The 121,896-nt window shown below is 56.2% G+C and overlaps 1 protein-coding gene across 3 annotated transcripts; it reads left to right on the plus strand.

Moving 5' to 3' along the window:
* Window positions 1-14,296: 14,296 nt before the first annotated feature.
* On the plus strand, window positions 14,297-121,415 carry PAX7 (paired box 7). 3 transcript variants are annotated; one of them, XM_070382079.1, is made up of 9 exons: window positions 14,297-14,834; window positions 17,371-17,606; window positions 18,170-18,299; window positions 19,936-20,070; window positions 70,045-70,244; window positions 77,700-77,865; window positions 79,103-79,305; window positions 110,441-110,687; window positions 117,519-121,415. In XM_070382079.1, the coding sequence occupies exons 1-9, from the start codon at window positions 14,750-14,752 to the stop codon at window positions 117,632-117,634; spliced, it is 1,518 nt and encodes a 505-aa protein (XP_070238180.1). In that variant the 5' UTR covers window positions 14,297-14,749; the 3' UTR covers window positions 117,635-121,415. The 3 variants fall into 3 exon arrangements, with proteins under 3 accessions (XP_070238180.1, XP_070238190.1, XP_070238182.1); XM_070382089.1 differs by having other exon boundaries at window positions 19,942-20,070; XM_070382081.1 differs by having other exon boundaries at window positions 18,173-18,299.
* The last annotated feature ends 481 nt before the right edge of the window (window positions 121,416-121,896 follow it).

The following is a 121,896-nucleotide window of genomic DNA, read 5'->3' on the forward strand; positions in this document are numbered from 1 at the left end:
ACATTTGAATGGCTCACGTCTTGCAACTCACAGCAACCAACCCAGGATCAGTCAACACTTTTTGGTTAATGTATCTTTCAGGGAATAAAGACAACTGAAGTCTTTTCCTTTTATCTGTATCTGTCTACATCTCCTATGAGTTCCAGCCCACAGCCGTCTTCAGGGCACAGACATGCACTGCAGCCATGAAATTAAAAGACGCTTGCTCCTCAGAAGAAAAGCTATGACAAACCTAGGCAGCACTTAAAAAAGCAGAGACATCACTTTGCCAGCAAAGGTTTTTCAAGCAGTCATGTATGGATGTGAGAGTTGGGCCATAAAGACTGAGCACCAAAGAATTGATGCTTTTGAACTGTAGTATTGGAGAAGATTGTTGAGAGTCCTTTGAACAGAAAGGAGATCAAACCAGTCAATCCTAAAGGAAATCAGCCCTGAATATTCATTGGAAGGGCTGATGCTCAAGTTGAAGCACCAATACTTTGGCCACCTGATGCAAAGAGTCAACTCATTGGAAAAGACCCTGATGCTGGGAAAGACTGAGGGCAGGAGAAGGAGACGACAGAGGATGAGATGGTTGGATGGCAGCACTGACTCAGTGGACATGAGCTTGAACGAACACCAGGAGACCGGGAAAGACGGAAGCCTAGCGTGCTGTAGTCCATGAGGCCATGAAGAGTCAGACACCACTTAGCTGCTGAACAACAGCAAACACACAAGCCCACACACACACATTCTCACCTTACAATTACATGTTTCTTCCCTAGAATTAGTCAATACAGGAACACAGCTCTGTGAATCTTCTCAACCAGACCGAGCTCTGGACATTCAGAGCAGAAAATAACTTTCAGGTTCCAAATCCTGGATACAAGCTTCTAGGGACCCTCAGACCCTGTAATTAAACTGAGGAGCCCACTGAGGCCCAGAGGGGAGGTGACTTGGCCAAGGTCATCACGTGAATCTGTGCTGGAGCCCAAGTGGGCCCCAGGCCCCGTGGCTCCCAGCCCAGCACTGCCCAGAGAGGTTCAAGAACCAAGGTCATTGTCTAAATCGCAAGGAGACGAATACACTTCCCCATCCCCGAGGAGAGCCAATGGAGGGAGTCTTCGCAGGCACAATTGCCACAAAAAGTTTTCAAAGCCTTTCTGAACCTAATATATGTAAAGAAATCTTTGGAGAGTCATTCCCCATTAATCAGCTGTCAGCAGCGTTCTGAGGGACGGAGGAGGAGGGGAGGGGAGACTAACTCATTTCCCAGAGCCTGGCTTCAGGATTTCAAAAACGAGTTTAGCAGAGCCAGTCACTTTGGGGGCATCTAAAAAAGATGAGAAATCCCTCTCACACCCCCAAATACATGTCCCCCAATACTGGCACCATGGCCCCCCTCACGCCCCCAAATACTCTAGCCCGGCACCACGGTCCTGACTTAGCGAACTTCACCTTTTACATGAATCATCTGGAAGGCTATTAAAGCACAGATCCTTGCCACCCCACTCCCCAGACACCCACCCACCCAGAGCTTCTGATGGAGCAGGTCTGGTGTGGAGCCCGAGAAGTTGCATTGCTAATCTAATGCCGTGATCTAATGCCGCTGGTCCAGGGAACCATGCTTGGAGAGCCAGTGTTCTCTGCTCCTGAAGCTGCTGGGACAGTCCAGACAAGAGTGGGGGCGGGGAAATATGTTATTATCTGGGAGCCGAATAACACAGCGGTCAGGCCAAAGACTCCAAGTCAAACAGAGGTTCTGGCACCTGACATCCCTAACTGCAGGAGAATCATCTGTCCACGCTGCTCCCTGCTGTCTGGGGCCAGCATATCGTGGGTGTCAGGGAAAGAGGTCCTGGGGTGCTGTCTTGGTTGCTGGGTGGAGGTGAATCAAGCAAGTGTTTCCCCACTCCCTACGTGGAAAGGAAGGGAGTCACAGCACAAGGGTCTAGGGGAACATCATCTAGGAGAACATTAAGAGTGACCTGAGGGGCTTCCCTGGAGGCTCAGCAGAGTCCACCTGCCAATGCAGGAGACACGGGTTCAATCCCTGATCTGGGAAGACCCTACAGGCCGCAGAGCAACTAAGCCCGGGAGCCGAAGCTCCTGACTTACCCTTTAGTAGTACATATTCATTATTTGGGTCAACATTCCTCTGGGGTTACTTTTCTATGCATAAGTTTTGCTTTTTTTTTTTTTTTAAATGTAGTATCACGCCTTTTTGGAAGTGACTTTTTTCACTCAATATGTCATAAACGTTTTGCCAAGTTATTAAAAATTCTGAGACGCAGCATAGTTCAGTTAAGACAGACCTTGCTTCCGGGTGACCTGAGTTCACACGGAGGTCTGCCGCTGACCAGGTAAGAGACCAAGAAAAGTTAATGTCACTGTGCATCACGTTCTTCCTCAGCTGGGGTGATAATGCTAGCAGCTGTCTCAAACAGTTGTAGGTATTAAATGAGCTAAGTATTTAGAGGGGTTGCTAGCGTGGAGTGAAAGAAATATGCAAATGTTACTCCCTTGACCGTGTGTGCCTGTGATGGTTCCAGAGTGTGCCACTATACAGATGTTTCGTAACATACTGGCAATATCCTCTTGTTAGAAGTTTCTTTTCCTGTTTTTCCTATTGTAAAAAAAAAAAAAAAACGAACACACTTACATCTTTGCCCATATGCATGATAAATTCCTAAAAGTATAAAGCAATAGCCAGAGGATGGTTCTAAACATTCCTAAAGCTTTAGAAACATGCTTTCCAAGTTGTCCTTCAGAAAACTGATACCAGTACAGTCTGCCACAAAGGTACATGTGAGTCCCAGCTTCCAGAACCCTCAGTAACCCTGGACAGCATCATTTTCCCCCTCACAGCTGCCACTGTGATGGGTGAGCATGGTAACTTCTTAATTTCATTTCTTGGGTATCTGGTAGTCCATGGGATCTCAAAGAGTTGGACACAACTGAGCAACTGAACTGAACTGACTGGGTATCTGGTAAGACCAGCAACTGATGGCTCAGACAGGAAAGAATCTGCCTGCAAAGTGGGAGACCCAGGTTTGATCCCTGGATCAGAAGATCCCCTAGAGAAGGAAATGGCTACCCACTCCATTGTTTCTTGTCTGGAGAATTCCATGGACAGTACAGTCCGTGGGGTTGCAAAGAGTCAGACACGACTGAGTAGCTGACACTTAACAGCTCACATGCATGTCTCTAATAAATTGCCTGCCCGTGTCCGTCGACCGGGGCTGTTCGTCATCCTTAGTGATTTGCAGGAGCTCATTGTATAGCAAAGACGAGAACAGCAGAGACGTTGACAGTGTTTCCTTCAGCTTGTCATTTACTTGGCTTGATTTTTGGTGGGTTTTCCCACCTGTGTGTTACTTTGTTCTCCTTGGATCCGTTTGGTAACAAGCCAGGGGGCTATAGCTTCCTCCCCATCCGCGTCTTCCCTGCCCAGTGCCGTCAGCCTAGGGCCCTTTTAAGTTTGTAGCCTGGGGCAGTCCCTTTGATTTACTGCCCCCTACATAATGAAAAAACCCAGATTGGAAAGTGGTCTCTCAGATCTTTCCAGAAGTCCTAGATGACCCCAAATCTCCTGGGCTCCCACCCCTGCTGGCTGCATAGGTCACAGGTCATCACGCCCCAGTGACCCCCAAAAAAGGGATAACTCAGGCCCCTTGGTGACAGCAGTTGATGCCAGCCAACTGGTTTGGCGGCTTGTGTCTCTAAATTTCCCTGATAATTTTTGGTGGAATGTAGGTTATAACCCAGGACTGAAAGAGGGAAAACCATTCAGTTGAAAAAAGCAAGGAGAGCCGCCCTTACCAAGCCTTGCTGACCGCCTTCTCTCCCCAGAATCCCCACAAGCTAAGTGTTTCTGTGCTCATTTTTAAAATGAAGAAAGCAAAGTTCAGAAAGGTTATGTCACTCCCCCAGGAAACACAGCTCCTGAGGACCAAAACCTAGATGAAAGTGGAGCTCATCAAGATATAAAGCTTATGTCCTCTTGCAGAATCCCACTCACTGGACCTACCTGGATTCTGCAAACTGGCTTCCCTCATAGCTCAGTTGATAAAGAATCTGCCTTCAATGCCAGAGGCCCCAGTTCGATTCCTGAGTCAGGAAGATCTGCTGGAGAAGGGATTAATTCACCCACTCCTGTATTCTTGGGCTTCCCTTGTGGCTCAGCTGGCAAAGAATCCACCTGCAATGCGGGAGTCCTGGGTTCGATCCGTGGGTTGGGAAGAGCCCCTGGAGAAGGAAAAGGCTACCCACTCCAGTATTCTGGCCTGGAGAATCCCATGGACTGTGTAGTCCGTGGGGTTGCAAAGAGTCGGACATAACTGAGCGGCTTTCACTTTCACTTCACTTTCACTTTGCCACCTGCTTGCTCTGTGACCCCAGGAAAGTCGCTTCATGCCTTCATCCTCAGCTTTCCTCATCTCGGGAGAATAATAGCCTGCCTCTGTATCACACCACATTAGGAGAGAATCAAGTGGTGGCTTCCAGTGTCTTCCCGTCGATGGCTGTTCAACAGCCAGTTGTGATTTTGGTACTCTGGCCAGAGAAGATGAGCACACGTCCTTCTACTCTGCCGTCTTGAGCCAGTCTCCTGGTTTTCTTATTCGAGGGTATGTGGCTTGGATCCCAAGCTCCCGAGAAGCCTGGGACGGGCAGGAAGCTGCTCCATCCTCTTCAGCCCACCCGCTGGTGGTGGTTCTGAGCAGAGAATCAAGTTTTTAAAACACGGTCATGAAAACTCCATAAATTGTAAAAGTGTTCAAATGAGGTGCAAATCCTAGATGAATTTCACAGAAGCCCTTACTCACAACCTTACAATTTATACCAACATGTATCAACTTGAATTCATCATACATACTATAAACATACAGGACAGATATCCAGCCAGTTCCTACCCTCACAATCACACTCATTCATTTGCTCAACAAATAATCACTGTTTCCTAGGTCCTGGTCGGGGTGGTGGGGGAGGCAGACTGTATCTGTGACCTCAAGGAGCTCACACTCACACACGCACGTGCACACACATTCTTGTCTCCACTTGAGTGTTCCTGTTGAGTGTCTTGCTCTTCATGTCTGGGAACATAGCCTCTTCTGAGGTCTCAGAGGCACGGAATCCTTAAGTTCACTTGAAATCAGGTTCCCATAGCTTCTGCCTGCTGCAATGGTCCCAGCCTTGCCAACACATGGCAAACCTGTGTTCGTCTGGGTCCCCCTACCTGAGAGTACAAGGAGGGCAAGTGTGGGCCTGGCCTTACAGAACACGGGAGCCAGAGACATCTCAGCTTCCACCCAGCAGAACACTTCACAGAGGCGAAAATCAGGCCACTCCAGATCCAAGTGTATTTGCCCAGCATATTAGATGCTTCTCTGTCTTTGAACTAACACTATTTGGAACTTCTTTGGTGGTGCAGGGGATAAGAATTCACCTGGCAATGCAGGAGACACGGGTTCGATCCAAGGTCTGGGAAGATTCCACGTGCCTCGGAGAAGCTGAGCCCACGCATCCCAGAGCCCTCGGGTCCTAGAACCTCATCAACAGGAGAAACCACCGCATGAGACGCCCACGCACTGCAGCGGAGAGCAGTCCCACTCACCACAGCCAGAGAAAAGCCCGCACGACAAAAGCAATGAGGAGTCAGCACGGCCGCCCCAAACCAAAAAATACTGACAACTACTTATGTCAATAAGGATGAATTTCAAAAACATTATGTTGGGAAATAAAAGCAAGTTTCAGGATGAAACCTACTTATAGCATACCATTATATGAACTGTAAAGACTACATATTTCAATGTAAAATGTTGTAAGATTATAAAAGGATGTATTTTGCTTCCCTGTGATTGTGGTAACAGATTTCTACAGACTTGGTGGCTTAGGACAACAGGAATTTATTCTTTCATGGTTCTGGGGATCACACGGCCACCAGGCCGAAACCAAGGTGTCATAAACTCCGTTCTCCCTGGAAGCTTTGTGGGAGAATCCATCCCTTACTTCCTTCGGCTTCCGGTGGCTGTCAGCGTTCCTTGGTTTACGGCTGTATCGCTCCAGTCTCTGTCTCCACGGTCACAGCAACCCTTCCTCCTCTGTCTGTGTCAAATCTCTTTCTTGCCCTCTCTTTGAAGAACACATGGTATGGCATTTAGGACCCTCCTAGAAAATCCAGGATAATCTCTCTGTCTCAAGATCCTTAGCTTAGTCTCATCTGCAAAGATCCTTTTTGATTTTAAGGTAACATTTACAGGTTCCAGGAATTAGGACCTGATATCCCCTGGACTGCAAGGAGATCAAACCAGTCCATCCTAAAGAAAATCAACCCTGAATATTTATTGGAAGGACTGATGCTGAAGCTGGAGCTCCATTACTTTGGCCACCTGATGTGAAGAGCCGACTCATTGGAAAAGACCCTGATGCTGGGAAAGATTGAAGGCAGGAGGAGAAGGGGACAACAGAGGATGAGATGGTTGGATGGCATCACTGACTCAGTGGACGTGAGTTTGAGCAAACTCCAGGAGATAGTGAAAGACAGGGAAGCCTGGCATGCTGCAGTCCATGGGCTCACAAAGAGTCAGACATGACTGAGAGAATGAACAACAACAATCTATGGGGGCTGTTATTCAGCCTCCTTCAGCGTGTACAGAAATAACAGCAGTCATGACTGCGTTTCTTCTAAAGGAAAAGATGGGGAATAATTCGGTAGAGGAGAGCATAAGGAACTTGTCTATAGGCGCCCACTCTATTATATCTGTGTGAAATACTTAATAATTTTTTTTAAAAAAATTTAAAACCCTGCCACCTCCGAGCAGTGTGACCCTGGGCAATTTATTTCACATTTCTGGGCTTTCATCTCCTCTTCTGTAATATGAAGATATCGATCCCTCCTTCGCGAGAGTGTAGGCGCTTTCAAAAGTATCATGTTTATGAAGTGCCTAGCAGGTGTCTGGTGCATCATAAGCCATCATTATTATTATTGCTGTTGTTGCCTTTCTGGAACTGAGCAGCATTTTCTACAGCACACTCATGGGCGCATGCACACACACACACACTCTTACTGAGTGAGAGAAATAAGTTTTTCTGCTTCAAGCTCTGGTTTCTGAAACCCAGCGTTGGTGGGGGTGGGGTGAGCAGGAGAGCTGAAACCACGGTGGTAGAGGCAGGGGTGGGAGGGGGGCCCTGTGCAAAGGCCCTTTTTGATCTCCTCTAACTGCCACTATAGAGAATTAGATGGAATTCATTTCTATGATGAAGGAATTAATGGTTATGGAGAGAATTGGGTTCAGGTGGAAGACTTGAATCCAAAGAAGGGAATAAAGCCTTGAAATTCAAATGAAAAATTATTATATAAGCATAAAGGAAACCTATTTTACACCTGTAAGACTAAATGTATAAATATGAACCAACCGCTCCCTCTGGGAAATGGGGATTGTGCTTTTAATTCACCTAGACAAATATGCAGTGCTCTCTCCCTTCCCTCTATGCATTCCGGTGAAGACCGGCACTTGCCAGGGCTACAGAGTAACGCCCCCTCAAGACTGGCCACCTCCTCCCTTGGTCTAAGCATCTTCTGTGTTCCCAGGGCCCCCAGGAGGGGCTGGTCTCCTGAACCTGTGAATTGCGTGGACAAGGTCATCTCAAAGACTCCTCCCAGCTCTGGCATGCTCTGGTCTGGTCCTGCCATCCCCTCCCCACCCCCCCTCACCCCACGGACTCTCGTAGGGGACATAATGCCCTATGGTCATTAGGATGTTTCAATCCCATGCATTTATTCATTCAATAGCGTCTCTGAACACCCGCCAAGTACCAGTCTCTGTGCTTAGAGCTGGCGATCATCCAGTTTACCAAAGGGAAAACTGAGGCAGCAGGAAAGAAATGGGAGCGAGAAAGAGAGCAGCCTTTAGAGTCAAGGAGGACTAAGTTAAAATCCTTTCCCTTTCACCTGATGGCTCCTTGACCTGGAACCAGTCTCAGTTTGACCTCTGTTGTTCAATCGCTGAGTCATGTCCGACTGTTTGAGACCCCATGGACTCAGCACATCAGGCTTCCCTGTCCTTCACTGTCTCCTGGAGTTTGCCCAAACTCACGTCCAGTGAGTCGGTGATGCCATCCAGCCATCTCACCCTCTGCCGCCCCCTTCTCCTCCTGCCCTCAATCTTTCCCAGCATCAGGGTCTTTTCCAAGGAGTCGGCTCTTCACAGCCAGTGACCAAAGTATTGGAGCTTCAACTTCAGCATCAGTCCTTCCAGTAAATATTCAGTGTTGGTTTCCTTTAGGATCGACTCGTTTGAAAAGGCAAAAAAGATGACACCAGATGAGCCCCTCCAGGTCAGCAGGCGTCCAATACGCCATTGGGGAAGAGAGGAAAAATAGCTCTGGAGAGAATCTGACCTTGGACCTCCTGAAACTCAGCCTCCCCCTCTGTACAACACAGATGCTGCCATCTACCACCAGGAGTGGCTTTCAGATGAAACAGGCTTTCCTGAGTGCCTGGCACGGGGCTACCGTTCAACGCTGTAGTTACTCACACTGGGGCTCATGGTCAACGAGTAACATGGTCACTCAGTTTGGCCCTTTCTTGAGCACCCTGTGCTCTAGCTCAGCCCCAGAGATAAACGCAAAAGGAACCCAGCGGCCAACTGTACGGAGGAAGTGGGAAGGAACGGAGCCAGCACCCGCTGAGTGCCGACTGCAGATCAAACGCTAGCCTGGGTGTTTGGACCCAACTCACCACTGGTGCTCAAAATGGTACGGATCAGCCAGGCTTCAAGCTCCATTTGGGCTTCTTTCTCTCTGCACGTGTGGCTAGTCACCCTTCTCACGCTCCAAGAGACTGAGAAAGCCTTGGCGCACAGAAGCCACTCCAAAGGTTCAATATCCCTACACATCACTGGCCTCACGAGATTCAAGCCCAGGCCTCCCAGCCTTTTCTCGAGGCCAGACACCCTGCTTGTGCCAGAGTCATTCACTCACCCACCCATTTATCCAATGAGCATTTACTGAACATCTGCTAAGGAACTTAGTTGACACCAGGAAATACAAGTAAGTGCTCCTGCATGCAGGAGAAGGAAGACCCCTCCCCACGTGGCAGAGGAGGGGCCTTCTCCAGGAGAGGACAGAGAAACCCTGGGCACCCGAGGAACTCAATTCCACCAGCTTCCCCTTAGCAACAAGCCCATCTGAGGTGGGACCCCAGCAGCGTCTGATGTTTGCATCCTCAGTCCGGTCCCACCCCAGCCCTCCAAGGCCTGGGGGCCTGGAAGGAAAGTTCCCTGGGCTTGTGGGCTTCCCTGGAATGTGTGCAGAGCCACAAGCTCCAGGCTGGCTGGAGCAGACTGCTGCCAACCCTTTTGAATATGTTTAATGAAAACGCTTTGCCGGTTTCACAGATGCTCAGCTGTGATAAGGTAACTGTCTGAGCATGGTAGACAACCCGTTAACGCTGGACTCAGGGCAAGTTTAACTTGGAGAAATGAACTGAAGCGGTCAGTGATGGCAGCCCATCTTCAGCCGACACGTGGTCTTTTGTTCAGGCAGCCAGGGGCTTGGGAGGAGACGTCCCTCCCCAGGCTCCTCCGTGGATCCAGCGCACAGGGCTTTCTGTTGCACACTCACTTCCACCTCCTCGGATCTGTGTGTGTGCATGCACACAGAGGCACATGTGCCCACATACAGACGTCCCGACGCGCTCTCATACACGCACTCAGCTCACTTGTCCTCACGCACACACTCTGACACGCAGTCACCAACACCCACTCCATGCTCCTTAGGCCACTGGGACCCGATCGGAGGGACACTTTCCTCTTCCTGGGGAGGTCCTTTGCCCACCCCAGAAACGGCAAGGAAAGAGAGACTCACGGGCGGAGGACAGGTGTGTACAGATACGGGGACTGCACTTCTGAAAGTCAGTGGGAAGGCAGTGACAAGACAGGGACATCCAGAGGCAGAAGAACAGGACGAGGGCGGCCCCAGCGGCCAAGCCACCAGCCAGTGAGGGGCCCGGGCGTCTCGGCCTCACTGCCTTTCCTTCCAAGTTTTCAGGAGGCCCTCAGGACCAGCCTGAGAATAAGGAGAAAGAAGAGAGGGAGGAGGAGGAGGAGGAGGACTGAGCCCCAGGAAGAAGGAAGGAAGGAGGAGGCCGCCTGAAGCTGAAGGAACAGCGGGCCTGGGAGAAGCCTCCTTAGGAGCGTGTTGCCGTCTTTACCTTGGGAACTGGAATCCAAGGCACCCCATTCGTTTTTTCTGGGGGAAATTAAAATGTCAAGCCCAGAAACACCCCCGTTTTCCTTTTCTTCTTCCTCGGGTTTGGACAAATATTTCAAGGTCACTCTGAGAAGAGTGTTCCTTCTTAAGAGGAATAAAAAATAATAAAAGATTCTGGGGAGTTGGGGGGAAAGGTGCCTCTTCCAACGGCCCTGAGTAATTCTGGCCTCAGGAACCTGGAGAGAGCCCGGGGCTGCCACCGGAGGGGCCTTTGTTCGCAGATATTCCATTTCTCTCCCCGCCCCCACCTCCCTCATTATCAAACATTTGAAGACTGAATAATTCCATTTGTCGATGTCTTCGGCTGGAGCCTAGAAAATGCAAAAGGCCCAGCCAAAATCAAAACCCTTGGTTTTCAAGGTGGATTTATCATCCTTTAAAGGAAGATTTATTGGGTAATCGCCTTCAAAAAGTGCTCATTGCACAGGGATCTGAAAGAGTGTCCTCTCCCTTGGGCTGGGGAGAGACCCCTGGCCCCCTGGGGAAAGGAGCCCCAGTGGTGGCCACAACTGATCTCACCGTCTCATCAATTCACAGCCAAAGACCAACTTCCCCAGCTGAAGTCAACCTGAGGTCTTGCCCCTAACCCTTGGGCCTTTGTCGTTCCCCTTTTAATTGGGGTTGGAGGGTTCCATTTGGGAACGTGGGGAATGGGGATTCCTTATTTTAGCATTGTTGTGGCCCTTAATAAAGAGGTGGAGGAGCTCTCAGACCAGACAAGGGGGCAGTAGAGAACCACTGTTGAAGCCTTTAGAACGTCTGGGAGACACTGGTTCCTGCAGGGAATGGGGTGCTCAACCACACTGGGCCGGGCCTGGACAACCTCCTTTCGAGAGTTTAAGGTGGATGCCAAACAGAGGAAGGTGTCTTCCCAAAGGTCGTTGTGGATCCGCATCTAACCAAAGGGCCCCCTGCCCTGGGACTCAGGCTCAGAGAGCCAAGGAGGACCATACATACTTCGGGAAACCATGGCGATGGGGGACGCGGCGGACAAACTGGGCAGAGGCGGGGAGGAGATAGCCCGGGAGAAGTCAGAAAGGCCGAGGGGAAAGGAGAGAGGACTGGGGGAAGACAGAGGAACCCGTGACACAGACTGCGGGGCAGGGAGGGGCAGAGAAGTGTGTGAGAGGGGGAGCGGAAGAAACAGGGAAAGAGAGACTGGGGTGAGGGGCTGGAGGGAACACTTTTCGGGGCCAAGAGGAGGGGATGTTCCCTCCCTGTTCAGCGGTGCCGCCCCGAGCCCAGGTGAACCACCCCCCTTTCCCCTGCTGGATGTGAAATCGCCATTTCACCCCGACACACTTCTTAATTGTTGCAAAAATCATTTGTGAAATTGGTCTCCAACAGGCGAGAACGGCCACGCTTTTTCCGACAGACACCCCCCTCTTTCTCCCCCTCCACCCGCCCCGCGGGAGCCCACGGGATCCCCCAGCCACGGAAACCCAGAGTTGGAGCCGCCAGGGTTTAGGGGCGCCAGCTGAGGGGTCTCCTTCGCGACTGACTGAACCCACCCCGCTGAGTCTTCTGCAGCAGCGGAGGGCTGGGACCAGGCCAAGAGTTAGATGGCCCTGAGTGGGCCGCCTGGGGTTCCAACGTCCTTGGCAGCCACCAGTCGGGGCCCTGAAGTGCGCGGGAGACAGAGCTCAGCGCGCTCCAGAGGGCTTCTCTCACCCCAGGGGATCGACCAAATCCCACTCACACCTTCCTGATGGGTGCTTAGAGCTACGCTAGGACACGGAAGAGACGGCAGAGCCTAAACCCTGGCTCTGACCCTACTGCAGACCTACACACAGATGTGGACACAAACCTGTCCACACACAGACACACGGACCACACCATGGGTGGCCACACACGCAGAGGCGGGGAGGCTTAAATGCTTCCTCACCACGATGGAAAGTACTGATGGGCGCATGAATGGATGAACAATGCGTGTGTGTGTGTGTTACACAGGTATGTCTGTATGTATACCTGTGTGTGTGTATGCAGCCACCTCAGGAGGTCAAGGCAGGCCAGACCCTCCAGCGAGATGAGATGGAAAAGGGACTGACTCAAGGCTGACTCATCGTCCCCAGACTCACACACTGCGGCATAAAATGCCACCTTCTCATCTCTCTTGGGGGCAAGCATCTACTCTCAGTGGGGAAAGGGTCACAGAAAACCTTGCAGGGCCCCTGTAACTCAGGCAGCCGGGCACCCTGGTTTCCTAAAGGGACTGGGGGGGGGGTGGGGCCGGCTTTCCAATTTTAAAGCTACGTGGCCTTCCCCCCTCAATTCTGGGGCCCCGAGGGGGGCATGAGTGTAACAGCTTTTCAGCAGGCCCCCATTTCTAGAGGGTCTCCCCCACCCACCCACCCCCACCTCTGGCCGGAGGAGCCCCCAGTCCTGGAATAGAGGGGAGAGGAAGGAGACTGTCACAGGCTTAGAGGGGCAAAGGTCACAGGTGAGGCAAGGGGGAGGCGAGGGGGCGCACGGGGCCAGCCTGAGGAGGCTCCCAGGCCAGGCCCAGAGGGGGCTGACCCCAGCAAGGGGAGAGGGCGGGCAGGGGGCAGGCTAGGGGTGGGGGCGAGTTTGGGGGCTGGGTTTATTTTATTGTATCTGGCCTCCAGCGCTGGGCCGGAGACACTCTTTCTCGGGGGAGACAAAAGACCCGCAGTCGTGGCGTCCTGCCCCGCTGGGAGGGCGTTTCGCCCCCAGGACTCGGCATCCCCCTGGCAGAAGGGTCTGGTCATTCCGGCCCTGGGGAAGGTGGGGAGAGCGCAGAACAGCAGGACCTCTCTCCCACACTCAGTGATTAAATGGGGCTCCCTCCTCCCCACCAGCAGAGGACCTCGGGACTGGGGTTCTCGGGGGGTACCCTCCTCCCCATGTCCCAGCCCTTTGGACCCCCAGATCCTGGGCACTTCCTTGCGGGTCGCCACAAGGCAGCGAAGTACCTGCTGGAGAGGGCTTCTGGGTGTGGCCTGAACAGGGGCAGGAGTTTAATCCTGGCTGGAGATGGGTGAGGGCTGGGGGGCCGGGAGGGGAAGGGAGGAGGGGGTGGGTCCCTAACACTGAGCATAGGGCTTTCCGAGCCCCAGACCCCGCCATCCTTCTGGGCTTCCCAGAGCTGCAGGAGGCCGGGCAAGAACAGGACACCGGGGCTCAGAGGCAGTTTCACAAAGTCATACCCCCACCCCCAGGTCACCTAGGCCTATTCCAGGTGGACCCCAATGGCAGAAATGTCAGAATGTGTGAGTGAGACCAGGGAGAAGACGTGAGATCCAGCTGGGCTCCGACTCTGGGAGGCTAGAGTTGAGGCGAGAATTCGAGGCAACCACCGATGGGAGGCAGGCATTCCCATGCAGCCGGACTGCAGAGCCGGGCTGTGGGCGACTGCGGGGCTGTGGGCTCGGCCGACCCGGCCCATCCGTCAGGGGAAGACACCGGGACTGGAGGGCCCCCTCCCCTTCTCCCTCGCACCCCCCAGCCCCCACCACGCCCCCGCCCTTTGCTCCCTCTGTTTTAACGGGCGGTTCAGACGCTCCCCCCAAAGCGAGGTGAGTCGAGGATTAAAAAACAGAGGGGAAAAAAAAATAAATTCGTAGATTTCTTCTCGTTATTGGTCCTCGGCTGCCTTCCGCCCTGGCCCCCTGCCCTCCTCATGAATAAAAGAAAAGTCCGAATCCATCACGTCCCATTCGCCGCCGCCGCCGCCTCCCGCGCGCGCTACAACCAGCACTTCTGCGCAACTTACCCGGCGGATCGCTCTCCCCTCGCCTCCCCTCGTCTCCCCCCGACCCCGCCACCCCCTTGTCGCCCCCTCTTCGGCCCCCGCAACCCAAGAGGTTCCTTCTTCCCTCCCAGATCTTCGGGGAGGGGGGCGGGAGTGTGAAAGCTGGCGTGTCCGCGAGGAGCGAGTGTGGTCGGAGAAAGAAGGCGTGGAGAAGAGCAGGAGAGGAGAGGGCGGGGGAGCGAGAGGATAAATATATAAATAAATACGGAAACAGGAATCCAGTCCGCAGCCGCTCGGCTCAGAAACTTTGGCCCGCAGCGCGGGAGCGCGGCCCTCGCCAGTCCGAGGCTGGGGGCCCGGACTCCGGCCCCGATCCCCCCCGCCACCCCCGCCAGCCTCGTTCGGCGTCCAGGCCGCGGGCCCCGCTACTGCCCCGCGCATCCGCCCGCACAACTTCTGGCCGAGCGGGGCGGGCAGAGGAGGCCTCGGGGTGGCTGTGTTTGTTTGTTTGAACTTCCTCGTCGCCACCTCCCCTCTTTCCCCAGCCTCCCGACCTCCGCCCCCCAACCTCACCCCCACCCCGCCCTCCCCAGCTTCTGGACGCGAGCGGCTGCTGCCGGGGGTGGGGGGTGGGGAGTGTTTGCCGAGGGGAGGGGGAGGAGGTTTAAAAAAAAAAAAAAAGACGAAGAAGAAGAAGAGGAAAGAAAGAGATCGCGGCAGGGGGAAGGGGAGCGGACGGAAAGCGGTTTTCGCCGACTCGGGACCCGCCGCCGGCGTGCGCGAAGAATGGCGGCGCTCCCCGGCACGGTACCCAGGATGGTGCGGCCGGCTCCCGGGCAGAACTACCCTCGCACGGGGTTTCCCCTGGAAGGTAAGAGCGCCCGGGGTGGCCTCCCTCCTCCGCCGGGGCCTCCGAGTCCTCGGGGAGGTGGCAATCTTCGCGGGGTGGCGGCGGCGCCAGCAAGGGAGCAGCCGGGGGGTTCCCTTCGCTTTTGAGTCCGAGTTCCGGCGCCCGACCCAGGAAGTTTCTGGGGACCCACACTCGTCCGTCTCCGCGTGGGTTTCACCGACCAGCGGCCCCAGCGTCACGGGTCCTGGGTTACGGCCTTTCCCCGCCGGGCTGAACTCCGAGTCGATCTCGACTCCTAGTCAATTTCAAGTCCTAGTGGATCTCAACTCATTCCACTATTTTCAGATACTTTCCACCTAATACTTTCTCGGCTCCCCTGTGTCCTGCCAGCTACGGGGCTTTCTACTCTTGTTTTGAATTGTTCTTTTCACCCTGGGATGGTTTAACAATCCCTTTTATTTCGAAATACCAAGAGTGTGTGATGTTTTATATCTCTTAACTAGGACCTCGCCTTCCAGCCTGGAAACAACCTAATGTGAAATAATAAACAGTAACGGTTTCCGCCCCCCGGAAACTTTCCACTCGGGCTTCCGAACTCTAGAAATCCCTCGGGAGAGACCTCAAGACGGCGAGAGGGCATGGAAATGCCCAGACAAGGGGAGAGTGTTAGTTTTCTAAGGTCTCCTCCCTAAACATCCAGCACCGGGGATGAGCCGAAGGGACTGGCGGGGGTGAACCGGTTCTTGGCTCCAGCAAGGGCTGGAGCGCACCAAGACCCTTTCCTGCGTTCTTGTTTTGTTTTCTTTGTAAACTAATATTAGGCCTTCGACCTGTCAACTGAGGGATCCCTTGGCTTCTGGGGGTAGGTAGCCCAGGATGTCAGACGTGGTTAGAGATAGGTGCGACTTTTATTTTTTAATTACTCTTCTTATGATTGTATGAGCCACTTGTGCGCGAGGAGGGGAAACAAGGCAAGGAGGGGAAGGACGGGCAGGCAGCCTGCGATCCGGGGAGGGGGGTGTCCCTCCGGCAGCTAGACGGCGCGGGCCCCGGAATTAGACCGCGGCGATGAGAGCGGCTCCGTGATCAAGTGCGCGCGAGCAGCCACGCAGGCGGGAGAGCGCGCCGGCCCGGGGATTTGTCGCAGCGCTCTCTTGTAGCGAATGCAAGTAAAACAGGCGGCCGCGGCCGCGCAGCGGATTAGGACAATATTTGCCCAACATGACGGAGAATACTGAGGAGAGCCGAGTGCCGGTCGCTAAAGAGGCTCTTGAATATAAAGTTGGGCGCTCGAGAGCTCTCCAGCGCTAATGGCATATCCCGCCACGGAGACCGAGTGACTCTGACTTGGCGACGCACGATTTCTGATTAAATCCGAGGGTGGCTTCAGGCACCCACTTTTCCATGGGGCGGGGGCGGGGGGACGGCAGAGCGAGGGGAGGAGGCGGTAGGAACAGCTCAGCTACCGAGCCTCTGCTCGCCTCCTTTCTTGCAATTACACTGTCAGCTCCCTCCACTCCCGGGGCTGTGAAATCGTTCTAATCTACCAGATCTCCGCAGCCGCCGAGTCCCCAAATTGGGGGGATCGAGGCTGGATTAGTGCACCGGGTGTCCCCCCCACCCCCAGCCTTCTGGGAAGAAATTGTGTGGACTCTGCATTAAAGCTTCCTCCGCGTGCTCCCCTCCCCGGCTCACACGGCGAAGGGCTTCTGTCTTCCTGGTTCCCAGAAGGGACTCTGGCCCATCTGTGCACCGGCCTCTTCGAAGCTGCAGGGACAGTTCACGAGTGTCTGAGGCCGAATGAGTATTTGATTTACGAGCTTGCTGACAGTGGAGCAGATCACCCCCAAATCATCCCCAAACGAAATCTGAACTGCGAGAGAGGTTGGAAGGAAGGGGAGTCCCTCGAGGGGCAGCCAGGAGCCCCTGGGGGCAGCAGCCAACAGCTTTCTGTGGCCGGTCCCTCTGCTGTGCCTCGACCATCCAGTTATGGGTAGGACAGTTCTGCTGCACAAGCCAGAGCTGTAAATACTAGTAATCAACCAGCCTTTCCAGGGCCAATATCAAATGGATCAGACTTGACCACTTAGAGCATGGAACCGACCAGATGGGCCCCATCTCACCGGTTATCAGCGTCTCTAGAAGGCAAGCAGACCCTCCGCCCAAGCTGCCAGTCCAGAGAGCCATCACTTCGAGTACCCAGGCTCCACCGGTCTCTAGGCTGTCCCCTCTGCGTCTCTCCCTCCCCTTCTCAGACACAGATCCCCCAGGTGTATCCTGATCTTCCGTAGTGTGGCAGGACTGGGGACTCGAGGCATCTGGGAGGACTCTGGCAGCCAGCCCTGACCACTCTCCCCATCCCTGCTGGGCCTTCCCTTGGCTTCATGGCAGCTTTCCCCCGGACATCTGAACTGCCGCAGCTCCAAATGTGGGGGACGGAGATCTGTTTGCAGGGGTCTTGGAGCTCAAACAAAACTGAAGTCCAAAGGGCGGTACTCAGTATCCCCATCCTCACCCCATGTCTCTCTTTTTCCTCATCTCCCCCTTCCCTCTCCAGTGTCCACCCCGCTTGGCCAAGGCCGGGTTAATCAGCTGGGTGGGGTCTTCATCAACGGGCGACCCCTGCCTAACCACATCCGCCACAAGATCGTGGAGATGGCCCACCACGGCATCCGGCCCTGCGTCATCTCTCGCCAGCTGCGGGTCTCCCACGGCTGCGTCTCCAAGATCCTCTGCCGCTACCAGGAGACCGGGTCCATCCGGCCTGGGGCCATCGGCGGCAGCAAGCCCAGAGTGAGTGTCTTTGCCGCAGAGCTGACAGCCAGGCTTCCCGTGGCTGGGGGTCCTGGCTGGAGCCCCGCTCTCCCCTGTGCCATCCCGTAGCAGTAGGGAGTCAGTCTACATGCTACCTATGGGCAGTACAGTGGAGGAAGGTCCCCACGCCCAGACCTCCCCCATTATTTGAATTTCTCAAAGATGGGGATAACTGGGGGTCCAGATTTCCCAAAAGGCCAGTGAGTCATTCCTGTGTTGTCCCTACATCTGCCCAGAACCCCGTTGCCATCCCAAATGAGGGAAATCTTCCTTCAGTCTTGCCTGGAATAGTGGCGGCGGAGAAGGGGGTCCTAATTAGGTTTCTAGTTTATTACCTATCCTATTCTACATTCCCCAACCCCAGCAACCTTCCTGGGAGCCAGGAACAGGTTTCTGGAAAGGATGAAGCCAATCTCAGAATGGAGGCATGGTGACCAGAGCCATCAGCCTGGCCCTGGGGCTCCTGGGAGGTTGATATTAAAAGTGTCTCCCTCCCCCCACCCCATCTTTCCACTCCGACTCTCCCACCTCCACCTCTGAAGCAGGTGGCGACTCCGGACGTGGAGAAAAAGATCGAGGAGTACAAGAGGGAAAACCCGGGCATGTTTAGCTGGGAGATCCGAGACCGACTGCTGAAGGACGGGCACTGCGACCGCAGCACCGTGCCCTCAGGTGAGAAGGCAGCTGAGCCCGCAGAGCGCACCCAGTCCCCACCCTGTGTGTTCTTTCTCCAAGTCACCAGGGCCAGGGCTCGGCCGTGTGAGGCTGGGACTGAGGGGCAGGGGAGGTGATGGAAGCCAGGGAACTTGGAGAACAGCTGGGAGAAAAAGAGCCAGAGCGCAAAGGAGGCAGGGCACAGGAGGGAGTTAAAACCGAAAGGAAGATGGGAGCAGGGAAGAAGGGAGGAAAAGAAGTTAGGAAAGGAGAGAGGAGCAGAAGGAAGGAAGGGAGGAAGGACGGGAGGGGGGAGGAAGGAGTTGAGCAGAAAGTTATGAAGTTGGATAACAAGGGACATTCCCTTGGCGCCTTCCCAGAGAGTGGCCTACAGGGCTGAGTCCATCCTAGAAGGGTCGGTCACAAGCTCCCTGGACTTCTTTCTCCGAGTCACCATTTCTGTGCTATTGCTGACCCCAGCCACCAGTGGGTCCCAAGTGTGGAGGCCCTGGATTTTGCTGCCTGTGGGTGGGAAGGTGCCCCCAGGGGTATATGTGTGTGTACCTGAGCATTCAGGGGTGTTGTGTGTGTACCTGAGCATTCAGGTGTGTGTGTGTGTGTACCTGAGCATTCAGGGGTGTGTGTGTGTGTACCTGAGCATTCAGGGGTGTGTGTGTGTGTGTGTGTACCTGAGCATTCAGGGGTGTGTGTGTGTGTACCTGAGCATTCAGGGGGGGGTGTGTGTGTGTGTACCTGAGCATTCAGGGGTGTGTGTGTGTGTGTGTGTGTACCTGAGCAGTCAGGGGTGTGTGTGTGTGTGTACCTGAGCAGTCAGGGGTGTGTGTGTGTGTGTACCTGAGCAGTCAGGGGTGTGTGTGTGTGTACTTGAGCATTCAGGGTGCTGTGTGTGTGTACCTGAGCATTCAGGGGTGTGTGTGTGTGTGTACCTGAGCATTCAGGGGTGTGTGTGTGTGTGTGTGTACCTGAGCATTCAGGGGTGTGTGTGTGTGTGTGTGTGTACCTGAGCATTCAGGGGGGTGTGTGTGTGTACCTGAGCATTCAGGCATACCACTGGGATGCACATCTGAGTGGAAGGGCTCCAGGGAGGTCCTGGAGGGTGGGTATGAGTGTGTCTGGGGGAAGGTAGGCTACCCACTCCAGTTCTCAGGCTTTCCTGGTGTCTCAGCTGGTAAAGAATCCACCTGCCATGCGGGAGAGCGTGGTTCTCCCTGGGTTGGGAAGATCCCCTGGAGAAGGGCAAGGCTCCCCACTCCAGTATCCTGTACTGGAGACTTCCGTGGAGACCACGGGATCGCACAGGGTCAGACATGCCTGAGCGACTCTCACTGACCGACTGACTGAGGGTATGTGATAGCGCAAAGTCCAGGCGTGCACAGGCAGGGCAGGGTGGCACTTAGGGGGGGCCTCTGTCGCAGCCTTGGGGGGCCCGGCCCGGTGAGTCTCCACGTGGGTGACCGTACCTGTGCCTCCCAATAAGTGTAGGTGTTTACCTGCGACAGGGCTGGGGTGTGTGTGAGTCCCCTGAGTGTGTTTAGGGGGGAAACGCGCTTCCTGACTTCTCCCAGCGCCCCAGGCGGCCGGCCTCCGCGGCCCCAACGACTTATACCCGCTCTTTTGCCTTTGAATTTCTGAGGTTTAGTGAGTTCGATTAGCCGAGTGCTCAGAATCAAGTTCGGGAAGAAGGAGGAGGAGGACGAAGCGGACAAGAAGGAGGAGGACGGCGAGAAGAAAGCCAAGCACAGCATCGACGGCATCCTGGGCGACAAAGGTAGGGGGCCGCCCGGGGCCGGGAACGCCCGAGCCCGCGGGGCTCCTCGTGCGCCAGCGTGCGGGCCAGTGGCGGCGCCGTCCCACCCGACCGGCGGGCGGAACGAGAGCCTGTCGGGGTGTGCGGGGAGCGGCCCCTCGGTGCGCCCGGGAGCGGCTCCCGCGACGCCGTTGCGCGGCAGAGCGGGGTCCAGCCGTCCCCGGGAACCCCGGCAGCACGTGGGGGCTCCGGGGGCCGCGAACCTCGCACCCTGACGCGCCCCCTCCAGCCGAGGGCTCCGGGCCGTGCGTCCTCCGGGGCTGGCGTTTTGGCTGGTAGTCCCGGTGTCGATCTATTATTTATAGGAAACTTGGGCAAAGGGGCGGGGGGCGAAGAAGGAGGAGCCGGCCCGCGGCTCCCTAAATGAATTTGTTAACCAGACCCGCACACGCTCTTTAAATGGTCCCTTGAAACCCCGCCTGACAGTTGACTGACCGCTGCAATCAATAAAAATTAGCCCGGGCCGCGTGGGCCGCCGCCTCACTCTCCGACCCGCTACGCCAGGGCCGCACAGACAGCGCGGAGGCAGAAGCGTACATTTTTAAGGCGCTTTCCTCTCGGGCACGCGCCGGTGGGCCCAGGGGTGGAGGCCAGGTTCCCAGATGCCCGGGGTCGGGGCGGGGGGTCCCCGTGGGAGGGAGAGTTTCGGGCTCCACCACGCCCTCTCCCCGCTTTTAGCGGGGCTGTATTTTGGAGGTGAGCTAGGGAGGCATTTCTCTTTCAAGCGCCTGCACGCCCAGGAAAGGGGGTGTGCTTTTGTTTACTGACGGGTTATTTTCAGGGGAAAGGAAAGTCGTTCCCCATCACCACTGCCTCCCTAGGGCTCTTTGAGACTTGGTCAGTGTGCTTCGGGGGTGGCGGTGGGGGTAGGGAGGGCGTGGAAAAAGAAAGAAAAACGTAAGACCCAAAGTCACAAAGGTGGACCGGGGAAAGAAGCTAAACCCCCAGACACACAACGCAGGGAGGCAGCAGGCAAACCTCTAAATAACCTCTAAAAAAAAAGTGGCTTTGGAAAAAGTGGGGGAGGAGTGTCTTGAACCCCGAAACTTGTTCAAGCGCACAGTTCTGTTTGAGTTTCCTTCCAAGGGGTTACTGAGGTTGTCCTCTCCTCGCCTCCCTGGAACTTCTACCCGGGTCTCCCTCTGGTTTTCAGTAGTCTCTCCCAACCTTGAAGATGAACTTCACAGACAAAGCCCCGCTTCCAAAGACAAGTCCCAGCGAGGCCCAGCCCCCACAGGCCTGGTCTAAGAGGGGAGGGGGGAGCAGGGGCAGCCCAGTGTGAGAGCAGGCTGGGGCTGGGGAAGGGGCGGGCTATTGACATTCAGGGCCCCTAGTAGAGCCCAGTCCCACCGGGACAAAAGGGCAGGAAAGAAAGGGAGCGGGCTGTGCCCGGCACCCTGCTGTGCCGGGCCTGCGGAGGGCCTGGGGTCTGCGGAGGGGTGGGGGCGGGGGCTGCCTGCCAAGCAGCCCCTGGCTGGGAGGAGGCAGCCCGGGACCCCTGCGTGGGGACCCACTCCATGTTTCAGTTTGGAATAAAAAGGGACTTAGTTGGACTTCCTTTGTGGGGGGCTGGGAGGGGACAGAGAACTTGAATAATCTTTCCTGGCCAAATACAGCACTGCAGATGCATCTTCTGAGAGGTACCCTGGGAGGAAAGAGGAGGCATGGTTTTGTTCGGAGAGACTTTTAGGTGTATATGTGTGTGTGCAGCAGGGGAATGTCCAGTTCAGTCTGTGAGGAAGCACAATAGATACATTTCTCCTGAAACCTAAGAGAAAGGAAGGAAGAGGGTAGCAAGTCCGCTCTGACGATGCCTTTGGCTCAAAGGAATCCAGGGGTTTCTAGTGCTGACCTGGCTTACAGAACCAGCGGACAAGCAGTTTCGCTGGACAGAGGTTTTCCCTGAGTGGAACCGGGAAGCTCCAGGTCCCCGAGGGTTTCAGGAGGAGGCTGGCAGTTGCAGAGTCCTGGCGCTCTGGGAGTCTAGGAGCGGAGTTGCAGAAATGAAACGAAAGTGGTGGGCCCAGCATCCAGCAGGCTGTGTGGTTTTGGAGCGACAGTGGGCGTGCGGCGCGCCGTGGCTGGGAGCTGGATGGCTGTGAAAGTGCCTGTGTCTCAGGGTGGCTGTCTGCCCACCGGACTTTGGAATGGAATCGTGGGATTCTGCGTGGATGTGTGGTGCTATCGCAGACGGGCGGAATGGATGATGTGAGAGTGGGGAAGACAGAGCTGTCTTTCCATCTGTGGACAAAGGGTGTCTGTCAGCTCTGGATTCGAGTACCTTGGCCAGGGACTGGCATCCTGCTGAACCACCCAGTTGGAAACTCTCATCTCTCTCCCAGGCCCCGGGTGTCAGTTTCATGGCCAAGTTAAAGGTGAAAAGACCTCCCAACCTCCGCCCAAGTGGGCCAGGTGGGGAGAGGCAGAGATCCCCTTGGGCAGAGCAGGGGGAGGGGTGCACACCCACAAACTTTGTTTTGGCTTCTTGCTCTTGACAAATGCTTTCTCTGGGGGTTGCCCCTCTCATGGCGGGGAGTCGCCCAAGAAGGGGTTTAAGAGCTCTCCTCTTTAAGCACTAAAGAGAGATCCCTCCCTGAGTCCGTTTTTTCCTATCGTCCGCTTGGCATTTAATAATGTTAAGACTTATTAGAGCTGGTAATGAAAACTGGGACTGCTGAATAGGAAACTGTGTTGGAGAGGGGTGTAATAGCTTCCAGGCATGGTAAGAAACTATTTATCCGCAATCAGTCCTCACTCTCAGAGTTTGAAGCACAAACGTTAAGTTGAAGGGTTTTAAAGCAGATTAAATTGAGCTTTTATTTCTGTGCACTTTCATCTCTGAACAGCTCACTCCTGCTCCCCTTGGGCTGATATTCATGAGGCTGTTCATATTTTTTTTTTTTTTTGCTCTTATCCTTGTTAAGACTGAGTTATTAGGATTGTTGGTTGTGAGAATTCTCAGACCACTGTGGATAGGGGCTCCGGCCACACTCAGCACACCTGGAAAGGTTCCTTGCCCTCAGCCACTTGGCCTCTCTCCTCCTCACCCCTTCGAGGAGAATCAGGGCAGACCCAGGCAGGGACCGCCTGGAAAAGGATTTGAGGAGGGACAGGGAAAGAAAAAGATTTTCCCAACCTGAGTCCAGGGAGATGCTTGTGGGAAATTTGATAGGGGTTTGCAGAGTCAAACCGTCCTCCTGTGAGAGCCGAGGGGGTGGGTGTGAAGACATTATTTACAACAAGAATGACCACAGTACTAATCAGTAGGAGGCCTCTTGCATCTGACAAGTTTAGGCTGAAACTGACCAGATCAGACCACGAGGTTGGTCTCTAGGGTGGAAAGCCCAGCTGGGTCACAATTAATGTGAAATAAGGGGGAAAAGTCACAAGATTAAAAAGAAGAGTGTGCATTCTCCTGCGGAGAGGGGGCGAAGTCCATCTGAGAATCTGTTGACATCTGAAGTGGGGGGCCAAGGGTGTGTGTGAGAGGCAGATTTGTATTTTTTTGCGTTCTTCCTTAATTCATTTTTAAAGCAGCAGACTTACAGGTGTGGAGTGAGAAATGACGGAGAAGGACGGGGAAGGAGGGGAGAGCCCGAAGTCTCGGTTTTAGACACTTGTAAAAGGAGGTGGGAAACAATTTAATTTGGCAGCAGCGATAGCTGCTAATGCGGTTTTCGGTCGTTTGCTACACCGGAGGAAGCTGTTTTGATTGTGTGTACAAGGACCTGCCAAATTTAATTAGGCTCCGGGGGAGCGAATGAATAGCGGGAGGGGGGCAGGGCTCCCCTCAGCCCACACCGTTTTTTCGGCTTCACACCTGGAAGGGGCATTGTTTACTGGATAAGCGAGAAGGGGAAAGGGGAGGGAGGGGCCCCCAGGGAGAGGGGCCCTTGGAAGAGCGAGCGAGGGAGGGGTCGAAGAGAGTCCATTTATCAAGAAACAATCTGCATTGATTTAAACCAACAAGTTCCCTCCTCTGTAAATGTGTGTTTAGAGAAAGGTAATTGACACTCCACCAAATCAAAGGATTACCCCGGGTTGGCAATCTAATCAAACAGAGTCCAGGCGGGATTTGAGGCTGTTCAGAGTGGGATCAGCTTCGCATAATGGGGGCTCGGAGGAAGATGGGAGGGTGTCAGGCAATTCCCCGGCTTTAGGCAGCGCTCGGCGGTGGATATTCAGTGAGACCGGAGGGGGAGAGGGAGGGGGCGAGGGCTGTGCCGCGCCGGGGCGCTGGGGGGACGGGGGGGGGGAGCGGAGAGGGGGCGCGCGGGGCGAGGGGGGATCTACCCCGGCGGAGGGGGCCCCGGGCGAGGGGCGAACCCACACTGGGATGACAAGACTCCCCCTGTCTTTGCTCTACTCCCCCCAACCGAAGACGAGAGAGGGGCGGAGGGAGCTGGGACTAACGAAGAACAACAGTGAGATAGCTATTACAAAGGCGAACCCTGGCGCGCGCGCTCGAAGCCCCGGAACCCACGGTAAACAAACAGAGTCGGCCAACTGTTTGCCAGATAAACTCGTGCCTAAATCGAGTGTGACGGGCAAAGAGAGAAGAGACAGAAGGAGATAAGGTTGGAGGGGGAATGAACGAACATAATCTAATAGAAGACATTTAGAAAACAAACTTGAAACAAGCGAGAACAGGCGAGCGGAGGGTAATTACCCGCCCCAGAGAGCGAGGGACGCCTTCGGAGGGCTGCGGGTGGGGTCTCGGAGACGCTAGCCGCCGAGAGCCGCGCGCTGCGGAGGAGGGAGGCCTTCGGGACTCCGCAGGGAACCAGGAGAAGGTCCCCCGGGCGCGCCAAGGAAGGGGCTCGGCTCCCAGACTGAGGCTCCCGCGCGGCCCCCCGTCTCTGAACGCGTTTCGGAGCAGGTTGGGATCCCCCGCTGCGAGGGCACGCGGGTTTTCTGTTCACCCCCGGGCGCGCACCGCCACGCACAGGCTGTTTCCAGGCGTTTGTACCTAAAAGACTTGGTGTGCACGGCACAGCCGTTAAAGGAATTAGATATTTACCAGTTTGAAATAAGCCTGGCTAAGAAGAGAGAAGAGAGAGACATTGAAAAGATGAGGCTGGGGGAAGACTTCAAACGAATTCATCATTTGGAATGGTGGAGAGGAGATTTACCAGACAGTATTGGGAAGTTATTTAGATATTAATAACACATTTTCCTGAGGCGCGACCACGGCGGCCATCTGCGCTGTTCTCCGAGCTATTTGGCTGGGTGAAATATGGGCGTCTCAAATGTTGGGAAGAGATAACGCAATCAGGCTAACCCTGGTCCTAAGACGGCATCGCAGCGTTAAACCCGGATTAACCTCCCCCCTCCCACCCCCGCGGCCCCCTCCCCTTTCACAGCTTTCCAAATTTTTCAGTGGAATTTACATGGAAGGATTTAAAAGCACATATAACAGTAGCCTTAAAGCAGTAAGGTGATTATTTGGGCTTTTTTTTTTTTTTTTTAAAGGACTTCTTTCTGAAAATGATAGTTGTCATACACTACATTTTATATAAATAATATTATTTACAAACATACATACTTTTATATAGGGAGAGAGCACTGAGCAAATGAGATTGCCTTCTAGGTTGCCTATTTGGCGTTTCTGTTTACCATCATCAGCAAAGTTGATGAAGCTTCATTCCTAATGGGGACTAAGGATATAAACATGAAATGCACAGGGTCCCGGGCTCTGGCCCTGGGACAAGCAGAGTCCAAAGCCAGAGAGAGCTCACACCACATAGATGGTCCCTGGTGAGGGGAAGCCTTCCTGCTATAAAGAGGGACATAGAAGAGACACCCCAAAGGGGACGTTCTCCAGGGACTTTGGGGCCTCGAAGACCATGACTAAGGGGGGCACATTCCAGAAATTCCATAAAAATAGTTCCTCTCCCACTCCAGACTAAGGAGGTAATTAGGAAACCCAGTTGGGGTTGGGGGTAAGAGGGATTGGAAGGTTGGGACAATCCCCCCTCCCTTCTCAGTTTTTGCTGTCGCGGGCCTTTCTGCTTCTTTCCACCACCACCACCCCCCCTTCCCCCAGCTCTGGCTGAAAGAGGAAAGGTGGAAATGGGGTCAGCGCTTTCTGACCCGCTCCGGAGCGATTGGCCCCGGCTGGGGTCGGGTAGGGGGAGGGAGGGAACGCGCCTTCCCAAATCGAATCAAGGCAGAACGGTGACCTAAGGGGGAAACTTCCCCATTAGTAGATGGATCTCTCCAGAACTTCAAACAAAGTGGGGGGAAGGGAGAGGCGAGGCAGGGGGGCAGTCCGGAGAGCGCGCAGGGGGGACTAGGAGCTAGCCAAGGGGAGGGGTCTGCAAGAGGAAGAGAAGGGGTCGAGGGCAAAGGGGAGGTGGGGGCCAAAGGAAGGGGTGTAGGGAAGGGGGCGCCAGGGGTGGGGGCTGCACTTGAATCTTCAGCCCCCGGGGAGCGGTGAGGCGTCTCTGACCACAGCAGCGAGGGAGCTATGAGGGGAAGTTGCGTACACCCCAAGTCTTGCTCCCCAGAGGCCCCGAGGGCATTCCAGGGCGCCTTGGGCTGCTCTCTTGGGCAACTGAGTGAGCGCGGGTTGCCAGGGGCTGGGGATGAATTGGTTCAACTTCCTTGGGGCTGCGGGTCAGCCCGTGGACATTTCCAAGATGCGGTCGCCCAGGGCTTCGGGGTGTGCTGGGCCCGAGCCCGGGTCGAGAGGAAAGGAGGAATGAGTAGAGACCCGGGAGACCCAGAGCCACGGAAGGGCGGGGGGACGAAAGACAGTCTGGAAAAGGGTGGAAAGCGTCGGAACAGAGAGCGCGCGAGAGAAAAATTCAGAGAAAGACCAGCGCGGGAGGAGAGAACCTTGCTTAGAGCGTTCGTGCAGGGCGAGGGAGGCGCACAGCAGCAGGACGAAAGACAAAGAGGCGCCTAGGCACCAAAAGGCGGGCCTGGGCCGGGCGGATCAGGAGGGACCGCGGGGCCCGGAGACAGCCCGCGGGCGAGCGCGGGCTGCGAGGGCGAGCGCGCAGGGCCGGGCGGCGGCGGGAGGCGGGCGAGCCGCTGCCGTCCTTTTGATCCTCCGCGGCCTGCCCTTATCAGAAGAGCTTTCGGTGACACTGGCACAAAGGCAGTTCATCATATTACAGCGCAGCCCGGCGGCTCGCTGAGATCCCGCCGCTTAATTAGAGGCGAGCAAGTCGGGCCGGCGGGGCGGGCGGGAGGCCGACCCGGGTGCTGGAAAGAGGCCGGCCCGCAAGCCTGGCCCCTCCGGGACTCGCCGCGAGCGAGAGGGGGCGAAGAACCCTTCCTTGGAGCGTTGCTAGAGAAACGTCCCAGTCCGGGCTGCGCACCGCCTTCCGGTTTTCAGCAGCCGCCCCTTCGAAATTCCCAGCTTGGAGAGGAGATGGCGTCCAGGCCATCATCTCCACTCGCAGCTTCGGACGCGCAGACTGGAGGGTGAGCAGAGTGAGTTACAGAACTGCACGAGCTGCCGGCTTCGCGCTGCTCTGGATTCAGTTCTCACCCACCGGCTCCCGGCGGCTAATAGCTGGATTCCCGCCTCCAAGGGCCTGCTCTCCCAATCTCCGCCTGAACCCAGCAGGGCGAATCCGGGAGGGGCCAGGAGCGCTACGGTGGACCAAGGGAGTAAGGGTTCTGCCACCCCCACCCCCCAACTCATTAGCAATGAAATCCTAAGCAACTCTCTTAGCCCCCTCTGGGTCTTTTTTTGTTTTCATGAGAAAACCAGAGAATTGCACCAAGTCAAAGATTCTCATCCTCTGGGGGACCCTGGACCCCTTTGAGAATCGGATAGCACCCTGAGAAATTGGCCATTCACAGAGGTTCACACAGGAGGTATTTTACAGACAGAACATAAAGGATCTCTCTCTGGGCTGCTAGAGGCCACACCCCAGTAAGAACTTCACATACACGTGTTTTCTGGTGACTCCGGTATTCTTGAGGGAGCATCGGATTCCAGGAGGAGGCGTCCAGGAGGAGGAAATGGATGGTGGATGGGGTGGGGTGGGTCGAGAGGTGAGGCTGAGTGCCTGCTCGCCTCTGGCCGTCGCTGCTTCCTCCTCTTTCCAAAACAGAGGCAGTGACTCCCACCATCCCACCCCTGTTTGGTTGTTGGAGGGGTCCTTAGGAGGCTGTTATGTGCAGAACTGAACCCAAACGCTGTGCTCCTCTTTTGTCCCTGGGAAAGAGAGAAAAAGAAAGGGAGAGAAAAAAGAGGGCGGGGGGAAGACATCTTCTCAGGGGGCCCAAGTCTTCATTCTATTAAAAATTATTGAGCATCTACTATGTGCCAGACTTTGTGTTAAGTGCCAAGGATACCTGACACATCAGGAAGGCCCCCTGCCTTGGTGGAGTTCTGAGCCAGGTGGCAGAGACACAAAATTAAAGGTTGGTGAGAAACAGACACGCTTCAGTGCGTGTGTTCGTGTGAGTGTTTACCTACCTGCCTGGTTACCTGTGTATGTCTGGGTGTTCGTGGATGCTGGCAGAGGGGGGGATGAAGTGTGTGGGGGGGGGGTAGGTGGACGGGTGGGCACAACAGCAGGATGTGTTTGGGGGCCGTGGCTGAATTTGGCACGCAGCCTCCAAGCTCATCTGGGCAGCCGCAGGCATCCGCCGGTGCCTCCAAGCGCGCCGCGGGTTCGAGCGGGAGGAGGACCTGCCGGCCTTCCCAGTGCTCTTTGTCTGACCGGAGATCAAAAGAGGCCCCGGGCCGGACTGAAAAGGGGGTGGGGCGCCGGCACTGAGAAGTAGCTTGGAAACTCCCCCTGAACCCCTCTGGGGTCCTTTCCGGGGGACCCGTACCAACCAGAGCTCCAGCCGAGTGGGCGGCCATTCTTCCGCGGGGTCATCTCCACTCGGGTCGCCCGGGGTGACAGGTGGAGAGGATGTGATGGCTTGGGGCTGGAATTCAGACCGCCGGACTCTGGACAGCAGGGGAAGGTGGAGAGACGGCAAGAGTGGGCGTCCGTGGATTTGGGTTCAGTGTTGTCTCTACTTGTGCGTGGAGGTGGGGCCAGACCTTCCTGTTGCCTGGAAGTTGATCCTGGAAGCCCGCGCCGAATTTTCTGAGCTGTCTAGACAAGAACATGGGATTCACGCTAGAGTTTTCTTTCTAGAGCGACAGTTTCCGCGTTGGGAGGGGTCGGGGGCGTCTTAACGAACGTTCTCGGGGTCTTAAGGAAGCTTCTGGAACTCTCTGGTTCTCAGTGAAAACCTATAAAAAGCCTGAATCTCAGGATCTCTCTTGTATCCACGGGTACAACTGACCCACGGCTGGTCCAGCTGCAGGACTAGAACCTGACCCCAGAATCTGCACTAAGCTCCCCCTCCCTTCCCCTTCTGGCGACCCTCATCCTTACAGTTTTCCTCCTAGTCTGGACTTTTTGAGCGCGGACTCACCCTTCGTAGGGTCTAAAAGTCCGGCCGAAATAAAGAAATCCCAGCGTCTGCACTTGGGGAAAGGGGCGCAGCTAGTCTCCTTTCTTCTGCTGCCCCCCACCCCCATCTCTGCTCCCACCCCCATCTCTGCCCCGACCCCCGTCTCTGCCCCCACCCCCGTCTCTGCCCCCACCCCCGTCTCTGCCCCGACCCCCGTCTCTGCCCCTTCTCTGTTCCTCCTCCAGCTGCCTGGAAAGTCCACGTACAGAATCTCTGCCACACCTCCCATCTTCAGCGACGGGGGAAGATTCTGAATTACTGCGCCCCCATTTCTGGGGTTTATCCGAAGTGTGGAGAGTGAATCCTAAGACAGGAGGTCCTGGGACTTTCTTGAATAGGTGGGGCAGAGTTTCCCTCCTTCAGGGGGTCGCCTCGTGTTTGGGTCTGGACTTTCCTTTTGGTGGCCTGTACAGGCAGGCGACAGCAAGAGATTTAGCTGGTGCGCTCGGAGCTGAGAGCCCTAGGCGTCTCCCCCCGACCAAAAAAAACCAAAACGAAATCACACAAATCCCCCTTTCCGCCCCTGGCTGCGCGGTGGGTTTGAATGCCAGGAGCGCATCTTCTAGCGCGGAGCCTCGGTTTCCCGATCTGATTAGTGGGCTAAGACCCCTCCCCACCTCGCGAGGCGGGCGGGAAGCAGGGCCGGGAAAGGCTCTTTAGAAACCGGTCCGCGGGTCCGAGGAGCGGGGGAGGAAGGAGGGGGAGAGCGAGGAGCGGGAGTTCCTCCCCCGCCCCGGCCGCCCCCTCCTCCCAGCACCCTGTCGGCCCCGTCCCGCTCGCGCCTCAATGGCCACTTTAGAAATACAAACAACTTTAGAAATAAAGTAACCAAACCCCCGAAAGGGGCTTTGAAGGGGCGAATGCCTGGTGGCGCTTTACTATGGTGTGGGCCGAGGCCCTGGCCTAATCCCGCTTTCATTTTCACCGACGGCCGCGGGGGAAGCGCTCCCGGCCTCCCGGCCCCTCAGGAGGCTGATTAGGCCACAAAGAGCCCCCATTATCCCGAGAAGAAAACCGGGGGGCGGCGCGGGGGGAGCGGCCCGCCCGCGCCCGGGCTATTGACTTAGTGGATGAAGTCAAGAACCGGCGCGCTGGGAGCCCGGGACGGGCGGGGGGGCCCCGGGCCGAACAAAACAGGACGCGCAAAACCCCAGCGCGAGCCCGAGCCCCGGGCCGGGGCGCGCCAGGCCCCGGTGGGCTGGGGGGCTTCTGCTGGGTCAGCCGCCCCGGCGGCCCCCGGGGCTGGGGATGTCCCACTGGAGCCTGGTGTCGCTGGCTGTCTTGCGAGGGGGCTCGGAAGAAGGGAGAGGTGTCTAGGGTGAAGCAGTGCTGGCTAGCAATGCGGCCCTGACTCTCAGGCCTTGCCTTCCTCCTCCTAAACGGAAGGGCTTGGGTCCACCTGCGGCCTGTGATGAGTGACGTCTGGTGGGCGGAGGCCACTCCTGGGAGAGGCCCTGGAGGAGGGGCCTGAGTGAGAGGCCGGGGAGGGAGGAGAAGAAAGGGTAAGTCCTGGACTTCCGCACGGTCTGCGTAACTTTGAGTGAGTTCCCCTGAGAGCCTCAGTGGCCCCATCTGTAAAATGGCCCCGTGGATGACACCTGTGAAGTGCTCTGGAAAGAGTCAATATAATGTCATAAATCACAAAGCCGACTGAGGGACTGAATTGATATTTTTCTCCAATCCTTTACACCTCTTCTTCTCCAAGGCTTCTTTCCATCCACAGCCCACTGTCCTTTGGCTTCAGAAACAGTGGGGGCTAGAAATCTACAAGCGATTACTGTATTTGGACTGGGGTGTGTGGGGGTGAGGGCAGGTACTCAGCTGGGCGCCAACAAATAGAGCTCTTCCTTAACTGAAAGAAATCAGCGGTCAGAGGGCCACTCCTCATTCAACAGAGGCCAGAGAAGGTAAAAATAGAACTCCACAGCCTTGTCAGATGTGCAGACAGACTTCCCTTCCTGAGGAGCGCTGCCCTGCTCCCACTCCCAGAGAAGGGCAGCTTTGGCAGGTAAGGGAGGAAGGTGGGCAGCACGCAGTGACTGGGGAGATGGCGGAAGCACCTTCCAGGAGTAAAGGAAGCAGGCCCCCAAACACCTCCCCTCCCCAATCCCAGCTCCTCGCTTCTGAAATGGAGTAGGTCCACACTCTGACCCAAATGACACGGGAGAGCTTGAGGGCTGTCCATCCCTTCATTCCACAAGTGTTAATGAAGTCCTCCTTCCTGCCAGCTGTGCTGGGGGTGATCCCACCAGAGCCCCGAGCGTAGACTCCTCAAGGCAGAGTGAAGGAGTTAGGCCTCACTCCCAGGGCAGCAGGGAGCCAGGGTGGGCAGAGATGGACTGAGCAGAGTGTGTACAGGAAGGTGTGCAGAGACCAGCCGGGAGGCTAATGTGAGACAGAGGCACAGAGGATGAGCAGAGGGGTTTTAGGAGAGGGGAGCCCCAGCCTCGATGGAGAGGCAGGGAGAGAAGCAGTTGTTTCCAGATTCTTCCCTCCTGATGCCCATGTGTGCTGAGCCCATGGCTGGCTGGGTGAATTCAGGGAGCTTGGAATTCCTCTCTAGGCTGAGATCCCAAAGGGTAAGACGGTTGAGCCTGTACATCTAAAATGGCCATCAGGTCATTTCACAGATGGGAAAGCTGAGGTCCAGAGGTCATAGCCAGAGAGAGCCCAAAGGAGGAAGAAATAACCTGGTCTGCTGGGGGTTGCTTTGGTAAAATGAGCTGGTGGAAATCTCATCTCCAGGAATTGAAGGCTTTGGGGAAGGGCGTGGAAATACCGCCCTTTCCCATCTGTTTCATTCTTTGTCTCTAACGTGATGCATGCTTTCAAGTTCTATTTCAGAGGGGGAAACTGAGGCACGGAGAAATGTGCCCAAGGAAGAAGGCCATGGGGGCTTCTTCCCTAGTAGGGTCTGCAGGACTTTGATGCCTTTTCCCCCAAGAAGCCTGAAGGGCACAAACCCCGCTGTGCTTCCTGCCACTTCTGAACAATGCAGCCCCCAGCAGCCTCCCCATCCTTCAGGAACCCTTCATCCTCAGGCGCGGGGAGACTGTGGCTTAAGCTGGTACCCCCCACTGCTTCCCATGAGCACCTACTGGGATCTTGAGTCTTGAGGGATGCCCCCGATTTGGCCTTCTGAGGGTCTGGGAAGAGTCCTTTTAGCAGCAAGAGAAAATAAAGCCCCAAGGGAAAGTAACCACTGTATCCTGGCTAGGGCCGGAATTCAGATCCTCCCATGGAGAGGCCCTGGCTTCAGCACTAACTGCCATGTAACTGGACACAGTTCCTCTAGTCCCTGGTCCTGTCTGAGCCATGGCAAGGCGCAGCCAGCCTAGCGGTTCTCTAACGCTGCTCCGTGGAGCCTCGGGGTTCCATGCAGGAGCTTCAGGGGTGACACAGTCTGTGAGGATCCTCCAAGCGCTGATGCTCTGAGCATGTCTGCACTGGGAGGTGGTGGGGGAGGAAGTCAGAATTATTGATAGAGGAAACTCTGGTGAGATGGGGCTTTGTCCTGGAGACTAGCCTGGACCACTGTCCTGGCTATTCTGGAGGGGAGGAGGGAGGAGCTCTGTTTATGCCTGGGATCAAGCCCCAGGCTGTGGTCATTGGTCTTCAGAGATAAGCTGATATTGCTTATCCGGTGACAAATGGTTCCCCCTCCTCTTCTATTGCCCTGATGAGGGAACTTTCTCTCCTGGCTGGGAGGTCTCTCTGGGAGCACAGGCAGAGCTGGGCTGGATTCCAGACCGTGGGCTCTACCTCTGGAGTCCCTGCCCAGCCTGCTGTGTGGCCACGGGGAGGCGGTTGCCCTCTCTGTGCTTCCTTGGGACACTGGTGGTGTGGCTGGGTTGCAGCGCCGTCTCGGCTTGGTCCTGGAAGGAGGATTCAATATAGGGTAGGGGAGATGGAAGGCCAGGAGGGCAGAAGGCTGTGCCCGTGTCACCCAGGCATTTTTGCCAAGCCTACACGCCTGGTGCTTTCTCGATTTGCGACTTCTGAGGGGAGTGGGGTTTGGGTCCTTCTGATGGCCACCCCAGTTGAGAGCTGTTGGTGTAGTGCAGCGCCCTGTTTATAGATGGAAAAACTCAGGCCCAGAGAGGGAAAGAGACCTGTTTCCTGTCGCACAGCAAATTGAGAACAGAGTCGGAACAGAGACCCGACCTCCAGACTGGGAGCCCAGACGCCGTGCAGGGAACACTCTTCTAAGTCTCTGGGTGCCTCACCTTTGATTACTGTCTCCTGCCCCCACTGAGGGGCATCCTGCCAAGGCACCGTGCCGAGAGCCACGGGGCTGAGGGCACCCCCTGCCTGCCCTGTGCCCAGCTCTGCCCACGCTGCAGGGATGGCCTCCGGACACTGACCTTCATCTCAGCTCCGGGCCCCCAGCCCTTGCATCCTGAGGCAGACACTGCTGGGCCGTGAAAGGAGCCGGTGAGACCCAGACCCAGCGCCCTGCCCTGTGTCCCCTGAGAGAGTCGCTTCACCTCCCTGAGGCTTCGTTTTCCCGCCCAGCCAGTGGACAGCGAGAATTACAACAGGAGTGAATGAGTGAAAAGAGAGAAAAGATGGTTGGCACCCAGGGAGTGTGTGATTAACACGAGATAACAGGCCTGAAAGTAATTTGTGTGGCATAGGGGATCCCTAAACGTGGCTGAGAAGAGAGTTTCCTGAGCCAAACACACGTCATTTTATCAGGGGCTGGAAAATAGGTATGCATGTTTTTTCAAATGAATTTTAAAATACATTACAAAAGCCACAAAATACTCATAATATTTCAAAGCAGAAAAAAAGTATAAAATAAAAAATATATTTTTAAATATATAAAAATCCTCTACTTCTCTAGAGAGAATCTACTTCCCTAGAGATAACTTTGTTGAGACTGGGGGTATAGCTATCTCAGGGTATATACACATATCTAGATTATATCAGTATGCATCGATCCATCCATCTAGATACAGACGTATATTTAAAGGAAAGTGACATCACGTCAACTTAACCCAAGGACTACAGAGGCTTCAGAAGGGGCCATGGAGCCCCCGAACTGAGTCTTCACTCATGGGTACTGTCTGTGTCTATGCATTTCCCTGAGGGAGAAACTCAGGTTTCCTGGGTCTGCTAGCGCTCAAGAGCCTCGAAAGGTTGAGCGTTCCAAGGTGGGGGCTTTTCAGGCGTCTGTCCTCTCTGATGAGGGGCAGACAGAGGTGCCCCCTCCCCCTGGGCCCTCAGTGCTCCCCCCTCCCCTTCATGCACCTGCCTGGGCTTCCGGCCTCCTCGGCTTCAAAGCAGCAGGCTGGGCTTTACCTGCCTCGCCTCGGAGAAAAGCAGCCTGGTTTGAAAGGGGAAGTGGCATTTCAGGCACTTAATTAGACCCAGGACAAGAATGGAGGCTGGCTCTAGGGTCAAGCCAGGGGGGATTGTTGGGGGATTAACACCCAGGTAAACCCATCAAGGCTCACTGGGCCCCTTGGCAGCAGGCAGCGGAAAGGCTGGGCCGGCAGGTCAGGTTGGGAAGGGGGGCGGTGGGGTGCAAGGGGGGGCGGAGGATGGGAGGAGAAGGAAGGGCCTGCAACCTCCACCATCCTCCTTCCTCTCCCTCACTACCGGTGCCCCAGGGGGCGGAGCTAGAACTACCACTTTATTCCCACAGCATGTGCTGAGCACCTGCTGTGCGCTGGGCACTGTGCCAGGGGCTGGGACAACAACCTAGAACCACACAAAGCCCTGGTTTCCTGGATCTTGCACCTTGGGGGAAGGGAGGCAACACGCACATCCTCAAGTAAGGAAATACTTTCAGAAGGTGGACAAAGGTTTGAGGAGGATAAAGCAGAGTCCTAAGAGAAAGTGACTGATGGGGTGGGGTGGGGTGGGAGAGTGATTATCAGGGCGGCCTGCCTGGAGGAGGTGATATTTGACCTGAGGCCTGGATGGCAGAAGAGAGGCAGCCATTTATTGAACATCTACTTGGGAGAATAGCCCACTGGAAGCCGACTATGGGTCAGGCACTGGGTTAAGCCCTTTACAGGAATGAATGCATGAAATCCTCCCAAGAGCACCTTGAAGGAGGGATTATTGCGATGCCCGCTTATAGATTCAAAATGTGAGGCACAGGATGTATTCAGCCTTTGGGGCACAGACAGGCAGGGGTGTCTCATTGGAAAACTACGTTGTCGGCCCGCCCCCCTCATGATGCTTCGTCAGGCGCCTCATCTCACTTAACCCCAAACCCTGCCCTGTGGGTATTTATTATCCCGATTTTGAAGACAAAAGTAGAGCTCAGAGAGGCTCGCTGGATTCCCCAGAGACACACAGCCAGCAGGCGGCAGAGCCAGAAACAGAATCTGGGCGCCGCGAACTCTTCCTGCTCTGGTGCACCAGCGTTTGGCAGGCATCTGACTCTGGAATGCCCTGCACTGATTCGCAGGGTCCTGTGTCCCTGGGGAGTGGCTCCCCCGTCTCTAGAGCCAGTGGCTTGTCATTAACAGAAGACTGAGCAAGAAGACGGCTTGATGATCTGTGTTTTTAATGGGGTACCCTGCCCACATTTCTGATCTGCATTTGGGATCCTGAACTGAGAAATCGGAGGTGGCCTCTGGAGTGTGTTAGAAGGTAGACGCCGCGATCCGTTCGGGGAGTGTTTTTCCACGTGTGCGTTTTGTTGTTGCGGCTCTTCTGTGCACACACGGCTGCTGATGGATCATGTTTAGGAGTCAGGGTGAGGTAGAGTTGGCTCTGGTTAGATTGGGTGGGTTTTTTTTTCTTTTTAAATCAGTGTATTTTTTGGCCACACTGCTCGGTATGTGGATTCTTAGTTCCCCAACCAGGGGTTGAACCCAGGTGCCTGCATTGGAAGTGCAGAGTCTTAGCCACTAGGCCTCCAGGAAAGTCAGGGCAGGGGCTTTGTCTTGGGATGTTGGTATGTGTGAGTATGTCCTTGTGATGTGAGGTGTGAGGACGGCGTGTGAGTGTGTTCAGGGGTGTGTGGGTGTGTAGATATGGGTGTGCATCTGTTGGCGATATCAGGGGGCCGGCCCTGGGTGTGCGTGAGTATGTCATTTCTGCTGTGCATGGGAGAGGTCAGTGAGTTTCTCTGGGGTCTAAGCGCACCTGCCCCCATCTTACAGATGGCAACTGAGGCTCAGAGACTTGAGGGACCAGAAGCTGCCTAGCTAGTTAGTGGCTGAGCCGAGAAGGAAAACCAGGGTTGCCCTGAGTTCCAGCCTCTCTCCTCCGGTCCCCAGGATGGGTTTAAGGGACAACAAAAGGTTCACAAGCCAGCATGCATGGCGGCAGCCTCTGTCCTGGGGCCTGGCGGGTGGACGTGTGTGCAGTCACATGCCTGTCCCCCTCCTCACCCTGGCGTCTCAGCCTCTGCCCACTCCCTGGGCCCCGGGCCCAGCCCTGTTGCACGCGGGGCCTTTCTTTCTGGGGATTGCAAATACGCCGAAGATTAACGCCCGCAGCTGGCTACAGCCCTGAACAATGGCAAGACCTAGGAAGTGAAGAAATCACCAGAGAGGCACCACAGTTCTGTCCAGAGAGGCGATCCGCAGGGTCTGCCCACTTGACTTGGAGTGACCCATCCCCCCAGCCCTCCCCCCGCGCCCTGCCCCCTCCTCCTCCCAGCTGGAAAGGGAAAACAGCCTGTAAAGAAATTCTCACTCCAGAGAACACTGCTCACAAGTTCACCGCCTCAGACCAGAGATTAGGGGGAAGTTAAAGAAGGGGAGGGGCACCCCTTCCAGGGGAATATCCAGTAAATAATCACGTGTGGGAGAGAGGAGAAAGCTGGGCAGGGGCCGGGGGGCTGGGATCCCAGCCTGAGATGCATCAGCTCCAGCTCTGATCTCCTTAGTGGGCGACAGAGCACAGCAGAATAAAGCGAAACCAGCTCGCCGGGATGCAGGGCCTTTCTCCTTCCCGAATCTCTGCTCACCCACTTCTTCCTGGCAAGCCGGGAGGTGACCAGGTGCCCCTGGGGAACTTCACAGGCGACAGGGCTGGTGGAGAGAAAACAGCAAGGTTGGGTGGGCTGGGAGGTAGCAGGACTAGATTGCAAGGGTGCGACAGTTCCAGGTGGACAGGTCGGGCCCTTCTCCAGCTAAGATGAAGTGTCACTTGCTCAGTCATGTCTGACTGTTTGTGACCCCGTGGACTGTAGCCTGCCGGGCTCTTCTGTCCTTGAGATTCTGCAGGCCAGAATACCGGGGTGGGTTGCCATTCTCTCCTCCAGGGGATCTTCCCAACCCAGGGATCAAACCCCGATGCAGCTCTGGAAGACAGCCTCAGCAGGGTGGAGGACTCAGTGTGTGCCGGGCAGCTGCCCTCCTTAAAGTGCCCACAACCCTGTTGAGTATCACAGGTTTTATTAAACCCACTTTACAGATGAAGGAACTGAGGCCCAGAAAGGTTAAAGTCACTTGCATAAGATCAGGTCTAGAAAAAGAAGTGGAAGGAATTTGATCCCAGCCTCTCTGGCTTTCAGGTCAGCCCCCCGACCACCTTCCCCAGCCATGGCTCAAGAGGGGCCAATCAAAGGGAGAACTGAACTCGCTTTGCACAGGCTTACCGTGACACAGTCACATCAGAAGCGCATATGTATTCCTTTCTTTTTGGCATAATTATTATGATTTAATTTTAACTCTGCTCTTTCATCTGGAGCTGGTCAGGTTTGTGCAAGCTCCTTCCCAATTCAACAGCACAAAAAAGAAAGAAAGAAAAAAAGCTGTTTTAAAGGAGGATGACAGAAGTCCCTTCTAGCAGCCAGAAGCTGGTCTCCCTGGATTCCAGTTTGCATGGTCAGAAATAAGGGCTACCGCCCTGTCCCAGCCCTTGACTGGGAAGCTTAGAAATGCAGGTGGCTCGTCCCCTCCTCAGATGAAGCCACTTAATTACCACGCAATCAATATGCAAACAACTGCCAAACTGGGCTTGAATCAAATTTCTCACTGGGGCCTCAGTGGGCGAGGAGAGTCCTGCAGAAGGGAGGCCCTCTGGGGTGGGCTGGCCGGGAGCGGGGCTGTGGAAAGGGACCCGGGCACCCGAGGGCTGCTCCGAGGCCCCCGAAGCCCCCGGTGTCTGGCTGGTGTGGGCCCTGCTCCCATTGAGGGAGCCAGGGTCTGTGGCTCAAGGCTGCGGGCTGCGGGAGGGTTTCCAGGCCTGTCAGCTGAAGTCTGGCGGCCTCCACTAATTCATTTGACTCGGAAATCTCAGTTTGACCAGGTCCCCCCTCCCCTCTTTAAAACAAACTCATTAAACTTGTCAACACTCATTAGGCCTGTAAAACATTGAACTAGAGCCACTGGGGAGACTTTGAGGAGGGTGTGTGTGTGTGTGTGTGTGTGTGTGTGTGTGTGTGTGTCTGGGAGCCTGCACTGCAAAACTGAACCAGGACCTTGGAGACGACAACTTGCCGGGGTAGAAGTCAGGTCCGTCTGGTCATCTGCTTCTGTCTTCCTGCTTCTGCCTTCATTGCACTCACAGCAGTGTGGGGACCCTGGTGGAGCCCCAGAGTCAGGACAGGCTTGGGTTCTGATCTGACTCTGCCCACTGGGCTGCCTGCCAGTTCTTTCTCCTCTGTGCCTCAGTCACCACTTCTGTATTATGGGCATTATAATAAAAGCACCCATCTCACTGGGCTCTTGGGAAAATAATGTCCATAAAGTCTTATGATAATGCCCAGCACCTTTAAAAGTGTGACTTCTCTAGCTATTATGACTTTAAATAACACCTTAAAATGTAAGAGGCAGCTTTGTTTAACACTTGAAAATGTGGATTAGAGAAGACTTGAGTTTGGACCTTGGGTCAGAGATCATTTCTCTGAGCCTTGGTTTCCCCAAGTAAAATGAGAAAAAAAAAAATGTGTGTTAGAAAGTAGCACAGTGGTGAGAAGTGAGTTAACACATACAGAGTCAAAATTCATATAGCGTCCAGCATGGTAGACACGTTGGAATATCCTGTCTTTCCTGTTCCCCCCAATTCAGCCCACTCCCCTTACCTCACCATGCATCATGGAAATGGGGGGGGATTTCTGGGTCTTACTCCTTTGGGGAGGAGCAGGGGGAGCACTTTCTGGGCTGCCCAGGTGGAGCCAGTGGTAAAGAACCCGCCTGCCAACGCAGGAGACGTAAGAGACGCGGGTTCAATCCCTGGGTCGGGAAGATCCCCTGGAGGAGGGCAACCCACTCCAGTATTCTTGCTTGGAGAATTTCATGGACAGAGGAGCCTGGTGGGCAACAGTCCGTGGGGTCACAAAGAGTCGGCCACCACCAAAGTGACTGAGCCGCACGCACGCACGGGGGCACTTCCTACAGCCTCAGCAGAGCTTTAGAGGGAAATGGGGCTGGGGATTGAAACTGCAGAAGGAAACACTGCTCAGAAGAGAAAAAACTGCCCACCCACCTCATCCCATCACTGTCTTGATTAATTAAAAAAAATAAACACACACCTCCTCCCGCTTTTAAAAACCACCTAATGGGAAGGACCACGTGACCCCAGATCTCACACAGAAACTGGACAGAAGGCGCCTGCCTATCATCCGTTCTGAGCCACACGTTCCTTCTAAGAAATGTCTCCTCTCACCCCGACTCCCTGCAGCGGCGACCTCAGCCTTTCCAGCCGAGGGCACCCAGCGCCAGTGGCCCAGAGAGGCTCAGATGCAGGCGGCCTGGGGCCCCTGTGAATAGCGGTTTTGTCTGGGCGCCCATCTAGGATTTGTGGCTGTGGTTGTGATGTGTTCTTTTTCCCTTTAAAGTGGGGTGTCTGCCGGCTTTCTCCTTTTCTCTCTCTTTTCCATTCCCCTTCTCATTGAGAATGCCTCCTAAAAAAAAAAAAAAAAAAGCCACGCCAGCCTTCTGCTATTTTTCTTCCCTCTCTGAAAATGAGAACATCAGCTATTGAGGCGGATTGATGAACTCTTCCCAAAAGTTTATTAAGGGAAGGTTAGACAAAGGCCCCGAGGCCCGCGGGCAACTGAGCAGTCAGTACGTGTCCCGGCCCCTTTTGTCCCCCAGGGCCGACGCATGAATACCCCTCAATGGCCCTCTTCAGAGTGACAAGATCAAGCCAGACAACGGCTTGTTAAAAGGCGCTGTCTCTCTTCCCCCAGCCCGGAGCTCCGTCCCGCTCCTCCTGCATTAATGTGCATCTGCAGCAGTAGAAATAATCGGCTGGAATTCACCGGTTTTGTGTGGGTTTTTCTTTTCTCCTAACTGCAGCCTTCCTCCTCCTCCTCCCTGCCCCCACCTGCCTGCCCGCCCCTCCCCCCGCCATATGTTGCCCAGCACAGCCTGCTGGAGTCTTCCAGGGACCCCAGGGTGGGCAGTTCCGGAGAAAAGCGAGAGACTGGGGTCTCCTCCCAGCTTGCTGCCTCCTCCTAACCGCGTTTATTGAGCACTTACTGCGTCCTGGGGGCTGGAGGGGGTGCGGGTGTGTGTCATCCCTCAGGGGAGCCTTCATGTCGAGGATGGGGTTACTCACCCCCAGTCGTGGGTGGGAAGTGAGACGAGAGAAGGAGGATGCCGCTGGGATGTACTCTGAGCCTGGCTGACGCTTGAGGCCTCTCCCTGTTTTCCAGGGTCTGTGTTCAGGACGCAGTTTGAAGCCGAAAGCGAATCTTAGTCCCAGTGATAAGCAGGCTTCTGAGCAGACTGGCTGTGACTCAGATCAGAGAGAATCCGTGTTGTTTTGGGAGAGCAGTCGTCTGGAAGAGGCCTGAATCTTGGGGCGCCGGGCTGTGGGAGAAGAGCTGGCGGGGGCGCTGGACTGGAAGTGGGGCCAGAACCCCTTTCTGACTGTCACCCAGATCAGCCACTGGAAGGGGGAGAGGTCCAGGTTCCCTCGGACTAGGGTGGGGAGTGTGTATGTGTTTGTGTATGGGTCTGGATGTGTGTACATAGTACACGTGGGCTATAGTGTGTGCGCACTTGTATTTGTGTGTGTTGTGTATGTGTGCATGTGTGTGCATATGTGAGCACACATGGGCAATAGTGCATCCACTTGGGTGTGCTGTGCATGTGTACATGTGTGTGCGCGTGTGTGTGCAAGTACATGTGGGCAATAGTGTGTGCACGTGTGTGTTGTGTATGTGTACACATGTGTGCATATGCGAGTACATGGGCAATAGTGTGTCTGCACTTGTGTGTTGTGTGTGTACACGTGTGTGGATATGCGAGTATGTGTGAGCAGTAGTGTGTGCACATGTGTGTTGTGTGTGTACACATGTGTGCATGTGTGCGTATGCAAGCACACATGGGCAATAGTATGTGCACGTGTGTGTTTATATGTGTACACGTGTGTCCATATGTGTGCATGTGTGAGTACACTTGGGCAATAGTGTGTGCACTTGTGTTTATGTGTGTGCATGTGTGTGCATATGCAAGTACACGTGGGCAATAGTGTGTGCACTTGTGTTTATGTGTGTGCATGTGTGTGCATATGCGAGTACACGTGGGCAATAGTGTGTGTGTGTACTTGTGTGTGTGTGTGTGTGTCCTGAAGATTTCACTGTCCTAGTGGGTATAGTTCTGTGCTTCCATTTCCTGTGCCAGATTAGAACATTTTGGAGGGCCAGGACTAGTTAACTGCATTCTATTTTGTTTTGACCCCCTCTGCTCGGTTCAATACCGTAGGCAGAGTAGGTGCTCAAGACCTGCCCCCTAAACCTGGAACTTTCCTGAGACAGGTGGACAGTGGAGGCGAAAGGGGCACCGGGCGACTGCTGGGAGTGAGGCCGGTCTCTCCCACCCTGCCTCCCCTTCCCCTCTCCCCCTCGCTCCCTCCCACACCTGTCTCAGCCTGAGTACTGAGGGGGCCCAAAAAGGGACCCTCATGATCGCGGCTGGAGAGTCAGAGCCGGGTGGCTTGCCTTCACCTTCTGAGTAACTCCCTCGTGGCAGCGCCGGGAGGGGCCTTGGCAGTCCTCCTCCCTGCTGGTTGTTCCCTGGAGAAAGGGATGGACAGGGGAAGAGCGGGAAGCTGAGTGAGACAGGTGGCAGGAAAACGCCGCTGCCTCGGAGCCTCTGCATCTCCCCTCTCGGGGTGGGGTGGGGGGGGTGGGATGGGGCCTAGGCTGCCCTGATTTGCATGGAGCTGTCCTGGGTCAGCGCTGGGGCTCTCACATTCCCAGGGAAACTTGAGTCCTGGGCAGACTGGGGTGGCTGGTCACCCTCCTCCCTGGGGTGCGGGGACAAGTCTCTTTGAGGCTCAGCTATGTCACCGTCGAGTGGGGTCATCTCAGCCTCATCCTGGCTTTGTGAAAGGGCGGGGTGGGAAGGGAAGAGGGGCTTTTCCTCTCTGGAAAAGCAGGGAGGGCTCTGTATTTTGAGGCAGCGTCTGGGGAGCCCTCTTGGCGTGCGTACTTGTGCTGGGCGGCCGAGGAGGGTTCTGGCTGCTCCTGGAAGTGGAGCTTGGGGCTAGGGCCTCGGGGCGGGGGAGTTTCCACCAGCAGAGGGGTCGCCAGGGTGGGCCCGATTCTGACGTGGCGCCTCGGTCCTGACTATTTGGTCACACTGGGTGGCTCGTGGGGCCTTAGTTCCCCGACCAGCAATGGAAGCCGTGCGCCCTGCAGTGGGGGTGCGCAGTGTCGGCCAAGCGGCCCGCCCTGGGGGTCCTGACACTTAGCTTCAGACCGAGCTCCAGTCCTGGCTCTGCCCCTCGCCGACCAGTGATTTCTGCCGAGTCACCCGGCCTGTGAAAGGGAGTTGAGACCCCCTCCAACCCCCGTCTGCCCAGAGCAAAGCAGGCCTCCAGCGAATATCCCCTCCTCCCTTCACTTCTGCTCTGCGGGTCCCCCAGACCCCGTATGCCTTTCTGGCTGAAGGGCGGAATTCGAGGGAAGCAAACGGGAAATCCAGATGCTGAATCTACCCAGAGAGACCAAAGCGGGGTGGGGGTGAGTGAGGCCTGCCTGGGGAGGGGGGGCAAGACGGGGAGGTGGTCGAAGCATCATCATAATTTAAGAAATCTGCCTCTCCTCCCCACAGCCCGCCCCCCGAGATAACAGTCGCTATTTCATGGATGGTTCAAGTCAAACGTCCCCCAAGGAAGGGCTGTGACCTTCTGACCCCTGTAACCTGTATTTAGCACGTTCAAAAGTCCCTCCTAGCCCCAGAGAGCTGACCTGAGCTGGGACCCAGGCAACAGGGCAGGCAGGGCTATAAACAAGCCCGGCTCCTTGGACTTAGGAATCCTGAGCGAAAAAACAGAAGGGCGCTCAGAGGTGGGGCGGACCCAGGCTGGAAGCACGCCGGCCGAGGAGGGGCTGGGTGAGGGTGGAGGGCCGGGAGGGTAATCGGGAGGTAGAAAGAATTAGGGGAGAAGCAGTGGTCAGCCAGCTCCCCCCGAAGAAGAAGGTGTTTCTTCTCTCCGACCCTCAGTTTTCTCACCTGTAAAATGGAGCTAAGAATTCTGTCCTCTCGGGGGTTTTACAAGGATTCCGTGAGATAGTGTGGGTGAAGGCAGCCTGCATGAGCTTGGAGCGGATTAGGGGCTCAGGAACGCTGCAGGGGAAGGAGCGAAAGAAAAATGTGATAGAGCAGGGGTCACAGAATGAGGGGGTTGTGATTGAGAGTGGAAATCGTTCGTGCCCTGTTGTCAGTCCCATCAGTTGGTCTTTGTTGAGCTCTGACTAGATGCCAGGCGCTGGGCTGGAGCAGAGAACGACCTGGGCACATCCCTGCCCTCAGGGGCCCCTTGTTTGGTGTAGGGGACAGACAGACAGACAGGATATGCCCCTCCCATGGTGTGAGCCGTGCCTGAGGTGGGGCACGCAGGCTGAGAGGGGAGGGAGATGAGTTTGTCTTTCTTTTCTTCAAGCTCACGCTTCCTATGCATCTTTCCAGAATCTTTCTAACCCTCAGTCTTCTCATCTGTAAAATAGGATGAATGGCCCAGTGGACAGTTTAGAAAAAGCCAACGGCCTGGTGCGGAGCCGGCACACAGTGGGTCCTCAGGGTGCAGGCGCAGTGGCCCGCCGGGTCCACGCTGCCTTCCGGCCACACGCAGGAGCCAGGGCTGGGCTCCCGGCCGGCTGGCCTTTGAAGCGGAGGGCAGCTCCTTATTACCGCAATTAATTACCCGGGACAATGGCACGCAGCCCTGCCCTCTGCCCACGCCTTCAAGTGGCAGGGGGTGAGCGGAGGGCGCTGGGAGGAGGGGGCCAAGCGGCTGCCTGTTTGTTTATGGGCACAGGACGCGTTGTTGGTTTTACACTCCAGCCTGTTTTGAAATCAAGGAACGTTTCCAGGGAGCGGGTGGAAGCCAGCCTCCCGGAGCCGGGAGAGTGGCTTCTTTATTTTTGGGTCCCTGGTCGAGCACAGCCGGGTCTCGGCGAGCACCGATGTCCTCAGAGGCTGCCCTGGGACTGGATGATGGGGATGGGTGCTTTGCCAGGGACAGGGTGGGCACTCAAGGGCCAGAGACGCGGCCTTTCTTCCATGCGCTCCCTGAGTTGGGGACTGGGGGCGGGGTTGACCTCCCAGAGCCTGAAGTGAGCCCTCTGAAGCATGGGGCCCTGGCCAAGCCTCTCGTTCTCTCTTTGGCGACCTTGTCCTCAAAACAGACCCAAAGATGATGGCCGCGTCCCAGCAGCCTTGTAGGACGCCCTAAGTGATGCTCTGTGACGATGTGAAAACATCAGGCGACCATCGTCAAGTTGTGGGGTTGTAGCCACGTCTCTGTTCTTGCTTTGGTTCGCGTGTTCTCTTGCCCTGGAAGAGAGGTGATGGTTGCAGGTCAGACTTCTGCTTGGAATGAGAAAAAAGAAAGCTGGTTTCTAACCTCTTATTAGTTCTTTCTCTCTCTCTCTTTTTTTTTTTTAACATAGATTTATTTATTTTACTTTTTCACTGCGCTGGGTCTTCACTGCTGCTCTCCGACTTTCTTTGGCCGCAGCGAGCAGGGGCTGCTCCTCACGGTGGGTGCGGGCTTCTCACTGCAGCGGCTCCTCGTTGCAGAGCCGAGGCTCCGGGGCCTGCAGGCTTCAGGAATGTTCCTGGAGCAGGAGTCAAACCTATGTCCCCTGCATTGGCAGGTGAATTCTCAACCTCTGGACCGCCAGCGAAGCACCTGTTAGTTCTTCATTATAAAAAATTAGCTGCTTCATGTGAAAACAGAAGTCAAACATAGGAAGGAAGTAGAAAGTTATCTCCTTCTTTCTGTCCCCCAGAGTTAAATATGGTGAATAATTTGGGAGTCTGATCTTCTAGGTATTTCTCTACAGGGAAATGTGCACACCCACACGTGTATTTATTTTGACTAAATGAGCAGCAAGCCCTGTTCTAGGCTCAAACAGTTCGTGTGTCAAGGACATCATTTTCTGGAGGCTGGTACAGAAGCTGCTTCCTTCACGATGCCTCACGAGCCGCAGGCTTTGTCAGTTGCTTTGTCCCTGTTGATCTGACAGGTGAGAGCTGATGTGCCTAGCTCTGGGCCTGTGGCTCTCACCTGCTAACTCCAGGAGCCACTGCTGCCCCTATTTTACAGACAGCAAGACTGAGGACCAGAGAAATAGAATGTTCCATCAAGCCTCTTGATAGAAAGTAGCTGAGCTGGAATTTGAATTTTCTAAGTCCTCTGGAATATTCTGGGGTGTGCGGAGGAATAGGCCCCATCCTAAAATACAACTGCTAAGTTCAGAGGACAGACTCCAGATAAGAATTGCCTGGCCCCACGGGAAAGATAAGCAGTGCCGACGTTCTCCCGACAGGCCAGGAACTGCTGCAAGACTTTAACGTGGCCTTGACGTTAGGGCCGGCTGCTACCAGCCCATCCTCAGTGGCTTGTACATAGTACCACGGCCTTTCCTTCTCCCTCCCGCTAAAGAGAGAGGGCAGAGAAAGAGAGATGTCCACCCGCCCCTCATCCGTCATGAGGAATGTGGAGTCCTGGGGCTTTGATTCCCTTTCCCATCCAGGATCGGGAGACTCCCAGCTCCCCCCGGTCATTGCACTAGGATTGTGATTTGGAGCAGAAAGGAGCTTCCCCAGCACCGGCTCCATCTCATGTGTCAGCTCGGGAGGCATCTAGTCTGACCCTCTCACTTTTACAGATGGAGGGGCAAAGGCCCCAGGAAGGTTAAGTGACTTGCCCAAGGTCACACAGCTAATTAGTGGCAGGGCCGGGACCGATTCCATCTTGCTGGAAAGATGATCTCGTTCCTCTGAGGCGGTGGTGACCCCTCTCCTGGCCCCCCTGATGGCCTACAGCCACATCTGGGTTTCCCCTTCCCAACTGTTGAGAGTCCTCCAAACCCGGAGGAGAGCATGAGGCATGACAAATGGGGAGCCAGTGACCTGGAAAAGGGAAGACAAAGCTTGAGGGGGAGGGGGAGAGGAGGTGCTCCCGGGGCTGAGGGTGAGCTAGCCATGCCCGGAGTCCACTTACGAAGTAACCACCGGCTTCTCCGTTGGCCAGCACTTCCCCTGTGGCTCAGCTGGTAAAGAATCCGCCTGCAATGCAGGAGACTCTGGTTCAATTCCTGGGTCGGGAAGTTCCCCTGGAGAAGGGATAGGCTACCCACTCCAGTATTCTGGCCTGGAGAATTCCATGGACTGTAGAGTCCATGGGGTCGCAGAGTTGGACACGACTGAGCGACTTTCACTTTCCCTTTACAGTTTACAAAGCTCGTCCAAGGCTGTGATCCTCGCTACCCTCTGTGGGGTGTCACTCTGTTTTACATAAGGGGAGATTGAGGCCTGAAGGGCGACATCAGTAGCTCAGAGCCTCACAGGAAGTGACAGAGTGTCAGACCGGGGCTGGGGCAGGGAGCCTTGGGGTCAGCTAGCTCTCTGCCCCCATTATACAGATGAAAAGTGTAAGGCCCAGAGGAGGGCAGGCCAGGAGCTCCTATTCTGCGATCTGCTCCCCTGGACACATATTGTTCCCCTGAACATGTGACAGATGAACCCCAAATCCTGGGGGAAACAGGACAGTGTATTGCCTTCCCCAGGGGCCACGCCAGGCTCTTGACCGTGCTCAGCCTGAGATACCACCTCTTGCTTCCAGGGATTCTAACATGGCAGTGCAGGGTGGTAGCTGAGCTCCCAGGCTCCAGAGTCAGCTGGACCTGAACTCCAATCCTGACTCTGCTGTGTGTCCTTGGGACGGTGACCTCATCTCTCTGGGCCTGAGTTCCCTCATGTCCACTCACTCCTTCACGTGACGCGGTTCCACCACAGACAGTGGCTGAGCAAGTTGGATGGCGGACGCACGCATGCAGCAGGGAGCCTGGACGCAGCTCTGGATAAATGTGGCAGCTGATTATTTTTATTTCTGGGGCAGACTGAGAGGGGTTGAAACTGGAGCTCCCGGCCCCAGTAGCCTTGACAGCACACCTATGGCATGTGTCCTTCCCAGGACTCCAGCCAACACGGAAGGCTGAGGGACCAGGTGTCTTGTGTCTGGAGCTAGACAGACGAGGGCATGGGCAGGTTCGGGGAGCGGGGCGTTTCAGCTGCAGAAATGATGGGGTTTCCTGCAGGAGAAAGCAAGGAGTGGTTATTTGCGCCCGAAGTGAAAGTCGCTCAGTTGTGTCTGACTCTTTGTGACCCCATGAACTATGCAGTCCATGGAATTCTCCAGGCCAGAATACTGGAGTGGGTAGCCATTCCCTTCTCCAGGGGATCTTCCCGACCCAGGAATCGAACCAGGGTCTCCTGCATTGCAGGTGGATTCTTCACCAACTAAGCTATCAGGGAAGCCCCAATAGGTGCAGAAAATTTGCACCTATTTTCTGCCAATTCAGAATAATGATTCTGTTTCGAAATGATGATTTAATCTGGAGGAGAAGAGCCCCCAGCTTTGCAACTCCAGACCTCAGGCCTGTCCCCCGCCCCATCCCATTGCACACAGCGGTCTGGTTTCAGTCCAGGGGGACCTGAGCACTCTGGCCTGTGGGGACCACAGGCCCTGCAGAGAAGAGGTTGTTGGGTGCGGGGAAGTGTACTCTCTGCCTCCAGCCCCAGCAGGGCAAGCGGCACAGGTGAACACACGTTCCCTCTAAGAGCTGCCTGGTAGGACCCTCCAGGGTGCAAGGGCCCTTCAGCGTGCTCTGCCCATCTCAGGCCCCCAGTCGGAGTCAACTCCGTGGCAGCCAATGACTGTGGCAAGGCTTTGGGTGGGGGAAGGGCACAACGGGGCCCCGAGCTGACTCTGGGAGGCACCCACCCAATCTCGGAGCTAGGATACCTCCCCATTCAATCCCTGGCAAAGTCCTTGGGGTTCAATCTTTCGCCCAGGTGGTGTGTGGCAGCGTTCCACCTGAAGACAGGCTGTGAAAGTCAATTATTTGAAACTGGGGAAGCCAAGGCCTCAAGGGCCTCTCAGAGCAAACAAGCTCCTGGCAAGTTCAGAGAAAAGGAAACAGGATTGAATTTCCTCTCGGGCTCACCTGGGGGAGATTCAGGCTGCTTGGTCGGGGGGGCATCTGGGAGCCTGGCTCCAGTGGTAGGCTTCGGGGGCAGGCATGCTTTGGGGTTCATTCAGAAGAGACATCCTACCGCTCTCCCGTAGCAGCTGGTTCTAGGACTTGGGGCGTCTAAGGTTGGGCAGTCCTTCTTTTGGTCTGACTCTCTTCCTTCCTGCTGCAGATCCAAAGATGACAGGTCCTTGACTGCTTGCCCTTGATTCAGTGGCTGAGTTGAGGAGCTGGGTCCAGGTCCTGACCCTGCCACAGCTAGCCAAGTGTGCAGTGGGGCAAACCGCTGGACTTCCCTGTGCCTGCTCCCCGTTGGTAAATGGGGCAGCAAAAACACCCACTCTCAGATGGTCAGCTGTTAGGTCTTACAGAAAGGGAAGGGCTGCGGAGAAGCTTGTTCTGCGACCAGCCTTCACCTCCGCCCTCTGTTAGAGACTTGCAAGGGAAGGAAAGAGTCTCTGGACTAGATACATCCCTCAGCTTGCAGCGGCCCCATAAAGGGAAACCCTTTTCCCAAGAAGCATAGCTGGATTCCCCCACGACAGTGGCGCCCAGGGAGGACAGGTTACAGGAGACAGGTTCTGGAGGGTGCAGCTAGAAGGATTGAGGTCAGACTTAAGGAGATGCCCACCCACTAGTCTCTACAAGTCATGAGGTCCTGGGTGGGGGGTGGCAGGGAGGAAGATTAGCTAGGGGCCAGGGTGGGATTTACTCCAAGAATGTGGTGGAGGCAGGAGGATGGTGTGAATGACCTCCCCAGTCTAGTCCCAGGAGCTCCTGCCCACCTGTTACCTTCGGCTGGGCCCCCTGAGCCAACCCAGCCAGCACCAGGGGTTAGTTAGGGAGAGTCCAAACTTTGCTCCTTTCTTCCTCCAGCCCAGGTCACTGGCATACATGCTCCCACTTCATGCCAGTCCTCTGAACTCTCTTAACCATCCGTCTCTTCAACTCCAGAGCTAACTAGGAGATGGGAAATTCTGGAGCAAGGACCAGGAGCCCTAGAGCAACGGTTCTCAGCCCTGGCTGCATGGAAGAGTCACATGGGGGAGCTTTAAAAAACCTGCCCAAGTTGCATCTTCAGACCATTACATCAGAAGGGAACAGTATTTTTTTAAAAAGCTCCCGAGAGGATTCTAGTGAGTGGCCCAGGCTGAGAGCCCAGAATCAGAGCTGTGGGTATTCCATCACACGGATGCCCAAGCCACAGGCTCCCAGCTTCAGCCTCTTCACCTGCAAAACCGGGAACTGTGAGAAGTCTCTTAGCCCGGATGGCAGCTTAGGAGGGAGAGCATGCGAGAAGGTTCCTGGGGCTGAGTAGGTGCTCGTTAAGTGCTCGTGAAAATAATCGCGGCTCCCATCATGGAGCACGTGCTTGGTGCTGGGTTGGCACGTCTTTTTCCACGAGGAGGGTTGCCTTTGTCTTGGTTTTGAAATGGGCAGGTGTGTCTGGCGGCCCTGGAGGAGGACCCTGCCTGGTTCTTGTTTGGGCACATCTTAGGTAACCGTCAGCAAATAATGACTCAGCCGTCGTGGAGTCCCTTCCCCAGCCAGGCCCGTCTTCCTTGAGTCTCTTCCTGCAGCATGTCGGGGCCCACGAGGAGGCAGCCAGTGCCTGTGTCCATCTTCCTCGGGGGCCCTCGGGATGGATGGGGTGAGGGACGGCAAGCGTCTCCCTCGCCTTCCTGTCCTCACACACTTGCGTCACTTGGGCGCCCGCCTGCCTCCCAGCTGTTGGAGCTCAGAGAGGTCGCGGGGCCAGCGTGAGCTCGCCCAGGATTCAGACTCCCGGCTTGCTGGTCTCCGAAGCTGCGTCTTGCTGGCCACCTCTAGTTCCACGTGGGGAGCACAAGAAGGGCGCTCTGGCCCCAGCCTGGCTGACACCAGTCAGTTCCTGGCCCTTGGCCTCCTTCTCTCTTTTTTTCTCCTTCCCAACTCCCAGGTCTGCAGGTCTGCAGCCAGGGGGGTGGTGGGGATGGTGGGGGGCGGGGGGGAGGGCGGAGCGGGGCCGGGGGGCGGGGGTGGGGGGCGGGGGGTGGTGGCAGCCAATAGAATTGCTTCCAGGTTTGCAGGGGAGGGCTGGGAGGGATTAGGGCGTGGTCAGAACTCAGAGCTTGCGTCCTGGGTCAGTGACCCCAGGGCTTAACTACACAGTGGCCGTACTGGCAGCACCCTTTGCAGAGCCCTGTCTGGGAGGCCTGCTGTTGGGAACCCTTCTCCCCATTGCTCACGTACCCGAGAGTGCCCAGGGGTCTCTAGAGGAGGGCCAGCCCAGCTCTCCCACAGACTTGCTGTGTGGCCTCAGGCGAGTCCCACCCCCTCTCTGGTCTTCCTTTTTTCCAACTATAAGTTGAATCCTAATGAGTTGGGACTCTCGGGTCTCCTAGCTTGAACCAACAGACTCTCTTGACAAAAAGATTTCAAACATTAGAGTCCGAGTTCGTCTGGGAAAGCCTCCCCTCCCCACACAGGTCGGCGCCTGCCCTGGACCTGGGATCCTCACGCTCTGCCTTTCTGAGCCTTGGGGTCTTCTGTAAATGGAATGAGAGTCGTTGCAACACATTTGAACAGTGCCAGGAAGTGCGTAGGAAGTGCTTCCTGGGGGCGGTAATAACTGCTGGGAATGGTGTTTCCGCCTTCCAGAGCCCTCCTCTGTACAGTGAGGGTAATGGTGCCTACCTGGTGGGAATACTGCCAGGCTTAAATGAGACCACCGTAAGTGCCTGGACCTGGGTGCCTGGCAAATGGTCCCGGTTGTTGTCAGATGAATTATGTGCACGGGTGTAGCTGAGTCGCTTTCCCGTCTCCACCCCCCACTGTGGGAGCGGGGCGGTAGGAGCTGGGAGGTGGGGGTGTAGGGGGTGTCACCATGCTTATGATGCCAGAGACATTCTGTCCAACAAGCCCTGAGTGCCCGGCCCCAAGGCCCCGGCGTGCCCATCTCCACCCTCTCAGCCCCCAGCGGTGGTCGTACCAGCCACACCCTCACCCCAGCCCAGCCCAGCCCTGGCCGTGTTCTGCACCTCAGCCTCCCTTCCACCCTCCTGCCTCCCCTTGGGCAAGAGCTCTCAAACGCTAATTTATGAAACCTGTCCACTCGGAGCCCAGATCCGCCATCCCCCAGGGGCACCCTTCTGTCTGCCCATCTGTCCGTCCGCCACACGTGGCCGCCGGTCCGGCTGAAGACTGGGTGCCCGCCGGCCGCTGAGGTGACACCATCCACCTGGCTCCCCATGCCATCAGGCACCACTTAAAGGGATGTACCCTTCGATGCGGAGGGCCAAGGCAGGGCTGATGCTTTCAGAAATGGAAATGGGACCCATTTGTTTATGATTTATTCCCTGACACTTAACGGGAACCCGATGGGACCAATAAAAGCCCTGCCTCACCCGCTCCCACCTCAGAAGTGGCTGGAGCCCGTCCAGCTCTCCAGGGGCAAAAAGCACCTCAAAGTGGAGCTGTGCCCCGCCCGCCCCCGGCCCGCTCGCTCAGCTTTGAAAGGCTGCTCGCTGTTCCCGGGATGAGCGGGGCTGCCAGGCTTTCCAGGCTGTGGGGCAGGAAGGCAGGGGGGCCCTTGCTTTTGAGGTCAAGAAGGTTCCAAGGAGGGTTTGAGGAACGGACTCGCATATTCTGGGCTCATGATCGGCCAGGAGCAGGAGCCGGCGGTGGAGGAGAAATCCAGTTTTCAATTTTCCTCAAGAGAAAAGCGAGTGCATGAGAGAATAATTTTCCAGTGTGCAGGCCCTAAGTAAAACCTCCTTGAGACGTTGCGAGTTATTAAAGAGGAGGAAAGAAAAGAAATTGTAAAATCCGTTTGCCTTCAGCAGAACGGCACAATACACTCTTATTTCCAGGGGAATCTAATTAGAGGGCAGGCGGCCCAGCCTGTAGGGGGCCGGGGCGGGGGGGGGCCGTGGCCGTGTGCGAGGAGGGCTGTGAGGGTAACAGTCGGACTCTGGGGGAGGCCTCCCCTTCCCAGCGTGACCGGGGCTCGGCTGGCTTGGGTTCGAATCTTGCATCCAGGCTCTGCCTTGTCTCTGAGTTAGAGCCTTCGTGGGATCATCTGTCTCCTCATTTCAGAATGGGAACGATACAGTTCCTTTCTGCTCAAGTTGTCAGGATGGAAGGAGGCAAAGTATTTAATACCATCCAAGCTGGACACGGGGCCGCCCTGGTGGTTCAGAGGGTAAAGAATCTGCCTGCCGTGCCGGAGACTCAGGTGGTAAAGAACGAGCCGGAAATGCAGGAGGTGTAAGAAACGTGGGTTCTATCCCTGGGTCGGGAACGTCCCATGGGGGAGGGCCTGGCAACACACTCCACTGTTCTTGCCTGGGAAATCCCATGGACAGAGGAGCCTGGTAGGCTACAGTCCAGTTCAGTTCAGTTCAGTCGCTCAGTCGTGTCTGACTCTTTGCAACCCCATGGACCGCAGCACACCAGGCCTCCCTGTCCATCGCCAACTCCCGGAGTTTACTCAAACTCATGTCCATTGAGTCGGTGATGCCATCCAACCATCTCATCCTCTGTCGTCCCCTTCTCCTCCTGCCCTCAATCTTTCCCAGCGTCAGGGTCTTTTCAAATGAGTCAGTTCTTCACATCAGGTGGTCAAAGTATTAGAGTTTCAGTGTGAGCATCAGTCCTTCCAATGAATCTTCAGGCTACAGTCCATAAGGCTCCAAAGAGTTGGAAGTGACTGAAGCAACTTAGCACACAGCACACAAGCTGGACACACACTGGGCCCGCTGGGTTGTATATTTCTGTCCTTCTTCATCTGCCACCAGTGTCCATCTCCACACCACGGTCACTGACGCCTTCCAACTCTCCAGGCACCTTGATCGAGCCCCTCACTTTCAGAATCCCTGGACCATCTCCCTCTCTTTCACCACTGACCCTCTGAAGGTTGCCACCGGGTGCCCTGCTGCTGCTGCTGCTCAGTCACTTCAGTTATGCCCGACTCTTATCGACCCCATGGACTGCAACCCACCAGGCTCCTCCATCCATGGGATTTTCCAGGCAAGAGTATTGGAGTGGGTTGCCATTGCCTTCTCCGCTGGGTGCCCTAGGCGCCTGGTGTTACTTGTCTAGTTCAGCCTTTGAGGTTGCCAAGCCATCCCTGCTCTTTAATGCACCCGCCCCTGACCTCTTGTAGGATACGTCAGGTTCTTTCAGTAAAAGATCAATTCTTTTGTTGAGAAATATCTAACAGGAAGTAAAGGTCACAGGAATTGTAAGCACATGTGCTCATACCCAGCAGGACCGTGGCTAACAGTGGATGTGGGTCCTTCCATGGGACCCACGTTGCACGGGATCCAGACCTTCCCACCGCGCTCCCCTCTATGGCAAGAGTTGCAGCCCCTCCCCCAACGCCACCCCAGGCCAGACGGAGAGCGCTGGTCTGATCAGCAGCCCTGTATCAGGGCGATTTGGAGCGAGCCCAGGATGGCACTTCGGGGAGAGGGGGAGAAGGCAACATGTAGAGAAAGAGGCATCCGCCTGCACTTGTTCCGCGGTTTCCCGGGCCTTGTCGCTGCCCTCACCCAGTGAGAGGGACATGGGGGCAGAGGGGTCCGACCGTGTGCTCGGGGTCCTGGTGGTCCAGGTTCAAGCCATGGCCAGCTGAGTGATCTTGGGTGAGTCACTGCCTCTTTCTGAGTCTTGTCCTTAGAATCAGTTCCGCCTCAGTTCTGCTTTGAGTCTCTTGGGAGGATGTCAGTTACGTGTGCCGAGCACAGCACTTGGCCAGGTAAGACCATCGCGAGGGCCTGTTATCGCTGCTTCCCCCTCACGGAGATTTATCCCCAGTCGCTCCCCAGAGCTGGGAAGCTGGGAAGCCCAACCCTTTACCACCTCCTCGAAGCATGGTTTCGGGTGGGCAAAGCCCTCTGAGAACCAGTGTGTTTTCAGATTCCACTCCCTCTCTGCTGGTTTAATGGACCTAACCTGTGGCTGGCCACGTTTGGGGAAAATAACATTATTTATTCTATCAAGATTCAGCAAACTGAGCCCAGAGCAATAATTGTCCCAGGGTGCAAGTAACAGATTTTATTTTTATTGATCAAAAAAATTTTTTATCAAAAACACATCAAACTAGAAAAGGTGTAAGCAGCAGGATCAAATTGGATTTTAACTCCTTTAAAAACAGGCTCCTCCAGCCACACATTTCCAAAGGTGTCTGATGCTTCGCAGGAAGACTCTCGCAGTCCAGGGTGGCCAAGGGGTTCGGTGGCAGCCTTGGAGGCTGTTTTGTGAGCATCGTTCAGATGGTGCATTAGCATCTGGGCCGCCCCTGAGTGGACCAGACATCTGGATGTGGATGAAGGGGTTCAGTGGAGTACCTGTGTGTTGGTTTACAGAGCAGCGATCCTCCAGACCTCTTGGAACTGTTCAGCTGGCTAGCTGGGGCTTTCAGCGTGGTGCCAGGTGTCTGACGATGCATAAATACATCTCTAATGAGATCATTGTCATAGTCACCAATGTCATCATAGTCACCAATGAGCACGTTGGCCTGAAGAGCAAGCCTTCGTTGGCATCTGTCGGAGCGTTCCAAGTCATAGCAGAGATCTGAGCATATTGGAGAGGGCTGTGCATTCGTTCCATAAATTCATTCATTCAACAAATCTGTGTTGAGCTTTTTGAATGGGCCAGGCTCTCTTCTGGGCATTGGGAATTAAAGCAGTGAACAAAACAGAGAAAGATCCTTGTTATTCTGGAGTGGAAATAAATAATGACTCTCCAGATAATTCAAGCTGGGAGGCTGGAAGGTGGGCCAGGGAGGAGGCAGGTGTGGGGAGGGTCCCTGACTTTGAAAACCTTTTAAAGTCGCTGTTTGGGTGGGCGGCAGGTCTTTCCCCTACTAGGAACAGTGCCCACCCGATTGCTGATGGTGAAAGGAGAGATGGTGGGAGAAGGAAGGGAGCTTAGGAAGGGGGACAGGGTAGATAGAAGGAGTGGGAAGAGGCTGGGGTGGAGCCGGGACAGGCAGGACCCTGTGTAGGGTTCCAGGCATGCCGGTGGTCTGTCCGGGGTCTGATGGGTGACCCAGCCACCCTGGCGGGTTGCCGGACCACAGAGAAGAAAGTTCATCTGCTGAGCCGACCCCCTGGCTGGTCCTCTTCGGGCTGACCGTCTTCTCCCTCATCATTCTGGAAAAGATCTAGGGTTTTGGTGCCATGAGAGGCTGTGGTCTCTTTCAGCCTGGCTACTTCCATTCTGATAACAGTAAGAAGACTTGTATGCTTTTCCATTCCCCTGGAGCAGTGTGGTTTTTGTTTGTTAGCTGTTGCTACTTTTCTCTAAATTTCTGTGGAGCAATGGTTCTCAAAGCATGGCCCCCAGCAGCAGAGGTGGCTTCCCCAGGGAACCTGTTGGAAATGCAGCTTCTTAGGCTCCACCTACTGAATCAGAAACTCCCCTGGGCGACCCAGCAATCTCTGTTTCATATCTGAGTCCCCGATAGCCCAGTTGGTAAAGAATCTGCCTGCCATGCAGGAGACCCTGGTTTGATTCCTGGGTCGGGAAGATCCGCTGGAGAAGGGATAGGCTGCCCACTGCAATATTCTTGGGCTTCCCTGGTGGCTCAGCTGGTAAAGAATCCACGTGCAATGGGGGAGACCTAGGTTTGATACTTGGGTTGGGAAGATCCCCTGGAGAAGGGAAAGGCTACCCACTCCAGTATTCTGGCCTGGAGAATTCCATGGACTGCATAGTCTGTGGGGTCTCAAAGAGTCGGACGTGATTGAGCAAGTTTCACTTCCCGAGGATTCTGATGCCCTAAAGCTTGAGAACCACCCTTGTAGGAGCTGCTGGCGAGGCAGTTTGGTTTACTTAAAATGCATTCGTTAGCTTTGGTGTGCGACCCACCTGGGCTGAAGGGTGGCTTTGCCACTTAGTATCCGAGCAGGTCTTCGCCTTTTCTGAGCGTTCAGCAAGGAGCACCAGCTCCAAGAGATGACTGAGCACTTCACGCGAGGACGCAACGCGTGTTGACTTCTTGGCACGGAGCAGACCCTGAATACACCGTAACTCCCGGAGCAGACCCTGAGTACACCGTAACTCCCCTGCTCCTTCTGTTACTGCGTCACGTGATTGACACGAACCGCCAGAAAGAGACTAGAGTGCTTCACAGGACAGATGCTGTTCACTTTTGAAAAAAACCAACCCCACCAACTCTAAAAATAATGGAATCACAGCATCCCAGGATCTCAGAACCATGAGGGAGACCAAAAGGAGGGAAATTCGTCCTGCCCCCTCTTTTCTCAGGGAAAGACACAGGCTCACAGAGGTACCTGGCCCAGGTGGTACAGCCGAGCCATCGCTCTTCCCCCTCCACCGCCTTCCAGCCCCGCCGCCTGCCTCCTCCCCTCTGCTGTCCTGCCTGCTGACTCATTTTGCGGGAGGAGCCCCAAATGAGCCCCAGCCGCTTTTTGCTGATATCTTCTGTAACTGGACATCTCGTCCATTTCATCCTCTGCTGTGTCACCCCGAGCTGGTTCAGAACCTACATGTGTTTGACCCCTATGTGTCGAGTGGATGATTCACTGTCTGGGTGCAGGAGCCTGGACAGAGAGAGGGCATCGGGTCCTGGGAAGCCCCTTGCCCTCAAGGGGGCGAGTGATATCCTCCCACGGACCCAGCAGCTCCCAACCCCGGGACCCGGCTCCGAGCGGGTGTCTGCTTCAAGGCCAAGTTTTCCCGGGCTGGGGCGTCCGCCTGACATGATACGTAACAGTAATTAAGAAATAAGCCCCTTGCCCAGCTTCACAGCGATCATTTGGCTAAGTAACTGCCATGGTCTGGTGCCTCAGAAATCACCATCAGAGTGCGCTCCTTATGGCCATAAAATTTCTCGTTTTCTGCCTTTCATCAGCCTCCCCCTGCAATCTTCGCCTTGCTTTATTTATACATTCGTCCTCAAACAATGGCAATAAACTCTTTCCCAGAGTGTTGCAAATCAGAAATTTGTCCACATTTTTCCACCACCTTCCACTGTGGACCTGCTTTGCCTGGGAACGGCCCAGCCGGGCCAGCTGGAGGGGCCGGGCTGCCATAGATTGATGGGGGCACAACAGGATGAGGTTGCCGGGGAGCGAGGCTGGGGAGGGGCAGCGGGAGAATGCACCGTGAAAGGCCCGCTGCCCAGCGACCAGCCTGAGACACGGGATGGGGAGAGGGGAGGGGGCGAGGCAGGGAGGGGAGGGCAGGGACGGGAAGGGGGGACGGAGGGCCGAGCCTGCCCACCCCCCTCCCCTAAGAGAGGAAGAAAGGTCCGGGACCACTGGCCAGGCAGCATGTGATGTGCACCCCAGGGCCACGAGGTCCATCCTTCCCCACCCCCACAGGAATCAGATGATCTTGGGGGGTCCCGTAGCCTACCCTGCACCCCCTCCTTAGCAGCCCAGTCCCCCCGGAGCTCCTTGCTACCCTCGACCACCAGCATTCTCTCATCTAGCCACAGATGCATGTCCTAAGCCCTACTGTATGCCAGGAGTTGTACTGGGTTCTGGAGTGGGAAGTGATGCATAAATCAGATGCCGTCCAGCCCCCCTTCTCGGGCTCACTCTCAGAGACCCAGGAGGACCTCTGGTTTTCAGGGATGGGCAAAAGGAGGCCCAGAAAGGGGTTGGGACTTGCCAGAGTCACACAGCAAGTTGGAGGCAAAGCCAGCCACACACAGGTCAGGGTTCCAATCTGGAAGCCCCCTGTCTTTCCAAACAGCTCACAGGCTCCCTGGGGACCCTGCTCTGGGTAAAGTAATAAGACCTCCTCCGGCCGTGGTCTCAGCTGCCTGTGGCAGGGGTGAGGTGGCACCCTCTTTTAATAGGGGACCCTCTTTATTTTAGTCTGGAACCCCCAGGGGCAGTGAGACAGGGAGACAGGACTCAGTGGGGCCTCTGCTGCTGGCCCGCGGAGGGGGAGTCTGTCCTGTTAGGCGGGCTCCCCAGGTAAAGCTTTCTGTCTCCAGGGAGGGAGGCCGGCCTCCATGAAGCAACGTTAAAGGTGCAGCTTGTTTTCCCAGCAATCCTGGTTCACCTTCAAACCCGCGTCCGAGAATCAGCTCACAGCCCTGTCTGCCTCTAAGAGAGCGGTTCTTTTCCAGAGGGGTGAGATGCTCAGAAATCTGCTCGTTTTCATGGCAGTGCACTCGGATTGCCCTGGCTTTTGTTGGGGGGGTCTGTGGGGTACCCTGCGGGTGCCCCTTAATGTTCCATATGACGTTAGAGGTTTCTGGGAGGCCCATTCAAAGAAAGATGAGGGAGGGGTCAGATGGACGTTGGACAGCAAGAAATGAGTCCCGAGGGGAAAGGGATCAGTCCGGGGTCCTGAGAGAGAACCTGTGACTCGGGGGAAACTTGAGTCGTTTCTCCTTGTTTTGCCCGCAATGGCAAGGCCCACTGTGGCTTTGTTCAACTGACGGCTACAGTTTGTATTGGATACTGTTATTAATAAAATTCTAGAGAGATAGGAACACAGAGGTGTGCCCAGTCACCCCGCCCTGGGGTCATGCCCAGTTATAGTAGAAGAAATATGTCAATAGATTAGAGCTTTAAGAAACCCCCAGTCTTATTCTGGAGGCATAACCTCTACTCTGGGGTGTCCCCAGCTTGATGGAGGAGACCTAGGTCCCATTCTCAAGCAGTTCAAATAAACTCCTTACAAATTGGATGATAAGGCATACTCATAAACAAAACACAGGCCTTGAAACTTAATTGTCTGTCCCCAGCAGGAGTCAAGGCCACTGGGGGCAAATGGCACAGGGATTTCAGGAGGGTGCTCAGGGTGTGGTAGTCATGGAGGGCTTCCTGGACTAGGTGGGCTTCAAGTCGGACCTGAAGGATAGGGGAAGTAAGACAGTAAGAAGTAGTGTGAGAGCAGCATCCCAAGTCACCGCAGGACACGAAGGCCTTGCCACAGCTTGCAGGAGGGGCACATTTGGGCCAGGACAGGGAGGACCCTGAAAGCCAGGCTCACAAGGGTCACCTCGATGGTGAAGACAGGGCTTGGGTGCAAGCTGCCCGGGTGCAGTCATCAGTCTGCTCTATCTCCGCCTGAGCCTCCCCATCTGTAACACAGGACTCAGAGAAATGCTCATCTCTTAGGGCTATTCTGAGACCACGCGACTTGCTACAGGAACAGCGCAGAGCCCTAAACACACGCGCAGCTCTTTTCGTGTTTATCCTCCTGTGGCCTTCATGCAGTGACAATACTGAGCACTTACTGTGTACTCCTGCTGTAGGAGGCTCTGTGTGGTCACAGCGCCCAGTCTTTGGGGTTCCACGAGCCCTGGCTTTACGCCCTTTCTCGGGGCTGAGCCCGGAGGCAGGAGGGTTGGTGGAGGGAACCAGGCTCTGAAACCCCAGGTTCTCCACCCCACTTCCTGTGATGGCTTTCTAGCGGCTGCAGCTTTGAGGAGGGGGAGAGGGGAGCTGGGAGGTGGGGGAAGGGGGGTCCGGCAGGCTTGGCTCCCTGGGCATATGGTCTTTTCACAGTGGCTTTGTGGGGCATGGACGGGTGGCCAAGCTGCCTTTCCCTCCCTGCCACGCAGGGCGGCTGCATCTGGCTCGCTGGGGCCCCAGCTGCGGCCATTTCCCCTCGGCTGGTTTTGAGGCCTCACCCCGGGCCTCCCCGGATCAGCTTCCTGGGGGCCTGCCGCCCTGCTTGGCCCCTTCAGCCCTGCCAGCGTTGGTGCCCCAGCTGGACGGCTCACCTGAGACCTTTGCTCCCTCTCCTGTCCGTGGGCACCACGTGTGTCTGCGATGGCCCGCCCCCACGGGTGTGATGTGGGCTCTGTGCGTGTGACCGTGTTTGTGCAAAGCCCCCACCGTAGGAGAATAAGGAAGAAATGACAGAGAGGTGTTCATTCATTCATTCATGTGTTCATTCATTCATTCACTGGTTCATTCATTCATGCATTCCTTGCCTTTGTGCTTGGTGCTGGGCAAATGAGCTTACCTCCAAGGGCTACTGAGATAGATGAAGTTCTTGTACTCAGGCACCGATAGTAATAGCAATAACAATAATAGCTAACATATACTGAGCACTTACTGTATACATAGCAGTGTTGTAAGCCTTGTCTTGCAGTAATTCAACTAATTTTCGTGTGTGACGACTCTGTGAGGTCTGTGCTATGATTTCCCTCATTTTGCAGAGGAGGAAATTGTGGCCCAGAGGAGTGAAGCAACTTTCCTGAGTTAGTGGAGGAGCAGGCTGTGATCACTGCGTCAAGGGTGCCCTGTGGTACTTCTCAAAGTTTCCATCTATGCAGCTGCATCCGTACCCTAAGGGGCAGGTGGATGGCTTTTCTCCCAGTGGGCGGATGGGGAAATAGAGATTCCAGGGGTGTGAGTGACATATTCAAGGTCACACAGCAGGTTGAGGGCTGAGCCCAGAGGGCCGGCTCCCCACCTGCCAGGCTTCTGTCTGAATGAAAGGAGAGATGGCTCAGCTCAGCTCAGTCACCTACACTCCCGGAGCTCAGCCTCCAGACGGCTTTCTGTCTTCCCTTCTTCCCTGACTCGCATCACTGCCCCTATTTTAGAAAGGATGAAAATGAGGCTAGAAGGTCAATTACACATTCAACATCGATAGTGGTGGGAGACAGATCCAGAATTCAAACCCAGGTCCATCTGATCCCACAGCTTCTATTCTGCCCACCTTCTCTCAGTGTCTGCAGCCTCGGCCACACTCTGTGAGAAGAGGCCCCGTTGGCGATCCCCCTTGTTAGAGCAAACTCTGTTGTCTGCCCAGCACCTACCTTCAGCTCACCCTCTTGCCTTAAGGAGGTGAACGTGGTTTTAAACTCTGTCCCCAGGAAGTCTTCCCTGACTGAGTGCCCTTGGCTCAGACGGCTCCAGCCCTTTACCAACTCTACCTTCTCCTCTAAACGTGATTTGTGCTTCACAATTCAGGGCAGCGGGATCTCTGGATCCATCATGAGAAAAAACATGGCTCTGAATTCTGGAACTACAACACACTGCTATTTCTAGCAGTACTACTTCCTTCTTCCTGGAGATGCCCCTTCCTGGCAGGAATGTACGAAGAGCGCCCTCTAGTGCCCGAGGACAGGACTCTACTGTGACCACGGAAACCGCAATCAGAGAATACCCCAACGGACACAATTGTTTACAATGCAAATCATCTACTTAAGGTTCAGAGTTTTCTTTTGTTTTCTAAGGTAGTTTGCTGGGATTAGATGGACACTTCCCAAAGAAGAAAAAGTTTTGTCACATTTTCCTCCCCTCCCTCTCCTCTTTGAGTTGGCAGAGTGACACGGGGCATCAGTCAGTCGCCGAGAAATAGCGTGAGATTTGGAGTCAGATGCTTCCCTGGTGGCTCAGAGGACAAAGCGTCTGCCTGCAATGCAGGAGACCCGGGTTCAATCCCTGGGTTGGGAAGATCCCCTGGAGAAGGAAATGACAACCCACTCCAGCATTCTTGCCTGAAGAATCCCATGGACAGAGGAGCCTGGCGGGCTACAGTTCACGGGGTCGCAAAGAGTCAGACACGACTGGGTGACTTCACTTCACTTGGAGTCAGATAGAACCTATTTGGATCCCCACATCACCAGTGCCTCAGTCCCCTCGGGAGGCCTCTGGGAGAGCAGAACTGAAGTGAATCCATGTGGACGGTGTGGCTGAGCCCCAGCCACAAGGGCACAGAAGCAGGCACTCCAGACTCAGATGGAGAGATTGTGTCTGGAGGGCTTTCTGGAGGAGTGGCCCAAAGCTGACGGCAGCTCCCGCACGCAGAGCACTCACTTGTCCCTGGCACTGTGGCCTTAACAGACTCACTCGTTTACTCGTTCAGGCATTCAGCAAATATGCGGGTGTCCACTTTAGGCCAAGCCCTGGAGATTCAGCAGAGAAAACGCCCACCTGCTTGGAACATGGACTCGAGTGATGACCAGGATGATGGAGGGGGTGGGGACAGGCATGAAAAGGGACGTTTAGCACATCTGTCTGTGGTGCGCGCTGTAGGAAACCGCAGAGCAAGGCAAGTGGCTCTTGGGCCAGGGGGAGGGAATTCCCATTGTTATCCATATTTACACACGTGAAGTCTACAGAATCCAGGCAAACTGTGTCGGGGCCTGTGCTTTTCAATGCCCCTCTTTGGTGGCCTGCTGCAAAGGGCAGGCCAGAAGAGGGATGAGGGGGTGCTCCAGGCAGAGGGCACAGCCTATGCAAAGGCTGGCAGTCGCTGGGGCACGAGACGACCGTGGGAGTCCAGGGAGAGATGGACAGACTGTGGGGCTGGACCGCGGTGGGGTGGGGGTGGGCTTGCAGATAAGAAGGATGCTGCATCTCCCAGTTTGGGTGCTGGGCTGGCTGCCTGGGAGGCGTGATGGGAGAGCGAGGGGGTCATTAAGGACCCCGACAGTCTGAGACGGGTAGCCCAGAGCAGTGTGGGCAGAGGAGGTGGATGGGGGGGTCGCTTCCAGGGAGGCGTAACTTGGGGTCCGATCCCTGCCTCTCCATCCACCCCCGGTCCCCCGGCCCCTTGTGAGCTGCCTGGCCTGGACCCCGCAGAGGGACCCTAGGAGCTGTGCACACCATGTGCTGGTCACAGCTGAGCAGTTCGCGCGGAGGGACCGGGAGGACGCCCGCCGCGGCCCCTGCTCACCGGCCCCCAGCTGAGCTGTAAATGACTTTTCCATTTTCCGAGGCCTGCGCCCAGGCCTGCTTGGTATTCAGGGACACCCAGCCCGCACTCGCCGGCTCTCGGCTCTGCCCGAATTACTCGATTAAAACGCATATCAGCTATTATGTGATTCATTTCTCTGCCGCGGCTCCGGGCCGGCCTATGTTAAACTGTAATAAAGGTTGGGCTGGGAGGCTGCGCGGGTGCGGGTGGGGGCTCCGGAGTGGGATGGGAAGGCGTCTCTGAGTTGGGGGCAGCTGAGATGAGGACCCCAAGTCTCAGGATCTCCCTGCTGCCTTCCGCAGATCTGGGATGAAAAGGATTTGGTTTGGAGGTGGCCAGGTCCCTCCCGCCTTCTGAGAGATGGGTAGGTCCTGAAACTGTGACCATCGTGTTTCCAGACTTTCGGGAGAACAGAGAAAGTTTGAAGGTCGGGGTAGGATGGAGCAGAAGCTGCTTTAGCTTTCATGATCCAAAATGGAATTCTCCATCACCTGGGAATTATAGCAAAGTTGGCTTCCACTCGGCTGGGAGTCCTGAGTCCTGGGTGGTCTTCCCGGCTTCAGTGACCTTGATTCCCCCCACCATCTGTAAAATGGGGCTAATCCCGCCTACTTGACCCTCTGTCGGGAGAGATTGTGTTGGAACATTGAAAGGGCGTGTAAACTGTGGAGTGCATGTGGAAGGGGAGAATGGTGACTACTCCAGAGTGTCAGTTTGAAAGGAACTCTGTGATCGTTCTGCTAACCCTTATCCATTTAAGAAGGCTTTGCGGAGCCCCTGCTGGGTGCCAGGCCCGGTCTCTGCTACACTCCTCCATCTCCTGGTCCAGTGGGACCAAGAGACGCAGCGACAGCCCAGCTTGATGTCTCCTGAGGAGCTCTGAGAGCTCCAGGATGAGACGCAAGTGAAACCAGCCTGGTCTGCATGGACCCAGAAAGACTTGAGGGGGAGGGCACCTGCCAGCTGTGTTCTGCCGGATGAGCAGGAGTGCGCCAACGAAGGGCGAGGCATTGTGAGCAGAGGGGCTGGAATTCAAAGGCAGGGAGGCGTGGGGCAGCCTGGCTGGGTCGTTTAGGAAGCTGGGAGCTGGACAGGGAGCGGAGGGTGAATCTGGACATGTGGGCAGGCCTAAGGGTGGTGGGGCCTCACTGGCATAACGGAGGCCTTCCCGGTCAGTGGCTGTGAAAGCCAGGGAGCTTCGGAGGAGGGGCAGAGGCTGGGGCGAGAACCAGAGGGCTGCCCCCAGTGGTTTTCTGGCCACTTGCATCAGCCCGGCCTGGGCTGGACTCTGGCCAGAGCAGACCTGTTGAAGCCTCTCCTCTCTTTTTCTGTCCTCAGGCTGCTCTCAAATCCCACGGAGCTGTCTCCCTGTTTTACGACAGTCTTGGCCCCAGCTCATCTGGAAGTAGTGTTCCTCCATCAGACGGGGAAGTTGCTAGTGCAGGGGTGATGCCTCCTCCATCCGATCGGGAGTTTCCTGAGACAGAGGCTGTTTCACCCTCCTAAGACTGGGAGGGCTCCAAGGGAGGAACTGTATTGGACTCCCCACCTCCCTAAGTGAGACAGGATCTGGGAACCCAGAGAGAGGGTCCCTCATGATATCCCTCACCTGGAGTCATCTCCAGACCCGTTCCAGGCTCTGTCCCGCCCACTGTGGGGCCTTTCCACCCACAGCTGCTTCAGAGCCAGAGAGGAAGAGCCGCAGCTGCCTGGGAGACCGCTCCCCTGCAGCCCGCCCCCCAAATCCAGCCTCTTTAATGGATGCAAGCCCATGCCCGTGCTTCCCACGTGTCCCCGGCCCCGTGCTGGCAGCCCAGTCTGCACCCAGAGGCCAGGCTCGCCAGGGGAGGACTTGACCCTGGGGGCCCTGCTGGGTGAGCAGCAGTGCCCTGAGGCTCCTTTTTCTCTATCATCATCGTCATGACATCATCATCAGTAATTAACAGTAATAATAGCAATCCTTCACGTGCCCTTTACAGGCTCCAGATTCCTCTGAAAGTCGTTATTCCATTCTGTTCTCAAAGCACCCAGTGAGGAATGCAAGGATGCATCACTGTCCTCGTTTTCGCCTTGAGACAGTGGAGTCCAGAGAGGGGAGGCAACAGGCCCAATGCCACGCAGCAAGGGCGGAGACAGACCTCAGAATCCAGGTGTCAGGCCTCCCAGGAAGGACTCTGGGCCAGACCAGAGCTGCCCTGGGGGCCCTACAGACCCCCTCCCAGTGTGTCTTCCTCCCCACCCCTCTCCAGGAATGAGTGTGGCACAGTGTTGCGGCCTCTTTCGAGTTACTGAACCTCTGAGCCCCATTTCCCTGTTTGTAGAAGAGCCAACAGTGCCCGCTTCCTAGGTCTGCATGAGGCTGGCACACAGAAGAATGAGACAGACCTAACATGGGGTGGGAGATTCTTCCCCTGAGAAGGGCCAAGAGGAGGTGGGAGATCCCTTCCAGGGCCTAAGTCACAGGCCCCAGCCCCACTCTCTAGAGCTCTCTCTGCATCTTCCGGCCCTGCTCTCCCCACTCAGCATCCAGAAGGTTGTTATGACAACCACAGCATCCTAGTGTGACCCTCCATTCTTTTCTCTTTTTTAAAGTGAGTATTTTTGTTTCTTTCCTGTTTATTTACTTATTTTGCCCGTGTGGGATCTTAGTTCCCTGACCAGGGATCGAACCCGCACCCCCTGCAGTGGAAGCATGGAGCCCTAACTCCTGGAGCTCCAGGGAAGCCCCTAGGTCTTCTCAGTCAACAGAGACCTGTAGGGGCCTGCTCTGCCTTTCCCGGTCTAGGTTCCCACCCAGGTGTCTCTCTGGGCCTGTGGAGTTCCCAGATCCATGCTGAATAAGGGGCAGGAAGGACAGGAAGACAAGGGGAGAAATAAATGCAGAATTCCATGAGACACCTAGAAAGCCCGAAGTCACTGGGTGGCAAGGCTCTGAGGCTGGGCAAGCTCTGGTATCAGAAGCACCTTGAACCTATCCCCCATCGGTCATTTGCTGATTGCGTGCATGACTTTGATTCCAGCCTGCCCTATTATTAAGGAATATTCTTCTCGGTACAAAGTTATCTTTAAAAACCGAATTCAAGGAAACTGATCTTCTTGTAAAGGGAATACACGTATCACATCCTATAAACAGGTGTGTGCGCGCTAAGTCTCTTCAGTCGTGTCTGACTCTTTGCGACCCCATGGACCATAGCCCGCCAGGCTCCTCTGTCCATGGGATTCTCCAGGCAAGAACACTGGGGTGGGTTGCCATGCCCTCCTCCAGGGGATCTTCCCCACCCGGGGATGGAACCTGCCTCTCTTGTGTCTCCTGCAGTGGCAGGCAGGTTCTTTACCACTGGCGCCACCTGGGAAGCCCACAGACAGCTGGGACCCATACAAACCAATATCCTAAAAACAAACGAGGTCATTAAATTCTACCGGAGACTAGTGTGGGCAGAAAGAACTTGAAGCCTGTCCTCTCCTTGTTAAAAAGAGAGACCAATGGTGCTAAAGACATTCTGTCGTTTTGGGTGGCCACCAGCCCTGTGTGGCGATGCAAGTTTGCAGAAAAATGGAAATAACATGAAAAACTCAGATCTTGTGCTAGACACATTTCAAGCGCTCAGAACCACAGGCGGCTGATCCTGCCTGTGGAACAGCGCAGACCTGGAACATCTCCATCATCACAGAAAAGTTGTGTTAGATGGCACTGCTTTAAACTGAACTGAGACTTAATCAGGCTGGAGATTCTCCCAGGACAGGGCTGTGCCTCCGCCATCAGACTGGGGCTCGCATCTCCTCCCCGGTCTGACCTCACAGCTCTGAGTTCAATCTCTGCCCGTAGGCGTTGCCCGGGCAACCCTGCTCCTCGCCTCAGCTGCTGTCCGAGCCCAAAGTCCCCAGGAGAGGACAGAGTCGGTTGTCCCGTTCCCCGTCTGTGGGCGGGCCTCCCTTCCTGCCAACCTCGGCTTCCTCCTTCTGAGGCCCCAAGGGCCCTCTCTCCTTGTCAATGTCAGAAAACTGAAGCTATGCAGTGAGTTTCAGGAAATGAATCCTTGGGATTAGTTGTATTTGGCTCTGAGCCCCAGCCATGCTGGGGAAAGCACCCCAGATGCCAGCTGTGCCCGTCAAGGCCTCCTCTCGGTGATGGGGAGCTGGGAAGCTGGGAGAGGGCAGAGGGAGGGGCTGGACCCACCCCAGGTCCCTGCCTTTAGGGGTGAGACGGGCAGCGATGAAGGCACGTCTCCCTTGCCGTTGGTTCCTTGCTGCGTGGCATCATCATCGGTGGCCAGTGAAAAGCAGGGATGACTTCCCACTGGCCATGTTAGCTAAGTCCCTTCAGTCCTGTCCAACTCTTCGTGACTCCCTGGACTCTAGCCCACCAGGCTCCTCAGTCCATGGGATTCTCCAGGCAAGAATGCTGGAGGGGGTGCCATTTCCTCGTCCAGGGCATCTTCCTGACCCAGGGATCGAACCCAAGTCTCTTATGTCTCCTGCATCGGCAGGCGGGTTCTTCACCACCAGCGCCCCCTGGGAAGATGGCCACGTCAGCAGGACGGGGGAGAGATCTGGGGGAAAGGGGGCTTTGCCCGAGACCTGCCAGCCGTGGGCGCCGCCCCACGACAGCATCACCCACTGTGCCCTTTGGTGCGCCAGACCTTTGCACACACTCTCCCCCCGGCCCGGCAGGCCTGTTCCTTCACCTTCACTCGGCACCTAAGAGGCAGCATTAGGCGTTGTGCTGTTTTCAGGGTTGAGAGAAGGTTGTCCCTTGTGGGAGGAGCCTCGACCTGTCCCTGTCGCCAGCCTTTGAAGGCACTGGGTAGGAACAGGACGGGAACCAGGGAAGCAGGGCCTGGGTGGGATCTGGACGCTCGCTGAGACTGTGGGCGCTTCAGTTACTTCTCTGTGACTCAGTTCCTCCCATCTGTAGTGCAGGCACATGCACTCTGAGGCTCGACTCAGGCTATCTCCCGGAACACGGCTTGCGTTCATAGTCCGTGCATGGCACGCGGCTGGTGCTGCATCGGTGCTCCGCAGAGGGAAGGAGAAAACATAGAATACTTCCAGGAACACTGAAGGTGGAGATGGAAAAGGAGGGCGAGGAAAACGAAGCAGGGAAAGGGAGACGCAGGCGTGGGGAGGGGGGAATTGTCCCTGCCTGCTTTCTCTCCTCCCGTCCTTGGTTTCCTCTTCTCACCAGCCCCCTTCTCCCTGCTCCCTCTAGGTCCCCCGGCACTCCTGAGGGTGCAGTTTCAGAGCCCCAGCGAGCCCCTTGCTAGCATTCCTTCTGCCAGATCAGGGATGGGCAAGAGGCCCAAGCTTTGTGGGCAGAGAGTCAGTTCAGTCCCCAAGGTATGTTCAGCTCTGACTGTTGAGGAGCTTGATCAAGCCCTTCTTGCAGCCTTCCTCACCCAGACGTGGAACAGGAGTAGATACCTGGCCTGACAGCCCATCCAGAGTCAGGAAGTGGGCTGGCCCCAGACCCCTGAGCTCTCTCTGCAAAGGAAGCAAAGGCCTTCACCCACTCCTAGGCTCCAGGGTGGAAACACTGGGGATGATGGGGTGGGAGTCATAGTCATGACCAAGATCACCAGGTGGGGTCTCCTCCTCCAGCCTGGAAGATCATTCAGTGATCCTGGAATGTCCCAGCAAGGGCCTGGGTGTGGAAGTCACACAGTCTTAACCTTTCATAGAGAAGAATGGGGGAACCGAGACCCAAGGTCAGAGTTCAGGGCATCTGGGAGAGAACCAAGCCTGGAATCCACGCTCCCTGGCTGCCAGCTCCGGGCACAAGCGTCTGCCCGCTTCCTTGGTCCTCTCCTTTCTTCCTGCTCTCCTTAGTCTCTGCAGTGTTTTCCCAAAATGCGATCGCATCATTGTCTAAGTGATTGTCATTTAAAAAATATTAAACTGTAAACAAATTTCAAAAAGAAAACAAAAGTCCTGTCATCCTGAAGGTTCGCGTTTGTTCACCTGTTGAGTGTAGAGTTCCATAATGTGCTACGCATGCTTTCTCCAAAAGTGGGTTTCGGTTCTGCACGCTGGTTTGTGCCTTGTCTTCTTTTAAAAGTCACGTTGATTGAGGTACAGTGAATAAATGGGAAAAATTCTCCCCTTTTTGGAGAATTCAGTGCTAGGAATTTTGACAAATGTGCTTCATCATGAAACCATCCCCCGAGTCCTATGTCATGAACATCCTTTCGTGTCAGTGGTAAGAACCTAGATGCCCAACTACAGGGTTTTGTGTTTTTAATGGCTGGACCATAAGGTATTTAACCCGTCCCCTAGGGTGGGCAGGGAGGTTGCGTCCCAGTCTTCGCTCTGATAAACAGTGCCGTGAGGGGCGTCCTTCCTGTACTCAGAGGGATCTGACCCTCAGTGCCGTGGAGGCCTGGAGGTGGGCACACAGCTCCTGTCCGTCTCACTGGGCCCCCGCCCTCTCCTGCCCTCTCGCTTGGCCGTAGGGAACCGTCTGGATGAGGGCTCAGACGTGGAGTCAGAACCCGACCTCCCTCTGAAGCGTAAGCAGCGCCGCAGTCGGACCACATTCACGGCCGAGCAGCTGGAGGAGCTGGAGAAGGCCTTCGAAAGGACCCACTACCCAGACATCTACACCCGAGAGGAGCTGGCGCAGAGGACCAAGCTGACCGAGGCGCGCGTGCAGGTGAGGGGCACCGGGCTTTGCGCTGCGGGCGTCATCTGGAGGGGCTTCCCCAGCGGCTCTGTGGGAAAGAACCCGCCTTCAGTGCAGGAGCTGCAGGAGACGTGGGTTCGATCCCTGGGTGGGGAAGATCCCTGGAGGAGGCAATGGCAACCCACTCCTGTATTCTTGCCTGGAGAATCCCATGGACAGAGGAGCCTGGTGGGCTACAGTCCATGGGGTCACAAAGAGTCAGACACGACTGAAGTGACTAAGCACGCACCATAGCACACAAGTCATCTGGAGACCGGGATTGAGAGAGGGGGTGGCCAGGGTCAGGGTGTTTAGTGGGCCCCCTGGAGTAGGAGTGGGGATTTTGTGGCAAGTAGTCCAGGGGCTGTGTAGACAAGTAATGCCCCCAGCACTTGATACAGAGTAAACGGGCAGCAAATGTTAATCGACTGACTAACCAATCCTCGGACAGCCCCAGGGAAGCCAGGAGGGGCTGTGAGGACTTGGAATGCCTCCCTCCTCTTGCCGACAAGAACTTCAGGAAGATGAAGGAAGGAGGGATAGAGAGAGAGGAGGAAAGGGCAAGGACAGAGGAAAGAAGGACATGAGTTCAGCCACAAGAGAGGGAGCTCAGGAAATAAACACTTCCACATCTCTGAGGAGGAGAGGAAAGATTCAGGACAAAACTTTCCAGAACAGACCTAGCTTCCTAGGGTGGGTAATGAGTTTCCTGTTATGGGAAGCATGCAAGCTGCCTGGGCACGTATTCCTGGCCAGTTAGAAGCATCTGGGGAAGGGTGAGCAGACTTTGAACACCCTGTGGACATCCACGCCCGCAAAGTGCCCGTGCCCGATCGGTGGGCCTGCTGAAGGTGGGGCACAGGAAGAGCCGCGTCTGTCTAGGGTTCAAGGCCTGCAGTGGGGATGGGGGAAGGACCCGCCTCCTCTCCCCGAGCTGAGTTCTCAGATTGCACGATGTCTGTAGTTCTCTAAGGCAGAGTCTCTGGGGGCCTGGCTGGGTCGGGGGGTGGGGAGGGGCAGAGGAGGAAGCGGGGGCTGATGCACAGCTCCTATGGGAGCCCGTCTTGGCCTGGTCCCTCCGTGAATGGGGAGCTGAGTCTGCCGAGGGGCTGCCCCCAGCTGCTTGCTGGGGGCTCTTCTGTCTTATCCAAGAGGGATCCGAGAGCTTCTGTTGGGCATCTGCCTTGGGGCAGCAGCTGGGGGCTCCTCCCACGGGACCCCAGGGAACCTCAGACCCCTTGTCAGGCCAGGGTGGTCACTCATCACAGGCAGAGACTGAGCAGTGATATGGCATTGGGGATGTGTGCGCAGAGCTCAGGCCTGTGTGTGCCAAGCCCAGGCTCTTTCCATCTGGGAAGGAGAAACGGACTTCGAGCCTGGCATTTGAAAGCAGCAAAGTGCTAGAAGCAAAGGGGCATTTGAGCGCTTCGGGGACCAGCATACCTCCCTCTGCCCACCCGCCCCCCTCCCGGAGTGGGAGGCCCTGGGCCGCCACGCAGGGAGACCCCAGGGGGCGCGGATGGGCGGCGCAGCCAGCTCGGCTCGTCCCAGCCCCCTCCCCTTGGGGTGACACCCGAGCTGCCGGCCGGGCCTCCCTCCTCCGCCTCTGATCCCCCTGCAGCTGTTCTCCTGGGCACATTCCTGGGTGCTTTCTCATTCCCGCGTCTGGCGGCCACGGCTGCTTCCCACCACCTTGAAGCCTGGCCGCTCCTTGTAAAACGTCCTGGCTGTCAGGGCAGTGCTTTTATTGGCCCAGGGGACTCAGAAACAGGTGTCACTCAAGGTCCAAGGGTGGGGGTGGGCTGAGAACAGGGGGAGCAGCAGAACCCAGGCACATCCCCGGCGCGGGGGCCAAGGTAGCCATGCTCCACGTGCTGCTCCCCTTGCAGACCCTCAGTGCTCCAGGGCGGGGCTGGCTCTCCCCCGACTCGTGGCCTGAGAACTGGGCCTGATCCCAGCAAAAAAGGGATCGATACATGTTGAGTTTTAAAGAATGAACAAAGACTGACCCCCCCTCCGCCGCCCCAAATCAAGACAGGAAGAATAGAGCATTTGGCCTGGAGAAGAGAAGGCTTGGAGGACGCAGTTGCTCTGCGAGGCCCTGGAGCGGGGCTGGGGAGGGGGAGACCAGGAGCCGCAGGCTGGGTTCCCACTGGTTTCTGCCTCTGATGAGCTGTATCACCCTCGACAGATCAGTTTCCTCTCCTGATACTTAATCTCTCATCCATAAATAAAGGGGCCAAACGAAATGAGCATGAAGGCTCCTTAAAGTTCTAGGATCCCGACTTACTGACAGTCAGAGCTGCCTTGGAGGGTGCTAAGATCCCTGTCACCAGAAGTGTTCAAGCCAAAGTGTGATGTCCGGGGGATGGGAGGCCCCGGTGAGAGGGTTCCTGCTGTGGACGGGGCGGCAGGGGCCTTGAAGCCCTCTGAGCACTGCTTCGATTTTAGGGCTGGATACTTCTGCGGTCTTGGCCTCTGATTCTAAGAGCCTGTAGTTCAAGGATTTGACAATCCTGTGTCATCTCATTTCAGTGGCACTGGGAGGTGCCAGAGTGGTTCAGATGCCTTGGTGCAAATTCCAGCTCCATCACTTCCTCCCTCGCCCTTGGTTTCCTCTGCAAAACGGAGATGATGGTAACAGGGTCCGCTTCGTTCTGAGGACTCCATGATAACGTGGAAACAGACTCACACAGTCAGGGAGTGCCCGGCGCAGGGGCTGTGATTAGTAAAGGCCACCTATTCTTAGTGGGCCCAGTGCTCCACCCTCGAAACTCCAGGCTTATTCATCTAGCAGTCATACTGGGCACCTCCTGTGTGCCAGGCACTGTTCTAGGCACCAGGGACCCGGCAGACAGAAATCCCTGCTGTCCCAGGGCTGGCATCCAAATCAGCAAGAAAGCTGGTGGGCACAGGTCGGGCAGGGCCCTGGTACTCCTGTGTCGCCCCTTCTGCCTCCCCTCCAGCCCTGCCCCCCAGCAGAGGGTCAGGCACCTCCCTCGGAAGCCCGCGGGGCACTGTGTGGGGTTATATGGTACCCCCAATGTTGGGCGGAGATGCCCATCTCAGTCTGCAGAAAGCCCCGCCACCGGGAAGGGTGGGGAAGGCGCATGAGGCAGGACATGTGCCTGGTGACCGGTGACTCCTTTCCCCGGAGGAGTCTTCATTTCTAAACATCTGAGGGCCCGACCCCCACCTCGCAGACATCTTCCTTGCAGGTAAACAAGTCTGATTCGTCCTGAGCTCCGAGATTCCGAAGTCTGCGTGTCTCTTCTAGAAACAGAGGCTGAGAGCTGAGAGGCCCCAAGGCCAGCCCAGGTGTCTCCCACAAGGCCTGGGAGGACATCCCATCCTCCAGATGAGCAGCATCCAGGGGCCAGGGCTGCGTGCAGCTCATCTGGTCCCAGTTTGGAGCCCTGCTGTTTGCTTGGGGGCGGGCGGGCGGGAGCTCTGAACCGAATCCCATTTGGGAGGCACTGGAGGGACTCTCTAATTAATAACTTAAACTGAATCTTTTCGTTACGCTGGATGACATTCATGATGCCTTTCTCGTGTGCCAGGCTCACCGCTCAACGCCTATATGCGTTATCTTCATCATCCTTACCGTGATCCTAAGAGGCAGGGACACTCAGTCTCTCCATTTTACAAATGAGAGACCTGACCTTTCACTAGCAGAAGCGAATTCCTAAAGACACAGGTAATAAGCGGCTGTCCTGAGACCCAAGCCCGAGTCTGTCTGTGTGCTCCTTTCCTCGGGGCTGCATTGGAAGAAGGGCCAGATGAGACGTTCAACTCAGTCATCAGCCTCTTATAGCGTCCTGCTCCCAGGGCAGGATGTGGAGAGAAGGACCAAAAAGGAGTAATAAAACTCAGCCTCTGTTTTCAAACGGCTCAGTCCTGATCAAAGATTCTGGGTGGGGACCTGCGTCCACCACCGTCCCTCTGGGAGCCTCCGTTTCTCCACCTGTAAACAGGAAGCCTGCAGTCCGTACTGGCTAAGAGCCCTTCCAGTTCAGACGTCGGAGGCTTTCCAGCAAAATAAGTGTTGGAGATGCTGTTCTAAATAAGCATGTTGCCTGTGTTAGCTGCCTTGAGGTCCAGAACCACCGAGAGCATAGGGGCTCTCATTTGTGCGTGTGCTTGGTCGCTCAGCTATGTCTGACTCTCTGCAACCCTACGGGCCGTAGCCCGCCAGTCTCCTGTGTCCATGGAGATTCTCCAGGCAAGAACACTGGAGTGGGTTGCTGTGCCTTCCTCCAGGGGATCTTCCCAACCCAGGGGTCAAACCCGGGTCTCCTGTGGCTTCTGCACTGGCAGGTGGATTCTTTAAAACTGAGCCTATTAGCAACAAAGAAAGTGAGGCTCAGAGGAATAACAGAATTTGCCCATCTTAGCTACGAGGCAGAGGCAGGATTCAAATTCAGGCAACTGATCAGACTCCAGAGCCCCTCCTCTTGTGCCACGTTACACTTTGTGAGGATGGAGATGCCTGCTGGGCTGGGGGCAACCCCGTGGAAATAGGACAGTGAGGAAGAAGAGGAGAGAGAGGAAAGCAAAAGGCGTGTCCTCTCCTCCAGGAAGTCCTCCTGGGTTCTGGGAGGAGTTGGAAGCCCCTCCTCATGGCACGTCGCATGCCAGCCCATCTAAGCTGACTGTACTGAAGAGCAGCTGTCCTTTGACGTGTCTGTCATGTGGCCAGGCCAAGGGCAGCTTGAGGGCCAGGACCGTGTCCTGCTCACCCCCTGTCCTTCCTGTCCTGCTTGACGCAGAGGGAGTCCCGGGAGCTGCTGGAGATGGGAAGGAGGGAAGTAAGGAAAGCAGGAGCGAGGCGGCCAAGGAGAGAAGGCGGGAGAGCGTTCCCGCCTTAGCTGAGTCCTCTTTATCTGCAGATGACCCTCGCTGAACAAACAAAACCACAGCAGAGCATCCCAAACATAAACCATTCTCCACTGTCTTCAGGATTTGGGCCACTTTTGCATATCCATGTCTTCCTTTACTTAAAAAAAATAAAATCAGTGTATTTTAAAATAAACATGCATATCACTCTCAGGGGCCTCCCAGTTGGCACAGTGGTAAGGAATCCACCTGCCAATGCAGGGAACATGCGTTCAATCCCTGGGTCGGGAAGGTCCCCTGGAGAAGGGAATGGCCACCCACTCCAGTTTTTGTGCTTGGAGAATCCCACGGACAGAGGAGCCAGTCGGGTTACAGTCCATGGGGTCGCATAGAGTCAGACAGGACTGAGCAGCTGAGCGAACATGCGTGCGCTCACACATCCCTCTCATGGAAGGAAGGCGACCGGAAACACGCAGGGAACACGAGACAACGTGGCACGGTTTCCAGGAAAGCATCACCTGGCGGGGCATCCTCCCTGGGCTTTAAAAAGGGAGGTTGATGGATGTTGTGTGTGTGAAAGTTGCTCAGTCATGCCTGACTCTTTGCGACTCCATGGAATTCTCCAGGCCAGAATACTGGAGTGGGTAGCCTTTCCCTTCTCCAGGGGACCTTCTCAACTCAGGAATTGAACTGGGGTCTCCTGCATTGCAGGCGGATTCCTTACCAGCTGAGCTCCCAGGGAGGCCCTGACGAGCGTTAGGAGGCATGAAGGACGTTGAGCGCCCAGTTGAAACCTTCTCTTGCACACACCCCAGGCCCGGAAGAGATGGGAGCGGTTCAGGGTTATCTAATGTCTGTGTCACTCGCCTCTGGGGAGGTGTCTCCACCTTGGAGTGTAGGAGCCCCAGCCTTTGGGAAACGCTGATTTAAAACAGAGCTGTTCAGAGGGCCTCAGTCAGCCTGGCCAGCGTTCATCTGCCCCGGACGCCCCTGAGGAAGCCCTTTCTGCCCTGGGGAGGTGGGAGCAGCCAGGACCTGCATTTTATGCAGAAGCCAGTTTTTTTATCTTTATTTGGCCACCACATCTCCCTTCTATGTGAACCCTAAACGGGTCAGAGCCAGCAGCTCTGTTCATCCAGCTCAGAAAACCAAATTCCATTTCTTGCCTCAGAGAAAAGACAAATGATCCGAGGGGACACAAACATCCCGACACCCCTGTTCAGACTCCCCCTCCCACAGGTCAGCAGACACAGACTAGAGGTTTGAGGGTCTCAAGTGATCTGTGCCAGGGGAGGCCTAGGTCTTCACCCTTGAAGGGGAGGACTCCCCACTGGGCCTTGCAGAGGGAGGAGGGCAGCACCAGCAAAGACACACCAGAGTCACCTCTGCCTCCCACCATCCATTCATTTATTCAATGAGGATTCCTACAGAGGTGTGAGCAGGGGGCCAGGATTGCTTGGCCTCTGCCTGTGGGGCTTAGGGCCAGAGGGGAGACAAGAAAAACAGATAAAGACAATAATTGTTTGGGTAAGGGAGCTCACAGTTGGAGGCCTCCTGAGAAAAGGAGGTGGGGACTGGCCTCAAGTGCTTTTGAGGCAGGCAGTCCGGCGCTGGAGCAGGAGGAGGCGTTTCTGCGAGCCCTGCAGGCCAAGGAGCCAGCACAGGGAAGAGTGTTTGAGATGGAGGGAACAGCATGTGCAAAGTCCAAAGGTGGAGAAGCACCTTCTCTCTGGAGCCCCGTTTTGCACACTCATTCTCATATTTCACCGGCCCATCCCAGGGAACTTGTTGCAAATCCAGACCAGAGAGTTCTAGAAAGTCAGACTGACTGAACTTTGAACCTCACATCATTACAGACCAGCCATGTGGCCGTGGGCACATGATTCCACCTCTGGGAGCCTCAGTTTCCCCCTGGGTCAATGGGACTAGGAGGGCCTCATGGGTCTGCGTATGGACAGATGCAGGAAACGCTAGCACAGGGCTCGGAGGAAAGGGAGACTCAAAGATATTAGGTTATCAATCAGTCCCTGTGTTTGGGGGTGGGGATGGGGGTGGTGGGCTTTCCTAACTCAGGGGGCCTGTGCAGCGTAAGCCAAGCAGGGCCTCAGACTCCAGACACAGAACAAGCTTTTGCTTCTGAGTCTGGCAGGTGGGTCTCATTCAGGTGGGTTCTGGATGTGTGGCCTTCCTTGGGGGCTTCCTGGAGGAGATGAGGAGTGTGCAACATGGATGAACAAGGATGGTCACCCACTGACTTCCTTCAGGGCAGGAGCAGCTGCAGAGAAAGAGCACTGGGCTGAGAGTCACTCGGGCCACCCTGTCATGCGGGCAAGCCCCCCACCCCCTCTCTGGGGCTCAGTTTGCCCATATGTAAAATGGGGATCATAACAATGACTTCGTCCCTGGGTAGTGAGGTCATGAGGACAGAATGGGATCCTGCCCATGAACGTGCTTTGCAAACTGTCCTGAGCTGCAGGACGGTGGGGCTCTCCTCGGAGGAGGACACTGGCTGGACCCAGGGTGATGGCGCAGGGGCCCGGTTCTAGCTGTGCCTCAGCGCGCTGCCGGAAACCAGGCTGAGGGCTCAACGCTCGGCTCTCTGTCCCCCAGGTCTGGTTCAGTAACCGCCGTGCCCGCTGGCGTAAGCAGGCAGGAGCCAACCAGCTGGCAGCGTTCAACCACCTTCTGCCAGGTGGCTTCCCGCCCACTGGCATGCCCACGCTGCCCCCCTACCAGCTACCGGACTCCACCTACCCCACCACTACCATCTCCCAAGGTGAGTCTCAGCTGCATCCCGGCCACGCCCCTCACCGCCCCGCCCTTTCACCCGCCCCGCCCCTTCACCCGCCCCCCATTTATCTCCCCCCCACCCCGCCCCCACCCACTCCTTCCCTCCTCAACAAAGAAGGAATAAAAAGCGTTTTCTTTGGCGGGAGGAGGGGAGAGAGGTGGTTTTCCTTGCTCTTTCATGACCGTGTTTGTCTGCGTTGATGTGGACAGTGAAGATAAAAGAGATGGTGTCCTGCTCTTGAACCTCTTCCCTCTGCATCCAGGTGAAGATGAGCAAGGTCGCCTCCATGTGCACGTTTAACAGAGCTTCTCAAACTATAAAAGTCACATGAATCTCTTGGATCTTACTAAATTTCAGAAGAGACGGTGGTGGGCCCTGTAGGTAGAGAAGGGTAGCACCCCTCCTCCCTGGCCCATGCCCCCTGGTCTGCCCTCTGCCCGCTCCCTCCACTCCACCCCGCCAGCACACAGCAGGAACCCACTGCTTGACTTCTGTCTCATGGAGGAGCCCCATGGCTTCCTCTTAGAGGACTGGCAGGCTGGAGTTCTAGAAGCTGGGGAGAGAGGCCTCTTTGTGATTCCTGATGAGAAACTGAACCATCGCCCACGGTGGAGGTCCCGTCTGCTGGAAGACCACGTAGCGAGGCTGTGACAGAGAAGAGCAGCCCAGCAGCTGGGATCAGAGTGGCGATTCAAACCCTGGCCCCCTGCTCCCTAGCCACATCACCGTGCACAAGGGCAGGCCCTGGGCCCATTAAGCCTCAGTTTCTTCATCTGTAAAATGGGAATCATTCTTGCTTCATCCCCTTAGATGGGATTTGTGAAAGCACTGGTGATTTTGGTGCTCACCAGATGTTATCCAGCAGCCCCAAGCAGACTGACAGAGTCCTCAAGGAGATCTGACTTTTAGCCCAGATAAGGTTTATTGAGCACCTACTATGTGCCAATCACGGAGAACAGGGCCAGTGCGCAGTAGGTGCTGAGAAGTTGTCTGGAATGTTACTCGTTATCGATCGAGACCTGCCAGTTCCTGGTGTCCTGCTCAGAAGCCAGCTGTCCCATCCCCCGTAGTGAGAGAAGGCAGCCCCCTCCCCACCGCCTCTGCTGGATGGAGGTCCAGAGAAGGGCGCTGGGGACCTGCCTTCCAGACGGGCGGTGCCTGCCCTGCTTGGCCTTCTGGGGCCAGGCCGCTGGCTCAGGCCCTCTGCTGGCTCTCTCTGCAGACGGGGGCAGCACCGTGCACCGACCCCAGCCGCTCCCGCCGTCCACCATGCACCAGGGGGGCCTGGCCGCGGCGGCCGCAGCCGCGGACACCAGCTCTGCCTACGGAGCCCGCCACGGCTTCTCCAGCTACTCCGACAGCTTCATGAACCCGGCGGCCGCCTCCAATCACATGAACCCCGTCAGCAACGGCCTGTCGCCTCAGGTAGGGGGCCCCGCCTCTCTGTCCAGGGTCCCAGGGGCCAGAGGCTTGCCAGCCCATCCAGCGAGGGTTCAGGGGGACACAGGTGGCTCTCTCTTGGGGAGGAAGTCTTGGTCTCCCCCACATCGCTGGCTGTTGGTCAACTCGAGAGGGTTTGCGTGGGAGGAGGGGTGGGGGGTGGGCTCCTCCGGCCTTCACTTGTCATTGTTCTGTGAGCCTTTCACCCTGGGTTTGTCATCTGCAAGTCTGGTGACCCAGTGGGCAGTTGCAGAGAAAAGGTTTCCATCGCAGGTTTCCATACTTGTCACCACCCAGAGCTTGTTAATCTGGCCCATCACCTGCTTCATGACTGTGCAGACCATAACAGTCAGGCGTTTTCAGTGCATTGATGGAAGCCTTGCGTTGTTTCCTAGGGGATGCGAACTGTGGTTGCGGCTTTGTTCTAGAAGCAGTCCTTCTTAGATTCCATCCTGGGCTCCATCTCCCACCTTTGGTCACCAGGAGTGACCAACGAGTGAAAGGCAAGACCATGACCTACTGGTGGAGAGAATCAGTCGGGCAGGGATGTAGGGCGGAGGCATGATTCTAGTGCGGGAGCTCTGCTCCCACTGGGTCTTGGAACTCTGTTCCCTCACATGTGATTGGCTGCTGGCTAAGTCACTCCATGGCTGATGGAGCTGTTAGAAGTGGTGGGACCATCTTTAGATGAAGCGGGAAAGACAGGCTGGAGCTGATGTGGTTATTGGTGAGCCCGGGGAGCAGGACTCAGTGATGCTTGAAATCAGAGCGAACTGGAAGAACTGTTGAGTTCATTTTTGTTGCTATAACAGGCTCTCAGACATCCACAGGGAAAGAATTAAATCCAAGATTCATTTTACCCTGCCTCCCACCTTCTGAGACACCTCTCTCGTGTCTGTGGTGAGAATATGTGTGATGCAAACTTATCTGAACAGCTGTAAGAACAGGCGAGGCTTGGAGTGGGGGTGGGATCCCAGCCCCACTGTTCAGGGAGTTAGGCTAGTGAGCATCTTCGAGCTTTGGGGTATCCCCCATTAAACAAGAGTGATTAAATAAAGAGTTGCTAACCTCCTAAGAAGGGCCTTCTCTGCCTTTAGCATGCTAACAGGTCAAAGCAGTCAGCATAGAGGTGGGATAAAATAGAGGTCAAATAAACGTTAGTTCTCTCCCTCCCTCCCCCCACAAGCATTGCCAGGACAATACAGTAACATGAGAAATCTGTTACGTAAAGAAAAAAGGGGACCAAAGAGAAGGTCAGCTGCACCCCTGCAAGTCACTTCCTTCCAACTACCTGATTTTGTAAATAAAGTTTTATTGGAACACAGCCATGCCCATTCATTTACATAGTTATGGCTGTTTTTGTGCTGTGATGATGGCATAGTTGAGTGGTTTCCACAGAGATCACATCATCCGGCCCGAATAGAAAAAGTAAGCCACCGTGGGTCTAAAATGTTTCCCCTGCTTAATACCCTTTAATTTTCTGCGTGTTTGGGGGATTTTTCTATTTGTCTCAGTTAATGTGGGTCACTGAGGGCTTACTGGGGCTTCCCAGATGACTCAGTGGGAAAGATTCCACCAACCAATGTAACAGCCACTGGAGACATGGGTTCAATCCCTGAGTCAGGAAGATCCCCTGCAGGAGGAAGTGGCAACTCCAGGATTCTTGCTGGGATAACCCCATGGACAGAGGAGCCTGGCGAACTACAGGCCATGAAGTTGCAACGAGTTGGGAGCGACGGAGCGTGCATGAGGGCTAATTGTATTTCAGTTCCATCATTTGCGTATGCTAGGAGCTAGCATCAGCCCCATATCCTGGACAGGAAAACGGACGTGCAGAGAGCACGCACGCCAGGTCCCTTCCCCTCTCTACAGGCCAGGTTTCTTATCCATGAAATGGGGGTGATGCTAGCTCGTACCTCATAGGGTTGGCAAGGCTGACTGCGATGACCTAGGTAAAGCTCTTAGCCCAGGTCTAGCGCAGAGTTGTGAGTGCCCAGTGGACGGAAGCAGCTGAAGCCAGAGCTCCCCGGGGTGAAGCTCCAAGGCTCTCGGGCCCCACTTAGTAGGGGTAAGGCAGTCTGCCACCGGAATGTCTTCCCAGTGGAGCCTAACCGTCCTCTTTGGGGTTCAAGGCCACCACCTCCATCTCATTGGTGCCGAGGACTAACTGGCCAAGCTAACCTTCCAGAGCCAGGTTTAGACACGACAGGACCTGGAGCTGGCCGGGTAGGGATAACTGCAGGATGTCCGTACCCGAGAATGGGGCCCAGGCCCAGCCTCGTGATACAAAACAAATCAGAGGAATCTGAAGAGGGGTGCTGAGTCTGAGCGGGCCCTCCAGCGCCCTTCACAGAGGGGGCACAGGACACGCTGACTGGGCTGGACCTGCACGTGAGGGCACCTGGCTCCCCTCCGCTGCTCTCCCCAGGCCCCCGTCTCATTGTGGGCTGAGCTTTAGCCCCTAAAGCAGCACTTTCATCACAGGGCAGAGGAGAGACTAGCAAATTAAGGGGCCCCTAGCTTGGGGAGCGTGGTTCAGCACTGAGATTAAAGGGTAAGGAGGTTCCAGGTGTTGTCTGGGCCCAGAAACGTTGGGCAGGAGGCGGGTGGGGGAAGGGGAGAGCCTGACCCGCTGCTGTGGGCAGCCAGACCAAAGCTGGCCATGTCCCTGCCCTCCTCCAAGAGGCCCCCAGCTTCCGCCCCATCCCTCAGGGTGGACAGTCGTGTGGGGCGTGATGGATCGAGGGAACTTCAGAGACCTGTCCGGAGGTTCCCACCAAAGGTGTGAAGACAGATCGGGGGTCTGACAGGGGCAGAGGGGACCGGGAGGTGAGCAGCTGCTGGAGGGCGGGGTAGGGGCTGCAGGCAGGGCAGACACAGTCAGGGCAGGCTGGGGGCACCTCCGGGTGTGGACACCGCGGGGGTCACGCTGCAAATGCTTCCTGAAGGTGCGAGGGGCCGTTTCGGTGTCTTAGGTGGACGTTCTTGGCTTTTCTGAGCTCTGATTCTCTATGCACGTCCTCCCCTGTCTGAGCGCCTTCGCACTTCCAGCTTATCTGTGTGGTCCTGGGACGGGTGGGCCCGGGGGTTCTCCACCAAGACAGACGCATCGTGGTGTCCCGTCTTCCCAACAGGAGGGGTTTCTCTGCAGGGTGATGGGGAGAGGACGGGCCCCACCTGGGCCATGGAGGCATATTCCCCCGACCCAAGATCACAGGTCCGCCGTCCTCCAAGAGAGCCTTGGCTCTTGTTCTTACAAAAGCCCAAAGGGATGAGGCTGGGGCCCTGCTGGGCACCTGCTCGTCACGCCAGCTGGCTTGCTTCCTCGCCGGCGGGGGGAACCGGGTGCTGGTCCCGGACCCAGCCAAGGCAGTGGGTACCTCAAGCCTTGGAGACCCCGTGGAGAGTCTTCCCAGCAGAATCTCATGGCAAAAGTCATGTTCTCACGTCAGCTGTCCCCTGGCTCTGATACAGCACCTGGCCACAGAGGGTCTGCCACAGGCATTGTCCTCAGCACTTGGGGTGACTCAGTGAACGCAGGGGATGACCCTCTCTACTCTAGCGGGGCTGGCAGTGCAAGCAGACAGGCAGGCAAGAAGCGTCAGCAGACGGCGCGGCGCGCAGCATGTCTAACGCCAACACGTCGGACGCGTTCGACAGGGATAGCCGAGCTTCCTGAGGCGCTCCCTCTACACTGAGCTTCTCCCGGGACAGAGCCTGGGTTCAGCCCTCATTTGTAGAGCCTGAGATTGACCCACCCACATGCCCTCCTGCCTCGCAGAAACACACAGCCTTGCTCTCTTTTTGAGAGACTGACGGGCAGTGAGGGGAAATCATCTCCGGAAGGCGGTCCTTCCAGCTCAGCGGACAGAAAAGCTCCTTCAGCCCATGTCGTGGATGAGAACACTGAGGCTGGGACCTCAGGTTAGGGGCCAATAGGCGGGGCTGAGTCATATGGGCAAGAGCCTCCTGAGAGGCGTAGACGACCCTGAGGCTTGGTTCCCTCGGGGCCCAGGCCCTCACCCACCCCCAGGGTCCAGCCTGGCAGCATTAGGGACTCAGCAGGTGAATGGGCCCGGCTCTGCTTGGAAGCAGCTCTTAGAAACCAGCTGAGGAGAGCTTAGGACCAAAGGACCCTTAGGTGACCCTTTGGGTGATGCGATTCCTGCAGATGGAACAGTTCGTACCAGCCCTTGTGTTGGAGTCGTGAGTGGAGCACACTTTCAAGGGTGATGGGTGGAGAGAAGAGGGGCCACTTGGGTCCTTAGATCCGCCAGCATGATGAGGGAGACACAGCCCCCACCCTGAGGAGCAACTCGGGGGCTCTGTGCTCAGATCCCAGAGTCTGACGGAAGAGAAGCCCTTGTCTGTGGATGCCCTAGTCTGATGGTGGAAGCACCCACAGCTGTGTCTTGGAGAGCTCCCAGTGTGACGGGGGAGACAGGCCATGGACTCATAATCAGTGCTGACCTATCTGAGCTTCTGAGCAAAGAATCAGGAGCAAGGATCTGCTGGTTCAATGGTCACACGGGCAGGCCGCCTGTCCCGGGGCTTCTGTGGGGCCTGTGCCGCTGTGTTCTGGGGGAGCAGCCCGTGGCTGGGGCTGCCTTCTCCTTCAGGCTTTCTTAGCGGCAGCGTCTCATCCGAGTCGGTGGAAACTGAGGCCCAGAGAAGGGGAGAAAATTGCCCAGATCCCAGCGTCGGGGTGGGGGCTGAGCTGGGACCCCAGGCCTGTGGCCCCCGCCGTGGGCGCCTTCCTGGGAAGCGGTCGTTTCTGCCACCACGCCTCCGCCTGCTCCATCATGCTGCCCCGGGCGTCATCCCCTTTGGCTCCTCTGTGGAGCTTAACGTGGAGAAACCTGTAAAGGGATTTACATATTTACAATCTCCCCCCCACGGAACTAATGAAAAATGAAAAGCAGTCTCTAAGTGTGAAGTTAATCACACGGTTGCGATCACCCTATCTCCTGTAAGAGATATGCTGACGGCTTCCACAGAGCGAGTGCTTACCGTGGGCCAGCCGTGGATGAGCTAAAGGTTGCGCCAGCTTCATCCAGCCAGGCTTGGTGACCTCGGTTTACAGATGAGGAAAAGCAGATACGCAGCGTTGTCCTGGTGGCTCAGAGAGTAAAGAATCTGTCTGCAGTGCAGGAGACCCGGGATCCATCCCTGGGTCGGGAAGATCCCCTGGAGGAGGGCATGACAACCCACTCCAGTATTCTGGCCTGGGAAATCCCATGGACAGAGGAGCCTGGCAGGCTACGGTCCATGGGGTCACAAAGAGTCAGACATGACTGAGCAACTAACTTTAAACTTTCGTCCGTCCATCCACCCATCTAGATATTAATTAGGCCCCTACCACCTGCCAGGCCCCTCGGTAGGGTCTGGGAAGGTCGCAGAGCCGGGATTCGACTGGTCTGGCTCCAGAGCCCACTCTGCTGTTCTCTCGTGTCTGCCCCGGAAGCTTGGTCCTGTGATCCATATGGGGAAACTGCGTTTTGAGGCCACAGTGGAAATTAATGGCATGGCCAGGTTCGTGGTCTACATCTTCAAAAAGCCCAGATTCCCCCTCCCTAGATCAGCGGGGACAAAGCTCAGAGCCTTCCAGTTCTTTATTGGTGGGGTCTCCTGAATGCCTCTCCACCGCGACCCTTCTGGCATCCGTTGAGGCCTCCGGGGGGCCTGACCCAGCAAGGAAGGACGATCCATCAGCTGATCATGGACGGATGCCATGTCCCTCATCAGCCCTTTGCTTCTGGGAAGTGACTCCAGCCCCCTGAGACTTGGGAAGACAGGCTCAGAGAGGTTAAGTGACCCGCTGAAGGTCACACAGCAGGCGAGTGGTGGCGATGGGACTCTCGGGCAGGTGCGCCTGACCCACGCGTCTCACCTGCCCCTCGCCCTCGTCGGGATCTTATCCCTGAGCCTGGGCCCCTCACGCAGTGGCCACTGGAAACTCCCTTTCGCCTTTTTCTCCCCCTCACTTCCTCTCTGTGTTTTTTTTTTCCCCCTTCATTGGCAACACTGCGTCTATAATAAGCATTTAAAATGAGTCTTGCTGGACCAGGAAGGAGGAAGGAGGAGGGAGTAGGAGATTTGTAGGCAGGACGACGGGGAGGGGGATCGTGGGGTGTTAAATAGCCCAGAATTTTTAAAAAACTGATGCAAATCACTGGTAGGAGAGAAAATTATGTGCAATTACGTCCTGATATTGGAAGGTTTTGCCTAGCCCAGGCAACAAGATCTCATTAACAAGCAGAAAATAAGATTGAAATGGTGTGTAAAAGAGCTGAAAAATGAATTTGAATGCTGCGTTTGTCCACAATTACCCCCTCCTTCACACATATTTTATTGCAATTTTTTTATTATTCTTAATCTCTCCATTCCTCAAAGCAGATTGGGGACATCCTGGCATTACCGGGGCGTCGGGAGGAGGTGTGAAGGATTTCCCGCTCCCCTGAAAGGAGACCCTTCTCTCGCACATTTTCCAAGGTTGGGTTTTGGAGGGATCAGAATTCATTTCTCCGGCTTAGCGGGTTGTAGGAACATGGGGCTTTAACCCCAGCCGAGTGAGCGCTCCTCTGGGCCCTGCCCCGCCCTTCCCTCTCCTCCCTTCCCAGCAGCTCCTCTGCCTCCAGCTTCCTTCCTTTTGCCTTCCCAGGGTCTCTCCCAGGCTCTCCCTGTCCCGGGAGGTCTCTCTCGGGAAGCCTGGGGCAAGAGAAGCTGCACGGCCTCCGCCAGGGAGCAGCCAAGTTGGAGTTCTGGTTCTGCCTCTTTCCAAGTTGCTGTGTGGCCCTGGGTCACTGGCTTAACCTCTCTGGGCCTCCTTTCATCATCTGAAAATGGGAGTGATGACGCTTACCTTTCCGGGGGGTGCTGTGAAGACTAAAGGAGAATCTGAGCACAGTGCCTGGCGAGTGCCGGTGGTTGGGGTTGAGCTGCTAAGTTGTGTCTGAATCTGAGTACAGTGCCTGGCGAGTGCTGCTGGTTGGGGTTTAGCTGCTAAGTTGTGTCTGAATCTGAGTACAGTGCCTGGCGAGTGCTGCTGGTTGGGGTTTAGCTGCTAAGTTGTGTCTGACTCTTGCAACCCCATGGACTGTAGCCCACCAGGCTTCTCTGTCCATGGGATTTCCCAGGCAAGAGTACTGGAGTGGGTTGCCTTACAGCAGGTGCCGAATGAATTCTCCGCCCACCTCCCAGCTCTGTTGTACTGGAACCCCATCTTTTCTGTCTTTTCCCCCCCTTCCCCTCAGTACTGGAAAATGCCAGAGTTGGTTTCCAGTCTTGGGAAGAGAAGATGCCAGGGTGCAGGGAGTGGAAAGCACAGGAAAGGCCATCTGTCCCCTTCCGCCCTCGGGCCCTGGGGAAGGATGAGCTGGGATGGAAGGAGTGACCAACCCCGGTTGGAAGGACACTGGTTTTCCCCAGGATTAGGGGAAAGCTATCTGAGTCACCCCAGCCACCCACTCACACACCTATTTCTCACGATGACCAGTGGTGATGGTGTAGGGTCAGCGGTCAGCCAACCCTAGTCACAGCCCTGATCGGGGTACCAACTGGGGGCGGTGAGGAGTGTCCACTCAGCTAATCAGGCCTTCCCGAAGCCCAGTGCCCCTTCCGCCTGACTCCCAGCCAGGCCCACCACAGGACAAGGATGAGCTGCGTGCTCAGAGAGTCAGCCTTGGGGTCCCAGGCATCTTCAGCCCTCCCAGCCCCCAGGGGGACAGACCCTGCCAAGATCCTGCTCTCACAACCAGCTTCCCTTTGTCCACGGTTAACCTACCTCAGTGGGAAAGGCTCAGCTATTTCCCCCCTGGAGGCTGCTCGCCAAACACAGCCACCTGCTCACGTCAGTCAGAGCCCAGCGCCAGCCCACAGGGAGAGGCCCTCGTCTCCTGTGAAAACAGACCGGTGTTTATGTCTCTGCTTTTCTCACCCCTTCTTCCTGGGTGGAGGGGACGGGGGAGGGGAGGAGGGTGGGGACAGACAGGCGAGACCAGGATCAGGAACTTTCCTGAACGCTAGTGACGGGAGCAGGTCATGCCTATGGGCAGGTCCTGCTAGGAACTGGAGGGCCTGGTTTATTGCCTTTTTATTGCCTCTTTATCATGGAGGCCACACCTTGGGCTTCCCCTGTGGCTCAGCGGTAAAGAATCTGCCTGCAGTGCAGGAGCTACAGGAGACACAGGTTCGATCCCTGGGTCGGGAAGATCCCCTGGAGAAGGGCATGGCAACCCACTCCAGTATTCTGGCCTGGAGAATCCCATGGACAGAGGAGCCTGGTGGGCTACAGTCCATGGGGTCCCAAAGAGTCGGATGCGACTAAAGTGACTTAGCACGCACACGCTGGGCTTTTCTCCGTTCTTAGTGGACTGAATGGGATTCTGGGAAGACAGAATCCTGAACCTGCCTCCCTGAGTCTGGACGAGAGCCGCGGGTTCAGGGCTGCCCTCCACAGATGCTCTGATTCTCTTTTTTTTTTTTTGGTCCACCATGATACATCTGTAGCGATCCAGACCTCCCTCCTTGAGAAGGTATAGGTGGGAGCTGACCTCTGCCCCTCCCCGTGGGCCTGGTGTCATCAAGCAGGGAAGGGGAGATGTAGATGTTTCCATACACCAAGGGACGGAGGGACCAAGGTCTTCATACTGTGTGTGTGGTGATTCATCCTGGTGACACACAGAAGCCCGTGTCTGGTCCGCAGTGGGCCTCCAACAAGTGTTGCTGAGCCCCCCGCGTACTGCAGGCCATACTACACGCCGCTTGGTCTGTACCCGAGGTTTTTGAGGCAGCTGGTGAGTTAGTCTGAATGTCATTACACGCAATTCCCTTCAAATTCATTTGTTTACCACCTGTTACTAACACAAAGTATGCACGTGTGCCTGAAGTTGCTTCTGTCGTGTCTGACTCTTTGCGTCCCTGTGGACTGTAGCCCACCAGGCTCCTCTGTCCATGGGATTCTCCAGGCCAGAATACTGGAGGGTTGCCATGCCCTCCTCCAGGGGATCTTCCTGACTCAGGGATGGAACCCATGACTCTCACGTCTCCTGGCAATGGCAGGCGGGTTCTTTACCACTGGCACCACGTGCGCAGCCCAAGACAAAGCACAGGGAGGTGCAGAGAAGAAATACACGTGGCTGGCACTGCTCTTCCCAAATCTACTCTGGGCGAGACGCGTCAAAGACCAATGAGGGAATCAGTTACTGACAGCTGAGCGCGATTTCTGGTCAGACAGGATAGCAAGAGCAGAGGAGTTCGGAAAAGGGAGGGCATGTCAAAGAAGGCTTCTTGGAGGAGGCTTCTCAAAGGGGTAGGTATAGCACTTGCTCAGAGGAAAATCAGTGAAGGAATAGGAGGCTGGTGCAGACTGGACGTTCAGTTCCGTCGCGCAGTCATGTCCGACTCTCTGTGACCCTATGAACCGCAGCACGCCAGGCCTCCCTGTCCATCACCAACTCCCGGAGTTCACCCAAACCCATGTCCATTGAGTCGGTGATGCCATCCAGCCGTCTCATCCTCTGTCGTCCCCTTCTCCTCCCGCCCTCCGGTGTCTAATTCAGACACATCACGGGCTCAGTGAGGTAATGATACAGACCGGGGTCTGGATCCCGGGCTGTCTGTACTTACTTGCTGTGTGACCACAGGCACATTACACGAGCTCTCTGCGTCTCAGTTTCCTCATCCGGAAGATGGGGCCAACACTAGTCACCTGGAAGGATTTCGAGAAATACACGAGGCGGTTCGTGCAGCACACCATGCACCGTGCCCGGCGCAGAGGAGGGACTCAGTAAGCGGCAGTGCGTCCCCCTCTGCGTCTCCCGGCCCTGATGAGAAATTGGGTGGGTCGGGACTTTGAGATTAGCAAACCATTATATATAGAACAGATAAACAACGCGGTCCCATGTAGAGCACAGGGAACTATATTCAATATCCGGTCATAAACCATAATGGAAAAGGAAAAAAAAAAAAAAGAAATTGAATTAGCCATTCTCTTCTGGGACCGGAGGCCTGGCTCAGCCCAGCCCAGGTCACTGGCTGGAAAGTCGGCCAATGTGAGTTCCCTCTGGACTTTGCTTCTGACTCACTGTGTGACCTTGGTGGACACCTCGCCCCTCTGGGCCTCAGTTTCCCCATCTGTGCAGTGAACGCGATGGGCCACGCGCTAGTTAGGAACCATCCTTCCTGCACAGAGTCCGTGATTCCCGGGAGTTTTTGTAAAAGGAGCTTAGAGTTCCCGTCTCGGTCTCCGGGTGGGGGCCAGCCCTTCTCTCCAGCCTGTGCCTCCTCCGCGCCCTCCCCAACCTTCTGGGGCCCCAGCCTGAGGCCGGCGGGCTTCCCACCAGGCCAGGGGTTCAGCCAACCAGACCTGCCTGGCATGGTGGGAGAGAATGCAAAGAGAGGGATCTGTCCTTCTTTCTGATTAGCACAGGGAGTGCGCTGAACCAGACCGTCCCAGCCGATAGAGGGAAGAAAATAAGGGAGATCAGCAATGAATACAGCAGGCAGACTCAGGACTGGTCCGGTCCATCCCTGGGGTCCCTGGCTGTAGGAGAACTCTGAGATGGCAGGACAAAACTAGACCTCGGAGGCCAGGCAAGCCCCCAGACAGGAGAGGCAGGGGAGACTTGGAGGGTCCCCAGAGGGCCGGACTTCTCCTGCCTCCAAGCCTTTGTACCTGCTGCATCCCCTGCCCGGGTCTCCTCCACAACCCTGTCATCATCTCAGACCCCCTCCTACTCACTTTAGGACTTGGCCCCTTCCAGGAAGCCTTCCCTCACCCCTCATGCTGGGTTGGTTGTGCTTTCCTTGTGCATTTACCACATTTCATCAGGGTATTAAAAGTACCTGTATTACTAGAAAAACGTTGTTCAGTCTTTGCGACCCCATGGACTGCAGCACGCCAGGCTTCCCTGTCCTTCACTATCTCCCAGAGTTTGCTCAAACTCATGTCCATTGAGTTGGTGATACCATCCAACCATCTCATCCTCTGCTGCTCCCTTCTCCTCTTGCCTTCAATCTTTCCCAGCAACAGGGTCTTTTCTAGTGAGTCGGCTCTTCACATCAGGTGGCCAAAGTACTGGAGCTTCAGCATAAGTCCTTCCAATAAATATTCAGGGCTGATTTCCTTTAGGATGGACTGGTTTGATCTCCTTGCAGTTCAAGGGACTCTCAAGAGTCTTCTCCAACACCACAATTCAAAAGCATCAATCCTTCAGCACTCAGCCTTCTTTATGGTCCGACTCTCACATCCATACATGACTACTGGAAAAAGCCATAGCTTTGACTGACTTTACAGACCCTTGTCAGCCAAGTGTCACTAGACAAATATTCAGTAATAATAATTCAATTTTGGGGGCACTTAAACCACAGGCCAGATGCTGTCATAAGCCCGTTATACGGATTATCCCATTTAATGGTCATAACATCTACTTTGGATGGGGAAGATCTGGAATTATTTCTGTCTTACAGACGAGGTGGGGGACAGTGGCACCAAGCAGTTTAATTCACTTGTCCAAGGTCAGCTGCTAACAAGTGTTGGGGCCTGGACTGGAACCTGGCCCTAGAAACCATGCTGTTGGCCAGTACACGTCACAAAAGTGGTCTGTCTTCCACTCGCTGATGAGACCTCTGAGGTCCTTACACCCTTTGATTTCAGCTTTTCCTGGGGCCCTAAGAGGTAGGAGGGCAGAGCCGCCAGGACAGCAGCTCTGGGACGCCCGGGCCTGGGTCCACCCAGCACTGTCACTTCTGCCTGGACGATTCTGAACAGGTTTTTCTCTGCCTCAGTTTACCCCCTCTGTAAAGTGGGGCTAATGAATAGTTCCCATCTCAGAGCTAGTCTGAGGAATAAGTGTGCTGATAGACACACAGCAAGTCGGCATCTGGCGCCTTGTGGAGTAGCTGTTTGCAGATGGGGGCTCCCAAGGCCATAGGGGGAGCTGGTGTGGGGCCCCAGGCTAATTCTTCCCAGCACCTTTGGGGCTTCCTGCTCCTCCCTGCCCCTGGGTCTAGACTCCTGACCTGCCCCAACCTCAGCCCCAGGGTTCCCCCGCCTCCAGACCCTCCCGGCTGAGCCCTCTCCCCAGGTGGGAACCTTTCTCCAACACCTTGGTCCTTGGGACAGGTGTTCTGAGCTGCTCCAGGGGGGGGTTCTGTGGGCTCGGGGTTGATGGGGAGGAATCAGGGGGAGGAGGCTCCTCTCCTGGGGCTTCTGGGAACATCGGAGACCTGGGCCAGGGTCCCCCAGGAGGCCCGAGCGTGGCCCCCACCTCCCGCGGGTGATTTAGCCAGAGACAGCCACTCTGCTCCTGTGTCCTTGTGAGTCAGGAGCGCCAGCCGGGTCTCTGGAAGGAGGGCGCCCCCACCCCACCCTCAGCCCGTGCAGGCCGCCTCCCCCCTGCCTTCCTCCCGCCAGAGTGGTCTCCAGGTCCCCCTGCCCACGCTCAGCCGAGAACTTTCCCTCGGGCCCAGGGAATGGGAAATTAGCGGCTGCTCTCCTTTCCGCCTTGCATGTCTCCCCTCCAGCCCCCAGTTCTCCGGCTCTTTTCCCCATTTTGGCCCTGTGTGCGTCCCACTCTCCTTTCCTCCATCTCTCCTTCTCTCAAACCCAGACCCTCCCCCATGCTCTGTCCCCTAATCTCTCAGGCCTGTTGGGTTCCCGAAAACACCTCCTTTTCCCCCCTCCCCCTCCCCTAGACCCTCCCCCATGCTCTGTCCCCTAATCTCCCACCACCTCTCCCAGGTTTCCCCCGCAAACACCTCTTTATCCTCCCCCGCTGCCCCTCCCCTCCCCTCCCCTCCCCTCCCCTTCCCCTCTCCTTCCCCTCCCCTCCCCTTCCCCTCCCCTCCCCGTCCCCCAGACCTGCCCCTCCCCCAAACCCTGCCCCCGCCCCTCCCCTCCCCCTCCCCCAGACCCTCCCCCATGATCTGTCCCCTAATCTCCCACCGCCTCTCCCGGTTTCCGCCCCCCCCAACACCTCTTTTTCCTCCGCCGCTGCCCCTCTCCCTCCCCTCCCTCCTCTGTACCCCCTCCCCTCCCCTCCCTCCTCTGCACCCCCTCCCCTCCCCCTGCCCCAGATCCTCCACCCGCCCGCCCCTCCCCTCCCCTCCCCCTCCCCCAGACCCTCCCCCTCCCCCAGACCCTCCCCCATGCTCTGACTCCTAATCTCCCACCGCCTCTCCCGGTTTCTCCGCAAACACCTCTTTTTCCTCCCCTGCTGCCCCTCCCCTGACCTCCCCCCTCTGCACCCCCTTCCCTTCCCCTGCCCTTCCCCCAGCCCCCCTCCCCGTTTCTGTCTCCCACCCCCCCATCTCTCCGTACCCAGCTCGCCGATGGCGGGCTCCGGGCAGGGGCTGCGCGCGGTTCAGGCGCCGTCCCGGGCCCAGCGGACCTGGGGCGCGGCGGGGGCGGGGGTGGTGTGGAGCGGGGCGCGGGCGGGGAAGGGGGGACCGGCGGATCCGCGCGGCCGCTTCCGCCGCCGCCGCCGCGCCTTTGATCCATGGCCCGAGGCCGCCTGACAGTGGAAAATGCGGGGAGACAAAACCACTCAGTCAAAGTGATTCCCAACAACTGTCTCCCCGAGATAAGGACGCGCGCGGGCTCGGCGGCCCGCTTAACTCCTGCGGCCGGGGCCGGCGTCGGGGAGCAGCGGCGGGCCCAGCCGCCCCCGGAACGCGCGGGGCGGCCGGTGGTCCGGGGACCGGGGCCGGCAGTTAGCGCGCCGGGCAGACAGGCCCTTCTCCCTTCCTCTCTCCCCCACCCTGCTTTCCTTTGGTCCCCGGGTAGCCGGTGACGCACTTGCTAGAACATTCTCACCGCCCCCTTCACTTACCAACCCCTCTTCACTTCCTCCGGGAAGCCTCCCTCCTCTAGTCCGAGTGCCCTGCACTCCTTCCCGGGGTAGCGCTTTTGCCTCTGGATGCTAACTTTCTGGATTGTGCTCTCTCCCTAAGCAAGAACCAGGTTTTTCTGGGGGCCTGTCCTAAGCACAGAGCCTGGCGCGTGGCGGGGTCCGGTAAACCCGGGTGGAGCTGCACTGGACGCTGGGCATCCATCCGGGTTTGCCTGTCTCTGTGACCCCTGCCTTCAGAGGCTTTCCAGTTAGTTTGGCAATAGTCGAGCGGGCAAAACAAGAGCCAGAAGCCCCCAGAGAGGAAGGGATGCCCCAGACGAGGGGGAGCGGTGGTGGGAAAGCGTCTGTGGCCCCCGCACCCACCGAACAAGCACACCCCTTCCTCAGCCGCCAGGCTGGGCTGGACGGACCACCACCTTCCTTGGCTCCCCAGTCCACCGTGGAAATCCAGGAGGTGACAAGAGGTCAGATTATGTAACCTGAGCGCAAAAGGGAACCTTCACAATCCCATCCTAAGCCCCCAGGGCTGTCTGGTCTGTTTGGGACAGGGAGAGCCCCCGGGGCCCAGGTGATGCAGGAAGGGGGTGCTGGGCAGAGTTGAGGGGAGGCAACCTGTCATCTAAGGAAATGGCAACCCACTCCAGTATTCTTGCCTGGAGAATGAATGCCAGGGATGGGGGAGCCCGGTGGGCTACTGTCGCACAGAGTCAGACACAACTGAAGCGACTTAGCAGCAGCAGCAGCAGAAACCCTCATCTTGGGGGTACAGGCAGGATCTGGTTTTGGCAAGTTGGAGAGCGGCTTCTTGGAAGGGTAGCAGATTCAATTAGTAGTTCCCAAAGCTGTGCATCAGAATGATTGGGAATGCCTGTTAAAAATAGAAATTCCCAGGCTCCACCCTGATAGATCAATTGTTGTTGTTCGGTTGCTTGGTCATGTCTGACTCTGCGACCCCATGGAGTGCAGCACACCAGGATTCCCTGTCCTTCACCATCTCCTGGAGCCTTGCTCAAACCCATGTCCATTGAGTCAGTGATGCCATCCAACCATCTCATCCTCTGTCGCCCCCTTCTCCTCCCGCCTTCAATCTTTCCCAGCATCAGGGTCTTTTGCGATGAGTTGGCTCTTTGCATCAGGTGGTCAAAGTATTGGAGCTTCAGCTTCAGCATCAGCCCTTCCAGTGAATATTCAGGGCTGATTTCCTTTAGGATGGACTGGTTAGATCACCTTGCAGTCCAAGGGGAACAGGAGTCTATATTTTAAAGAAGGCACTGTCCGAGGCAGCTGTTGTGAGGTTTGGCACATCCTGAGCAGTGGATTAAGGAGCCTTCACCTTGTCAACCTCTCGTCAGCACCTTGACCCCCAGGCCACCTTCTTTAGGAAGTGACTCAGGGGCAGGACTGAGACCCCTCTCAGCAGTCTCCAGGATAGGCGACTGCCTTGAAGTAATTAACCCACCGGTACCTTTTACGATAGACACGTGCTATAGCGCTACACACTTGTCACTGCCTAGAAAGACTCGGGAATTAGCCGGGCTTTTCCTAGGGCACAGTGAGCGTGGCCATGCCCAGATCCTTTCAGATCTGATCAGTGAACAGCGTATGCAGTCAAGTTGCATGGGCAATCCCCACTTTGGCACAAAACCCTGGGAAGCCTTTTCGAGCACACTGAACAGGGAGACCCATCACTTCCCCAGCTCCTGTCCCTCCACCCTGCTGGGCTGCTGGGGGCCAGCAGAGAGCATGAGAGCTCAGTGTGAGGCTGACGCTCCTGCTAGACGGGGGTCTGACCTGCGGCACCAGAGGATTAAGGTCCTATGAGAACACTGGCAAGCATCTTACACAAAAAGTGTGCATCCAGGCGGAAATTGAGACGTGACGCCCTGGGGCAGAAGTTCCTGAGCTTTCCCCCGGGGGCTGCCTTCTCCTCCCCATCACACATAACACCCATCCCCACCCCTGACTCCCCCGGGCGTCCTTCCCTGAACGCCCTGGATGCTGACTCCACCCCCAGCCAACTCCAGTCTCCCTCTCTAAGCCTCTGTCCCAGCTGAGGTCCCACTCTGCTTTGACCCCCAAAGAAATGGGGTTTTCTTCCAGCACCTTTATACAGTCCTCAATAATGACAAGAAATCCCCCTTCTGTTCAGAAGCAGAGGGGTCAGTGATGTGCTTCCACCCCCGTTAACTGTTTGGTCCTCACTGAGCTCTGAGGGCCCGGAATTGTCATGCCCATCTTGCAGACTCGGAGAGGCAAAGCTCAAGGTCAGCAGCAAAGGACAGTGTCGGAATTCAAAAGCCCGGTCCGCCCGATCCCAGAGATTAAATTCTTCCCTCCATGCCAGGCTGTCAGAGCAGAACTCTTGCCTCTCCAGGTCTGCTCTGCACCTTGACAAGCTCCCAGGGGATTCCCACGTGCAGGAAAGTTTGAGAAGCACTGACCGACATGACCGTGTTGTGCCTTCCCAGCTCTCAGATGCCTCCTGAGCTTCTGGAGTGACTCAGAATGGTCCACCCCGGGCGGCAGAGGAAGGGGACAGGAAGGGGCTTTGGAGGAAAAGCTGCCAAAACCCCTCAGGGGAAGAAGCAGGGGAGGTTGGCTGAGGGTTCCTCCAGCCCGGGCGGACAACCTGCTGGACCAGGTTCAAACCTCGCCTTCCGACCTGGTAACCTCGACTCTGGCACGCTGAGCTCCAGGGCTGATTAAAGGGCGCTGCCTGCTGGAGGTGTGTGGGCACAGGGGCGAGGAAGTGGACAGACCCTTAGAGAGGATCGGGGTGTGAGATGCTGATGGAGAGAGGGGAGGTGGGTTTGGCTAGGCAGGCAGGATGGTCGGGAAGAGGGAGGAGGGGAGGCTGAGGGAGGGAGGTGGGAAGACGGTAAGAGAATCTGGGGGAGACGAGTACAGAGGAATAGAAACGGGAAGAGAGACGCCTGGAGACAGAGAGAGAAAAAGAAAAGGAGAAAGAATAGCACGGACAGAGCTGTGCAGAGAGGGGAGAGGACGGGAAGCAGAAGGCAGAAACCGGGAGAGGCCGGGATGACGGGGAGCCAGGAGTGATGGCGTCAGAGACGCGGCTGCAGGGAGCTGAGCTCACGGAAGTGGGATGGGGCCCTGGAGCCCAGACAGGAGGGGGACCCCAGAGCTGGAGGGGGCAGGTGCAGAGGGCGTGCCGGAGCGCCGACCTGGCCCTGCAGCCAGACTCAGGTTTGATTCCCAGCCCTGCCACCTGCTAGCTGCGTAGCTTTGGGGAAGGAAGGCGCTGCACTTTGGGTTCCCGCATCAGGGGGTGTGGGCACCTGCCTGAGCCCAGCTGCCGTCCAGGCTCCCTCTCCCCCTCACGTGGACACCGATGGGCCAGATGTCCATAGCAGGGACCTCACCCCAAGCCCTGGCCTGAGCCCCCAATGCCCCGCTCCCAGCCCTGGCTTCCTGGCCTGGCGGTGGTTGGTCTCCCAGCCCCCGGAACCAGGGGTGAAAAGTCTTGGCCTTCTGATGAGTGTTTCTTTTTAGTTCCAGATGCCACCCTGACAGGGGGCCCCCCTGTGATTAATCTCCCCGCTCCCGAGGCTGGGACCTGCCCCCGCTCCCCGCCCCAGAGCTGGTGGGTGTGTGGGCAGCACAGGGCCTGAGCCTTCCAGAGTCCCCATCTGGTCCTCCCTCCTCCTGGACCCGAGAGCAGGGAAGACCCTCCCTCAAGGCCACCCTTGGAGGAGCCACTTAAACTCAGACGAGCCGACTTTTCATCCAAGCTCCTGTTCTCCGGTCTCTGTGATATCCTTAACCCTGCAACCATGGTTAGGAGGTCATGTCAGCAAAGTGCCCAGAGCCCCTTGGGGCAGGGCACAGAGACCTCTGAGGGCCTGCGGGGAGGTCCCTACAGCCCCGAAGACAGAGGCACTAAAGCTGAGCCTGGGTGGAACAACAAGTGTGGCTCTGGCAGTTACCCCGGGGCGCAACCTGACAGTCGTCGAGCCACGTGGGGGCACGCGGCCTCCAGGCACTTGAAGGCTCTCACGCGAGTGGCCGAGGAGGGGGCTGTGGCTGGTGGGGGTACTGCCCGGTGGCTTGGGGACGACTGTCCGAGTCGGGGACCCTTCCTGGAGACGCAGGGGGGGCTCCGATTGGTCGTGGTGAATGTGAGTGCTCTAGACGATAACTCTCCAGGTGGGAGCAGAGGCTACAGCTGTGTGATCTTGGGCAAGTGACTTGACCTGTCTGGGCCTCAGTTTCCTCGTCTATAAAATGTGGATCACAGCAGTGCCTGATTCGCAGGGATGTTGTGAGCAGTAGATAGGTTGACACAGGAAACGCTTAGAATGTTGCTTGGCGTGGAGTCAGCACTGAAGCCGCGTTAGCTGGGATGGTTACCTTTGGAAGTGCAGTCAGCACAGAGTCGTGGAGTTGGATTGTGTTGGGAGCTGGGAAACCCACTGCATTGGGGTGCGTGCCTTAGAGGGTGGGGTGGGCACTCCATTCTGATCCCTTCTGCCACCCCCTTTTCAAACAACCCAGGGCATCGCCTTCCCAGCCCCGAGTGCCAGCCGGAAAGCTCCTATCTCATCCTGCATCTCTCCCAGCCTGGGGCCAGCAAAGAGACAACATCTCTCCATGGCCGTCCCCAGCCTCTTGTTTGTTTGGTACATCGGAGCCGTGGGCACGTTTCTGCTAATTTTGTGGCTGCCTTTATCAAATGGGGATTCACAGGCGCTTTATCCTCGATAAGTGGATTAGTCGGTGAGCTAAACAAGATGGTGCGGGACGTGGGGGCTGCTCCGGAGAAGATATTTGTTTCTCGAAGAATGGAGCTTGCGTCCCTGCCCTGTGCAGCAAGGCAGGCAGGGCGGAGGAGTAGCTGGCGGGCCGGCCCTCTGAGCTCCTTCTCCCAGGGCAGGGGAGTGCTGACTCGTGGGAACTCGCTACAGCACGAGCAGGAAGTGGAGGGAGATTGGGTCCCCCTGCAGAAGCAGCCTCTGGGTCCTCTGGGAAGGAGAGGGTGGGCCCCTGAGTTCCATTCCGCTGCCTGTCGCCCCAGGCCCATCTGGGGACTGTCACCTCCCTGGACAGCAGCTTTCTCGCCATGTTCCACCTTCCGACGCCTTTCTCTTCCCTCCCCCCTTTCCTCCTAGCCTTTTACTTCCTTTTCATTTCTTTTCTGTCTTCCCTCAACCACCTCTAAAGGGATTTTGCTAAGTGTTGTGAATACAGTCGTAGATGAGACATAGTCTTTGCTTTTACAGACAACAGACCATACCAAACCCAGAGGTCCCCACACATGGCAACAAGAAGCAACTCTGGGTGCGCACTGGACTTCTGGAGGTTCACTCCAAAGTCCAAAATGTGCCCCCGCGAGAAGGCCCTGGGAGTGGTGTGCAACATGTCACAGACTGCTCATGATTACCTTTAAAATGCACGCTCATTTTGTCTGCTTTGCCACTGTGGAGCCATATTTACTGGCCATCATAATAAAATTAATTAGCACCAGGGCAAGTCGATGCTCCAGGAAGTTGTGCCATGTCATCTTGTGACTTGGCATGGTATGTGATGCCATGCAACAGAGTGGGTGTCGAGGCTGGGAGAGAAGCAAAGATGACTGGACGTGTGGAGTCTGGGTGACCAAGAGGCTAATGTAATCCTAGCAGATACAGGGCGTGCAGAAGGAGGACTTGGGTCCAAGTGGATGTGTGGAGGTCAAGGCTCGGGGGAGGCAGGCGGTGCCCAGGAGAGAGGTTGGGGCAGAGATGTGGATTTCAGCGGCTTCTCTCTAGAGAGACCAGGAGACGGAATGTGTGTTCAGAGGGAGAGGAGGGAGAGGCTGGGAGGACGCTTGGTCCAGCTGTCCCCCTAGGTGGAGGAGGACATGGGGAGACTCAAACGTTTGCGTTTCCCTTCCATTTTTAGCGTGGTGGCCAGGATCTTGCAGTCTCTGCTCTGTGCTGCGGTGCAGTCTGGTTGGAGGGGGGCGGGGAGCAGAGACTCTTCTCAGAAGGGAAGAAAAGGAAGGAGCAGAGCGACCAGGGTCCCCAGCTGGTCCTTTGCAGTGCCTGTCCTCCCCAAGCTGCCTCCAGCTGAGTGTGATTTTGCTATTTATTTACATGTAATTATTGCTATGAGGTGCAGATATTAACGCTGTCAAGAGCAATTTGCTCTGACATTTTTCACTCGCTCAGTGCCCCCGCCACTCTTCGACGGAGCCCAGGGCTCTCCCCGCTCGGGCCGCTGCGCGCTCGGTGGCCCGGCCGGGAACCACCCAGCCGGCAAGGAGTGGCGTCCGTGAGCTCACCCGGCTCCTCTGCAAACTCATTAAGCTTCGAAATTGAATTTGGTCCGGGAAAGGGCTGGCTGGGCCCTGCTCCACCCAGACGAGGCTGACTCAAGGCCTCTCTGCCCTGCCCTCCTCCAAGAAAACCAGGCAGGGGCTGGTGGCAGAGGCTGGCAGAGGGCAGCTGATGAAGTGGGCAGAGGGTCGTTGTCAGAGAGGTGGGCGCGGCACAGCCACCAAGGCTCAGTTAGGGCCACTGACACCCTCTCAACCCCATCAGCTGCTCCCCCGACAAGAAAACCAGGCAGCTCTAACTTTGGGGAACATTACTGCAATTGACTGCTGTACCCCTCTAACAAAGAGGCTTCCCATGGGACCACGCAAGCGTCTTAGGCAGCCTGCAAAGAATGGTACCATGGGGTTGGGGTGGGGGCGAGGTACCGAGCTGGCCCTGCAGGAGGAAAATGCTAGAAAGAGAATCAACTTTGGAGTTAGACTTTCTGAGTTCATATCCCAGCCCACCACTTCCCGATTGTGCAGACTTGGGTGAATTTTTTAGTTTCCTTGAGCCTCAGTTTCCTGGCTGTAACACGGAAGAGCCAATACCCATATTTCATTGAACCTAACGGTTTGATGGGTGTCCTGGTGGCTCAGTGCTAAAGAATCTGCCTGCTAACGCAAGAGACACAGGTCCAGTGCCTGGGTCCAGAAGATCCCTGGAGGAGGAAATGGCAGCCCACTCCGACATTTTGGCCTGGGAAATCCCATGGACAGAGGAGCCTGGCAGGCTACAGTCCACGGGGTCGCAAAGAGTCGAATATGGCTTAGCGATTCAACAACAACAAGACGATTTGAGGCTGGCCCTTTCTTTTACTTCTCAGAAGGCCTCAAGAAATGCTTCACGCGAACCAGCATCCTGGCTGCCACGATAGGCGTAGCACGGTGCCGTGGGTGGTGAAATGCATTCCAGTTCTCCCAAGACTGAAGTCACACCATTCGACAGCTGTGCTAAGGAGTGAATGGCAGTGCTGCCCGCACCCATAGTAGGTGCTCGGCACATAGTAGGTGCTTAAGGATGGAAGGGTTGGATCAGGTTTCCTTGTGAGCCTCTGGATCACGAAGGGTTGCTTTATGTAGAAGAGAAAATTGAGGTTTGCTCCTCTTTTCATTCCCTCTTTCCACGTTCAGGGCGTTGCTGCTCCCAGAGGGCCAGCAGGGCCTGAGCCATCAGGGCAGCGAGTCCCTAACGCATTGTGATACGTGCCAGCTTGTCTGCCCAGGCTCTAACGAGGCCTCCCTGCCACCACTCACTCCCTGCCATGGCCAATCTGCGTCCAGTCTCGGGTAATTACTGCAAGGGAGCTCCCCCACCCCGCTGGGGCGCCGAGAGCCCAAGCCACCCTGTCCCCCACCTCCTCTCCCAACCCGCCCGGCCAAAGGCAGGGAGGCCCCGTCCCCCTCCCCCTTGGCCCTCCCGGCTGCCCCCCACCCCCCAGCTCAGCCAATTAGGCCCCCGACACCTGGAGCCGCTGACAAACTGCTTCTGTCACTTGCTCTCTGTCTTTCATTAAGGGCTGCTGAGCAGGGGAGGGGAGGGGGAGGAGATGGCATCTTTCATGCTTAGTAAGGCCAGATACATTAATTACAAAACGGCCATTTGCCGCGTGAAAGTGTGCTAATTAAATTTATGCAATCATTATCTTTAAATAGTCATATCTTTCCCGGCGATCGGCCCCTTCCTTCTCCAACCCCGCCGCCGCTCCGAGCGGACTTGCGCTAATCCCGGACCCCCATTATCGCGCCATCGGAGACAGTGTCTGAACCCTCCGCACCCGCTTGGCTCCAGCACCCGCCGGGGCCCGGGGCGCGGAACACGGGGCCCGCGCACCCATCCTGGCACCGAGCGCCTTCAGGCTGGGGCCAACCCGGGGTCCACCGAGGGAGGGGGAAGCCCAAGCCGGCCCCGCCCCAGCGGTATTTCTAGATGTTTCCAGAGATACAGTGTGACATCTTATTGACCAAACATTGGAAATGTGTGTGAGAGAGAGCACTTTAGCTTCTTGGAAGGCATTCTGTGCACCCCACCTACTTTCTGTGAGTACCCCCATTTATGTGCACTTCCCATGTTGTATGTGTACCCCCCATTTTCTAGACAGCCTTTAGCTAAGCCTGCAGGACCCCTGAGGTGAAGAGGGGGCTCTGACACCCACAGAGCTGAGGGGAGGGGAGGGAGCTTCCCTTTCTTTTCATCCATCCAGTCTATGCCAGGCCTTGTGCTGGGGATAAACAGAAAAGTCACTCACACATTCACAGGTGTGAATTCATGCTCACACACATTTGCACACACAGGACTCTCACACGGCATTCACACGAGCTCACAAGCACATGCACAGAACTCATACCTGCGCACGCTCCCTCACATGTACACGTGTGCACACACACGGCACTCACACACGCAGAGCCCTGGCTGGGCACCGCCACGCGACGGGCAGTGGGGCGACGGGCAGTGGGAATAGGACAGTGAGCGTTCCTCTAGTACCTCTTGGCCGACCCAGGGTCAAGGTTGCTCTGCGGCCAGGGCAGAAACGGGGACCCCAGTCGGGCTCAAAGTCCTCTCTCAGAGAGGCCGTTTTTTGGCTTCCTCTGTCCGCGTGTCCCCCTCCACACAGCAGGAGGCTCTTACAGGAGGTCTTGGCTGAGTCCTCGCTCTGCAGAAATTACCCTGCCTGCTTTCCTCTCCAATCAAACAGAGCCTGACTCCTGAAGTCTTTTCGGGTCCTCTATGTTGAACTGGGCTTCCCTGGTGGCTCAGTTGGTAAAGAATCCGCCTGCAATGCGGGACACCCCGGTTCTATCCCTGTGTCGGGAAGATCCCCTGGAGAAGGGATAGACTACCCACTCCAGTATTCTGGCCTGGAGAATCCCATGGACAGTCCATGGGGTTGCAAAGGGTCCGACAGGACTGAGCGACTCTCACGTATGTTGAGCTACCCCATGGAGGGGGAGAGAAGCCGCTGGGCTCTGGGGGCGGGGCCCGAGGTGGCACTCCATGGCCCGGCGTTCTCCCGAGCACGCGGGAGCCTCTGAGGCCTCCAGACCCCAGCGTGCGCCCTCGGAGAGGTCACCTGTGGGGCAGGCTGGACGTGTGCCCAGACACGCGGGCAGTATCCACAGCAACACTCACATGAGACTCACTTGTGCTCACACACATGCACGCAAGTACTCTCACACGACACTCACATGAGCTCACAAACACACACAGAACTCATCCCTGCACGTACTCTCATGGGGTCATGTGTGTGCATGCACGGCACTCACACACGACACAGAACACCCACATATATGTGCCCACGGATTCACAGACACACAAACAAAATTCAAGTGTACGTACACACAGTACTTCCGCGTGAACGCACACGTGTGCATTCCCACACTGCCCTCAAACACGCAGTATCCCCACAAGGGCCGGTATAACACACACAGAGTTAAGAAGGACCCAGAACCATCTCTGGTAAACGACAACCACAGCAGTGCAGGGCCAGAGTACTGGAGCAGAAGTCGGGCTCAAGCGTTCCTGCCCCAGGGCTGTCGCTCATCCCCTAGGTTATTCTGGTTGAGAGCCTCCTGAGCCTCTGTTTCCTCCTCTGAGAAATGGGGTTAATAGTTGCACAGAATAGTCCTGAGGCTTACAGGGAGATGGCTTTGGGAACTGTACGTTCTGTGCTTGTGCAAGAGAGTGGCCTCGCTGGAGGACTGGGTGGGGCAACTGAGAGGGGCACCAGAGTCGGGCAGGGCAGGGGCGCCTGCCAGGGTACCAGCTCTCCCGGGTTGGGGCAGGGGGACTGCCGTGTGAGTTGTGTCTGGTGGAGGGGGTGGCGGGCTAGGGCCATAAAGCAGAGATGGAAGGAAACGAAAGGCGGGTGGGGACAGGACCTGCAGGAAATCTTGTTTGGAAGCTCAAAGTCAGCACCCGAAGCCCATTACCGCTGTCCACAGGGGGCAGGGAGCGGGGAGGGGCCCCGATCCTCTTAGCCGAGAACTGAGCTCCGGAGAGGGGGGAGCGGCGGGGGGCGGCTGCCTGGGTGGGTGATTTCTCGCTTGCACTAATCCCAGCATGGAGCTGGGGACAGGCGGCGGACGGGCGGGGTACATCTGTGATGCGTGTCTGCGCGTCCGTCGGGGGCGGGGGCGGGGGCGAACGTGGCACGGAAGCTGGCCTTAGTGAGCTGGCGGTTCAGAGGCTGCCGTGTGCGAATGTGCTCAGGTCTGTTGGCCCGTGCGCGTCTGTGCAGCGTGTGGATGGCACGGGGGCAGGCAGCTGTTCACGCGGGTCCTTCTCCGCGCGTCCGTGTTGGTCTGTCTGTGTAATGCTATGCTTATCTCAGTGTGCGTGTCTGAGTGTGTTTTGTGTGCGAGCCCGTGATTTCACCCATGTGAGTGCGGGTGTGTAGTCATATTGTGTGTGTAGCAATAATAGTGATGATCTGAGAGTGGTGATTCTCAAACTTGGCAGCCTTAGAATCACCTGGGGAACGAGCTTTTAAAAATCTCGATTCCCAGACCCTTGGGTCAACTATTCAGCGTCTCTGAGGCAGGGGTCCCCAGTCTCTGGGCTGTGGACTGGTACTTCCTGTCAGATCAGTGGAGGTGCTGGTTTAGAAATAAAGTGCACAATGAATGCAAATGCGCTTGAATCATCCTGAAACCACCCCCTTTCCTGGTCTGTGGGAAAATTGTCTTCCATGGAACTGGTCCCTGGTGCCAAAGAGGTTGGAGACCGCAGCTCTCAGGGATGGGATGTTGGCATCAGTGTTTTAGAAGACTCTGCAGGCGTTTGCATTGGGCGGCCAAGGTGAAGAATCAGCTGTCTCAGCAGACAAACCCCCGTGGGGCCACCCTGTGCCTGCTCCCCGGCCTTTAACCTGCCCCTGTGGGGTTTAGCGGGACACGGGGATGGACTCAGGGCCCTGCGGGACCAGGGCAGGTCGTGAGCCGGGCTTCCCCACCTCAGCCCCAAGCTGGGGCAGTTTGGGCCCCAAGAGAGAAATTGCTTTGCTTCCCCGGCAAGCTGTGCCCTCACCTTCTCTGCCGGACCAGAGGGAGAGGCTGCCCCCCAAACACGCCCCTCCCAGCTCCTGTGGAAGTCAGAGGGATGAGTTAGTAAGAGGGTGGGCCAGGCCGAGGTCTAGTCGGCTCTGAGACTTGGAGACAAAAGTGTTCCGTGTGCCAAGATAGCTGGTCATTTTGGGGCCAGACTGGAGCCCGGGGCCAAAAGGAGTGACTGGTGGGGGTCCTGGGCCTGGCCACCCTGCCGCACGTTGGCTGTGACACTCGGCCTGAGTGTTTGAGCCTCAGTTCCCCACCTCTGAAGCCGTGGCCCGTCTCCACGGCGCCTCCCAGCTTTCCTGTGTGTATTTGGGTGCATCTGCATGCGTGCGTGCCTTGTGCAAGCGCACTGATGAGTAAGGAAGGTAGGAGGGCATACGCGAGGTGTATCAAGCTGGTTTATTGGGCTTTTGATGGAAGGCTTTTTGGCAATTGGAGAAGCACTGAGCTGCCTCACCTTCTGGGGTTCAGGCGTGCGTCCCTGTGAATGGCGTGTGCTGTGCAGCAACGTGAATTCTGGGCCTTGCTAGTTCTCCGCTGGGACTTCAGGATTCGCCGTCACTCTCTACAAGTGAGCAGGTTCAAGGACCCTCGGGGACCAAGGCAGGCCATGAACTGCCCTCCCCCACCCAGACCATCCCCCAGAGCGGGTGTGGCCTTTCCTTGGGCAAGAAAGGCCCATCTTGCCCCTTTCCAGAGTGCAGGCAGAGTGGCGCTTCATTCAGAAAGCACCCGCTGGCTGCCATGCGCCATGGGGCAGAAGTGAGGCAAAAGACAGGGTCCCTGACAGCGAGGAGTTCCTGGATCTGCCCTCTCTCAAGCCTCAGCGCATAATCCAGTTGACAGTTGCGGGGAGAAGGAGAGGTGGGGGAGAGCTTGCATTTACCAAGAATCAGTAACGTGCCAGGTACTGGCTGAAGCATCCTATGTGAGTTTACTCATTTAATCCTTCCAATAACCCTATGGGTAGCGACAGTTATTATCACTCCCATTATACAGATGAGAAAACGGAGGTACAGAAGGTTACAGAAATTGCCCAGGGTCAGAACTAGTCAGGGGCAGAGCGTGGATGCTCATGCAGACGTCCTGGCCTCCCCGTGCTGCAGGGAGACCCCTTGGAGCCCTGATTGGCTGAGTGCCCTTGGTGAACCTGCTGTCGGCCAGGGCCTCGGGCCTCGGTCTCCTGGCGTGGAGGAGATGGGGCGCTCGACCTACCGCCTGGTTGCTGGTCCTGTGGTCCTTGGCGTCAGTCTCACCTCGAGGTCCGCCGTCCTGCCCAGACGCGTCTCGGCCCCTGCCCCTCCCTGCCCGCCTGCATCCCACCACGGCCCCCACTCGCCCACCCCAAGCCGGGCCATGGAGCGCCCACGATGGTGATCGCCCTTCTAATTGCAGCCTCGCTCCCAAAGCCACGTTCGGTTATCACAGAGGGTGCAGATCTCACAGCTCAGCCTCCCCGGTCCCAGGCCCTCAGGGCCAGCTCAGGAACGGAGGGAATTAATTACATTTTCCCATCCCCTTCTTTTAAAGTAGGGGAGTGCCGGCAGGTCCCTGGGGAGGGGGCGGTGAGCAAAGGATGTGGAAGGGGGGCTGCTGCTGGGTTCCTGTGGCCCCCACCCCCCAAAACCTACAAGCCTCTCCCCAGCGGGCGGAAGGTGGGGGTGCAGGGAGGTGAGGCCGGCCCCTCATTGATTTAGTCCGGTGGAGGCTGGGACTGATTGAGAGCAGAGGGAGACCAAGGGGCCGGGGGTGGGGGGGGCAGGTGTGGGGGAGGAAGGGACGGCTGTCACTCAGCCTGACGGACAGCCCAGAGATCGGCCTTCAGATAAAACCTTACAGATGTGGAGGTCGGTATTGATTTTGAGTTAGTAACGGTAAGGTACCAAGAAGTAATACATTAGTGAAAGCAAGGTCACTGGGAAAAAGGTAAAACCCACTGGGGGAGAGGCCAGGGCATTCTTGAGGGGGGTGATGACCGCATCAGATCAGGACTTCCTCAAGTTCAAAAGTTTGCAGGCCCCAGACCTCTGGTGGGCCCCTAACTGTGGGCCAACGCTTCCTGCTTCCCTGGGCGAAGGGGGACCCGTGGGGGTCTGTCAGCCGCCCGAGACTGGCGAGGGCCGTGTAGGCCTGTGGAGCTCTGCCCTGCGGGGCTGCCGTGGGCCTCTCTCCCCATGCTCTCTGGCTCAGCTTGCTGTGGGGAGGGATCACAGCGAGGGGTGAGGAGACACGGGTTCAAGTCCCAGTCTGCCACGACCTGGCGGTGCAGTCTCAGGCACTCCTTTTCACGTCCCTGTGCCTTGATTTCCCCATCTGTAGAATGGGGGTAAAACAGCTCATTTGCCGGAGAAGTCATTCCACGCTCCACCTCTCTTTAGAGGGGTCTGACCCCATCAGTTTGGAAGCGCTCATGCATGCCTTGAGACAGGAGGCTGGACGCAGGCAAAGGCCTCTGATCCCCAGACTTCCGGGCACCCTGGAAGAGAGCGAGCAGATGCTGCACACCCCCCATTCACACCCAGCCCAGATGTGGACCTGATTTGATGTTGCAGGGCAAATCCCACTGAACAAATCCCAGTACAGGGAAAGCTCCCCGGGCCTGAGCAGATTCTGAGCTGTCTGTTAATGGTGCAGGGTCCAAGCCCCCAAGCCACTGGGCACCACACGAACCCCTTCTCACAGAGCATTCCCGGAAGGTTAGCATCGACCTTCTTGCTGTGTCTCAGATCTGCTAGGCGTGTTCCAGCCTTTGCACTTGCTGGCTCTTCTGCCTGGACAACTCTCTGTTCTGTCTTCCCCTGGCTGATTCTTTCTGGTCTTGCTAGTGAGGTCTTCCCTGACTACTCCACATATTTTTTCTTCCATAGCACTTATCAGTATTGGAAATTATATTATCTGTTTTCATCTTCCTACAGTTGACTGACTGGCAGCTCCTGAAGGTCATGGAGCTGTTAGTCTTCATTCCTGAATTTCAATGCCTGGTACAGTGTCTGGCACATATTAGGTGCTCAATAAATATTTGTTAAGTGAACATGCATGTATTTGACAGGGTTTTCTGAGCTTATAGTTTGCAGGGGGTACAGTGTAGCCACCGGGGCTGCAGTGATGGATGAAACACAATTTCATTCTGCCCTCAGAGAGCTCACAGCTGAGCCCTGTCTCCCGCCTGGCATATAATAACGCTCTGTGAAGTGTCTTATGAATGAAGGAAGGATGTCTTTAGGAAACACTATGTGGTTTGGGACAGCTGGGACAGAAAGTGCAAGGTAGGAAGGAGGCAGGGATTTGGGACAGGCAAGTGGAGGTCCAGTCCCACGAAGCTTCGCCCTGTTCATCTGGGAGGTTCCAAAGAGCCACGGGTAATTCTTGAGCAACGTGGTCAGATTTGTTGGGCGGCTGTTGCCTTGCAGGATGAGTATGGATCTATGCACACCTTCCAGCCTGTCCTCCAAAGCATCCTTCTCCTCTCCCCAAATACCTCCCCACTTGTCTCCTCCATCCCATCCTTGCTGGGCCTGGCGTCTTGGTGATATGTAAAGAGAAGGATTATACCAGAGGCTCATCAGAACTGACAAACCCTCATGAGAGGCTTCCCACCCCACAACGATCCTTTCAAAGAAAGAGAAATGGGACCTGTGTGTTTTCCCTGAGCCTCTAAGTTTGTTCTTGGGGCCAGGGCTCCTTGAAGGAGGAGCAGTGTTAGCAATGAATCAGGTCTCCTAACCCCAGGGCAGTGTCAGCCTCCTGAGTGCCCCCGGCCCCGCAGACCCACCAAACACACACACCCAGCAAACTCCTCAGGCCCAGGACCCCACCGCAACAGTCAGGAAAGAACAAACCCAGCTCCACCTGTGTTTCTGCCATCTCATTGGGCTGGCACCCTGCAAAGTCCCACCCAAACCTCACCAGCTGCGGTGGAGACAAAGTCCAGCCCCAGTAGGCCTGGTGCCCTTGACTTCAGCTCTGGGGGTGGGGTGAGGAAAGGACAGAGGGGTTGAGAGAAAGGCTGAGAGGTGCACGCTGGGTGCATTGCAGGAAGAGTCAGGGGAGGCTGTGCTCGTGGTATTCTTGAGGAGCCAGGCCCCCTGCGGGCCTGGGATCCCACCCCACACCCCCAGGGAACCCCCATCTGGAGTGAGAACCTCTATCATGGTCACGTGTCTAAAACCCATCCTTGAGAGTCAGACTTGACATCATCAGGCTAGAGGGGTCAAGCCCTGGCACACCCGCTGTGAGATCTGGGGAAGACGCACCTCTGGGTGGGCCTCGGTCTCTTCATCTGAGAAATGGGCGTCATGACTCCGCCCCACACGTCTCTGGAGGGCTCTGCACTGGCAGAGTCACGCCGAGTCTGTTGCTAAGAGGAGGGAAAGAGAAGGAGGATCAGAGGACCTGAGGCCGCTGATGCCTGAGCACGTCCCGGCCTGCTGGCCCCGCTCTGAGGATAGAGGTGGTCGTAGGGGTTAAAGGTTCGCATGTGGAGGAGCTCAGCATCTGGCCCTGGCCTGAGGATTCCACATCGGTGCCTCCTGTCTGGAGCAGGGATGAGTCAGACCCGGGAAGGTGAAGTTTTCACAAGGTGTCCAGTCGGCCGAAAGCTCAGCGCTCCAACGTGCAAAGTCTGCTTTCTCCCCAGGGGGCGGGTGGGCGCATCAGAGAGCACACCGTGTGCCCAGCATGGGTGCCAGTGTGCCCCTTTGGCTCCGTGCAGGGCAGGCTGTCAGCAAGGCGGACCTCGCCTGGGCCTGAGGTCTCCCTCCCATAAAGGGTGGCGTTACCCGGAGGTCACCAGGGTCCCCCGGCAGGTCAGGTCCACAAGGACTGCTTCTCCCTCCCCTCCTCTCCTCTCTGGATTGGCCAGGTCACCCTGGCCCCTCCCCTCCCCTCCCCTGCTGCCTTTACTACCCTCTCTCCAAGAGCTGGACCCCGGGATGCCCGAGTGCCCTCCTGCGGGTACCCACAGCCCCCTGTCATGTCCCTCGTCACTCCAGATCCTGATGGTCTGACACTACTTACACCACCCCCCCGCAGACCCAAACCCTCTCCCTGGGCCGAGGTCAGGAACCAGGGCTCTTCCTTCTCTGAAAACCCGGGGCCTGGCCTGAGGCTTGGAGCCATAGTCATCATCCGTCTGTGTTTGTTGAATGAATAAGTGAGCACACCAATGAACCCACACCAGGTTCTTTCAGCTGAGTTTCTAGAGACAAGCCTCACCGCGCGAACTGGGCTTGCCATCACCGATAGTGACTTCCTGTCTGCCAAACCGTGCCAAGCGGAGAAGGGGGTGATGGTCACAGACACCTGAAGCACTTGGAAGCACCGGCCGTGTAGGGGCACAAGTTCCAAGTCGAGAGTGCAGTGGGCGTAGCACGGGACCGGGGGTGACGCTGACAGATGCAGAGCCTTGAACCCTTGTGTTGGAAGATGGGGGCGTCCCAGGCTGATGGGGAGACGCAGTTCCTGGGGGAGCTCCCTGTCCGATGGAAGAGACATAATTAGCTGGTCCATTCATTCATTCATGCACGTGTGTATTCATTCAGACAGGCACAAGGTGCCCCTCAGGGCCCGGGAACAGAGAAGGGAACTGGGCCTGCCCTGCCCCCAAAGCTCTCAGTGCAGGGACGCTCCTGGGGCGGGATTTAACCAGACAAACCCCTAACCATCTTCCCACAAAGGCAAGCAAGCCAGGTAAACGGAGGATCGCAAGGCTGCAGGGCCTTCAAGGGAGACAGTCCGGCGAAGGCCGTTCAAGGCCAGCCTGGCATCGACCCTGCGCCCTGCTTGCCCCTACGGGGGCCGCGCTCGCCCCGCCCACCCTGACGCTCTCTCCCCGCAGCTCCCTGCTTGCCCCTGCGGGGGCCCCGCTCGCCCCGCCCACCCTGACACTCTCCCCCCGCAGGTGATGAGCATTCTGAGCAACCCCAGCGCGGTGCCGCCGCAGCCCCAGGCCGACTTCTCCATCTCGCCGCTGCACGGCGGCCTGGAATCCGCCACCTCCATCTCGGCCAGCTGCAGCCAGCGGGCGGACCCCATCAAGCCGGGAGACAGCCTGCCCACCTCGCAGTCGTACTGTCCGCCCACCTACAGCACCACCGGCTACAGCGTGGACCCCGTGGCTGGCTACCAGTACGGCCAGTACGGCCAGAGTGAGTGCCTGGCGCCCCGGGCGCCCTCCTCCCCTCCCTGTCCCAGCACCGCGCCCCCCCCCCACAAGGACCTCCCACTTACTTGTAGAAAACTGTGAGGGGGTGTTGGGTGGGGGTGCCCATTACACAGGTGAGGAAACTGAGGTCCAGAAAGGCAGAACTGCCGTCCTGACATGATACAGCCCTGGACCCCTGCACGCACGCTCCTCCTGTCTTGGAGCCTGGCTGTCCCGTAGGAACATAATACGAGCCACCGGTATCATTTAAAATTTCCTCCTAGCCCCCTTTTACAAGAGGAATGATTTTTACTAACATTTTTTAGGTGACCCGGTATATCTAAAAAAGATGATCATTCCGATACGTAATCCACATGTCATGATGACGAAGACTTTTTCACATTTTTTTCATAGACTGTTTTTGAAATCCAGACTGTTTCCCTTCAGTTACTAAGTTTTCACTGGAACTATGAGATCTGCCTTTGTTTCGTGAAATTTACAACTGGAGGAAGTAGATTTACACACTCAAGTTGTTCCGAATATTTTGAAAAATTTCTCAGTCGCTGTGAATGTGATTGTGATAGTCTCTCAGTCGTGTCCGAGTCTTCGAGACTCAGGGACGGTGGCCCGCCAGGCTCGTCTGTCCGTGGAATTCTCCAGGCAGGACTACTGGAGTGGGTAGGCATTGCCTTCTCCAAGGGATCTTCCCAACCACTAAATTAAAGCAAATTACAGGTTTTAAATCTAAGAGGAAATCAGATTGGAAGGTGACCTGCAGCTCCCCGCTTGCGCCAGGCACATGCCGAGCGCTGGGGAGCCAGGGGACAGACCGTGCCCCTTTCTCCTTCTCCCTCGCCCCCCAGGGCAGAGCCGTGTCTCGAGTTCTCTCCCCCAGCCCACCCCAGCTTTGGTCTCCGCAGACCGTGAGGTGGTCTCTGGTGCCCACCCCGAGCGCCACGCTCTTGGCCTCTGGTCGAGCAGAGACGGCGGGCCCTTAGACTGGGCCGCCGCCTCCAGCTGCCAGGTGGACAGGGCGGCCGCGGAGCCAGTCCGACGGCCGGGGTTGGGGGGGCTGAGGTCATGCGGCCCCCGCCCGGCCCCTGGCAAAGGCGTCACCTGCTGGTGTCAAACTCATCAGAAGGGCGTGTGGCAGCAGGGTGTGACCTCCCGGCCCAGGGCCCTCTCTGTCCCTGCGCAGCCCCGCCTGGCCCCTGACCTCTGCTTCCTGACCCCACCCCCGCCCCCACCCCCCACACAGCCTCGCCTCCACGGCTAAATGCGGGCCAGCTGTGCCGGCCTCACCTCCCGGCTGTGTTCATGGCCTCCTCCCTGTGGATGCGTGTGTTCACGTACATGTGTCTAGGTGAGCGTGAGTGAGCGTGTCAGGAGTACCTTGCGGGCGTGTGTGTGTGTGTGTGTGTGTGTTTTGGCACACCCGTGTTAGTGCACACATTCTGTGTCTAGGTGAGCACGCGTATACATGTGGATCCATGAATGTGTGAGTGACACAGTGTATCTGTGCACAGGACGATTTACATGTGTGAGTGTAAATGAGCATATTGTGTGCACGTGGGTTTATATGTGAACACGTGTACACATTTGGTCGTGTGAGTATATGTGGCCATAACATACGCATGTGTGTTGAGATGTGCGTTCAGGCGTGTTCATGTGGCTCCGTGTGTGTGGGCGCCTGTGAGTTTGCCCTGCTGTGCTGTGTGGATGTATGCGTGCATGTGTGTAAATATGGACTATGCGTGGCTGTGTGTACACGTGTATGCATGCGTTTGCCACGTGCGTATGCTGGAATGAGCGTGTGTATTTGGAGTCCGTGTGTGTGCAGAGTGTACTTACAGGTATGGGTACGCTTGAGCGTGGGTACAGGTGTGGTTGTGTGTACTGGTATCCAGGTGTGCATCTGGGTGTGAACTCACGAGGCGTGAATAATTGTGTCTGTGTGAGTGTGTGTGTGTGCCTGCGAGTCTGAGAACTGGGTGTGCGCGCGGGCAGGGCGGTGTCTCCAGAGGGGCCAGGGTGACCCTGTGCCCGGCCCGCATTCCCGAGCACGGAGCAGGCCACACATGCTCTTGATAAAGAGTTCAGCGTGGCTCCAGCGGCAGCCATGGCCCCGGCCCGGGGCGGGCGTTAGTCACACCCGGAGCCCGTGCCCGCCTCCAGGGGCGCCTGCCCAACTCGGAAATAAAATTAACCCCGAAGTCAGCATGGGGGCCACGAGGGAGGGGGGATCAAAAGGGAAAGGGCCCTGGGGGGCGAGAAGGGAGTTTTGTTCCCCTTCGCTAGGGAAGAGCTGGCCGGGGTTTCCTCCCTGCCCGCTCCTCACCCCCCACACCCCCTCACCCTTCCGACCTCCAGCTCCGCCCCCCAGTCATCCCCCTCCAGCCCCACCCTGCCTCCCTTGGCTCCGCCAGGGGCTGCTCAGAGCTCCTCCTGGGCCACCTCCTCCAGCCCTTCCCCGGGGGTACCCCAGCTCGGACCCCACTCTCCTCCACCAGCCCACAGAGGCTCCCGGGGCACACTAGGAGAAGACTGAGGGAGAGTCTGTCCCTCCACCACCCTGATGTGGGCAAGTTACCCGCCTCTCTGAGCCTCAGTTTTGCCATCTGTGAAATGGGGGCCCAGGGATTCGATTCCATTGTCTTGATGTTTTCCTATGGTACCATCCCCCTCGGCTGTGACATCCTGGGACAGCCCAGGGACACACGTGGGATTCCCACTGACCGCCTCCCCCTGTCCACGGGCAGCTGAATTCACCACAGTCCATGTGTGACATCCTCATGCTCTAAGCCATGCTGTGTATGCCCAGGGCCACCTGCCGTCTACCCACACCTGTCCTGTGCGTGAGTTAGCCCACTGGGCGCTGGGTGAAATGCATGTTCTTCATTTCGTGTAATCCTCAAAAACCCCAGGTTATTTGTCCTCAGGTTACAGATGCAAAAGCTAAGGCTCAGAGAGGCTGGGAGCTTTCCCCGTGGTCCCACAGAAAGTGGAGTCTCCTAACTTCAAACCTAGTTCTCTTTGAGTCAAACCACAAACTCGTGCAAGAGGTTGAGGAATGATGCACACTAGCCCTGGTGTGGAGTCCTGTTCACAAGTTCACACTCATCTGTGCGTGGACAGAGATTTATTTCTCTGTGAGTATTCACTACTCTGTGTCTATAATGGCTCCAGGGTATCACTTTACAACACGCACGTCTGCAAAGGAAGGAGAAGTGATCATTTCTTGAGCATCTACTGTGGGTCTGGCACCCCATCCTCACCGCCACCTGGTGCAGGGTCCTGGGTTATTCCCTCTGGGCAGATGAGGAAGGGGATCCCAGGGAGTTTGGCTGGGACCACCAAACAGTATCTATCCAGGCGCACAGGGCCACCCCTTTGACCGTGGAGAGCATCGCTTTTGAGTGTGCCTGGGTCAGGTGGACCAAACCCTAAAGCAGGAGAGTCCACCTCCTCGCCTTGGTCCTCTCATCTTCCCAGGGACACCATCACACCGTCCCCACCTGCTCCCTGCCGCCATCCATCCATCCGTCTGTCTCTCCCCGTCCCTAAATGGGGTGGGGGTAGGGGGGCAGGGACAGGGCGCACAGCAGATTAATATGGCCCTGGTGTTCCCAGAGGCCAGGGCCGTACTAATGATGGGGCTGATAGAACGCAGAAGTGTGAAAAGAATTTTAATAGATCTGACAAGTCTAATAAGAATTTGTGTCTAGAAGGGTCCTCCTCTGGGGCTGCTGGCTGACGAGACGCTGACGGCTGAGATTTGTTTACTGGTTGGCATCGCCACCACCTCTCCTGCCAACTCCTGATTAATCTAATTTGAGACATTGAGAGCCCAGGCTCGGGCACGAGGCAGAGGAGGGGAGGCTCGGAGAGACAGAGGGACAGGAAGGGCCACTGACAGGCTGTAATGAGAAATGTCACAGCCCTGCCCTCGCTGGACCCCGGCCCCACCCCAGGGAGAGGCAGGCTCTGAGGGATGACGGGTGCCCTTGAAGCTGGCTGAGTCGTCAGTAAAGTTTGGTGTTTCTTGGTGTTTCCTTGGTCGTCTTGACAACAGGGCCTGGGGAAGTCCCTACAGCGTGCAGGGCCATGGCTGGTGACAGGGAGAGGCTAAAGAGGAAGAGACAGAGTGACCAGAGGCACAAGCAGAGTAAATTCAGGCACCTCCAGCTCACATGTGCCTCTGGGCCGGTGGCTCTTCCTGAACCTCAGTCTCCACATCTGTAAAATGGGAACAACTGTAGCCTAAAGCATGGGGCAGTTGAAAGAATTAGATGAGATATTGTCTGCCTGGCACTTAGCAGTTCCCATCGTTGTTATTCAAAGCCAGACCTTTCTGCCACTCTTGCAGGAAGAGCTGGCCCTTAGACAAGTCCCTTACCTTGCCTGGAGTAGAGAATGGGGCCGTTCCAGGCTTCGGGTTGTAGGGAGTTCCATCCATTCTCAAGTGCTGTGTGGGACCAGGGATGATTCTGCAGGAGGGGGAGCTGGCAGGGGTGGTTAGCAGCTAGCATCAGACTGCCTGCATTTGAATTATGGCCCCACAGTTTAGGAATGCTGGGATCTTTCAAGTTATGCAACCTCTCAGGGCAGGGCCTCGGTTTGTCATCCGTGAAATGGGGATGGTGATAATCCCAGCCTCACAGAGGTATTGGGGGACTTGAGTGAGATGATGCATGTCAAGTGCTTAGAGTGGGACTGGCATAGAGTCAGCTCCGGGGAAACGTCAGCTCTTTCCTGCCCCTACTTCCTGTTACCACTCTGACAACGTGGCCTCCTCTTGGGCGAGACCCGGAACCCAGGTAAGACAGACCCCACTAGTAGAGACGGTGTGGTCACAGCTGCCGGGTCCCCCTGAGACCAGAGATGGGAGGTTTTCTCACCCTCCCCCAGAGTAAGGGCTGGACCCTGGACAAGGGTAAGGTGGGGCACCACCACTCTGCCCCACCAGCTAGGAGCCTGGAGGCTGAGGAACCCTAGAGGCAGCCCCTGGGGGCTCAGCGTGGGAAGCTGAGGGACACGGAGTCCAGGCCTCCAGTAAGGCCCAGGGCATGCGTATATCCTTTAGGAACCCAGGGAGCCGTGCCCGGAGCCCCTGTGCCAGGCATCTTAAACCTCATTGTCTCATTTGGTCCTTAAAACAGCCCTCGAGGAGGCTGGAATTTGTCCTCCCCATTTTACAGACAAGGAAGCAGGGCTGGAGAGACAGAGTGTTTTGCCCAAAGCCACGTGAGCAGGAGGCAGTCAGGAGCCTGGATCGCCCAGTTCACCGTCCCTTTCCTTCTTTTCCCCATCAAAGGGCATGCCTGCTTACTGCGCCCCAGCCCCAGGAGCCCTCATCCATCCCACTCCCTGTGCGCCAGGCGTGGTGCTGACTGACCGCTGCATATACATTTTCTCATCTAATCACAATAACCCTCCAACCCAGGTGCTCGTATCACCTTACAAGGGAGCTGAGGCTTGGAAAGGGGAGATGGCGTGTCCCCAGATCACACACGGAGTGTCGGCAGGTGCAGAGTTTGAACGTAGGGCATTTGAGCCCCCAGGCAGTAGGGCCTCCTGGAACTCAGTTACTGATACAGCCCACCTCAGCTCCCTATTTGCCCTCCGGCCACGCCATCACCTCCCGGCTCCACCCACCCACCCTAGGCAGGGGCCCCCCAACTCTGGGAAGGCATGGAGAGTGTTACCAGATCCATCAGTGGGCACGGGACAGTGAAGGGAGAGCCCTCTCTCCAGCTTCCTCTCACCTCCAGATCGGAGGGGTCCCAGAAGGTAGGATCGGCCAGAGCTGCAAATTCTGGCTTGGGAGGCAGCCTTTCTGTGCCTCAAGGGGCCTCGGTCACATGCCAGGCAAATCGTCTGGTCCAGGATGGTTTCTGCTGCAGCCCCAGGCAGGCACAATGAGGAGAGTCGGCCCAGAACTCAAATGGGCCTACCTGCACACACCTGATGCGCGAGCCTGGCTGAGGTGGGACTCACCTGTGCAGTTTCCTGTGTTCCCACCGTTCACCTCACGCAGGTGCACACAACTCACCCACGTCTGTGCACACATACAAGTGCAAGTGTTGCTCGTGTCCATCGCTCCGTCGTGGAGAGTCTTGTTCCCACTGTTCACACACACATGAATGTACGCCCTCAGACTCTCATCCCTCTCTGGGTGACCAGAACTGGCAGGGCTGCAGGTCTCATTTCCCTGCATCACAGGCTCCCAGCCCTTCCTCCTGCAGGGACCCCTCAGCTCCCTGGCAAAAGCTCCCTTCGTTTTCGAGTACGAGGTCTTGCTTTGCCTCAGCCGTGAGCTGGGCTTAGGGTCCAGAAGAGGCAGAAGGACCTTGCCCCCACTCCTACCTGGACCCCAGGGGACTCACTGGACGTGCCTCAGAACAGGGATGCATAGAGGTGTGTTGGGGAAAGGGACAGTTCATCACTAGACAATGGGATACCCTAGGTACTTTCCTACAGAGCCCATAGGGGAGCTGGGGAAACAATGTGGTAAGCAAATATTTGCTGAATGATTGCAAAGGAAGTGAGAGAAAGAGTCTTATGAGAAATTGATGGACAGGTGGGTGGATGGATAAACAGGTGGATAGACAGATCAAACGTGGATGGGCAGATTGATGATAAATAGATGGACAACAGATAGATGGATAGAGATATGGCTGTGGATGGACGGATGGAAGAAGAGATGGGTAGATGGAGAGCAGGACGGATGCATGAACTGATAAGTGGATGGAGGGTGGATGAATAGATGTAGAACAGATTGAATTAACAGGCAAAAAGAACGTCGATTTCTAGGAGTCTCTCTTTTTTTCCCCAGCTGCTGTTGATTACCTGGCCAAAAATGTGAGCCTGTCCACACAGCGTCGCATGAAGCTCGGGGAGCACTCGGCTGTGCTGGGACTCCTGCCTGTGGAAACTGGCCAAGCTTACTAGGGCCCCTGGGGCGACTTGCCCCAGCCTGAGTCCCAGCCTAACCCTTACTGATCCCTGAGCCTCCCATCCTCAGTCCCTCCATCGCCCTGGGGTCCCTGGAGGCCAGGGAGGGAGCCCATTCCCTTCTTGTGCCCAGCCCTCTGGAGACAGGCAGCCTGCCCACCGTTCCTCTGTGGTTAGGGACCTGGAGTGACCCCCGTGGAGTCTGCCTCTTCACTCTCCCCACTGGAGGGTCTCTGGTAACCTGCCGTCTTGCCCCAGCCAAATTCTGACGTGGCCTCTGTCATCTCAGACCCAGAGACCACAGCTCACCCTGAACAGAGCTCCTGGGGCAACCAAAGGAGAACGCTGTCTGGGATGAGGTCCAGGAGCCCTTTGACCCCAGTGCCAGTGGGTCCCCTGGTCAGACATGGAGCCCACGGGGCTGATCTCGGTGACAGTGCTGGGAGCCAGCCCTCCTGGTGGGTCTCTGGCTCAGGGCCTGAACCACAGCTCGTCCTCCTTAGCAAAGGAGGGGGGACCTTGGCCCTGGGCTGCTTCCAGGAATCACCCACGAATTCTGAGGACTTCAGGACTTCTCCACACACCTCTGCTGGGTGGAGGGGGGAAATCTAGCCCAAGCAAGGGGACTGGGAGGACCAGGAAGAAGCTTAGCCAAGGGGGCAGGGCCACATGGGTGGGGCTTGTTGGCAGTGGGCTGGTCCAGGGTACCAGGACCCAGGCCGGGTATTCGGAAGCAGCTTTAGGCTTTAACACTGAAGCCCCAGTTCCAACCTTGCCCACCCCGGGTGGGGTCTGGGGAGCACACAGACCCTCCAGTTTCCTCATTTGCTGAATCAGATGGCACAGGGAGGAGACCAAGTCTTGAGAACACGTGAGCAATGAGGCAGGCTCAGAGGAGGGTTTCATAACTGGGGTTGCTCTGCTTGTGGGCGGCAAACCTTTGTTGCCAAAGGCTTCAGCGGTCTGCCTTCAAGTCCACACCCCATGGAGCATCGATTTCTCACAAAGCCTCCTTCAGAGACCTGGGCCCATCCCCTGAATGCCCTGCCCTCTAGGAAGGGCGCCTCCATCTGCTCTAGAAAATGGTTCTTGGACCATCAGGGACTGCTTGCCCCACAGACAAGACCACAGAGTCCCTTTGGCATTTGGGGGGTGGGAGGGGCATGTCCCTGTCCCACCCAGACTGGCATCTTTCAGTGTTGACCTGTTCTCAGCTGAGGGCGTGGAGATGTGGTCAGTCTTTGAGCCGCGGCCCCTGGGCAGAGAGGGGCACCAAAGGTTCTGGAGAAGAGGGCAAGGTCATCTTCCACGGCCACTCCAGCGGCTCTCCCAAACTGCCTTCTCTTTACACGTTGAGACCTTTGGGGAGTGGCTCAGGCCCCTGACTACGGCCTCCCTTCTAACTCTTCCCTTTACCCTTGATCAAAATTATATTCATCTCCATCATCGTAATCTATGCGTGGATCACCTGCATCAAGTCCTGCTGGGTCAAAGCACTTGAGACGGGAGACACAGCACCGAATCTGCATAGACTGGACCAAATTGCTTGGCCCCTCCTGGGCACCTGGCATCACCTCTTTGCTCAACTCACGCCTCGCCCTCAGCTCACAGGACATTCCCAGAGGGAAAGGCTGCCGCTTTGGGAATCAACCTGAGCTCCTCCCTTCTGGGGAGCCGGGTTAGCAAGATACTAGGACAGTTCCCTGAATGGACATCACCTCTGTGACAAACGCTCTCACCTACTTCCCGTCTTCAGACTCAGTATCTCAGGCCTATCCTGGACCATGACCAAGGCGGCCTGTATCTCTGGTTTTCGAGGAGCCTATGACTAACTGGGGACAAACAGACTCTTTAGTAGCAGCGGACACCCAGACACGTGTGGCCCATCAAGGTCAGCCAGAGTTTCAACAGGAGCATCCAAGGCAGGAGACTCTGGGCTCTTTAAGCTCTGGACAAAAAGGAAGGATGTGTGTTGTCTGTTGGCGACCCGGTCCGTGTTTTTGTAGCTATCACAGCCAGGAAGCAGTTCTTCCTTAAGCTGAACTACAGTCTTCATCCACATTCCTTGAATGGTCAGTCTTTCCCTCTGGAAGCCGGTCTCAGCCCTCCGCTGCATCTCCTTATACCCTGGGTTTTCCGGGAGCAGTAGGGATCTCAGGCTGGTGACCTCAAAACCACCCAGCTCCCCCCACCCCCGGAAGTGACATTCCAATGCTAGGACCAATCCCAAATAATCTGCCTCCGATGGCAAAATGGGTGTGAAGCAAATGACTTCTCCTTAAGTCCGTCTTCTCTGGAGTTCTCCCAGGCGACCATCTTGGTAGAAAGTGGGACTTATTCCCCCAGCGGCCCCACCCTCCTCAGAAAGAAACCCTGACCCTAACAGGTTTTTCCTAAAACCTAGAGCATTAACGTGTGTACCCAACTCAGTCTGTAAAATTCCGTCTGGTGGTGGCAGCTTGCAGCTTCACCAGCAAGATGATACTGGATGAGAATTATAAAAGCTTCCAACTCTTGAGGGTTGGCCACAGGCTGAGAAAGAAGGTCTGAATCCCAGTGGCGAGGCTGGCCCAGGAACGATCCCGCTCCAACCCTGTAAATAGAGTCCATAGCGAAATAAAACATGCTTCCTCCAACTTCTCACAAGTAGCTGTTGGTCCTACCTATGGGGGCCCCTCTTCTGAACTCATTGTACATTAGTTGGAAACGTGGTGATGTGCTGTTCGTTTATAGGAAGTTTTATAAATATATATATAAATACAAAAAAAAAAAAAAGGACCGAAAACCCCCACAGTGCGTGTCGTGCTAGCGCCAGGGACCATCTGTAGGGATATATCTGCATATCGTGTGTTTCAAATTATACATTCCGGGCTCTGCTGGGTTTTTTCATTTTTATTGCTTTGTTTTTCACTTGGTCTTTCTATCTTGCTATGAAAAAAAAAGTGATGTGTAAGAACCAAGCTATGTTTTATTTTTTACTCGTATGTTTTCCTTGATTTACATTTGCCATTCTTTTGCCAGAGGAACGTGAAGGAGGAGAGAGATGGTGGGGGGGCAGGGAACGAAAGAGAAGGAGAGAATCATCGAGAGAGAGGTTTGCCCAGAAGGAAAACGAGAAGGTCAGATTTTCCATCTGGTGGTGGCCTGAGAACAAGGCAGATGCATGACTCTGATCACTCCACCGAAATCCTGTGTTGTTGGATCTGGAGCGGGCAGTGCGTTCAGAGATGAGGATCCAGGAGCCTGGGAAACCCCACGATGGCCCGAGAAAGACACGACGCTCTGGGGCCTCTCTCGGGTTGATACTCTCCTCAGGCCCCCCAACGTGCCCCGCACTGCTGGATGCTTTTTGAGGCCGACTGACCTTCTCCTTCCCCTCCCGCAGAGGCACCACAGCCGAGGCCAAATGGGGTCCTCCAGCCGCCGCCTTCAATTGTCAGAGACATCTGCATATCGATAAGGCCAATCCCAGCCTGGGAACTATCCGCGTAGCACTCGCCATCATTCCTTCTTCCTAGGAACGGCAACTTGGTTGCTTCCGTGTTTGACTCACAGCCATTTTCCTCCATGTGGGAGCGAGTGTGTGTGCATGAGAGTGTGAGTGGGGTGTCCGCGTGGGCACGAAGGCGTGTGCTTAAGTATAATCGCACCATAATTTATTCAGCTATATGGAGTAGTAGACTAGAAAGAGAAACTGGCATTTGCTTTAACTACCTGCTTGTAAGCGCTTCCTCTGTAACTCAGGCGTAACTGTTACATATACATTAAAAAGAAATTAAAAGCATCTCCAGGGTTCCGTGTACTCAATTGATCTCCATGTGCGAAGGCCCTTAAAAGGGACCGAGGGGCAGTCAAGAAGACCTTTGACCTAACCTAGAGAGTGTGTGTTGAGGGGTAGGAACTCCGTTTCTCTCGCACCCCGCCAGGTCTCCCAGTGCTAAGCAGATGCTGGACACGTAGCAGAAGCCTCATCAATGTTTGTTCAGTGGATGCATCTCTCTGGTGAAACCTCAATTCTCTTCACCAGGATTTTCCCGCCACTAAACATAGAACCCTCTGTGGTCTCTCCTTATATCAATATACAGAATTTGCAAGGTGGCAGAGAGCTCACAAGTTTACTTATTGTCTTTCAAGCAGAGCCTGATATGAGAGAGTTGGGGGCAGTTGAATTATTGGAGAGCCTCCAAGAGAAATCCTTGAGGGCAGTGGTCCCCAACCGTTTTGGCACCAGAGACTGATTTCGTGGAAGGCGATTTTTC

Source organism: Bos mutus, chromosome 2, assembly GCF_027580195.1.
Source record: "Bos mutus isolate GX-2022 chromosome 2, NWIPB_WYAK_1.1, whole genome shotgun sequence".
NCBI lineage: Eukaryota > Metazoa > Chordata > Mammalia > Artiodactyla > Bovidae > Bos > Bos mutus.

Excerpts from the sequence above, each read along its gene's own strand:
- PAX7 (XM_070382079.1), top strand. The coding sequence starts at position 14,750 with ATGGCGGCGCTCCCCGGCACGGTACCCAGGATGGTGCGGCCGGCTCCC. Across the intron at positions 18,300-19,935 it reads CCGCAGCACCGTGCCCTCAG|GTTTAGTGAGTTCGATTAGC; the intron begins GTGAGAAGGCAG and ends TGAATTTCTGAG. Across the intron at positions 77,866-79,102 it reads CACCACTACCATCTCCCAAG|ACGGGGGCAGCACCGTGCAC; the intron begins GTGAGTCTCAGC and ends CTCTCTCTGCAG.